The sequence below is a fragment of the Hyperolius riggenbachi genome, chromosome 10 (assembly GCF_040937935.1).
Source record: "Hyperolius riggenbachi isolate aHypRig1 chromosome 10, aHypRig1.pri, whole genome shotgun sequence".
In the NCBI taxonomy this organism is placed as follows: Eukaryota; Metazoa; Chordata; class Amphibia; order Anura; family Hyperoliidae; genus Hyperolius; species Hyperolius riggenbachi.
In genome coordinates, this window is record NC_090655.1 from 29,937,305 (window position 1) to 30,061,525 (window position 124,221).

At 46.2% G+C, this 124,221-nt stretch overlaps 3 protein-coding genes across 4 annotated transcripts in view; 1 reads left to right on the forward strand and 2 right to left on the reverse strand.

The window, feature by feature from the left end:
* Positions 1-6,055: 6,055 nt before the first annotated feature.
* Positions 6,056-70,233, reverse strand: INPP5F (inositol polyphosphate-5-phosphatase F). 2 transcript variants are annotated; one of them, XM_068258328.1, is made up of 20 exons: positions 70,059-70,233; positions 48,401-48,481; positions 40,433-40,569; positions 39,488-39,619; positions 36,895-37,062; positions 35,710-35,766; positions 35,398-35,596; positions 33,297-33,476; positions 31,849-31,916; positions 31,635-31,759; positions 27,740-27,817; positions 27,538-27,658; positions 24,571-24,699; positions 19,833-19,950; positions 16,684-16,882; positions 15,263-15,334; positions 13,149-13,222; positions 10,561-10,689; positions 8,564-8,651; positions 6,056-7,817 (listed from the first exon to the last, which is right to left on the reverse strand). In XM_068258328.1, exons 1-20 carry the CDS (start codon positions 70,153-70,155, stop codon positions 6,770-6,772), a joined length of 3,300 nt encoding a protein of 1,099 aa, XP_068114429.1. In that variant the 5' UTR covers positions 70,156-70,233; the 3' UTR covers positions 6,056-6,769. The 2 variants fall into 2 exon arrangements, 1 of the variants encoding a protein (XP_068114429.1); XR_011024544.1 differs by lacking the exons at positions 6,056-7,817; positions 8,564-8,651; positions 10,561-10,689; ... (2 more) ...; positions 16,684-16,882; positions 19,833-19,950 and having other exon boundaries at positions 24,612-24,699; positions 27,538-27,648.
* Positions 70,234-91,541: 21,308 nt separating this feature from the next.
* BAG3 (BAG cochaperone 3) lies at positions 91,542-121,156 on the reverse strand. The gene is given in 5 exon segments (XM_068256805.1): positions 91,542-92,694; positions 96,875-97,195; positions 101,382-101,705; positions 120,866-120,989; positions 120,991-121,156. Coding segments are annotated over 5 exon segments (1,701 nt in total). The 5' UTR covers positions 121,038-121,156; the 3' UTR covers positions 91,542-91,809.
* Positions 121,157-121,438: 282 nt separating this feature from the next.
* The window catches only part of TIAL1 (TIA1 cytotoxic granule associated RNA binding protein like 1), a 76,933-nt gene continuing 74,150 nt past the window's right edge, over positions 121,439-124,221 (forward strand). Inside the window, exon 1 of the mRNA XM_068256807.1 lies at positions 121,439-121,495. The gene's annotated coding sequence lies outside the window, so the exon portion shown is untranslated. The remainder of the gene's footprint in view (positions 121,496-124,221) is intronic.

Sequence of the window (124,221 nt, forward strand, 5' to 3'; positions counted from 1 at the left end):
CCCAGGGGAGGCAGAGCTTTGTGCTGTGGATCTGCCTCCAGCCATGTCAATCCCTGCAAGTCCCCACCTCTCTCAGTAACGGAAGATAGAGAGGTGGGAGGAGGTGGTGATCTGCGGGGAGTGACGCAAACAGAGGCAAAGCTACTGCACAAAGCTTTGCCTCTAACAGGAAGGAGCCACGCAATTTTCCCCTGGGATTTTTGGGGTGATTAAGGCCTCGTTTAGCCATGGGAATGTGGCGTTTTATCTATGCCATTAATGCTGAAATGGACTGGCTAATAAACAGGTAATTTTTGAGGCTTCAGACTCTAAGTTTTGATTCCGAATAGCTATGTAGTTGTAGCTACTTTGTATGAGCAGCCCTATTTTGTTTTGTGTAAGGCAGCTCAGAATTACAGTTTCCATGAAATAACATTTTTGATATCCAGAGTTGTCACATGTTCACTACTTTACTGGTAGTAGCTTTTTGATCCTTATGTTGCCATCGGCATACCAAGGGAAGAGGAGCTTTTGTTGTTGCATTATGAGTAAGGTGGTTGGTGTGTTATTGAGACAATTTTCATGTGGCTGTAGATGATACGACAAAATGGAAAACTTTGCATTTGCCATTTAGCTGCCCAATTGCTGGGAGTCAGTATCTTCTGGTTGCTCTAATGCGTTCATGTCAAACTCCGGCCCATGGGTCAAATTTGGCCTCAAAGACATTTAAATTGACCCTTAAGTGGTTTTCCCACTTTGCATTATGTTTAGCTCAATCTAGACCACCAGGGAAGCTATATGTGGAGGTAGGGGAAAAGCACTAAACACCAGGAAACTGTTTAGCGGAGGGAGTAATGCTAGACACCAGAGAACTTAATAAGGCAGGAAGGTAACCAGTAGAAATTGAGGTTGGCCTGTGACTAGAATCCAGTATACAATTTCTGCCCGCTACTAGGTTCCAGTGTACAGCCCACTTTGTATTTGAGGGCTTGTTTCCACTGTTGCGACGCGATTTCGCCGGCATTCCGACGCTTGTAAAAACGCATGCGGATGCGTTTCCACATGCGTTTTTACCCGCGATTTCGCATGGCAGGGTGCCATGCGAAATTAACCATGACACTGCCAGGGCAAAATAAAATTGAAAAGTGCGAAATCGCGGGTAAAAACGCATGTAACAAACGCATGCGTTTTTATTATTAAATACATTAGCGGCGATTCGCATGCATTCCACTCGCAGGCGAATTCGTTGGCTCTTTTGTGCGTTTTTTTACCGCTGAAAAAACGCACCTCAACAACGCTACAGTGGAAACAGGCCCATCCACTTGCATTACATGTGCGAATCCGCATGCATTGGACGCATGCGGATTTGCGATAGTGGGAACGAGCCCTGACACCCTTGCTCTAATGTAATGAAATAGGAGTGTTTGTAACCACGTGGTTGACATGCAAAGCAGTTATGGTTAGAAAAAAAAAAAAATCCCTTCTCTAGCTGGTGGCTGCTCCCCATTGTCTGTGGACTTTCCGGGGGTTTCCAGCACTGGCTTAGAGGACAAGGGAAGCCTCAGTCTCTAGAGGCCTCCCTAAGGAAAGTACCCCCTTGGGGCATTCTCTCCCCCCCCAAATGTTATTATTATAGAGTTCATGACAGTGGCATCCTGTTTACATTTGAAGTTTTATGTGCCTACAGCCAAGGTATAAAGAAAATTACTTTTTTGTTAATCTGTTAATAAAGTAATGTATAATTTTATCTAGCTGGACTTGTGTATTTGGCTATGAGATTTTTACATATGATGATCATACCATTATTACACTAGGAGAGCTACAATGTTTCTTGTTTAGTATACTGATGTAGTCACATTATTCTGACAGAAGTATTCTGCGATTTGTCAATGGCTAATGCATAAACCCAGCTTAAAGTGAACCTCCAGACTTAAAATTGATTCAGCAGTACTGGAAAGGCCTGGTGTTTCTTAAACAGTTTCACAGCATCAGAAATTTTTTTTTTCTCTTATACAAGCCTAATTTTTAGCTGCACAGAAGAAAACTGCCCGGGCATTTTTACCCTAATGCTGTGCAAAGCATGATGGGATTTCTGATGTTCTCGTTCTGCTGTTTTGGTGCAATTTTTTTTTTTTACATTTTTAATTTGACATTTGAAGCCTAGCACGTGCAGCTGGGAGGGGTGATCAGGACATAGGACAGTTGGAATTGTGTCTACTGCTCCCTGTCACCACCTTTCAACTAAAGATGGCTGCCCCCATGAATCACAAACATTTGCCTGTTCTTTTAAAACGAGGTGGGTAAGAGATTGTATTACCTATCTATTCTACTTAACATAACTAATGTACCTTAATGACAGTATGTTTGTTTAGGCTGAAGTTCCCCTTTAAGGCTGGTGCACACCAAGAGCGTTTTGTGAAAATCTCTTTGCTAATGTGTTTATATGGGATTAATCACACCAGAGCGATGTGATTTTTTTTTTTTGTTTGCCAAATGTGGGTCGTGCAGCATTCTGGAGTCAATTATGCCTCAAAGCTCTAAAGCACTGATAAGAGTGCGATTTCCAAACTTTTTTTTTTTTGCAGCAGCTGTTCACTTCCAGGTCAAAGTGTACTAAAAAAAAAAAAAAGTATAAAACTTCTAAACCAAAACTCAAAAAAAATAAAGCTAGGCACATGCCTGGAATCGCATTAAAAAAAAAAAAACTTCATAAAAGCATTTGTTAAATTTGTCAGGACTGGGGATAATTGAGATGCAAATCATTTTTTGCATTAACATTTCATGTAAATTACTGTATTCAGAATATAAGATGCTCTGAACTATAAGACACCGAGATTTAGAGGGCAAAAAACAAACTATACTATACCTGGTGCCTTTATGGTCTGGGAGCGTATTCTAGATGTTCTCCCAATCGTGCTCCATTCTGTCCTATCCCACGTGTCCTCCTGTGCCCTAGTTGGCCCCCCCATGTCTTCTTCAAACAGTTATTTGCAGCGGCATCTCACCTGATCCATTGGTGATCGGACCACTCTTCTATCTCACGGCTCCCTTAGTGCTGGCTTGCCTTCTGCTGATTGTGTCATCAGCAGATGCTGGCACTAGAGGACCAGTGCGGGAGAGGAAAGGTCTGTGATCATTGATGGGTCAGAAGAGACATGCTGATGTTCCACATAACTAAATATGCAAAGCAGAGGGAGACAATCAGGCAAGGAATCCCTGGATATGGTGATGGGTTGTACTGTCAGGCAATCATAAGTCGGATTCCTTGTCTTTGGCATATAAGACCTAGGGACATTCTCCCCATTTTAGGGAGAGTGTGTCTTGGAGTCAGAAAAATACTGTATGTGCAGCTTGCGATTGGACCAATCCTGTCAATCTTTATTGGTCCTAGTTCAAGCTGCATAACATTTAAAGTTATTTGCGTCACATTGATCATCCTGGAGAGAGAACAGTTTGGCACTACTGATAAGTGTTTATTGCAGTAACTTGCATGACAATTGATACTTATCCTGTAGGGCAGATGGGGGTGTCAGGTATAGCAGTTAGCACACGGCCCGACAACAGTTTTGCTTGATAAGCTTCTTCTGAGGCTCAAAGTGCATTAATCATCTTTAGACCTCCTTTCCAAGAACTGTTAATGGGCAGTGAAATGCCTCTTAAACTCTTTCAACTGCTCACTGCTGCCTGGTAACTGCTTCTTGCTGCATCATAACTGCTTACTTCTGCCTGGTAACTGCTTGGTGAACACACAGCTCAACAGTCCGTGGAAAGGGGGCCTAAGTGAAGACATGCACTTGATTGAAAAATTTCAAAGCGACATGCAGGTTGGAAAATACAGTTTTATTAATCATCTCTACTAAAGATGGTCAAGGAAATGCATTGTTATTGATGCCAATTTTGTTTTTTATCTAGCTTGGCGTTTCACTAATTTAAAATGCAGGAGTTGAAGGATTGCATGAAATTTGCACCAACTCATCTATTAGCCCATCACTGACTATCGGAGGGATGTTAAACCAGTCCTTCGAGGGCCGAGGTCCTCACTAGCAACGGTCAAGTAGATACTGATGCAAATTTATATGGAAATGTATGCAGCTTGAAAATGAACAAATCAAATCCTGTTGAGGTAAAAATCGATTGGTTCATTTTCACGCTGCATAAATTTGTATTAACTCAGTTATTTGAATCTACTTGACCATCATTAGTCCTCACACATTTTTTTAGCACAGCTCAAATGAATTGATTGGCCTGAATCAGGCAAGGTGTGGTCCATTAGGTAGAACACATTCCTCTTTCTCAGTCCATCCTAAATACTGGCATGGATCTGGCCCTCGAGGCATGGAGTTTCACACCTGTGGACTAGGCAGTGGGAGCTGTCTCAGCTCAAGACATGGTTCTGACCCCTCCCAAAAGCACCCAGCTCCACATCCTTAAATGGAGTGATGGTCAATGAGATGCAAATAATCCTGAGTTGCTACAAGATTATGCAACTTTTAACAATCGACCAATTGGATCACATTAAGTTAGAGTCACACCTTCCATCCAGTCACTAGCAGGGGTGGTTGTGCCATAAGCTTTGCACAGTGCAAGGTGCTACAACAATGTTCAGACCACCTCCATGTCATTACTGGAAGTTTTGTGGTTCCGGGTAGTATAAGGAAAGAATCTTTTGGGATGAAGAAGCAAGGGGAGGGGCAAACTCCAAACACTTCAATTAAAGCCAATTGAAGTGAGAAGACTATGGTGGCTGCTATATTTATTTCCTTTAAACCAATACCAGTTGGATGCATCACTCCAAAAACAAGCATGCAGCTAATCTCGTCAGATCTGACAGATGTCAAACACCTAATCTGCTGCATGCTTGTTCAGGGTCTATGGCTAAATTTATTAGAGGCAGCAGGATAAGCAGGCAACTGGCATTGCTGAAACCCGAGGTGACACCATCAGATAGACATGTGTATGTATAGTCCCTAGCACACAAATAACTATTCTGTATTTCTTTTTTACTTTCTCTGCCTGAAAGAGTTAAATATCAGGTATGTAAGTGGCTGACTCAGTCCTGACTCAGACAGGAAGTGACCCTCACTGATAAGAAATTCCAACTATAAAAAAAGCTTCTGAGAGCAGGAAAAAGATAAAGGATGAATAGTTCATAAATGTTAGCTCTAGCATACTTCAATGAATGGGTCATTGGACAAAAACAAACTTTAAAATATCCCCCAGTTTTATTTTTAAATTTACTTTTTAAGTCATTTTTAGGAGAAGGAAAATAGATACAATCGTTTTATTTCATTAGTTTATTTTCACCTCGGAATATCCAGGCAGCCAAAAAAAAAAAAAAATACCTACTTACCTGGGGCTTCCTCCAGCCCCTAGCAGCTGCTATGTCCCTCGCCGCAGTAGTAGTTCTGCGCAGTACACAGCACGTGCGAGTGATTGACAGCGGCGCTCGAGCAGACGTAATAGGACGACCTGGCGAGGTCAGCCTCTGCACCAATTGGGACCAGGAGCCAGCGGGTGGGAACAGAGCTGTGGCGTGGCTGCAAGGGGCTGGAGGGAAGCCCCGGGTAAGTAAATGTCTTTGCCTTTAAAGAGAATCTGAGGTGAGCGGTATATGAAGGCTGCCATATTCAGATCCTTTTAAACAATGCAATTTGCCTGGTTGTCCACCTGATCCTGTCTCTTTAATACTTATGGCCATAGACCCTGAACAAGCATGCAGCAGATCAGATGCCCTGGCTCTTCTGAATGGATTAGCTGCATGCTTTGTTCAGGGTTGTGACAGACACTACTGACACCAGAAGACCAACAGGACTGCTGAGCAACTAGTATTTTTTTTTTAAAAAGGAAATATAAAAGCCACCATATCACTCACCTCAGGTTCCCTTTAAAAGGAAATAAATATGGCAGCCTCCATATCCCTCACTTCAGTTATCTTTTAAAAATACTTTATTATCTTGTTATAACAAACTGATATAGTAAACGACCTCTCCAGGTTCCGGCCAATCTCCATGATATGGGAGGACCGCCTGGTATAATAAACGGAGATAATAAGACTTACAAAATGAACATCCTTCCATTTTTTTTGTTTTCCTTTTTTTTATTAAAATATTTCCCTTTCTTTACACAAATCACACTACAAATAAATATTTCAGTGAAACACACATCAGACAGAGGCACATCACAATGTACGCACGGATCTACCAGTGTACACAGGAGAGGCCATACAGCAGAGCACAGTCCATCGCTGCTCAGATATAGTAACCGATCGAGACAGCGGAATACACAACCTCTAGTCTACTACAGAACAGGCAAGGCCTCGGAGCGCAAATATCACTGGATCTACAACCTTTCAGTGTAACGGGTCGGTCAGTCAGTTATACTTTACTGGCCGGGCACAAAAATGAAGGGTAAAATGCCTTTAGTAGCTTGTAGAACAGTTTTTATAAGGCAGGATGAGGGAAGGGACTGTGCAAATGAAATGGGCGTCAGTAACACATTGGTTTACAGTATCTCACAGATCCATGGTTATAAAAAAAAGAATCTAAAAAATAAATAGTAACTAAAATACAGTGCTTTTTCTACTACAAAATGAAGGTGAAAGGAACAGTCTTTGCCTGGAATAAGATCCATCCACCAAGTACCCATTATGAATTGACACAGTTCTACCGCCAAAATAATGTAAACATTCTTTGAACTGATGGCAGGCCTACTCAACCTCTCATCCGATTCCTCCAGCAAAGGTTGTGAAGATAATTTGTCGCATTATCTTCCATTTGGTGCCAGCACGCCGTCAGATCTGTATAATGCGCGTCTGGCATTGTGTGAACAGCTCTTTGAAGTCATTTTGTATTGGGGCTGCTGGAGCGGTTGTGGGCTCTGGAGATTTCTGCACTTTCGCCACGGCAAAGTTAATCCCTTGAGCCAGTCCAGCATGGGTGATGGTCGCTACCTGCGCTACGGAACTACGGATCTTGGCGAAGGGAGAAACCACTCTGCTGCTGTTACTGTCCGCTGGTGAGGCAGCTGAGCCTGGGCTGGATCGGCCCGATGTGGTAGAAGGCTCTACAGCTAGTAACCGGGAGTCTGCTTCAGTCCCAGATACTTCGAGCTGTGAAGGCCTTAGAAGTTCATCTATCTCAGGATCCAAGCCAGTGGAAGAGGAATGGGGAGAATTATTGCTTAATATGACTTGGTCTATTTGATCTTTGTTAACATCTCTATGGACACTGTCTTTGGTCTGGGCATCATGAACAAACTGATGGCAGTAAACATCTATTGGTGTTCCAAAATCCACAAGAACATTGTCTTCTGGTGAGGCATCACAATGGGTGACTTGGATCTCAGTAGGAATGTGGAGACTTACCTCAGCACTGCTGACAGACTGCGATCGGCTCCCTAATCGAGGAACTGATGCGATAATGCCACAGCTTGGAAGGACATAGTCAACCTGACCAATGTTCTCCAGAGAACCTGTGATAAGCCCATCGTCATCTGACTTTGGAATGTAGTCATCGGAATGGAAAGAGTCGCTGTCTGATGAGAGGTCCAAGTCTGACTCGAGGTGTTCTTTGGCCTCTGGGTTGGGATTTTCCAGGCTACTGTCAGACTTCCACAGATTGACCCTTAGATTTGGTTTTAGGAAACCCTTCACTTCTGGTTTGTTAAAGGTCCCAAATTTTCGTAGACTACCAATGTTTGTCTGTTTGACTTTCTGGTTCAGGGAGGAAAACTTACTCATGAGGAAGTTCTTGCTCTGAGCAAGTCCCATGCTGTTAATCCCCAGTGTTGGATTCTTGGTACGTATTCCCATTATGTCCTCGTGGGGTTTGCTGCTCTTCCTACAAGAATTAAATATGTAAATTACCATCTAAAGAAAAGTGTATACAATTCTCAAACAGTTTTAGGCCTACTGCACCTTTAAAAAAAAAAAATCCTTGACTAGTTCAGCACTGCCCTGCTACCTCTCCTATTCTTTGATCAGCATTCAGATCACGGAATAGCATCAGATCATAGTCTAGTCTGTGACTAGCTTAAAGGGAGTTTTAACATCCCAAAATAAAAGAAAAATGCCTAAAAATAGTGTCCAAAATAAATATGTAACCGAAATGGGTCCTTGTAAAATGTGCTTTTTTAACTGGTTTGTGTGCCTTTGCTGAACTGTGCAGTGTCAACAGGATTGTGGAAGGGTTTTTTTTCAGCTACAGTAACAAGCGCATCTCAAAATCCAAACAGAAACTTCCCATTTCAGATAAGATAAGGACACTATGGCCAGAAGGTAATTGAATCCCCTAGAGGCCAAGGTTGAGACTTACGGCATTTATGCCTCCTGAAAACCCCACCCAATTCCTAGCGTAAAACAGATACAGGGCTTGCACATTGGCTACACTCACCGTCCATCCTCCCAGACTGTATCAGTTGAATGAGGAATAGGAGAACTGATCAGTTATGGATAGGATCACACAATGGGTTTCTGGCTTCTTTATTACAACTAAAATGCATTTCATACTTTTTTGATTTATACTTTAAAGCTGTTCTTAACACCAAACAATGGATCAACAAAGCAGCCCTTCAGCCAGATCCTCACCTCTCCAGCTTCTTTTCAATAACAGGGACATCTGACTCCATGGCTTGTTTGGTAATCCGCAGCATCTCGGCTATACACAGCAATGTATCTGTAAACCAAATGGACAAATTGCATGATAACCAGGTAGCAACCACATTCCAGTCATGTGACAGTATGAGTAGTAAGCAAAGATAACCAAAAAAGGTCAAGTGCTAATTAAGCAGAACAAAACACATGAATACCTTTTCAGTGCATCACCCAATGCAACCCGAATTTGTACCTTCCAGTCCAGCTAAACCCAAATCTGACATGACAAATTAACAATTCATGTAGGATCCATATAAGGGCCAGATCACACGGATGTCTAAAGGAGGCCTGTCATTTCTGTTCTTTAAATTGTTGAACACTGACCGCTTTCAACCGCCATGTCATTTAGTAAGCGGTTAACAGCGGATTTTATCGTTTGAAAGCTTTTTATGGCGATTTAATGCCCCAAAGCATTATGGTCTATTTCCTGTACTCTCCGCCCTTGAGAATTGTGGTCCACTTCCTGTCAGCCGCATACCTGCAGGACGCCTTGAAAAGACAACCAGAGCGTTTGTTGGTTTTGGAAGGCGACTGGCAGTGGTTTCTATTAACGTTTGGTGAATGCTGACGACTCCAGAAACCGCATGAATCAAAAAAAACTCTCCCATTACAACCTACTGGAAGCAGTTGAAACAACGTGATTAAACGACGATAAAATATGTACAGGCAAACAGAGGCGCCGAAAGGATAAAATGTTTAAAAGTCGGGGGAGGCCGACGTGGATTTCCCTCCTCCAATTAGACACAACAAACGGTTGATAGAATTCAACCACATATTTATTCACATACTCCAGAAAGTGCAACGCGTTTCACAGGCATATCCAGTTTCCTCAGGCTATGAACAGAGCATAAAAAAAGCTGACAATTAGTCTGTGTGAACCGGCCCTAAATCACGAGTTTTCTCTTTAGAACAGAACTTTTTAGATTAAAAAGTCTCTGGTAAAGCTGTGTACCTATCCACGGAGCCAGCCTGAAAAGTTTCCAGTGAGCAGATAGTGGTCTTAAAATTGCTTAACACCTATTTCCTGAACTGCAAGACCAGAATAGTGACTGACCTATACCGTAATCCTGCTCAGCTCTTGTGCGTACCATTTGTATGAGGCGGGACAGGCAGGAGGAACACAAACCATGCAGTGAAGGAAGTACCGCTGCTGATGACCAGTGTCAACTGTCAATATTCTGTACCTGTGACTAGGTATGCAGCTATTCCAACAGTATCAGCTATTCCAACAGGATCCTAGACCTACACAGTGTGAGCCAGCAAAATGACATCTTGTTGTCGGCTTATACAAGGGTGATATACTGTGCAAATACTCATCTCTCCCTGATAGCTTTTTAAAGAGTACCTGAAATGGCCCAGCCCAAAAAAAAAAAATTATACATGCCTGGGGCTTTCTCCAGCCCCCTTCAGGCCTAAGGCTCCCTCGCCATCTTCCCATGCCACCTCGATCCCGTGATATCCTGCCCGGTAAATCAGTGGCTGTAAGTCAGCACGTGACAATCCGCTGGCGATAGGAGCGGCCAAGGGACGTACCGGGCAGGATATTGGAGGATGGAGGCAGCCAGGAAGGACGGCGAAGGATCCATTGACCTGAAGGGGGCTGGAGGAAGCCCCGGGTATGTATACTTTTTCTTTTTGGGGCCATCTCAGGTTTCCTTTAACTGACCACTAAAGCTTCAGGCTTACTGCAGTCACATGACAATGAGCCTGGAGCTCCAGTGGTGTATTAAGAAGAAGCAGTCAGGGAGGTTGGAGGATACAAGCTGGAGTGAGGGGAGGTAGATATGCTTTCTGTTTGAGGTTTTCTGAGTTAAAAAAAAAAAAAAAGAAAAAATTTCATCACTGCTTTGAAGTGGTGTGTGTGGAATAAAATGCATCATCATTTTGTATTTATACCAGCCTATATGGTTGGCGTCAGAATTTGCAATTACCTTTCCCATCTTCTTCAGGGCTTCTCGCCACAGCCCTCAGTGTGTGGAAGTACCCGCTGTTCCCATTGCGTCTGTAGTGGAGTCGCATGCACGAGAATTTGGGCTTCCCAAAAAATGTAGGTTCTGGTCCTGTGTGATCGCAAGAAATCAGAATGACTAAATACCTTCTGTTCACAGATTGCAACAAAGAGTACCAATCACAGGAAGGAATTTCCTGGTATCTCCAGTAGTGATGGTCATGTCTAGGAGAACTGGGAGAAGCATGTGATTTGTCTGATCGGATAGGATAGATTTGCAAAGATCTGATTTGCTGTGATCACATCCTGCTTTACCACATGATCATGTCTAGCAAATCAGAGACTTGCAAATCTATCACCTGACCAAACTGATCACATGCTTCTACACAAGTTCTCCTAGACATGGCCATCACTACTCTGCAAACAGGCAATTAGAGTATGGGAATATATAACATTCTAGGACCTGCTACACATACAGCTTATTTTTAGGGGTGGGCAAAGCAGGTCCACTGCCTGGGGTTAAGTGATGACGGGAAAAAGCAGGTCCATGCAGAGGGCACAGCGGAGGGGTGTAGTGACTCACCTCTCTAGGAACAAGTAAGATTTGCAGTATATGATGTGTGAGTCAATCCTCTGTAAACTAGATGCCAGATAATGACTCAGGCTCAACCAACAAATCCCTTGAGAAAGAGTTTCTGTCTGAAACATTGTGCTGGTTCTAACTATATACTGCTCCAAATAAAGGAAGGAGAATCCTAATTTGATAGTCGAGCCCGAGTCATTGGTCTCTTGTGTCACCTCTCTAGGATCTAGCAGCCGACACCTGCAACCCATTTTCCTCCTAGACATGCTGGTCTCCATGGCTCCAGTGGCATGACCTGCTGGCATGTGGCCTTCTGGCTACCTAATACTGGAAGTCACATCTGGCTACCGATACTGGGGAGGGGGAGGTCCCTCTGGTTACCTAATACTGTGGGCTTTCCTGGCTACTAACTGCTGGGGGCTACTGCACCATAACAGTGTGCCAAGCCGCTCTTGGGCGGTGGGGATATTTAGTCTAGAAACTTTCCTGCAAAGGCTTCGCAGGCCCAATGGCTAACAGCTTTTAAACATCAGCATTTCCAATACACGAACGCCCTTTTCACCACAGCCTATCGCTACAAAATTGAAGTTTGGCACTCAAATTACACCTTATGGCCGCAATTTACATTGTGGGGTGTGCAGTTCCAAAATTTCCTGCTTCAAACTATACTGGGAGGCTACCCGATCTTCACGAACATCATACCTCTCAACATTTTGAAATTTGAAATCGGGACACAGGCCACACCCCTAACCACACACCCCAGCCACGCCTACCATAACGGTTTTTAAATATTTTTTTAATTAATGTTGATGGCCTTATAATTTTTAATAAAAATAACCCTCATATACCCTGCCCATGGGTGGGGAGGAGGGTAAGGGTGCCCGTGTGTGGGGAGGAGGGCGAGGATAGGTGCCACTGTAAAAAAAATATGATCGAGGCGCCAGCCGCGCCTAAGGGGGATACCGATGCCGGCAATACATTACTACCTTCCTCCCTTCCTTGAACTCTGCCCCCGTGTCCCCCCGTTAGCAGAGTGCGCAGGGCAGCGGAGCGGGCTGTCATCTTACCTCCATCCATCGATGCGTACCGACATCTGGCTTCATTCAACTTCCTGCTTCCTGTGACGTCACAGGAAGCAGGAAGTTGGATACCGGTACGCATCGATGGACGCCGGTAAGATGACAGCCCACTCCGCTGCCCTGCGGACTCTGCTAACGGGGGGACACAGGGGGGCAGAGTTCAAGGCAGGGAGGGAGGGAGGTAGTAATATATTGCTGGCATCCCGCATCCCACTTAGGCGTGGCTGGCGCCTCGATCATATTTTTTTACCCTCTCTGCCCACTGCCGCCCGGGACTTGGGGGGCTCATACCGGGATAGCGGGAGAGCCACCAAAATCTGTACAGTCCCGACAAAAATGGGACGGTTGGGGGGTATGACGAACATGACTTGTAGAGGACATCTGGTCACTGCCCAGTACAGCCTTCCTGTTGCTGTGACACCTTCTCCTGCTTCCTGAACACACACAGGAACAGGAAGTGACATGCGGAGACCATTAATCAGACATTACTACAGATCACAGATATGCCACAGTAGCTTTCACACAGGGCGCGTGTATGAGGATGGAGCTAACAGCGGATACAGATGGGAAAAGTATACTGCACAGGGCATATTTTACATTAGGGGGTACATCGCTGGGGGAGGTGAGGCTGCAGATGCGGCGTCACAAGGCCGATTCCCAAGAGATTTCATGCTGAAATCGATCGGGAATCGAGCTGGGTTGCATGGGCAGGGAACAGATCTCTGACAGATCAGAGAGAGATCCATCTCTTGGTTGATCTGCCCATACATCATCGGACCATTGGGCACCATTCCTCTTTATGGAAATCATAGCACACACAGGACAGCAGTGGAAGTATATGTGAGCCTGGGCAAGAGGTCAGGTGTACGTTTTATATTTTCAATTTATATCTAACAACTTGAGACTCACCAATCTCAATCTTTTCCAAGTCATCCAGACTTAAGCGCTGATACTGGTTCACTTTATCCACCTCATCGTCGTAGCTAGACAAGAGAAATCAGGTCAGTGATGGCATGGCTGAGCTCCTCTATGCTACAGCATTTTACAGTAACACTTCCAATTCATTTAACCAACAGCTCTATAAAAATAACTCTTGTGATAGTGTGTCTGGACCAACTACACCAAAAGGATCTCGTCTTGTTAGTCCTATCTGCCAGTAGGCTTTAATAATGTTTGTGAAAGTGACTCTGTGGTGCAGCAAAGCTGTAAATGCCAATAAACTGTGCGCACGATGGTGCAGATAACATACGGACCTCGTCGATCTTGTGCAGGACAGTAGAGTGTGTATCCACAAGCCAAGTGACGGTGAATCCAGTGGTGTAAGGGCAGCTCACAAGCCTTCCCACAAAAACAAAGCTCCATATTTTAACTATATGATTCACGAGATCCAGCTGGTTCTGCTTCCTCCATGCCTACATGTTTCGACCAATCACATGGTGTTTGTCAGGGCTTTGTATGCGCCCCGCTGTGCGCACACAGTTTACTGGCATCTGCAATCTACTTAGAGGTGGGCTCAATGCACTGTATGCAGTGCTGGCTTCTGTTGTATGATCTGGCTGTGTGGTGTGTGTGAGACTGGTCTCCATTGCAGGGCTTAGCCCCGTTTCATGCTTTTAGAGTGGGGTATTCCCTGCTCTGTGGAAATATGCTGATGCTGTGATTGGCTAATACATTTTCCTTTTACGTCACAAGGAGTTGAGCACTGTATTTTTTGTATTTTAACCTCGCTATATAACCTACCCAGACACACCCAAGGCAGGGCCCAGAACCGCCCCTAATTAATGGGAGGAGGGGTAGGGAAAGGAGTGAGGAGTTACTTAACAAAATTGTACTCTCATAGGGGTTGCACATTCCCCAATCTGCATCCCTTTCTTCACAAGCTCACATCATATTCTAAAATTTCCCCACGTAATTTCAATTGTGTATGTCATTATTATAAAACACACACCTGAACTATACAATATCACAATGTTAACCTTACTGGCGGAGAGTAAATGCTAAAAAACGTAACTTTTAATAAATAGCATTAAAGCCCCGTCTACACGGGGAGATGTTGTGGCGATCGGCAGCCTCTTGCGCGTCCCCGCTGCGTCCCCGCTCGCAGCGCGTGCGCCGCATTAGATTCCCCGCTCGTGCCCGCCGGCGCCGCTTATCTCCCGCACGATTCCCTGCCATTGTCCCCTCGCGGGGATCGAGCAGGGAATCGGCGGTGCGGAGATCCGTCCTGTCGGATCTTATCAATCGAGCCGCTCGATTGATAAGGAGCATCGCGGCCGCATCTACTCGTGTAGATGCGGCTTAAAATCGTGGTTGCTGACTAACAGTGAATGGATTGCACAATGGGCAGGGGACTGGAATCTGTACAATTTTCTAGTTCTATAATCACTAGATTGTCCTAACTCTCATCTCATTGTAATGTAAACAATACACAACCCCACACAATACCCTACATGTTTCACTTCCTTAATTGGAAGCTTCGTCAGGGGTGAAAAATGCCCAGTGCTAGAGTGCTATATATAGTTCCATTTAGATATTATAAAAAAAAATAAATCACAATGACAGTGTATACGCCATGGCTGCCTGGCTGCTGACTTATGGCCTACACGCTATGTTATTGTGAATTTCTTGATTTTATTTTTTTTAACCACTGTTAGTCAGCAACTAAGATTTTAATGCTATAATAAAAGTTAAGTTTTAGCATTTACTCTCCTCCAGTAAGGTTAACTCTGTGATATTATGTCATTATTCTATCAGTTTGGTCATATGACCATGCCGTCACATGGTCGGACCGGATGGTCGGTCGGTGGATGTAATATCTCCGTAACTATTCCCCCACCAACACTAAAACCACCCATCTTTGGCCTCACTGGTCCGACCATGTGACTACATGCTGCAGAACTTGCGTAACATCTGCATCCCCTCAGAATTATTAGCCTTTCAGTTCCTGCCCCTTGCCACAGAGGAAGAATAGGGACCGACATGATGGAAAGATATTGATCTAATAGGGATTGCTGGTTACTTACTAGGCCACATAATATGCGCAGTTAGACAGCAATAGCAGCACTTCAACATCTTTGTGTGTGGCATCAATAAGGCTACAAGGAAGTAAAAAATAAAAAAAACACTTGTTAATTACCAGAACACCACAGAGAATTACCAGAACAACCATTTCCTGTACAAGTAATATAATTAGCTGAACAGCTATTTCCTGTACAAGCTCACGCTAGAGGAAGCGAAAGACTGAATAATTACTGTTCCTAAAATACCCAGGACAATGACGCATTATCACTGAGCCTGCACGGACTTGTCAGCTTCACCACTAGAGGGCAGAGCGCACTTTTGCAGATGACGGGAATCTGGTACTTGACAAAAGCCCTGTGTGCTTCAAGGTAGCCATAGATCTAGCGATGATGGGCAGATTCGACCAAGAGACAAATCTCTCTCTAATCAGATCTGATTAGAGAGAGATCTGCTGGCTGCCCCATACACCACAGGCCGATTCCTGATCGATTTCAGCATTAAATCTCTTGTGAATCAGCCGAGGCTGCTGCCTCACCACTGCCCCCCAGTGTATAAATGTAGATGTGTGCATTCATACATTACCTGCCCTGTGTCGCAGTGCCTGTCTTCCGAATCCTCTACCCATTCATTAGCCCCATACACGATGCCGGCATGGCGCATATAACATCACACACGTGTCGGCTATGTGTCATGTATGGTGTGAATGGAAGAGCGGCGTATTTGGAAGATTGATGGGTACCGCGACACAGGACAGGTGATGTATAAATGCGTACATGTAGATTTATACACTGGGGTAACAGCACCGGGGGTTTCGTCGCTTTCATCACTTGTCCCGATTATGCTCGCTGTGACCGCCCCGCACCCGATCAACCATGAAGGCCCGACATCTTTGAGCATGTCCGATCAACATGCACAGCTCGAAATTGGTCGCACTGTCGATCAGGCATGCACTTGGCGGCACCGATTTTCATCAGATTTGATAATTATCTTCATACATGCGCCCTACGTGGTTGCCGGAGTAATGTGGGCGCATGTATGATGTCACACACATGCCAATGTATATGGTGTGGACCACGTGGGGTGAGAGTAAGAAGACTGAGCAAGCAGCAGACATGGACAGGTAAACTATACAGGCACAGAGCACATTTTACATTGGGAAGGGGGAGGGAGGAGGAACAGCGAGGCGGCGTCATAAGGCCGATTCCTGAGAGATTTCATGCTGAAATCAATCAAGAATCGGTCTGCGATGTTTGGGCAACCAACAGATCTCTCTCCAATCAGATTCGATCAGAGAGAGGTCTGTCTCTTGGTCGATCTGCCCATAAATCATCTGATGTATGGGAACCTTTAGAATATTCAACATAAATAACATATTCCTGAAGACGTCAGTAATTTATGAACTAGTGTAGAGCCTCAGACAGACCTGGGGTCACAGTCGATAAGTGCCCAACCGCCATGGAACTTCTCGTTGTCCGGTAGGAGGATCTGCATATAGTTCTGAAGCAGTTGGCTGATTAGCTCCTGGTGGTTCCGCTGGCTCTGCCTGTGGAGGGCTTCATGCTCCTTCTCCTTCGTGAAGATGGAGTAGAGATCTTCTGTCACCGGGACTCCCTGCATGAGATCTGCCAGAGAAAACAGCCAGACCTGAGCAGCCACGTCTCATAATAAGTAAAACGAATCAGCAGCGTGAAAGGACAATGCAACACCACCACATTCGTACTTCGGTAGACAATGCACCACTTTGCCAGTACTGGGGCAAGACACACCATCTACTAACTCTTTTTCAAATTTTTTGGCGCTCTGAAACAGAGATACATAGCTCAGACACGGTCTCGTATTGACCTGCGGAAGTGGTCAGGTCAGGTGAAACGCGTTGTCTTTTTATTGGTGTCTAACAGTCATGAGGTAAGACTGTTCCTATTACTTCCCTTCACTCACTATATATCGTATCACAACTGGGTTACCTCCTACCATCTTGCATTGCATTTTTGTGAAGCGAATAGCTAAGGGCAGCCTGGCCGTGTACTACTTCCGGGTCGCAATGTCCCGCAGTAGTACACATGCCCGTGTCTGCACACGTCCATTAGTAAGCATGCCCAAACCCGGCAGTGCGTGTCCTTCACTGCGCACCTGTGGATGGCCATGCTTTGCGCATGTGCGTGACATCACAAAGCGTGCCCGGCCACAGGCACGCAATCAAGGACGCGCACTGCCAGGCCTGTGCATGCATACGAATGGACCCGTGAAGGGACATGTGCATGGGTACTACTGCGGGACATTGCGACCCCGAAGTAGTACACGGCCAGGCTGCCCATAGAAGTTCACTGGCGAGCTGTTCGCCACCATCTCTAGTGAACATTTTTAAAACACTACAGACGATATGCTAAATGATCGGACCATTATACGATGCTGGATCTAGGCGAGGTGCCATAGACTTTGCGGACACATTTATTAATAGTTTATAGCCCTGTACACACTTTTTTAGACAGCAGAGAAAGGTGGCAGCGTTTCCCAAAGCAGACTGTATCTGAATGACTATCAGCATAGGTATGCAGAGCCTAACTCATAGGCAAAGTACACATCTTGCATTCAAAACAGATGCACCAAATAAACATTAATGAAGAATGTTAGCTTCCAAGAACCGTTTTTCATGCAGAGTATTCCGTACTGGACCCTTCCACCGCAATGAGGCCATCCTTTTGGAAGGGACCCTAACCTCTAATTAACAAAAAGGCCTATGTATAAGCTGGGAGCAGCTAGCCATAAAATGGTTTAAAACTTTTGTTTCTGTACACACTGCTCACTAAGATTAGTAACGATTATCTGCCGAAGTGATCCGTCATGAGTGTCAAACGAAATGCAGGAGAATCACTGAGGATCATTTTTTAACCCCTCGGTTAATCAGTTATTTACTGCATGATATCTGAACGATGAGTCGCCCATTTCGGACAATTTTTGCCCCTTGTGTGTACGAGCTTTAAAGTGTAACTTCAAAATTAAATAAAAACAGGTACTTGCCTCGGGGTGGGGGGGGGGGGGGGGTGCCTCTGGATCCCAAAAAGGCTTCCCCATCCTCCTCTGCAATCCCGATTCAGCACTGGAATCCCCCGAACAGTGCAGAACAAAAACATTTATAGCTTTCCGCTCAGGCTGCGGCGGAAATAGCCGAGACAACTCGCACCTGCGCAGTAGAGCAGAACCAATGTTTGGCTATTTCCGCCGGAGTCTGAACTGAAAGCCGCTAGTACGCCTGCGCTCAGCGGCAACAAGAATACTTTGGAGGGTCCCAGTGCTGGATTGCCTCTGCATGCACATAAACCAGTCTACATCTCCAGGGAGCAACAAACTGCACTACCTTAAAATACCCCTGCCCTGGTCATAAATAGTTTTAAAATCGTCTTATTACTGCTGCTGTGACAAAGTCACAGCACACAGCACCATCATCCCCCCTCCAATGCCCCTGTGGCCCGGTTTTGTCAACAATTATGAGCGGGGAGGAAGTGACAGTTCTTCCTCCGGGCTGTGCGTCCATAACTCTGCCCCCTCCACCTGCCGCTTAAGTTCCGTATATGTTTCATTACACACAGCGAGCAGGGGAGCTGCGCTGTGTGCGGGCTTGTGATAATTGAGGTCGGAAAGCTATCCAACCTCAATTATCACAAGCACACACACCGCATCATGTCACGTATCGCCTTGGCTACACTTTAAAGCAGTAGGATCAGCCATACTATGCCAGGGAAAAAAAACACATATATAAGTAGATAAATACTTGACCTACTTACATAACGCATGTATTATACTCTCCACGTTTTGATTTCAGTGAATGTTATATAGTAAATTACGAGAATTATGTTCCTGGTGGGGGCCATGTCTTTTGCCCACACTTAAGGCTAACTTGTGATGTCATTTCTGCCCTTTACTTTTTTTCTTGTCTCCTCCAATTGCTGAGTCGCCTCAGCCTTGCTTGTAAGTGAGTAGGGGATTAGGTTTCAGATAAGAAGCTGGCAGGGAAATAAAGGGAAGTGGAGGAATAGATTATAGATAAAAAGAACCCCCAGCATGCAATTCTTTGGCACGACTACTAAAGGGCCAGTGTTCCTTAAGTATGTGATAACTCCAAATCATAACAGCAGAAAAAGTTTTGAAAGTTTTGAATGCAGGATTAGCATCTTTATCACTTAATACACTCAGACCAGTTGCTGTTAAAATTTGATTTTTAAGGTGACGATACCGCTTTAAGCAAGATGAGCATAGCTCCCCTTTCTTGCGAGTACGAACATAGAGACAGCCTTATGGTAAGACAATGCAGGGAACACCAAACTGGCACTGTGGCAAGCCGATGCAGCAATGGCACTCACAGCCGCGCCCAATCTGTAGGCACGCCGCAAGCTGCTGACCGACAGGACAAATCACTCATACGCTTATGGCATTCTAGCGCCTCAAATAACGTACATGCCTTACAGGTGTGACATACCACATACAGGCAAGGAAACGTCTGCTTATGTTCAGTTCATCAGCATTCACTTTCAGTCATACACGCAGATATGACACTCTGAGGGAAGATGGTCTTACCTATCACAGCCTGTCGGTAGGCATCCTTGAACCTGTTTAAGTAGTATCGATTAGCAGAGTTTACACCATCTTTCATCACACCTGCCAGTCTCCTCTCCCCGGTGCGAGTGAAATCCCCCTGTGAGGACAGAATGAGGTAACAGAAATCAGTCTCAACCGGTCCCATCACCAGATACTTCAACAGACACACCTAATACCCAATACACCAGATACCTCCAATATGAACCTAATACTCAATACACGGGATCTGCATCCACTGGCCACAGTACCAACTACCTCCACACGCACCTAATGCCCAATACAAGTAATCAGCTTCATCTAGCCCCATTACCAGCTACCTACCTACACACACTACATGGGATCTTCAGAATATATTACACAGGAGTGACACTACTGCTCTCCAGAATATGCTAAACAGAAGTAACACTACTGCATTTAAGGATAGATTACATATGACTGATGCTACTGCCCTCCAGAATATGTAGCACAGGAGAGACACTACTGCACTCAAGGATATGTAAAGGTGCATACACGCGCACTACCGCCGGCAACAACGGGTCCGCCGGACCCTCCCGCTGAGCTGAGCGGATTGTTCAAAACAGCCTTATCAGTCCGCCGACAGCACGTACACACATGCTACTGACGGTTGTGCGTCTGCCCAGCGGGAGGGTCTGGCAGACCAGTCGTTGCCGGCGGTAGTGCGTGTGTACGCACCTTAAGACAGGAGAGACACTACTGCACTCAAGGATATTTTACACAGGAGTGACACTACTCTCCAGAATATGCTAAACAGAAGTGACACAATAGCCCCCAGAAAGATTTATATTACTGGTCTCCAGAATATGTAACACAAGAGAGACACTACTGCACTCAAGGATATGTTACACAGGAGTGATACAACAGCCCCCAGAATATGTAGCACAGAAGTGACACGACTGCTCTCCAAAATAGGTTACACAGGAGTGACACTACTGCTGTCCACAATATGTAACCCAAGAGAGACACTACTGCAATCAAGGAGATGTTAAACAGGAGTGACACCACTAATCTCCAGAATGTTGCACAGGAGTGATACTACTGCTCTCAGGAATACAGTATGTAACACAGGAGTGATACTACTGCTCTCAGGAATACAGTATGTAACACAGGAGTGATACTACTGCTCTCAGGAATACAGTATGTAACACAGGAGTGATACTACTGCTCTCAGGAATACAGTAACACAGGAGTGATACTACTGCTCTCAGGAATACAGTATGTAACACAGGAGTGATACTACTGCTCTCAGGAATACAGTATGTAACACAGGAGTGATACTACTGCTCTCAGGAATACAGTATGTAACACAGGAGTGATACTACTGCTCTCAGGAATACAGTAACACAGGAGTGATACTACTGCTCTCAGGAATACAGTATGTAACACAGGAGTGATACTACTGCTCTCAGGAATACAGTATGTAACACAGGAGTGATACTACTGCTCTCAGGAATACAGTAACACAGGAGTGATACTACTGCTCTCAGGAATACAGTAACACAGGAGTGATACTACTGCTCTCAGGAATACAGTAACACAGGAGTGATACTACTGCTCTCAGGAATACAGTATGTAACACAGGAGTGATACTACTGCTCTCAGGAATACAGTATGTAACACAGGAGTGATACTACTGCTCTCAGGAATACAGTATGTAACACAGGAGTGATACTACTGCTCTCAGGAATACAGTAACACAGGAGTGATACTACTGCTCTCAGGAATACAGTATGTAACACAGGAGGGATACTACTGCTCTCAGGAATACAGTATGTAACACAGGAGTGATACTACTGCTCTCAGGAATACAGTATGTAACACAGGAGTGATACTACTGCTCTCAGGAATACAGTATGTAACACAGGAGTGATACTACTGCTCTCAGGAATACAGTATGTAACACAGGAGTGATACTACTGCTCTCAGGAATACAGTAACACAGGAGTGATACTACTGCTCTCAGGAATACAGTATGTAACACAGGAGTGATACTACTGCTCTCAGGAATACAGTATGTAACACAGGAGTGATACTACTGCTCTCAGGAATACAGTATGTAACACAGGAGTGATACTACTGCTCTCAGGAATACAGTAACACAGGAGTGATACTACTGCTCTCAGGAATACAGTATGTAACACAGGAGGGATACTACTGCTCTCAGGAATACAGTATGTAACACAGGAGTGATACTACTGCTCTCAGGAATACAGTATGTAACACAGGAGTGATACTACGGCTCTCAGGAATACAGTAACACAGGAGTGATACTACTGCTCTCAGGAATACAGTAACACAGGAGTGATACTACTGCTCTCAGGAATACAGTATGTAACACAGGAGTGATACTACTGCTCTCAGGAATACAGTATGTAACACAGGAGTGATACTACTGCTCTCAGGAATACAGTATGTAACACAGGAGTGATACTACTGCTCTCAGGAATACAGTAACACAGGAGGGATACTACTGCTCTCAGGAATACAGTATGTAACACAGGAGGGATACTACTGCTCTCAGGAATACAGTATGTAACACAGGAGTGATACTACTGCTCTCAGGAATACAGTATGTAACACAGGAGTGATACTACTGCTCTCAGGAATACAGTATGTAACACAGGAGTGATACTACTGCTCTCAGGAATACAGTAACACAGGAGTGATACTACTGCTCTCAGGAATACAGTATGTAACACAGGAGTGATACTACTGCTCTCAGGAATACAGTATGTAACACAGGAGTGATACTACTGCTCTCAGGAATACAGTATGTAACACAGGAGTGATACTACTGCTCTCAGGAATACAGTAACACAGGAGTGATACTACTGCTCTCAGGAATACAGTATGTAACACAGGAGGGATACTACTGCTCTCAGGAATACAGTATGTAACACAGGAGTGATACTACTGCTCTCAGGAATACAGTATGTAACACAGGAGTGATACTACTGCTCTCAGGAATACAGTAACACAGGAGTGATACTACTGCTCTCAGGAATACAGTAACACAGGAGTGATACTACTGCTCTCAGGAATACAGTATGTAACACAGGAGTGATACTACTGCTCTCAGGAATACAGTATGTAACACAGGAGTGACACCACTGCTCTCGGGAATACAGTATGTAACACAGGAGTGATACTACTGCTCTCAGGAATATAGTATGTAACACAGGAGTGATACTACTGCTCTCGGGAATACAGTATGTAACACGGAGTGATACTACTGCTCTCAGGAATATAGTATGTAACACAGGAGTGATACTACTGCTCTCAGGAATATAGTATGTAACACAGGAGTGATACTACTGCTCTCGGGAATACAGTATGTAACACAGGAGTGATACTACTGCTCTCAGGAATATAGTATGTAACACAGGAGTGATACTACTGCTCTCGGGAATACAGTATGTAACACAGGAGTGATACTACTGCTCTCAGGAATACAGTATGTAACACAGGAGTGATACTACTGCTCTCAGGAATACAGTATGTAACACAGGAGTGATACTACTGCTCTCAGGAATACAGTATGTAACACAGGAGTGATACTACTGCTCTCAGGAATACAGTATGTAACACAGGAGTGATACTACTGCTCTCAGGAATACAGTATGTAACACAGGAGTGATACTACTGCTCTCAGGAATACAGTATGTAACACAGGAGTGATACTACTGCTCTCAGGAATACAGTATGTAACACAGGAGTGACACCACTGCTCTCAGGAATACAGTATGTAACACAGGAGTGACACCACTGCTCTCAGGAATACAGTATGTAACACAGGAGTGATACTACTGCTCTCAGGAATACAGTATGTAACACAGGAGTGACACCACTGCTCTCGGGAATACAGTATGTAACACAGGAGTGATACTACTGCTCTCAGGAATACAGTATGTAACACAGGAGTGATACTACTGCTCTCAGGAATACAGTATGTAACACAGGAGTGATACTACTGCTCTCAGGAATACAGTAACACAGGAGTGATACTACTGCTCTCAGGAATACAGTATGTAACACAGGAGTGATACTACTGCTCTCAGGAATACAGTATGTAACACAGGAGTGATACTACTGCTCTCAGGAACACAGTATGTAACACAGGAGTGATACTACTGCTCTCAGGAATACAGTAACACAGGAGTGATACTACTGCTCTCAGGAATACAGTATGTAACACAGGAGTGATACTACTGCTCTCAGGAATACAGTATGTAACACAGGAGTGATACTACTGCTCTCAGGAATACAGTATGTAACACAGGAGTGATACTACTGCTCTCGGGAATACAGTATGTAACACAGGAGTGATACTACTGCTCTCAGGAATACAGTATGTAACACAGGAGTGATACTACTGCTCTCGGGAATACAGTATGTAACACAGGAGTGATACTACTGCTCTCGGGAATACAGTATGTAACACAGGAGTGATACTACTGCTCTCAGAAATACAGTATGTAACACAGGAGTGATACTACTGCTCTCGGGAATACAGTATGTAACACAGGAGTGATACTACTGCTCTCAGGAATACAGTATGTAACACAGGAGTGATACTACTGCTCTCAGGAATACAGTATGTAACACAGGAGTGACACCACTGCTCTCAGGAATATGTTACATATTAGTGACACCACTGTTTTTCTGACTATGTAGCACAGAAGTGAAAATGAACAATAACCTTCAGAGCAGCTGTGCCGGCGTACTGCTTGCTGATTGAGTCTCCATTGTTGGCCCACATGATCTGGTAAAGCCGGTAGCACTTCATTGGCAGCAGCTGTTCTGGTGGCATCACCCCAAGTTTCTTCAGCTGGGCGGAGAGATGAGAGATCATAAGCTTATCATGGCTGCGTAACTACAAAACAGCTGCTCAGCACCGACTAATTATCACACAAAGATCAGCGCAAATAATGTGCTGCAGGAGAGGCCTACACAGCATATCACATGAGATGTGCAATCACAGAAATCAGGCAGTGCGATTAAGAAAAGTGAAGACCAATAACATTTATATCATGCTTTTCTCCTGGCGGACTCAAATTGCCAGAGCTGCAGCCACTAGGGCGCACTCTATAGGCAGTAGCAGTGTTAGGGGAGTCTTGCCCGAGGTCTCCTACTGAATAGGTGCTGGCTTACTGAACAGCAAGAGCAGAGATTCAAACCCTGGTCTCCTGTGTCAGAGGCGGAGCCCAGAGAAGGGGGAGGGAAAGACAATTTAAAGGTTCCTTATGACGGAATCATTAACCAGGAAGCAATTTTGAGATGAACTGTTTTATCTATGCTGCAAGTAGACTTCAAGCACACCTGTAATGCAAAAGTAAAAATCTAATAAGAAGGGAAAGCCTTGGCTAGTCCGGAGGCTTCTCATGACCTCTTCGACCCCGCCGCCACTGGTCAGGACCCTCTCCTATTTTGTGGCCATGCTCCTTTTTGCGTACGAGCACAGACACATTGTACAGCCACACCCAAACAGTAGCATAAAATCGCTCATGGACAGGTTTGCGCTACTGCAGGGGCGTGGCCATACTTGTGCATGTGCAGTAGGGCTGCACTCGGAGGGGAGTGCAGCCACTAGAAGATATCAGACAAGCTCTTGTTGGATATGTTCAGAGGGTCCCTGCATGGCAATGGTCAGAAACAGGGATGTCATACCGGTCCTTCGAGGGCCGAGGTCCTCACACATTTTTGACACAACTCATATTAATTGATGGGTCTGAATCAGGAAAGGTGTGGTCCATCAGGTAGAACACATTCCTCTATTTCTCAGTCCATCCTAAACACTGGCATGGATCTGGCCCTCCAGGCCTGGAGCTCGACACCTGTGGTCTGGTAGGACATGGGGAGCCTCTGGACTAAGGACTGTATCCTAACACATTTATTTTAATCTGGGGGGGGGGGGGGGGGGGGGGTAGGGGGAGGAGACAAAAACAGGTTATATATTTGGCTTGAGAAACTCAGTGTGTGATCTTTCATATGCTTATTGAAGGTCAAGAGCCCTTTTACATTAAAGAGAAGCTAAACTGAAAATAATAAAAAGACAAATTAACCATACACAGGTCATACTTACCTCCTGTGTCGTCTACTACTCAATTTTTTTCTCCTCTCCTGCGTCCAATTTGTCCACAGTGATCAATGGAATTCTCTGTCCTCCATTTTAAAAATGGCTATTACCCCCTAACAGCTTCCTGGTCAGCACACTGTTAAAACTGTAATATCACCCACTTGAGCCACAGGGAAACATGGACATTACCTTGCACATTCAGTTGTAACTGACAGCTGCTGATATATAACTGAAAGCAACTGGTATATTTCAGTCTGACAAAATATTGTCAGAACTGAAAAGGATCACTGTAAGAAGAAAATGGTGAGCTTCTGAGGGGACCTGACGGTGAGGTTAGTATGTAATATTCATTTGCAGCTACGTCATGTGTTTATTTTAAATACATTTTCCTCGCTTCAGGTTCCCTTTAAGTTTGTTGCGTTACGTCGCAATGGACAACATCATCGTATCACGACGGTATTCCTATGTGGCTTTCACATAGAGTGCAATGCAATGGGTTCCGACGCAGTAACGCACAGCATGGTGTGAGTTAACCAAGTGATGCGTGCCTTTACAGCGGCAGTGAAGCATAATGACATTGTAATATATGCTTCACAGCATATTCACACCACACGTCAAGCATGCGGTGCAACATTCTGACAGCTTTTGACGCAATCACAATGCAACCCGCACAGTGTGAAAGGGCTCTTTAAAGAGACTCCGTAACAAAAATTGCATCCTGTTTTTTATCATCCTACAAGTTCCAAAAGCTATTCTAATGTGTTCTGGCTTACTGCAGCACTTTGTACTATCACAGTCTCTGTAATAAATCAACTTATCTCTCTCTTGTCAGACTTGTCAGGCCTGTGTCTGGAAGGCTGCCAAGTTCTTCAGTGTTGTGGTTCTGCTATGAACTCCCCCTTCCAGGCCCCTCTCTGCACACTGCCTGTGTATTATTTAGATTAGAGCAGATTCTCTCTTCTCTCTTATCTTTTACAAGCTGGATAAATGGTCCTCTGAGCTGGCTGGGCTTTCACATACTGGGGAATTACAGACCAGGGTAAAGCTGTTTGCAGGAAGAAACAAGCAGCCTGAAACTTCAGTGCATGAGAACTGCAGGGAGAAAGAAACACACAAATGATCTCTTGAGATTAAAAAGGAAGGCTGTATACAGCCTGCTTGTGTATGGATGTATTTTCTATGTGTGGACATACTGTACATCAACCTACTTCCTGTTTTGGTGGCCATTTTGTTTGTTTATAAACAAACTTTTTAAAACTGTTTTTAACCACTTTTAATGCGGCAAGGAGCAGCGAAATTGTGACAGAGGGCAATAGAAGATGTCCCCTAACGCACTGGTATGTTTACTTTTGTGTGATTTTAACAATACAGATTCTCTTTAACATTATATCATGATGAATTGCATTTGTGCCAATAAGCAGACTATTATTTTATCAAATGACTAATCCTCCCACAGAAGTAGTTCAAGTTTGGCAGGAGCAGCGAGTGGAGGGAGTGGTCTAAAAACTATGGTATTTAAAAAAAAAAAAAAAAACACCACAAGAAGGCTGGAGAGGTTGGCCAACTGTACAGTTGTCCTCTGAATTTCACCTGTTGCTCCATGACCACTCGAGCGATGGCAGCTTGAACCACGTTGGTCCGGTCCAGACAGTCCATACAGTTCACACGGAAGATACCTTGCTGCTTGCAGATGACCCCCGCCTGATCCACCCTTACAACAGATGAAATACTATGTAAGCGGCCATCTTTACACAACTCTCAATGTTCCAGCAAAGATTCAGCTTGTACTCACCAGCACCACTTCATGTCCGTTATGATATCGCTGATGGCGTCCGTCAGCGTCTGCACGTTTTCAAACTTCATGCCGCGACTGGTGACATGAAACATAAGTGGGGAGAAATGAAAGAGAACCTGTTCAATCTACCCAATCTGCATGTAAATCTGGACCATGCTATACCAAGAGAAACATCACTACACATTACTTCAACTCTTAATTCTTCCAGCATATTATAGTAATTCGCATAAAAGGTCAGCCCACAAGGCACTGTGTTCAAGCCCTGTGTGTTCAGATTTAGTCATACCATCAGCATATAAGGCAGAGTCATGGGAATGCAGACGACCCCTGGCGGCAATGAAGAGAAGACACTGGACATTGAGAGAGGCTTGCCAGCAGACAAGAGAGCCATAATTACACTGCAACACCCAACCTGGGTCCGGGGGATACACATTTTGATGGGACATTATAAGGAAGGATGTGGTCATCAAGTAGCACACATTCCCCCATTTACACAGTTTACTGTCTATCCTAAACACAGGCATGGATGTGGCCCTCAAGGACTGGAGTTCAATAACTGTGCTCCAAGTGCTCCGTCATATAGGATCCTCTAGTGACCAACTTCTATTGTTCGTCACTTGTAGTCCCAGCAGCAGGACACCCCCTTCACATCTCACCCCATCCCCCCCATGGCAGTGCCTAGAATGTTTCCAAGACAGTCTTTCTGAGCAACATTTATTTTTTAGGACAACTGTAATGAGTGATATAAAGGTTTCCATATTTATTTCCTTTTAAACAATGCACATTGCCTGGCTGTCCTGCTGATCCTCTGCCTCTAATACTGGGTACACACGATGCGTTTTTTCAGTCAATTTTTGATTCGATTTTCTGGTCGATTTCCCTTATCTATTTCTATTTACTTCTATGAGAAATTTATCAGAAAAACTATTGAAAATAAGATCGGACATGTCGGAAAATTATCTAATCATCTATCTGCCGAAAAAACGTATGGTGTATTCCCAGCATTATACTGTTAGCTAAAGGAACCTAAACAAGCATGCAGCAGATCAGGTGTTTCTGACATTATTGATTAGCAAGATTAGCTGCATGCTTGTTTCTGGTGATATTTAAAGGACAACTGTAGTGAGAAGTATATGGAGGTTGCCATATTTATTTCCTTTTAAAGAGACTCTGAAGCAAGTCTAAATTCTCTTTAACTTGTATTCATTTGAATCACCCTCAGCCCTGCTAAAACGCCGCCCCCGCGGCAAAACGAGGGGTTTATACCCCCCAAATCCCCTCTCTCCTGTGTCCGGGGAGCACTTCCTGCTTGAGGCAGAGCTAATTGCAGCAGCTCTGCCTCTTTGCACGTCAATCCCCGCCCCTCTCAGTCTTCCTTCACTGATAGGTGCGGGGGAGAGGCGGAAAACAGCGAGCAGATTGACGCGCATGGAGGCAGAGCTGCGGCTGAAAGCTCTGCCTCCCCGGGCAGCAAAATCCACGACCAGGAAAGTCATGGATTTTGCAGGGGGGATTCGGGGGGTATAGACCCCTCGTTTTGCCGCGGGATAGCGGCGCTTTAGCAGGGCTGGAGGGTGATTCAAATGAATACAAGTTAATAAAGAGAATTTAGACTCACTTCAGAGTCTCTTTAAGCAATACTAGTTGCCTGGCAGCCCTGCTGATCCTCTGCCTCTAATACGTTTAGCCATAGACCCTGAACAAGCATGCAGCATATCAGGCGTTTGACATTATTGTCAGATCTGACAAGATTATCTGCATGCTTGTTTCTAATGCGATTCAGTCACTACTGCAGCCCCATAGATCAGCAGGGCTGCCAGGTAAGTAGTATTAAACAACAGTGTTGTTTAGTGTTATATAGGCCGTGCTATGCAGAGTTCTTTAGAAGTAGTATAGGTAAGTAGTATTGTTTAAAAAGGAAATATGGCAGCCTCCATATATCTCTCACTTCAGTTGTCCTTTAACCACTTCGCATCCAGACCTTGTTTTCCCCTTATTGACCAGAGCAGTTTTGACGCTTTAGCGGTGTCCCTTTTTAATCAGCCATAACTTTATCCCTACTCACGACACCTAAATGATCTAGATATCGTTTTTTTCAGGACAAACTAGACTTTCATTGGCGGGTATTTTGTCCCGAGAATTTTTTTTTTCCTGCGCATTTTAGCGGGAAAAAAGAGGGGAAAACGTTAAAATTGGATTATTTCTCAGGTTTTCTTCAATTCTAGTAAAAAATACAAAGTGCTACAGTAGGTAAAAGACATGCCATCAGTATTAAGTCCCCCAAGGATAGATAGCCAGATGTGTGCCCAGTATCAGACACCCCCAGTATAGCCAGATGTGCCCCCCAATATCCGCCTCCATTATAGCCAGATATGCCCCTGCATTTGCGACCCCCCCACATATATTTATACAGCTGCGTAGCACAAATAAACACCCCTCATTATAGCCAGATGTGTCCCCAGGATCAGTGTTCCCCATTATAGCCAGATGTGTCCCCAGGATTAGCGCCCCCACCCCATTATTGCATATGTGCCCCCCAGCATTAAGTTATGTCCCTCAGGACCATCAGATGTGCCCCCCATAATCAAATCCCCCACCCCATTACCCTGATGGGCCCCAATAATAATTTCAAACCCCCCCCTTCAGATTTTAAACCCCCACCCTCTGTTATGGGCAGCCTGATGTGCCCCCCCCCCCCCTTATCACGATGCCCCCCCCCCAGGTCGTAATAAAAATGCCCCTGCAAGATGAATATCTCACCTTACCTGGTTCCTGCGATCATCCTGCAGCTCCAGCCTCCATTTTCCGCTCTTCACTCAGCCCTGTGACACTGAATATCCGGGTCCCGGCTTGATGACGTCATCAAGCCGGGACCCGGATATTCAGCGTCACAGGGCTGAGTGCACCGCGGAGAATGGAGGCTGGAGCTGCAGGATGATCGCAGGAACCAGTTCAGGTAAGATATTCATCTTGCAGGGGCGTTTTTATTACGATCTGGCCACGGAGGGGGAAAGATGAATGATCACGCTGTTTGCTACAGCGGTGATCATTCATCCGCGGGGGGGTCACTAATTGGCTACAAGGGAACATGTTCCCTTTTGCCAATTAGTAAGGCAGCTGACAGTGCCGGGGGGTGCGCTCTGAAGCGCACCTGTCCCTGCACAACAGCGCTGCAGCCAGGTCAGTATATCTACGTGACTGTGGCTTGGAGGGTGCCACAGCTGACGTAGATATACTGTAGTGGAGGGGAAAGTGGTTAAAGAGTAACTGTTAGCCCCCAAAGTGAAATTTAAATCTCTACAGCAATGTTTTATTTAGTATTAAAGTGATCCAAAAAGCCAATGCAGAACTTAAAAATCAATATAATTTTGTTACTATGTAGCCTTTTGCCCAAGCTAAGGACGCAAAGCCGCATATCTGATACTGATGAGCATGCAGAGCATGCCTATGTCTGCCCGACCCCCCTCTCCCCCCCAGGACCAGGTGCCGATCTATTCGCACCACAAACAGCTGACCGCTCTGACAGGGAGAGAGAGCGGCAGCACTTCCAGAGCAGCACCGCAGAGCAGCCGCCACCGTGCATCTCTCTCACATGTCTCACATGTGACTCGGCGACTCACATGTGCTCTGCATGCTCATCAGTATCAGATATGCGGCATTAGCTTGGGCAAAAGGCTACATAGTAACAAAATTATATTGATTTTTAAGTTCTGCATTGGCTTTTTGGATTACTTTAATACTAAATAAAACATTGCTGTAGAGATTTAAATTTCACTTTGGGGGCTAACAGTTACTCTTTAAAGTGTGTACTCAGCTTTAGACAAAAGTATCATTGGAGTCCGATAGCACAAGAGGACCGCAGTGACCAATAGAGGATCCCTCCAGAACCTACCAGTGCTCATGAAAGTCAAAGGTGATGTAGGTGAGGTCGGGGCAATTAAACATCAAGACCTGCTTCAGATAGGCATCTCCGATGATTTTCTCCCTGCCGGTTTGATCCACCAGGTTAATGAGAACCTGTCAAAAAGCAGCAAGCATAAAAAGGACTGTTGAAGGACAGTAACAACAACACGTTTCTGCCCCAAACCTGAAACAGGGGAGCCTACCTGCTTCTTGTAAATCTTCAGCTCTTTATCGAAATGCAAGCAGAAATACGGGCTGGTCTCCTTCTCACCTGCAGCAGCCAAAAATAAACAATAGGGCATGATTCCACATGACCTAACACCACATACCAATCAACAAAACATACATCACTCGATGTGCCACCAGATCGATCATTAGAAAGATACCTCTCCCTGATCGAATCTTATCAGAGGGATCAACTGCCCACACACAGCAAACAAGTTTCCAATAGACTTTAGAATAAAACCTATTGGAAATCACCCTATCGCCACACCCCCTCAAGTGTATATGTCCCCCCCTCCCACAAGGTTCACTTAAACGCCGGTGGGAATCTTGGCCTGCCCTGGTGTCCGGCACCAACACGAGCACCTGTACCACCAATGCTCCATGGTGTCACATGGTACAGGCCATCGCGGTGACACCAAAAAAGGCCAGGATTCACACGTGACAAGTTAGCCCTCAACACTGCACATGGGGATGGGGGGCACACATATACACTTGGGAGGACGGTTGGTCGTCACAATATCGAACACAGTCACCCTTGCGAACGTTACTTTTCAGCATTCTCGATCGATAATTTCAACCAATTTGGATGGAAATCAAGGGCTGTGGAGTCGGAGCCGGAGAAAAAATGCACCGACTCCTAAGAAATGTAAACTGTAATTAAAATAGAAAATATAAAAATGTTCTATTCCTCAGATAATAGTCATCATAAATAACATATATACAGTAATAGCTCTGCTTAGGCCATAAAAATGAAATAAACCAATCAAAAAAGTTATTTGTGCTACTGCAATAAAGCAGTCACCATATTCTTAAAATCAGATTGTAAGGTTTTTCTCCTTCCTCTGGATCAACTGGGATATGTGCAGGTTCAGGATGGCAGTTTTTTTTTCCCCCTTCTGGTTGAACTTGATGGACAGATGTCTTTTTTTTTCAACCAAACTAACTATGTCATTGTCTGTGAAAGAAGATTCACTGGAACCCGTATCAGCTGGGTTCTGGTGCACAGATCTGCCCTCTTACAGGAAATGGCCCTGGCCTTTTCTATATCATATGTAGAAAAGGTAGAGGCCTTTTTCTGCAAGGTGGCAGGGCTACACACTGGAACCCGGCTGATATGGGGCTCTCTTGAATCTTATTATACAGACGACATGCTGGGATATTCACTTTGGCAATGACAGGCCAAGATGGCCAACAGGGTAGAGTGTCAGCTTCCTGGCCTATCATATCACAAGGTCGAACGACCCGCAAAATTAAATAACGCACAGGTACCCATGAACACTGGAACACAATAATATACATACTGATTTCTGGAAAACAACTATTAAATACAGGAATAGGATTTGTTACATTTTTACATGACCCAAACTGTGAATTATATCTAGTGAAGTATTGCACTTCTGCACTGGGATTACCCCGAGGAACCCACCTTTATCCAGGCGAGGGCGTGGGTTGTAGCGGTACCCCACCTGGCTCCAGAAGACAGGCACTGAGCCGCGTGTCTGTACGAAGGACAGTGTATGATTGTGGACATGGATGAACTGCTCAGTCTCAACGTAATTGGCTACATCTCCGTGCTTATCCACTCCACGCCGCTTGTACCGCATTCCTGCAAAGCATAGATTAACATTGTAAAGACAGCGAACATCACCCAGTCACAAATCCTACCACTGATCACAGCCCACAGATGCAAATCTGCCCACGAGAAATCAACAACAGCTCTGCACTCTAGGAACACTAAGGCACAGCTTCTGCCACCATCACCAGCTACAGCTCTGCACTCCAGGAGCACCAAGGCACAGCTTCCGCCACCATCACCAGCTACAGCTCTGCACTCCAGGAGCACCAAGGCACAGCTCCCGCCACCATCACCAGCTACAGCTCTGCACTCCAGGAGCACCAAGGCACAGCTCCCACCCCCATCACCAGCTACAGCTCTGCACTCCAGGAGCACCAAGGCACAGCTCCCACCCCCATCACCAGCTACAGCTCTGCACTCCAGGAGCACCAAGGCACAGCTCCCACCCCCATCACCAGCTACAGCTCTGCACTCCAGGAGCACCAAGGCACAGCTCCCACCCCCATCACCAGCTACAGCTCTGCACACCAGGAGCACCAAGGCACAGCTCCCACCCCCATCACCAGCTACAGCTCTGCACTCCAGGAGCACCAAGGCACAGCTCCCACCCCCACCCCCATCACCAGCTACAGCTCTGCACTCCAGGAGCACCAAGGCACAGCTCCCACCCCCATCACCAGCTACAGCTCTGCACTCCAGGAGCACCAAGGCACAGCTCCCACCCCCATCACCAGCTACAGCTCTGCACTCCAGGAGCACCAAGGCACAGCTCCCACCCCCATCACCAGCTACAGCTCTGCACTCCAGGAGCACCAAGGCACAGCTCCCACCCCCATCACCAGCTACAGCTCTGCACTCCAGGAGCACCAAGGCACAGCTCCCACCCCCATCACCAGCTACAACTCTGCACTCCAGGAGCACCAAGGCACAGCTTCTGCCACCATCACCAGCTACAGCTCTGCACTCCAGGAGCACCAAGGCACAGCTCCCACCCCCATCACCATCTACAGCTCTGCACTCCAGGAGCACCAAGGCACAGCTCCCACCCCCATCACCAGCTACAGCTCTGCACTCCAGGAGCACCAAGGCACAGCTCCCACCCCCATCACCAGCTACAGCTCTGCACTCTAGGAACACTAAGGCACTATTTCCACCACCAGTAGCACCAGCTTGCAGCTCCAGCTCTGCACTTGAGGAGCACTAAGGTACAGATTCCAACACCATCTTACAGCTACAGCTCTGCACTCCAGGAGCACTAAGGCACAGCTCCAGCTCTGCATTCTAGAGGCACTAAAGCTCCTGCCACCAGTGATGGCACACAGGCACAGCTCTGCACTCTAGGAGCACTAAGGCAAAGCACACAACACCAGTTACAGCTCAGGGATACAGCTCTGCACTATAGGAGCATTTAAGCACAGCTCCTGTCATCAGTGACCGCTTACAAAAACAACTTCACCCACTAGAAACATTCCACAGGCAGAGCTTCTACCACAACACGCAGGTATTACTCTGCCCATTAGGACTGCTCTCCAGGCAGAGCTCCTGCCACCAACACACAGGTACTACTCTGCCCATGAGGACTGCTCTACAGGCAGAGCTCCTGCCACCAACACACAGGTACTACTCTGCCCATGAGGAATGCTCTACAGGCAGAGCTCCTACCACAACACACAGGTACTACTCTGCCCATGAGGACTGCTCTACAGGCAGAGCTCCTACCACAACACACAGGTACTACTCTGCCTGTAGAGCATTCATCATGGGCAGAGTTCCTACCACAACATAGGTACTACTCTGCCCATTAGGAATCCCCTACAAGCAGAGCTCCTGCCACCAACACAAGTTCACACATACAGCTTTGAGCTTTTGGAGTACTCAGGCACATCTGCCATCAGCAATACTCCACAACTATACAGATGAGGAGATTTTAAAACCAGCAACCAAGACTCACCTGCTCTATGACGGCTTCTGCGTGAGATAAGGGCCACCAAGAAACGAGGGTAAACATCATCCACGCAAACCGGTTCCTGGGGTGGGGTCTCCGGGCTGCTTTTCTCATCATCGGAGGAATCGTTATAATTTACCACTAGCTCCTCTATCTGTACAAAGCCCTGAATGATGGGCAGAATCCAAAATCCTCCATTCTCTTCCTACAGAGTGAGAAGAACCACGTTATGCAGATGGTCTACATCCTTATGCCAATCATAAGTACTCATTCCATAACAATGGTGTATATCTACCATCACGTGTAGTGTAGGATTACCTGGAGGTCTATGAGGTCCTGCAACATGTGCCTGTTCCAGAAGAATCGCTCATCCACCTGATAAGGATAAACGAGAAAATGAGGGGCCAAACAAGGTAAGGTGGCCTTCCCAGAACCTCCTAAAAGACCAATAACTCTCTAAGAGGTGCCCCACTTACTAAAACCAGCAGCATAGTGGCTAAGAGGTTCCGATCCAAGTAACTTATACACACTGTGGGGATTCCGCCAATAACAAACAAAGGTCCTTACGCAATTAACTTTTTATCCTAGGTGATATTTGAAAATACCTTGAATAATTTTGATAGTAGTTTTTCAGCAACTTTCTTTCAATTGCAAAGTGCAGAAAAAAAGATTTTAAAGCAAACCTGCGAGTTTGTATTTTAATAAGAAAAATTCAGACACTTCCCTCTACCTCTGAATCCTCCAGAGGCGTCCCACGTCCAGACCACCAATCCAGCGTTGGGACTCTCTGGAAGTTTGTGGCCGTGCGCCCATCCTTGCATAAGCACGGCTGCACTGCACAGGATGCCTCGTGCCTGCACTGTATGTGTGGAATTAGCCAAGCTTGAGTGACTCCAGTCTACTGCGAAGGCACGAGGCATTGTGCACGTGTGCAGTGTGCCCATTCACAGACGGGAGCGCAGCCGTGTGCACTCTTCAACAAGTCCCAGTGCTGGAACAACAAGATGGACTAGGTGGGCTTTCCTCTGCTGAGGCAAGTACCCCTTTAGGGCACTTTTTTCCCAACAAGTACACTTTAAAGAGCAGAAGAAAAATTATCTCTTGCTAGGAGAAAACTCAGTATAAAAAGTTAATTGAATGAAGGACCTCTACACAGCTAGGACATCCCAAAAAGACAAACAAAGTGAAGGGCACCTCCCTCTGACACATTCACACCGATATGGCCCTCCCTGTTACACAGCAATAGATAGTTTGAGGAGCAACTAACACACACCCTGTGAAAAATAAAGCAACAGTCCCTTCTCATAGCAAGAAGGTCGTCCCATTAACACTCACAAAAGTAGGACTCCACATACACTGAGCATTCCTTCCAACAACTAAAGTGACAAGGTACAGTCTCATAAGCTGCAAACCATCATATCTACCACTAAAATCAAATACCAGGTATAGCTGGTAAGTGGCTGATTGGATGGCAGGCAGGAACAACCCCATCTGAGCACTCACCCTCTGCCACAGCGGCTTCTCACTCTTGTCACTGGCGCTCTGCCTCTGCACAGAGTTGGTCAGGTCGTAGGTCCAGCTGTAGTAGAAGGAGTCCGAGTCCATAAACATCTTGAATAATTCATCCAGTAACCTCCGCTCCAGCTTTTCCTTCTCCTTACTTTCTTTCACCTACAATGACAGGTGTCAAGCAAAAGATAAGGCTGAGCAAACAGAAAACAGCATCTCAGTGTGATCCTGTTTGACAGCTACACTGTTTGCATGCAGCAGCGTGCTCCACTTTCCATACTGTAAAACTGTGTCAACACTGGATATCATATTACCATGTAAAACTTGGCTCCTTCCATAATTGCCCAAGACAAAAATCTGGGAGAAAGGTTTTTATTTTATGTTACACCATTTGTAATTATACTTTAAAGTGTAACCTAGGAGAACCTTGGGTTAAGAGAGACACAGACAAGAGGAAAGCCTCTGGATCCTAAAGAGGCTTCCCACACCGCCTATTAGGATTCATGGGAAACTGTTGGTCTTGGCATCAATGGTTAGCGTGGGCTCTCCCAGGGCACAGAGTCTAAGTAGCTATGGGTCTTAACCAGAGCACCACGCAATGGATGATGGGCCACCATCCCTAGTGGGCGACAGACTACTTTTCTGCCTAGTAGCTACCAGGTCGTGGCCCCCAGGATCTCCCCACCAGTGACAGATCCCTCAAGGACTGGATGACATAGTAGCAGGCCGGTGTTCTGGCGGTGGAGTAGGCTGAAGTAAGTCAGAGACAAACTGCAAGCAAGAGGATAAGCTGAGGTCACAGGGCAGGCAGCAGACATCGTAACGAGTTTACAAACCAAATGTCAGAGCGGGCAGCAAGCTTCATAAACGGATAATCAGGCCGAGGTCGGGGCAGGCGGAAATCAGAAGAATAGTCCGAAACGTGCCGGGTCACAATGGGAAATCAATATAATCTACATCCAATCTCAAGTCAGGAAGAGCCGGGTCACAACGGTAGATCAATAGCATAAGCAAGGCAGCAGGAGCAAACTACTAAGCTGCAGAAGGTACAACAGTGTTCTGCTGCTGGTAGCTCATTTTTATAATACATCCAGAGGGTGCACCCTAAATTGGGGCCGGGCCCATGCGCAGTCTTTAAATCTGGCGTGATCAAGCGCGTGCACACTAAAGTCTTCCAGGATCCCGGCCGCACGTCCAACGCTGCAGCCTGCCATGCCGCCAATCCCTGGGACGCTGAGCGGGTAAGCCTCGACACCGCCCTCTGGACCTCCATTGCCGAGCATGTACCTCCTTTGGACTGGGGCCATGCTCCTTTTCAGGCACAGGTACAGCCGTACTGTGCCTGCTTAAGTACGGCCGTGCCTGTGCAGTGCGCCAGAGCAGCTCATGCACAAGTGGCTCCATGTTACTGCATAGCCGTGTTCCTGTGGGTACAGCATGGCTGCTCTTGGGCCTGAAGAGGAGCAAGGCCAGAAGTTCCGGTGAGCAGTGGTAGTGGTGAGGAGGACACGGTAAGCCTCTACACGGTAAGCCTCTACAGCATTCAGAGACTTTCCTCTTCTTCGGTAACTGTCTTTTTTTTTATTCAGAGGTTCGCTTCTTGGGTGCCACAGTTACAACAGCTTTGCCAAGCCTGTGGTTCAGTAATGTGTGTGGACACACAACTCTTCCATAATGGGTGATGTGGCAATAATTGTATATCAGCTCGGTTGAACACAGTGCTTCAAGGGAAAGAAAACTTTCCAGTGAAAGAATACCATCTAATGGCTTTATTAATCATAGCTGCTCATGTGCTACCCCTTCTTGTGAAAGGAGGCTTCTGCTGCTGTAATTCTTCTCTTGCAATTTCATCACATGACAGAAGCAGATGAGTAAAGGGGCTTCGTTTTGAACTCTTAGGGTAGGTTCACATTGGGATGACCTGAAATCGTGCATATAATTTTCACACGTGGGCTTTTGGACACCACATGCGTTTGCATGCGCCTATACGTGAGTAATTGTGCACAGCATCAAAATGGAAAAGAGACAAAGAACATGGGCAATGCTTACTGTCCCTCCAACAGCAATCATCACCGAGACAACAGGCTTACATCACTTTGTAAACTCTTCAAAGAGAAGGGGAGGGGGGGGGGGTTCAATTACCTTCTGGCCATAGTGCCCTTATATTATCTGAAATTGGAATCTTTCTATTATTTGCATGCTGAGATAAGCTTGTTACTGTAGCTATAAATCCCCCCCAAAAAACATACTTCCCATAATCCTCTGGCACTGCACACTTCCTGTAGTTAGGCAAAGGCACCCTTGTAAACAAGAAAAAAAATTGGAGGGACATGTAAGGTCCTATTTTCGGAAAAAAAGGGGATTACATATATTTTGGGGGCAATATTTCACATTTTTTGTAATTTTGGATGTTACAACCCCATTTAATGTAAGAAATAACTCCATGTGGGATGCTTGGCCGCGATGAGGAACTCAGAAATGTACAAGAATAAAGACATCACCTCCCCCACCTCCCTCCAGCAACAGGTCGGGCCCATTCCCTGCCATATACGCCACCTGCTGGGTTAAACAGGAAGCGTTCCGTTACCTTCTTCTTATTGGGAGCAGAGGAGACATTGGATTTGATCTGGGTGAAGGTCTTCATAAGGAACTTGGTGTCATCTGGAGAATGGCCGATCTTCTCTGGTTTGTTAATGCCAAAATGATGTTTCTTACAGAGCTGTGAAATGGGGAGGAAAAAAACTTAAGCAAACACAGTAATTTAGGTAAAACCAGAAGCAGCATGCTGTGCATGTGGTACTATGTGGGATTGTTCACACTACAACACGCAGGTGGCAGAGCGTTATACTGGAAAACCAGTTTGTTGTGCACTGTGACACACTGACCCCCATTCACTTCACTGAGTTGACCAGCACACAATGCATGCAATAATGTAATATCACATTAAACTGCCACGCATTCAACTACCAGGGCTAGTATTAGGTGAAATGAGAACCTGGGTAAAAATTAATATGGGTCTCCAATCCCCCCGCACCTCATATAAAATATTATATGTAATTAGGTGCCACCACCACCGCTGGTTTTTCAATACAGCAAGAGATAAAAGGGTGAGCTATCAATGCAAAAGAGGTTGTCAGTTCATTCTGGTTTTCTGAAAAGTAAATAGAAGTCAAAACAGCTGAGAAACCGCGAGATAAGGCTTCTAATGAGGTTCTACTAAAGAAAAGTTCAAATTGTCATTACTTCTGCTTCTTTTTCAGCTTAAAAGGCAGAGTGTGGATTCTAAACTGCAACTGACAGTCTGGGGCAATGTTGTAAATAAAGCTATATAACTGAAAATAAAAATAGGGGACTCTTTTCTTTGCTACTTATGCTCTATTTATTATCCTTACTACACATACAATTCATTACATCATACGTTTATTATCACTTTTAGGTTCACTTTAAGCATCGTCTATATACCGTACTACTCCTCTCATACACAAATGGTGTAATTCCCATCCACTCCACAAGGGCCCTGCACAACACTCACGTCCAGCTCCAAATCCTGTGGCTCTGCCCCGGACAGTGGAATGACGGCGATCTTGGTTATTTTGTAGATCTCGTGCCCCTCTGGAAGGACTCCAATAAGGGATTTCTGGCGGATGAGGAGGAGCCACCATGGCAGATCTGCAGACCAGACAAAGGACATGAAGTTACCCTTTATACCCACACAGGTCAGACAAGACTGAAGCCTGATGGTGCGCAGTCTCCTTCCCCTATATGTTATTCCTATTGGTCTAACATTTTTACCCTATGCCCTTAAAGGGAAGGTCCAAACAAAATAAAAAATGAGTTTCACTTACCTGGGGCTTCTACCCGCCCCATGCAGCCATCCTGTGCCCTCGTAGTCACTCACTGCTGCTCCAGTCCCCCGCTGGCAGCTTGCTGACCTCGGAGGACGGCGGGATGCATTGCATACATTTTTACGCATTCCCGCTAGTGCAGGAACATTAACACATACATTTTTACGCATTACTGGTTCATTGCGTAAAAATTGACGCATTGAACCAGTAACACGTAAAAATGTATGTGTTAATGTTCCTGCACTAGCGGGAATGCGTAAAAATGTACGCAATGCGGCTCGCCAACCTCCGAGGTCGGCAAGCTGACAGCAGGGGACTGGGGCAGCAATGAGTGACTACGAGGGCACAAGATGGCTGCATGGGGCTGGTAGAAGCCCCAGGTAAGTGAAACTCATTTTTTAATTTTGCTTGGACCTTCCCTTTATAGCTCTAACATTTCCTTTTTTATTGCCCAAGATATTAAAATTTGCACTAATTATAAATGCACAATATTCATATCCTTGACTGAGTAAAAGAAAAAAAAAAAAAAAATCAGTATTATATTAAAATTACAAGAACTTTCCAAACAACATCTTTGCATATCAGATACTATTATTGGACCCCGATGAGGCTGGTGGACCGCGGCGAAACTAGTCAGTCGTCTGACAACTTGCCTCCTCTAGCCCATGCCGCTGCTGAGCCAGCTTATACAGACACACTGGATTCCAACTACGGAGCCGGGCCTGTTCCCTTCCACTTTGAGATTATCTAATCATCTATTGCTGTGATCCCCCTGAGGAAGCACAGTATACTGTGAAACGTGCGTCAGGCAATTACAGCTTTTTATTATTAATTTTATAAAGAGATCATGCAATTTTCCAATATCATTTTTACTGTCACAGTTTTCTATAAATGTAATAGCTCTGTGCACGAGTATACACAGAAATAAACAGCTTGTGTGAGCCAGACTAGTTGTGCTCCTCAGGTGTACAGAAATGCTTCTACGGTCACACAATGTACGGTTTATGTGAGGACGTGGTGTTCTGGCCTCAAGGTTCCTTTTGTTTGTTCTGGACGCAGATTTAGTGGAATTAAATATTGACCTTTTGCAATAGAATCGGCTAATTATAGTGTAATTTATACGAAGTACAATTACCTAATGTTTATTCTCAGAGTTCCCCTTTGCGGGCAGCACACCAAAGCACCCATCTAACCTTACTGGGCTATAGGTGTATCATTTGTTCTAGTACACAATCCAACCCCATGTTTCCCACGCTGCCTGATCCTCAGACTGCTACGGATAGAAATAATGCCATTAATCTTTATATCTACAACAATGAGATCATACTTTGCATCTAAATAGTCTAAGATTACAAGTGTGGTACGAGCAAAAGGCGTAACGGTGCCGGCAGCATAAGCTCCTAAAGAAGGGAACAATGCTAAAAGGAGAATTCTACAAAAAACAAGAATCAAATATTTGTTTGTCCACTGTGATCTTTCATTTTAAAGATGGTAATGACCCCATAACAGCTTCTGTGTCAGCACTCCGTTAACCTGATATATTGCTTGAGCCATAGGGAAACATGGACATCACCTTGCACATCAGTGGTCCTTTCAGTTATGACTGATAGCAACTGATATAGTTAAAAAAAAAAAAAAAGGACCCTAAGGCTTTCAGCTTCCTGAGAGACAAGTCTGACTAGATCTAGTCAGGACTGGAAGGAATCATTGCTAGAAGAAAATGGTAAGTTTCTGAGAGGAACTGACGGTACCAAATGCACTCTCAAAACACACCTGTTCAGACAAGCCTACAAATTGCTATATGTAGAACTAGATGTTTACTGCCTCATCCACTAACCCTGTGTCTCCTTCCCTAATATCTCCAACCTGCTACTCTCTATAATAAAAAGCTTGCAAGTGCAGTTACCTCCTCCTATTGTTTCTTATTCAGCAGTAATTTATTGTTGGATTGAGGATTTGACTTCATAATGCAAAGCATCTACCCCAAGAACTAGGCTGAAGCAGGTAGACATTTTAAAGGGCAACTGAAGTGAGAGAGATGTGGAGGTTGCCATATTTATTTACTTTTAAGCAATACTAGTTGCCTGGCTGTCCTTCAGATCCTCTGCCTCTAATACTTTAGCCATAGACCCCGAACAAGCATGCAGCAGATCAGGTGTTTCTGACATTGTCAGATCTGACAACAACCACATTGCAAAAGTGAACAATTTACATCATTCTCCTACATTATGTCACTACAGTGCCTTTATAAAAACCCGCCCCTCCCCGCTAGCAGCACCTCGGTTTTCTAAGCATTCAGCCTCAATCAGCTGGATCTCATGTCTGTGTGCGTCAGGCATGGTTTATGCGCCGTTATCGGACCATGTCTTTCCTGCAGATATCTTGGCTTCCTCCCTGAGGAAACAATTTAGTAAGAAACTTGCCAAGTTGCCTCACCCCAGACACGGCCGTACACAGAAAAGCCATACTAGACGAGCCAGATTTCCAGGCCCATCTGAGCAGAGGCATCATCACAGCACAAGTAAGATTCAGTTCTGAACCAAAGTATTGATCACAAATGGTCATATAAAGCGCGACTTTTCATATCTAATTAAAAACAGATTCTAGAACAGATACATAAAAACAAATTGTATCACGGTATTGTTTTCCGGACACAGCCTGAGCCATGTTTCGCTACCTTGATGGTCGCTTCTTCAGAGGTAATCCATACAAATACATTTCTTCTGTGATTTCACGTACATGAAATACTGTATATACTCGCGTATAAGCCTAATTTTTCAGCATAAAAAAAAAAAATGGGCTGAAAAGTTACCCCCTCTGCTTATATGCGAGTCAGTGGAGCAAAACAGATGGTGGAGCAGGTTTTGTTGATGGCAGAGGATCGCAAGGATTGTGCACTAGTGAGCCTGCTCTTTCCAGCTTGCGCCCTGCTGTGTCTGTGGACCGCATCCCCTGCCACATGGTGTGCAGAGTGCGCTGCTCAAGACTACCTGTGTCCCCTAACTTGTGGAGCGGAGCGTGCCAGCAATAGGTCAGTGGTGCAATGATCGGGGATTCTTCCTGTGTGTCAATCCGTGTGTCTAATATCTATGATTTCTTGAGACGCGGCTGTTTGATCCTGGGGCACATCTGGCTATGGGAAGGGGGACTGGCTACTGTGGAGCGGGTATATCAGGGAGGGGGCTTATATGCGAGTCAATAATTTTTTCCTGGATTCTAGCGGAAAAGTGGGTACCTCAGCTTATACACGGGTCGGCTTATATGCTAGTATATACTGTATAAAGATCCTTTTTCTGAGAGTTTACACGAAGGGGTACAACAACCCGTTGATAGCGCTCTAAACAGCTGTGGCTGTGGATGCTTTAGTGTGGCAGCCATTTTACCCCTGAGCAAATGTTCTGCAAAAATAGCCCCCCCACTAACCTGTGAACCGTGACCTTAGAAGGAAGTTATGTTTTGAATCTGATGGGAAAAAAAGTCTTCAGCCAATCACCGAGGCTCCTACAGGGGCATACCTATTAAACGGCCGCTGGGAGATTTGGACGCAAGTTAAAGCTGATAATCGGCTCACTCTGCACAATTCCCGGTGGCATTAATTACTATTCCCCCTCCAGGCCGCCATGGATAGTGGGGGAAAGATGCAATTCGGCTTCCAGCTATTGCTGGCGGCCCAAATTACACTGTTTCTGTAGCCATTTGTGCTCCGCCTTTTGACGGCGCCCAAATTACTTACTGAGCGCCGCTATAGCCGTAATTCCTATTATGACCTATGGTGGTGCCGGCAGCGCCCAAATCTCCTGCACTGTTTTTACAGCGCTCACTACAGGGGAAGTGAGGTGGGCAGAGGGGGTGGAGTAAAGAAAAACTGGTACTCTCTACGCCAGGTGAAGGGGGCTTTGGGGCTTTTGGTGGGATTGCTGCTGAAGCTGACCCTGGCTGAGTAAGGGCTGCAATGTGGTATGTGGATTGTTTACGTTTTTATATTGTTTAATTGCTTGGCAAATCTTGGTTTCTGTAGTTCATCGATGTCTATACACTGCATTGCAAGACCCACACACAATTTAAACTTTATTTATACTGTTAAAGAGGAGCTGTTAGGTATAAGGTCTCAGAGAAAAAAAAACGCATATATCAGTAGCTAAATATTGGCTGTACTTACATTACATATGCATTTCACTGTCCACGTTTGGATTTCACAGAATTTTTATATAGTATTTGCAGAGAATAATGCTCCTGACAGCTCATGGCAGGTTCCATGTTGGTCTGTCTCCTATGAAGCCAATTGTGATGTCATATCCTCCCTGCTTCCTGATGATTTGACTCACAAAAAAGATCCTAATGGACAACACTACTGTGCAGTGAATATTAATTAGCCATGTGGCTAGGAACAATAGCAGACTCATGCAGTATATAACGGAACATGTGCCCTGTGATTTTTCAGTGCTGTGAGTTTAGGCTGCTGTTAGAAGCTGCTGTAACATGAGCCTGTAACTTCCCACTGTGAAAGCAGCCTTAGGGCGGGATAGGGAAATGAAGGGGATGACCCAAGGTAGTGCAGTGGGGAGAAGAGGCAGTCCCAGAATGCTTTGCTGTATCTGTTATGCGTCCTGCCGGCCTCCTTACAGAGCTTGGGAATAACAGCCTTGCTGTTCAGCACACATCAAAGAGAGATTTTTTAACTTCAGTATTGCCTTTTTGGCTTCCTTCTTAACTGTTTAACACAGGAGAATATAGGTTTAAATTAGCTTTTGCAGCCTGACAGTTACTCTTTAGGGCCCGTTCTCACCTGAGCGGGAATCGCACGATTCCCGCTCACGGCAAACCGCTAGCGGTTCTGCAAGAAACACTACACAATGTAGCGAGTGGCAGTGTTCTCACTGCCGCGGTTGCGGTTAGCGATAACCGCAACCGCGCTGCATGCAGCGGTTTGCCGGCGACGAGCGTTCCGCGATTAGCGATCGTGATTAGCGTGCACAGCACGCTAATCGCGATCGCTCCAAAACCGCTGCAGTGTCCAGTGATTTTTCCGCGCTAATCGCTGGAAAACCACTCCCGCAAAAACCCGCAAAACCGTTCAGCGGTTCTAAGTGTGAATGGGCCCTTAATGTGCACTTCTTTTGCTAAACAACCACCTAGAACTTACGGGAAAAAGAGATTGTTGAATTTATTAAAATTCAATTGTTGATACAATGTTTTTCAATTCAAATCAATTTCTTACATACATGTATGCATGGAAGCAGGTCATGATCCGTAAAACGCGTTGTCAGATTTCTTTTTTAATAAACATTTTTTCCAGTTGAACTGGTGTCTATATCTTCTGGAGAGGTAAGCCATTACCATGCTTTATTTTCATTTATATTTTAAAACACTAAAATATATCATACACCCTCGTAAGCGGTGGAAGCTTATGTTACATATATTATCTGCAGCAAAGAGGTTAATTGCCCAATTTTGGAAATCCACAACGATTCCTAGTAAAACAATATTAATAGATAAGATTAATGATGTTAGGAGATTGGAAGATCTAACGGCCAGAAGCCATGATAATATCGAGGCACATGGCGAGCTGTGGGGTCCATGGGAGGACTGGGATATGACATTGTGGCTCCAGTCACGTAATCGTAAGCCCCCATAATTTTTTTTTTGTTTATGGAATACCTTTTGATTAGCTTGGATGGTTTGGGATGTGTTCACTATGATATTTTGGTATCTGTTGGTTTGTGTTAGTGATTTAACTATTTGGTCGGTTATAAGTCTGTGTTGTTTGTTTTTGTCTGTTTTTTCCTAATATGGAAGTGCTGCCATATTTACATCTTATTTTATGTTCGTCATTATACATGGATTAGCGAGCCTATTGGATCTACAGGGTGAACTATGCCACTATGGCTTGAGAACCTTTCCCCTGTATAACTTGCGTTCATTGTGAAGATAACTGTATTCATCCTGCTTGCTATTCTAATAGTACCTATGTTTTATATAATTCGCTACTGTATTTGTCTTATCTTATTTCAATAAAAAAAATGATTGATAAAAAAAAATATATCATACATTGGGCGCCTTTATGCTACCCATTAATAAATCCTTGAATTCCTGCAAGCTGTGAACCCTTCCTTAAAATATTGTACTGGATTCTGGGCCCAGCACTGAAGACATTCCTGTTTAAAGGGATACTGTAGGGGGGGGGGGGTTTCGGGGGAAAATGAGCTGAACTTACCCGGGGCTTCTAATGGTCCCCCGCAGACATCCTGTGCCCGCGCAGCCGCTCACCGATGCTCCGGACCCGCCTCCGGTTCACTTCTGGAATTTCTGACTTTAAAGTCAGAAAACCACTGCGCCTGCATTGCCGTGTCCTCGATCCCGCTGATGTCATCAAGAGCGCACAGCGCAGGCCCAGTGTGGTCTGTGTCTGCGCAGTACACTCCTGGTGACATCAGCGGGAGCGAGGACACAGCAACGCAGGCGCAGTGGTTTTCTGACTTTAAAGTCAGAAATTCCAGAAGTGAACCGGAGGCGGGGCCGGAGCATCGGGTAGTGGCTGCACCAACACAGGATGTCTGCGGGGGACCATTAGAAGCCCCGGGTAAGTTCAGCTCATTTTCCCCCGACCCCCCTACAGTATCCCTTTAAGGTGTATGATATTCTTAAATTGATGTACTACGGCATGGTTGCGAAACGCGTGTCTGGAAAACAATACCATGATACTAATCTGTTCTAGAGTCTGTTTTTGATGAATAAGGAAAACAATGCTTTATACGAATATTTACTGTGCGCCATGTAATCCCTCATCGGCTGGAATTGGTGCTTTGTGAGAGTTTTGTCAACGAGAGAGAGAGTCGCTATATTATTTTTCTATATTGAGATTAATCATTGATTCCAAATGTTACACGACTCCCATAATATTAATCAGACTAAAAGGAATAAAATGGCCAGTAATAAGAAAGCTCTGTACGTGTCCCAGGCAGCATCCATCATCTCATTTTCCATTCCTCTATTATAGAAGATGACAAGGAAGGGAGCTTAAAGTGAACCTCCGGACTAAAAATCGACTCGGCAGCACTGAAAAGGCTTGGTGTTTCTTTAACAGTTTCACAGCATCAGAACTTTGTTTCTCTTTTACAAGCCGTATTTTTAGCTGCACAGAAGAAAACTGCCCGGGCTTTTTTTCCCCTGATGCTGTGCAAAGCATGATGGGATTTCTGATGTTATTGTTCTAATTCTGCTGTTTTGGTGCAATTTTTTTTTGTTTTACATTTTGAATTTGACATTTGAAGCCTAGCGTGTGCGGCTGGGAGGGGTAATCAGGACACAGGACAGTTGGAACTGTGTCTCCTGCTCCTTGTCACCTTCTTTCAACCAAAAAGATGGCTGCCCCCATGACAAAGATGGCAGCCCCCATGCATCACAAACATTTGCCTGTTCTTTTAAAAACAGGGTGGGTAAGAGATTATATTACCTATCTATTCTAATTAACATAACTAATGTAACTTGATGACAGTATGTTTGTTTAGGCTGAAGTTCCCCTTTAACTATCAGTTCTTACCCAGACCTTGCTTGGGCTGTAATGGGAGTCCAGGGAAGCCACAGGGGAAAGGCCGAGAGGTTACACACAAGTCACACGATTGATTGGTGACCAAGTCACATGATCATTCACTTACCGGCGTGGAGCTGGACTTTCCCGATGATCCCTTCCACCAGGCCCAAGCAGATGGGGTTCCAGGCCAGAAGCAGGTCGGTGGCTGTGGAAAGACAACAGGATTGTGTTATTTAACCCTTTAGCAGCCAATTTATTTAGAGGCTTGCAAGTGCTTCAGGCTAGTTTATTTTAACACATTTCTTAATTGTTACATTTCCTTGCTTCTAATTAGTACTGGTGTAATGTGTATTTACAGCCACATGTCACTAGGGGGCAGTGTGAGAAAATAACAGAGGCCTCCTGGTTTCAGTTTGTATATTTTCTGCTAGTAGAGAGACATCAAATCATTCCAAGAATTTACAGCACAACAAGCTCTGCCGAAGGAGGTCTAAAGCAGCGCTCGTATCTCAAACGAGATGACGCTATTTAAGCTGCTAACTGGTTAAGCCAGACACCAAAGACAAATCATTTCGTAGACCTGTGTAGGCGATAAGTTGCAGAAATTATTTTTGTCCAGGAAGAAAATTCCCAATTCGCTGATGTCAAACAATCACTTTTAAAGGTGCCCATTAACGATACAATCCCACAATCTATCATCTGAACAGATCATTGCAATTGATTGGAAACGATCGTTCGGCCAACAAATGGAGGGTGAAACCATAACCAATGAGATGAGATCTATGCGATCTTTCCAAAAACAGATCGACGGAACAATCGATGCGTTAAACATTCGTCTTAGATCGACACCGTTAACGTTACCCGATTTGATCGATCGTTTGGGAGATTGTATCATTAATGGGCACCTTTAAGCCTCGTACACATCTGATGCCTGGCAGGGATTGGTACACGATCCCTTGGACGCCAGTGCAGTGGCAACGCTCTACAGCCGCGTTAAAACTCAAAGTTAGCAATACGCCTGTTTCTACGCAGGGGGCGGGGATCAACGAGCAGAGCACAGCAGAGTGGATTCCCTCAGACAGGGGAGAGGGGCGGAACAATGCACTCATTGGTCAATCACTGCCCTGCATGCCTGATCTTGGAGCAGACGTTGGGCGGCCGCTGTACACACGCTGGGTAGACTTACGATTCTCAGCCAAGGTGGTCTTTATCGGCCACCATAGGGTAAGTAGCTTTAGGGTACCCAATCAGGAATCCTGACACTGGCTACTTATTGCACCACAGACTGTAATTTCTATAGGCCCAGTAAAATCAGATCTAAGGAGCCAGACCTGGAGTATTACCCAAGGTAATGGAACAGGCCGTCCATATGCTGAGGAAATGATACTCACGTGGTGGCAGGTGATGTCCCTGGAAGTAGCTGCTGCTTGCTTTTTGGCAGTTGGAAACAGCTATAAACAACTATTTCCCACAATGCAACAAGGTTCACAGACCGGAAACAGCCAGGAGTACCATGGTCCTCAGTTTCCTGTGGGAGGGGTTTCACCACAATATCAGCCATACAGCGCCCCCTGATGATCCGTTTGTGAAAAGGAATAGATTTCTCATTGGAAAGGGGGCATCAGCTACTGATTGGGAGGAAGTTTAATTCTTAGTCATGGTTTCTCTTTAAGTCCAAAACATAGTTAGGTTTTTCGCTTTATCCGCACTGGGCCGCCTTGAGATATGTGTGGGGACAGACCATCTTGCACAAGGAGGGTACTTGAGGTATATCACACTGAAAATTATTTGTCAATTTCCTACTTAAAGAGAACCCGAGGTGGGATTTAATTATGTTACTGGGGCACAGAGGCTGGTTGTGCACACTAACACCAGCCTCTGTTGCCCCATGGTGTGCCTCCATGTCCCCCCTGCTCGCCGCTATACCCCCCGCAGTGCTGGCGACACGCAGTGCGTCACCAGCACAATGTTTACCTAAGCGCTGTCAGTCAGCACCGCTCCCCCGTATCGGCACTACCCGCCCGCATCACTTCCCTCCTATCAGCGGGAGGGAAGGGACATGGGCGGGTAGCGCCAATGCGGAGGAGGCGGGGGAACGGCGCTGAGAGACAGCGCTTATTGTAAACATTGTGCTGGCGACGCGCTGCGTGTCGCCAGCACTGCGGGGGGTATAGCGGCGCGCAGGGGGGACATGGAGGCACACCATGGGGCAACGGAGGCTGGTCTTATGCTGAATACACACGGTGCGTTCGCGCACTCGATTTCCCGCTCGATTCCCGTCGATTCGTTTATTTCCAACATGTCCGATTTGGAATTCGATGGATCGTTAGGTCGATTCGCATGCAAAGTATGCCGAATCGACCTAACGATCCATCGAAATCCAAATGGGACATGTTGGAAATAAAAAAAATCGACGGGAATCTAACGGGAAATCTAATGCGCGATCGCACCGTGTGTATTCAGCATTAGTGTGCACAAGCAGCCTCTGTGCCCCAGTAACATAATTAAATCCCACCTCGGGTTCTCTTTAATGTGTGCTTCTTATGCTGGGTACACACTACGATTTTCCGTGCGATAGATGCATCCGCTTGATAAAATCCCACATGTCCGATATTACTCCCGATCGATTCTGCACTTGATTTCTCATAGAAGTGAATGGAAAATGATAAGAAGAACGAGCAAAGATAAGAGAATTGAACTTTAGCCCAATCATTAGCGGATACCCCCTTTTCCATGAGAAATCTTTACCTTTTCTGGAACAGATCATGGGTCTGAATGGCTGATATTGTGGTGAAACCCCGCCCACAGTGTGATGTCATGACCATGGTCCTGAGAGTTTGCCGTCTGTGAATCTTGTTGCATTGTGGAAAAGAATGACTTTTTTTCCAACTGCCAAGCAAGCAATGTCTCCCTCTGTGCATAGAACTGTCAATAACAAACATTCCATATAGATCACATGGCAGGACTTAAAGAGGAACTCCAGTGAAAATAATGTAATAAAAAATTTTTTTAAATCCCTGATTTATATTCTGACTTTTATCACATGGTGACATTTGTACTGTTGGCAGGTGATGTAGCTGCTGCTTGCCGTTTTGGCAGTTGGAAACAGCTGTAAACAGCTATTTCCCACAATGCAACAGGGTTCACAGACAGGAAACTGCCAAGTGTACGTACTCAGAATTTCTTTGTAGGAGGGGTTTCACCACAATATCAGTCATACAGCGCCCCCTGATGGTCTGTTTGTGAAAAGGAATAGATTTCTCATGTAAAAGGGGGTATCAGCTACTGATTGGGATAAAGTTAAATTCTTGGTCGGAGTTTCTCTTTTAAAATGTCACCACCAGTAATAGATTTCAGAATCTAAATCAGGGGGAGGAAAGATTTTACAATGGGCAAACACTGACTAAATAATGTATAAATGAATATTGTAAAAAAATAAGCAATTTCATGCATTATGTTTTCATTCATTACACTTCCTGTTTAATTGTGTAAAACGGCCAGAAAGATTGAGTCTGTGCTCTTTGTCCCTCCCACAGGCCATGAAACTAATCTGGACTTTATTGCTTTTGGCCATGTGATCCAAAGTTTAAGACAGAGTTTTCTGACTGTAGAAGCCCCATTTTGCACAAAAAGCTAACATTTGCATACTATTGTAACGAAGTGATTAGTAGGTATTTTTAGGTCTATAGCTGGAGATGGGCTTTGAGGGACATATAAATAGATATAATCGCCAGTCACAGAGGAGTTTTAGTGCCAGCAAGGTCAGTGCACTGCAGTATTAATGTCAGCAAAAGCTTTCAATAGTTTGCCTCCTACACCCCTATTCTAATCCCCGCTAACAAAAAATAATATCCCCCATGCTGTGTAATCTTGGCATCTGCTGCCCACTGCCCAAAACAGACAATGCCAACATATCTTGGCACTAAATCATTGTCCCTAACAAGGCTGTGTTTGTGGGCACTGTCCACAGCAGTGTACGATGTGACAACTAGGATTATCATATACACTCTAGGTCCACTCTAGGGCCTGGTTCACATTGGGCGTTTACCACGATCGCTTTTGCGTCCACAATTGCGATTCGGCAGCCCAAATCTCGCTATTTCCCGCGAATCACGCTTGTGATTCCCGTTCAATAGAACAAGAATCACAGAGCAATCGCCCGCGAAACGCTGTTTGCAGCGCGTTTGCCATTAATCGAAATCGTAACCACTGCAGTGTGAATGTATCAATAGGGATACATTAGTAGCAGCGCTTTGCTGATTAGCAAAGTGCTGAAGAATCGCCCCAGTGTAAACCAGCCCTAGGTTGTTGCAACTGGAGGTGCTATGTGCAGGAATAATGCTCTGCAGTCTATGATGTAGCACCTTGTTGAACTAAGTACACTGAGTTCTCTCCTCTACAGTCTGATGTAGCACCTAGGGATGAGTGTAGGGGGCGCTCTGTCCACAGAAGACTATGATGTAGGACCTAGATGATCTAGATATACTGAGCTCTCTCCTCTACAGTCTGATGTAGGACCTAGGGATGAGTGTAGGAGGCGCTCTGTCCACAGTCTATAATGTGGCACCTGGAAGGCCTAAGTACACTGAATGCTCTCCTCTGAAGTCTCATGTGACAGTGGCGTATCTAGAGGGGTGCAAGAATGGCTCGTGCCATGGGTGCCACAGCACCACGAGCCTGCCCCTGTGCTGCACCGCCATACCTGCCCCTGTGCCTCTCCATCACTCAGACCGGATTAATTCTGTTATCTGGGGAACACGGATACTTAATTTATGTATATAGGTCTATTTAATTATTTTATATTGACACGCCTGGCTATTTAATATGTTTATCATGACACACCTGGCCACTCAATGACTTGGCTATTTTAATCTGGAGGTGTGTGACTACTTAATTATTTTATCTGGATGCTTGTAACTACTTAAAAAGGGAGTCCATAGACTAAATAAAAAATAAAAAAAATAAAAAAAACTACCCAAAGGAGAGGGAAGGCTCTGGGTCCTATATAGCCTTTCCGTTCCTCTCCTCATCCCGCTGTTCCTGCGCTGGCTGCCCCATTAGTCTCCACCGATCGGTCAAAGACTGCTCTCTTCCTCTGCGCGTGGGTTTCGGAAGCACTCCGTACTGAGCATGCACGAGCGCTGTCTCATGCACTCACGGGTGGGCAGTACGGAGCCGCCTGTCTTCAGAAGCACTTGGGCTCCTGAAGACTGCCGAAGCCTCCCGCGGAGGAGCCTGCGGGGGAACGAGTGGATGAGGAGAGGGGGAAGGCTCTATAGGTCCCAGAGCCTTCCCTCTCCTTGCAGAGAAGGATGCAGGGAAACAGCAGAAGACACAGCTGAGGACAAGGAGGACAGGGGATAGAGGAGGACACTAGGAGAACACTAATGGAACAAGGGAGACACACAAGAGGTGGATCCAGTAAAGGAAGAGGAGGCACAGTGGGGAAGGCAGGAGGACACACAGCACAGGAACTTGTGTGTTCATAGAAATATAAGACATCCCCTGAAAATAAGCGCTAACACAACTTTTGGAGCAACAATTAGTAAAAGTCACTGTCTTATTTTCGGGAAAGCATGGTAATATAATGTGGTCACCAGAAATACAATACAGAGGGGTGGTTCTCTAATCCCTGCAGTTTAGGAAGCGTCCACTAGGGGTGCTGCATCCATGGAGTGTTCTCTCCTTCGGCTGTGAAATGCAGCAGACAAGATTGGGGTGCATCAGCTAGATAGCTCGCATCAGGCCGGAGTGCCCTCCCCTCCTTCTATCCGGAGTCTCATTACATCTGCTGGCATTAGATTTCTACATCAGCAATAATGTGATTAGGGCAGGTGAAGCGTGACTGAGCGATGAGTGCACCTGATATAATATTCCCCAGACACAGGAGAGCTGTCACACACCATGTGCGGGCACAGAATAGACACGGCGCATACAGACAGAGAATCAGCATCTATCCTGTGTAACAGAAGACATTCCATCTGACCCCCCCCCCCCCCTTTCCCTATAATTTCTTACATACACTGCAGGGCATTCCTATCACCCAGCACTACGTACAGACAGCAGGCATGTGCGCCAAGAACTGGCACTTTCTGCTTATAAAGACTGGCAACCTGCGATGTGCAGCCAGTGTACCGCTCCAACTGGCATAGGTCAATCTATTCTTCCCAGAGGCTTCTGGGTAAAAAGAAAACATTTCACATAAATAAGAAAAAAAGGGTGTTAGGCCCCGTTCACACTGCACGCGTTTCCAGCCGCGTTTTGGAAACGCGTGCAGGTGGCCGACACGCACGACATCAGACATTGCATAGAGTGTAATGTCTGATGTTCACACTGCAAGCGTTCCGGACCTGTGCGGTCCGGGAACGCATGCTGCACGCATTTTTTTGTAAAACGCGTGGCTGTCCCATTCACTTTTCAGTGATGGGATCAGCCACGCAACGCGGATGGCGTGCGTTCGTACGCGTTGCATTCCGCACGCGTGGCCATCCGCGTTTGTGATGTGAACGGGGCCTTATTATTTCATATTTATATAGCGATGACATCTTCCGCAGCGCTGTACAGAGTGTATGGTCTTGTCACTTACCTGTCCCTCAGAGGGGCTCACACCCTATTCCCCAGCATAGTCATATGTCTATTTCATGTAGTGTATGTAGTGTCTAGGGCCAATTTTGGGGGAACTCAATTAACCACTTGAGGACCGTAGGCTTACACCCCCCTAGTGACCAGGCTAGATTTCACAATTCAGGGCTCTGCAGCTTTAAAAAAGTGTGCTGCAGAGCCATTACACTTACACACAGAAATGAATTGTGTCCCCAAGCTCTGTTGGTGGCATCTGTTTGATTAGTATTTTTTTTTTTTTCAATTAAAATGCCTATTTTTCTTTAAAATGTTAATACCCATCATCCCTCCCTCCCTCTGGAGAGCCAATCAGCGTGATCAGCTCTCATAGACATCAGCCTATAAGAGCTGATCATTTTTGTGGCCAATGGAGGGGACAGCTGAGTGTCAGCGCTTCCCCCATACATCGCCGCTATAGATCGCAGCGCAGTACACAGAAATAAACTGACAGACTGAAGATGCAGCAGAGGTCAGTCATTCAAGCAGGGATGCACGTGCATCGGCACGCGCGATCCCCTGCAATCTCCGCCCCCAGGACTTCACGCCAATCGGCGTTGGAGCGGTCGGCAAGTAGTTAACTTATCTGGATGTTTTTGGGATGTGGGTGGAAACCAGAATGCCAGGAAGAACCCCGGTAGACATGGGGAGAACATACAAACTCTGTGCAAATAGTACCCTGGCTGGGATTCGAGCCAGGGACCCAGCGCTGCAAGGCGAGAGCGCTAACCACTACACCACAGGGAGGAAAGGTGGATGGGATGGAGGATAAGGGGAACAACGGTCGCGTAAACAATGAGGCAGAGACAAAGAAAGAGAAAGACTCACAGTAAAATCGAGGGGGGGGCGCAAATATTTATGTTTAGCGTCTGCCATAAACCATACCAAGCACTCTGCCCACCACATTTCATAATATTTACTGCATGGATGTAATATTTTGGTACAGTTTTGTCTGTATACTGTATTGTATATACATATAGCATATCTGTTTACACCGGAGGTCTCCAGCCGGTCTATGGCACACATACAGGAATGTCCCTTCATCCAGGACAGGACGGACGCACACACAAGACGAGGGCCTCATTGTACAGCAGTGTTGTGTAGGAAGAGGCGCCTGTGTAAGTCAAATCTGGCAAAAATGCAAAACCGCTTTCCCATAGAAGTCTATTTATAAAACGGAAATGCTGAATTTCACACTACTTGAGGCTCGGAACACACTTAGCAGAAACGCTAGCATTGCGGAAAACGTGTATAATATTAGTCAATGGGCCGCATAAAAAAAAAAGAAGAAAAAAAAAAAAAGGATATAAAAAAATGCGTATGCGTTTTGTAAGCATTTTATAATATTTTTTTTTAAATGCTGGTTTTGTTGCATTTTTTCCAAAAACGCATCAAAAACGCACATAACAAAAATCAATGGTGGCGCAATGTAATGCATTTTGTATGCTTTTTTTTTTTTTTTTAAACGATGTTTTCTGAAGTATTTCCGCTTCATTTTCTGGTGATTTGCATGAAACGCAACATAAAAACGCATGCAAAACGCATACAAAACAGTTATGCGTTTTGTATATGCGAACCGCAAACGCACTGGAACGCAAGTGTGGGAAAAAACTCAAACCGCAAGCGCACAAAAAAAAAAAAATTTAAAAAATGCAAGGATGAACATAACAGAAAACGCGACCCCTCACGCGCTGACAAGTGTGCACCCAGCCTTAAGCCATTTTGGGAAATTCTTGCCTCACTGTAGATTGAATAGGAGAAGAATTCTCAAAACCATGAAACTGCATCGTCTTGTGCAGCACCCATCTACGTTTATGGAAATGTAAAAAAAAACTTTTGACTTGAAATGGAATTTCCCTTCCTCCTCAGTCTCCAGACTTTAGCAGCTCTAGTTCTGCAGACAACACAGTCCAGTGCATCTTGCAGTGCAGAAAAGCATTGATTTGTAATGAAACAAAAAAGGTCAAAACACTGAGGAAGCTGATGTTGTAGAATGAGTCGGGCAGGTCAGGACACAGACCACATGCTGCTAGGTGGGGATCCTTCAGGAATTAAACACTTCATGTATGCTGCGTGTACCGGCAAACCATTTCTTATGTAAGAGCTCATTCCACTACAAATAAATGAACTACAAGAGTGAATGTTCTGATACAAGCTACACAGTGGTGAAGTGATAGCACTCTGACCTTGCACTGGAGCTCCTGACCAGAACCCTACCTCTGTACCGGTATATGCTTTCCCTGTGCTTGTGGATTTCCTCAAGTACCCCAGGTCTTCTCTCATATCCTAAATTCATACTGTTAACTGGTTCCTCCTAAAATGTGAAGAGGAACTTTAACCTCATCCTAATCAGTGGCCAATACCCCCTTTACTATGAGAAATCTTTACCTTTTCTCAAACAGATCATCGGGGGGGGGGGGGGGGGGGGTCTGTATACTCTTCTATTCTTGACTTGCTACTTATGTCAGCACGGTGGCATGCTAACTTTTTAATTTAGAAAAAAACTCACAGGTTTGCTTTTAGGCTGCTTACACACCAAGACGTTACAGGCGCACGTTAGTGCGCCTGTAACGCTCCCCCAACGCACAGCAATGTAACACAAGTGGGCTGTTCACACAGCCCACGTTGCGTTACATGTAACGCTGCACGTTCTCCGCAAAGTGCAGCATGCTACGGCGTTGGAGCGGCTATAGCCGCGTTAGACTGTTTGCACATGCGCAGTGGGGGGCGGAGAGGAGGTGGGGAGAGCCAGCTACAGTAGCCGCGCACATGGCTACTTATTATTCACTGCACTGGCGGGCGCTGATTGGCCGGCGGGACCACGTGATGCGGAGTGTCTCGCTCCGCATCACGTGGTCCCGCTGGCCAATCAGCGCCACTCTGGGAGACCTTATAGGGATAGAGCCGCCTAACGTGGCTCACTCTACCGTCGGCTCTTGCAGCACCATACGTTGTGTTAGGTGCACGTTATGCGACCTTAACGTGGCACCTAACGCAACGTCTTGGTGTGCAAGAAGCCTTAAAGTGTAACTGTCGGGCATAAAAATCAATTCTTTATTTCTATCTGGAAAATCAGGTATGCAAGTGACAGTTTCTGTCGGGGTCAGACTATAGTGTAACCCTCAGTGATAAGGAATTCCAGCCATAAAATATGCAACACATTCCTGGCAGAAAATGGCTTCTGAGAGCAGAAAAGAGATAAAAAGGGGCAATAGCTCATAGATTTTAAAGAGCCCCTGTAACAAAGAAAAGTTTCCCTGGGGGGTACTCACCTCGGGAGGGGGGAGCCTCAGGGTCCCAATGAGGCTTCCCCCTCCCCTGTAGCTGCAGGCAGTCCAGCACTGGCTCCCCCGAAGTGTCCCGGAATCCTCCCTTGACAAGCCTGATAAGTGCCGACTTATTTACCTTTCCTGGCTCCAGCGGGGGCACGGTTGTGGCTTTCCACACGGAGATAGGCGAAAATAGCTGATCTCTGTTGGGTCCGCTCTACTGCGCAGGAGGTTTGCACCTGCGCAGTACAGCAGCCCGACAGCGATTGGCTATTTCCGCCTATCTCTGAGCGGAGAGGCGATACTGCGCCTGCGCTGGAGCCAGGAAAGGTAAATATCTACATCCCCGCTGTTCGGGGAGCTTTATCACCGCTGCCGTGGGACCAAGGGGGACCTCAATAGGATCCGGAGGCTTCCACCACCCCAGGTGAGTACCCCCCAGGTGAGGTTTTTCTCATTACAGGTTTTCTTTAACTTGTGTAAATTGAGAAGAGGCCACGGAACAGTAAAAACTTAAAAATTAGATTTAAATATAAAATAAAATTTGTGGATAGCTAAAAAAAAAAAAGTTAGTTTTAGAAGGAGGATAGATAAATTTTTTATCTTAATTTTTTTCCGCCTAGGATGTCCTTTAAAGAGAATCTGTATTGTTAAAATCGCTCAAAAGTAAACATACCAGTGCGTTAGGGGACATCTCCTATTACCCTCTGTCACAATTTCGCCGCTCCCCGCCGCAATAAAAGTGGTTAAAAACAGTTTTAAAAAGTTTGTTTATAAACAAACAAAATGGCCACCAAAACAGGAAGTAGGTTGATGTACAGTATGTCCACACATAGAAAATACATCCATGCACAAGCAGGCTGTATACAGCCTTCCTTTTGAATCTCAAGAGATCATTTGTGTGTTTCTTTCCCCCATGCACTGAAGTTTCAGGATGCTCTTTTCTTCCTGCAAACAGCTTTGCCCTTGTTTGTTATTCCTCAGCATGTGAAAGCCCAGCCAGCTCAGAGGACGATTTATCCAGCTAGTAAAAGATAAGAGAGAAGAGAGAAGCTGCTCTAATCTAAATAACACACAGGCAGTGTGCAGAGAGGGGCCTAGAAGGGTGAGTTCATAGCAGAACCACAACACTGAAGAACTTGGCAGCCTTCCAGACACAGGCTGACAAGTCTGACAAGAGAGAGATAAGTTGATTTATTACAGAGACTGTGATAGTACAAAGTGCTGCAGTAAGCCAGAACACATTAGAATAGCTTTTGGAACTTGTAGGATGATAAAAAACAGGATGCAATTTTTGTTACGGAGTCTCTTTAAGTTCTGTGGCAGAGCTATATAAAAAGCATAATAATTATAGCACACGCCCAATCACACATCTTTTCCTACAGCTACTCAAGACCACCAGAGAAAATGAGGACAACACCCCACATGACACATGCTTTCCTTCAAGCAGCACTAGGGATGGTCAGTGACAGCACACACCCTGCCCCAAGCCCTGCTATCCAGATGCACCAGAGACTACCAGAGTTAGCAAGACCGCCCACTCCTCATCCTCAGAGTACGGAGGGCTACCAGGACCAATATAATTAATGAGGGAATATCTGCAGCATGTCAGGAGTCTGGCAAGAGGTCGTACTGAATAATTGAACGTTACCCTGTAAACAAGCCTCTGGTCTGTGAGGAGAATAAGCAGCATGCTGGGAAACAGAATATTCTGAATACCGCACATAACGTGCCTGGGGGGAGCCGGCGGGATTTACTATAAGCAAACCCTCCTATGCATCTTCCAGGACAAGCCTCAACCACTCTGGCTTACCAGCAGGAAGGGGGGGGGGGGGGGGTCAGCCTGACAAAGGAATGTCCAGTGCTTGGATGCCAACATCTTCTGTAGCACAGTACATAGTACGAAACAGACAAGAGACGTTCAGAACTCTGTATAATCAGGACTTCCAGCAATACAAATACATACTTTGTTGATGTGTGGTTTGAGACATCAGCAATACTACAGAATAAAGGTAGCCATACACTATTCGACTTGGTGGCCGATTGACCATCCGTTTCAATAATTATCAAATCAGATGAAAATTTGTGCCGCCAAGTGCCTGCCAGATTGATGATGTGATCAACTTCGGAGCAAATGCTGTATGTTGACTGGACATGCTGCAAGATGTCGGGCCATCGTGGTCGTTCGGGTGCACAGCGGTTATGACGCGCGATATCGGGACAAGCGATGAAACCCCCGGCGCTGTCCCCCCTAATGTCAAATCCAACCTCCAAATCCTCTCTTGATCGAATCTGCCCATCATCTATAGATGCATGGCTGCCATAAGAAACACTAGGAGGTTCCTGCCCCTGCAACCTTACAATCTAGGTTGGTTGAAGACATTAGGGAAGGAGACATGGGTTAGCGTACGAGGCAGTGAACCTACACTGTGACCTACAGCAAATTATAGGCTTGTCCGAACAGGTGTGTTTTGAGAGTACGTTTGAAGGTTTCCAGGGTTGGAGCATGACAGACATGCTGTGGAAGAGTGTGCCAGGTGATGCTTGTAAGTCCTGGATGAGGGAGTCAAAGCAGATGCCCAAGTAAGAGATCAAGAGGGTCTCCTAGAAAGAGTGAAGAAGGGACAACCTAGCAAGAAGGTCCGCTGGCCCTAAAGCTAAGCTCACCGTTAAAGCAATCAGAGACAGAAGTTAAAATTTGGGTATTCCAGGAACAATTTATTTTATGACAGAGGCACTTTCCGTGCTACATACGAGCTACTGTTTGTCCCCTATTTATTGCCTGATGAAGCGGGCCACGCCTGCGAAACGCGTTGCATCTTTTGGAGAATATACAATAAATGTATTTGTTTGAATTTGACAGTTATCGTGTCTGCTTTCTGGAGGTAAGTCCACCACTGCCTCCCAAGCATTTTTAAAGCTTTTAGACGTTTTTATTCTGCTGAAGCCTCTGTTCTCTAGCATTTGTACTGAGTCCACCCCTGGTGGAGGGGTGACCTACCCCTTTCTTTCCGATCTACAGAGAGTGACATCTTTATCCTGAGTGAGGACAGGTCTAATACTCCCCACCTGCCTACACAGCGGTTACCTGGAAGGTAACCCTTGTTTGTGAGTATCTTATTCTCGCACTTTAACTCTTCAACGTATTTCAATACATACTACACTATATTGGGCTCTCGGTGTTCTCACTTTATCTTTTATGAATCCCTTTCATCTCTGACTATTTGATAATGTAAACACAGCCTCTTAAACCCCATACATACTTACAGGAGGTCCTCAGCATTAGGATAACGTGACCTCAACCTTCACACAAAACAGCCAGAATTCCTCAAGCACTACTGTCTCAAGGCCAACCCTATCCCAGACCTCCCTCACCAGAGCAGGATTATGATACAAGGCAACCTAGGCAGGCATATAGGGCCCAGTGTGCATTAGGTGGCCACAACTGCCATTTTCTCTGCCCCGTCTCAAATTTCAGATTGCTCACAGGACGATCAGGATGAGCTCAAGCTTATTTTTTAGACAGTAGGGAGAGGTGGCAGCGCTTCCCAAAATAGGCTGCATCTGAATGACTATCAGCATAGGTGTGCAGAGCCTAACTCATAGGCAGAATACACATCTTGAATTCAAACAGATGAACAAAATTAAGATTAATGGAGGATGTTAGCTTCCAAAACAGTTTGCATGCAAAGTATTCTGTACTGGACCCTTCCACCGCGATGAGGCCATCCTTTTGAAAGGGACCCTAACCTCTAATTAACAAACGAGCATAGTGTGAACCTAGGAGCAGCTGACCATAAAAGGGTTTACACATTTTTTTTATAAACAGCAGGGGAGAAATGGCAGTGCATCCTAAGACCAGGCTGCATCTGTATGACTACCAACAGAGGCGTGCAGAGCCCCCCTAGAGGCAACATACACACCTTGTATTCAAAACAGATTCTACAACTATGCACTAGAACACTAACCTCTGATAAAACGGAATGCAAACACAAATCCCAAATGGGAGCAGCTAGTCATAAGATAAACTTACATTTATTTATATATTTTTAGACAGCAGGTATGTGGCTGCGCTTCCCAAAGCAGGCTGCATCTGAATGACTTGAGGAAGGGTCAGGTGACCCATAACATGTATGTGTCCATGCTCAAATAAATCACAAACGAAAGTTTGAAGCCTGTGGAGTGCCTTTTTCTACCTAGTTGCAGTGCATCTGAATGACTACCAGCATAGGTGTGCAGAGCCTAATTATAGGCAGGGTACATACAGTGGTGTGAAAAACTATTTGCCCCCTTCCTGATTTCTTATTCTTTTGCATGTTTGTCACACTTAAATGTTTCTGCTCATCAAAAACCATTAACCATTAGTTAAAGATAACATAATTGAACACAAAATGTAGTTTTAAATGATGGTTTTTATTATTTAGTGAGAAAAAAATACCTCAAAACCTACATGGCCCTGTGTGAAAAAGAAATTGCCCCCTGAACCTAATAACTGGTTGGGCCACCGTTAGCAGCAATAACTGCAATCAAGCGTTTGTGATAACTTGCAACGAGTCTTTTACAGCACTCTGGAGGAATTTTGGCCCACTCATTTTTGCAGAATTGTTGTAATTCAGCTTTATTTGAGGGTTTTCTAGCACGAACCACCTTTTTAAGGTCATGCCACAACATCTCAATAGGATTCAGGTCAGGACTTTGACTAGGCCACTCCAAAGTCTTCATTTTGTTTTTCTTCAGCCATTCAGAGGTGGATTTGCTGGTGTCTTTTGGGTCATTGTCCTGCTGCAGCAACCAAGATCGCTTCAGCTTGAGTTGACGAACAGATGGCCGGACATTCTCCTTCCGGATTTTTTGGTAGACAGTAGAATTCATGGTTCCATCTATCACAGCATGCCTTCCAAGTCCTAAAGCAGCAAAACAACCCCAGACCATCACACTACCACCACATTTTACTGTTGGTATGATGTTCTTTTGCTGAAATGCTGTGTTACTTCTACGACAGATTTAACAGGACACGCACCTTCCAAAAAGTTCAACTTTTGTCTCGGCGGTCCACAAGGTATTTTCCCACAAGTCTTGACAATCATTGAGATTTTTTTTAGCAAAATTGAGACGAGCCTTAATGTTCTTTTTGCTTAAAAGTGGTTTGCGCCTTGGATATCTGCCATGCAGGCCGTTTTCGCCCAGTCTCTTTCTTATGGTGGAGTTGTGAACACTGACCTTAATTGAGGCAAGTGAGGCCTGCAGTTCTTTAGATGTTGTCCTGGGGCCTTTTGTGGCCTCTCGGATGAGTTTTCTCTGCGCTCGAGGTAATTTTGGTCGGCCAGCCACTCCTGGGAAGGTTCATCACTGTTCCATGTTTTTGCCATTTGTGGATAATGGCTCTCACTGTGGTTCGCTGGAGTCCCAAAGCTTTAGAAATGGCTTTATAACCTTTACCAGACTGATAGATCTCAATTACAGTACTTTTGTTCTCATTTGTTCCTGAATTTCTTTGGATCTTGGCATGATGTCTAGCTTTTGGGGTGCTTTTGGTCTACTTCTTTGTGTCAGATAGCTCCTATTTAAGTGATTCCTTGATTGAAACAGGTGTGGCAGTAATCAGGCCTGGGGGTGACTACAGAAATTGAACTCAGGTGTGATAAACCACAGTTAAGTTATTTTTTAACAAGGGGGGCAATCACTTTTTCACACAGGGCCATGTAGGTTTTGAGTTTTTTTTCCTCACTAAATAATAAAAACCATCATTTAAAACTGCATTTTGTGTTCAATTATGTTATCTTTGACTAATAGTTAATGGTTTTTGATGAGCAGAAACATTTAAGTGTGACAAACATGCAAAAGAATAAGAAATCAGAAAGGGGGCAAATAGTTTTTCACACCACTGTATCTTGAATTCAAAACAGATGCACTAAATTAACATTAATGAAGGAATGTTAGCTTCCAAAACAGTTTGCATGCAACGTAATCCGTACTTGACCCTTCCACCGCGATTAGGTCATCCCTAAAGCTGCTACCCTCCCTAGGGCCCCATTTCCTCTTAATCACTCATGACCCTTACACAGGGAAGGATTCAAGGGAGTTTGAGTGGCAAGCTGGCTGTGCCCCCACTCACAACTCACAGTGCCTCAGCACAGTATACTGTACCCCCTGTTGCATCATAGCCATGATCACCGTTCACCCAAACAGCAAGGAGAGGTTAGTGGCTGCTAAACCATGCCAATTGGGGAAAAAGGAGGCACTGGAGAAGGCCAGATCGCTATGATGATGTAGCGGCACTTATCAGAAAGGAAACAGAGCTCTGGCTGGAAACCAGAGGGTGAGGTCATCACTGGACTTCACGATACAACAAATAAAGGTGTTATTTCAGCATTAGCTAAAGGAGAAAGAAAAAATGGGAGGGAATGAAAAATATTCATCTACACAGACTTTAAAGCGGTATAAAACCCTGACATAATATTCAATAAAAACATGTTTTCCTACTTTTTATATGCCATACGGTTTTCATATTTGCTTTTGCGCATGAGTATTATTATTCATTTAGAAATTACAAGTTTCCAAAGTACACTTTTTTTTGCTTTGAGAGCTGACTTTGCATTTTATTCATAATGGTTTTTTTTCCATCTTGAAATATAAGCAGAAATACTTTCGGACTGTCTGTCTTTGTTCAGGAGTGTCTGCAGTGTCAGAGAAGTGTTTGTTTACATTCCTCACTTGATACAATTAAACACAAGATAACATTATCTCCAGTTCTGAGATAGTATCACTGACAGCTCCTCTTTAAGATTGACTTACTTATTATATATGGAAATTTAGTAATCTTCCAGTAATCCTTGTTATGGTCTTCAGAGGAGGGTGTCAACTTTTCCCACCCAATCAATCATTTGTAATGAATTTAGGACTGTTTGCTGGATATCTTCATTCTAGTGATATATTGGTAAATCAGCCCAGCCCCAGGCCATTTTGTCAGCCTTTGTTTTAAATTTACTCACATGCTCTGCACAGAGGTACATGTGACCTTGTCTTCTCACAAAGGTGACAAATTCAGTCCACAGGAAAGGATATCATCAGCAGGCAAACACACCAACGAGATAAAGCTCAAAGGTCTCCTACACCATGTCCAAACAAATGACATCTGAGCCAGTTTCAGGCGTTTATTGGTGGTTGGATGCAGCTTTTGCACACATTTTTGCATTTACCCGGTATTGTACATAATTTGGCAACTTTACAAAAACCAAGGAAAATTGGAATATCACAGATATGTGGGAGCAACTGGAGGAAAGTTCAGGAATATCACAGCTGAGACAACCCCAGAGATATCACCAATACTGGGAGAGAGAAGAGGAAAGTAGACATACCACTTATATCAGAGCTTAAATACAGCAGTGTCCCTAGTATCCGGCAACGGCGGGGATCGCCTGTTGCCGGACACGCGTTTGCAGGGTTACTTGAGCAACCGGCTGAAAAACCACAAACCCCCCCACTCTAAATACTTATCGAGCCTCCAGCGATGTCTAGCAGCCTTCCTCTTCCATCTAGCGGGCTTCAAACTGCTTTCCAGCTTCCCCCATGCACGGAAGCCAGAGCGTCACCTGACCCGCATCAGGTCACATGACACACCGACTTGAGTGCACGAACATTGGAAGCAGCTAGAAGCCCGCTAGGTGCAAGAGGAAGGCTTGGTAAGTATTTTAAAGGCTCCAAAACTGCCCAAAACAAAGTCCCTGTTATCCTTCAGGCATGTCGGTTAATTTGATTAATTATATTTATACATTTGATTTATTAATTATTGTATTTGAAAAGTGGCAACATATTACGTGGCGTTGGAGAATACATACAATGATACAACGGATGACAGACTTAACAAGGGTATACAACACTAGGCCTAAGGCCCGTTTAAAAAATGGGCGCTAGGCTGTCTGCCTCTCTCCCTCATTAGCACGTGCATGCTGCCCCCCCCCCCCCCCCTTCTGGGCCCGTCCTCCCCTGCTCTTTGCGTCCTGGCTGCCTTAGCAACGCACACAGCAAGAGCCACGTGTCATTCCCCCAGCTCTCGGCAGTGTCTCTGCGTCCCTGCACATGCGCATAACTGCAAAAACACTGACACAGGGACATGGGACGCAGAGATACTTGCCTATTATTAGGTAGGAGATGACAAAGCTATACAAGGCAAACAGGGTACAAGATACATGATCATGTGATTTGGGTTGGTTAGATGGGTCCAGTAATACAAGTACAAAAGCGGTCATAGGAAAGGAGCACACGATCATGTAGAATACACTAGGGAAGGGAGGACCCTGCCAAAGGCTTACAATCTAAGGGGACGGAGAATGGATACACTAGGTAGAGCTGTAGAATAAATATTCAGTAGAGTTTTGAGGTAGCCATAAGTCAGGCGACTTGGCGGCCGATTGACCATCCGATTCGATTATTGGATGAAAATCAGTGCTGCCAAGTGCATGCCCGATCAATATTGAGAACAATTTCGGGAAGAAAATTGGTTGCATTGTTGATCGCGCACGCTACAAGATGTTGGGCCTACTTTCTCGATAGGGTGCACAGTGGGAACGGCGTGCATTTTAGCGACAATGGACGACCGCGGCGCTGTCCCCTAATGATAAATGTCCCCCCGATGCCCTGTGCAAGATATACGTTACCTGTCCACGGCCTCCGCTTTTCCCCACTGCCTTCCGGGGCGCATTCCGCTGTCCATACACGCTACCTCCACGTGGGGCGTGGGGCATTTATCATTACGGGACAGCGTCGGGATGGTGAGGCAGATGGATGCGGTGTACAAGGCTAATTCTGGATCGATTTCACCATGAAATTGATCGGGAATCGGCCTGTGGTGTATGGGCAGCTGACAAATCTCTTCTAATATCTAAATTTTGGTCAATTTGCAGCAAATCAATCGAAATTACAATCGAAGCAGCTTTTTGTTCCCGCTTCATCAGATTTGATCCCGCTTCATCAGGCAATAACAACGGAGCAATAGCATATGTGGTCAGTAGAAGAGCCAGGCACCTCTGTGAAGACCAGGGCTGTGGAGTCGGTACAAAAATCTTCCGACTCCAACTCCGACTCCTCAGTTTATGAAACCACGACTCCGACTCCAACTCCGGGTGCCCAAAATTGCCCCGACTCCGACTCCACAGCCTTGGTGAAGACGCGTTGTTATTGCCTGATGAAGCGGGATCAAACCTGCGAAACACATTGCATATTTAGAGTTCATAAATAAAACATGGACTGTCTTTACTACAGTCGTTGTGTGTCTACTTGGAGAAGGTGAGTCCACCACTACCTCCTCCATTTACCAAGAATTTGGTTTTTAAGCTCATTTAGCTTCCTTTTATCCTTTTGGCACCTCTGTTCTCCTGCATAATTTTGAGTCCACCCTGGGTGGAGGGTTGTACCCATTTTTTCTCATCTACAGAGAGCGACTTCTTATTCCTGAGTGGAGTCAGGAAAATCTCCCCACCTGCCTTTACAGTGGTTGCCTAATGGTAACCCTGGTTTGTGAGTATTAGTATTTACTCTATCTAGTAACCATTTACCAGTACATATTACACTATTGGGGCTCTTGGTGTTCCTTGTTTTTACTTATGGAGGGATGCGAGGGGATGCGGAGATCGCCTCGTATCCAAAACGCCAGTAGAAACGGACCCTAATACTTAACAGGGATGTGGATTTGGTACAAAAATCGTCCGACTCCTTAGTTTAGGAAACCACCGACGCCAACTCCAAGTACCCAAAATTCCTCAACTCCAACTGACTCCACAGCCCTGCTAATGAGGCATCCCATGTCCTCCTCTGTCCCTTGGATCCAGCGCTGGCTCCCCCGAAACCAGTCAACAAGGATGTCGGCTGTGGCACAGTTACCCCTGCAATATGTACCTACCGCGACCCAGTGCAGGCGTAGTAGCGGCCTTCCAATTGGGCTCAGGCGGAAATAGCTTTTGCCTGATTGGGTCTGCTCTGGTGCCGCCTGTGGAGTAAAGCAGTCCTTGATCAGGCTCAGCTATTTCCACCTCAGCCCAATTGGAAAGCTGCTACTACGCCTGCACTGGATTGCGGTAGGTAAATATTTACCTTACCGGTGCTCGGGGGCTGCCAACACTGGCACCAAGGGACGGAGGAACGACGGGGGAAGCCTCATTAGGATCCAGAGGCTTCCTCCTCCCAAGCTAAGTATCCCCCATGGGATTTTTTTTTATTACAGATTTTCATTAAAAGCTGAGGACCCCAGTGATATGACTGGTCATTCTTTGGAGGAAGAGTTAATGACCTCAAGATAAAAGTGTTCTTATGACAAAGGGATGATATCAGTTGCCGGGAACCGTGCAAGCTTCCTGAAGACAATAAAGACCTTATAGGAAATACTGCTTATAATGCCTTCCAAAGCTTTCACTTCCTACAGGCAGAATTAGCTACTGTATGCGTGACAACAGGAAACCTGAACTGGCAGTGTGGCCAGTGTGCCACTAGCTCATGCACAAACATGTAACCTCGCTGGACCGGTTTTAATGATTCATTACCAGGAAATGCTTAAAGTATTTAACAAAAAAAAAAAAAAAAAAAGAGAAGGTCACATGAGAAAACAGACACATGTGCTCAGCAACAATAGTTCTTCATCAGCAATGCATGCCCACCATGGGGAAAAGCCCTAGACATGCACTACCATAAAGATAAGTGTAACACAAGGCTTCATAGGGGATACACAGCACACTTACAAAATGTACTACAGAGGATTACAGCTACAACTGCAACACAACTCACCTATCAAGAAAACTGCAATACAGGTAGAGAGCACCATAAATGACATATACAAGACTATAGTTCGCACATAAAGAAATATTGTATGAAATACAGTGACAGTCTCCAGATGTAACATATGGTGCACCTATAGAGGAATGCGTTAAGCTTCGTATCCATGCTAGATGAAACTTGGCCGAGGTGGCCAACAATTACCACATCTGCCGAAAATCTAGTGGGTTTACAGCGTGTAAATGCGCCAACTAAAACTACAACGTTCCTGACTGTTAGGATTGTTCAAGAGTTCTGGTCCCCAGGGTCTGCTAACAAGCTGTCAGGGGCTCCAGGAGCTGCTGGGGGTTAACAGGGGGCCCCAGGAGCTGCTGGCAGCCTACCAGGGGGCCCCAGGAGCTGCTGGCAGCCTACCAGGGGCCCCTGGATCAGCTGGCAGCCTACCAGGGGCCCCTGGATCAGCTGGCAGCCTACCAGGGGCCCCTGGATCAGCTGGCAGCCTACCAGGGGCCCCTGGATCAGCTGGCAGCCTACCAGGGGCCCCTGGATCAGCTGGCAGCCTACCAGGGGCCCCTGGATCAGCTGGCAGCCTACCAGGGGCCCCTGGATCTGCTGGCAGCCTATCAGGGGCCCCTGGATCTGCTGGCAGCATATCAGGGGCCCCTGGATCAGTTGGCAGGCTATCAGGGGCCCTTGGATCTGCTGGCAGGCTATCAAGGGTCCCATGATCTGCTGGCAGGCTATCAGGGGTCCCAGGATCTGCTGGCAGGCTATCAAGGGCCCCAGGATCTGCTTGCAGGCTATGAGGGGCCCCAGGATCAGTTGGCAGGCTATCAAGGGCCCCAGGATCAGTTGGCAGGCTATCAAGAGCCCCAGGATCAGTTGGCAGGCTATCAGGGGCCCCAGGATCTGCTGGCAGGCCATCGGGGGCCCCAGGATAAGCTGGCAGGCTATCAGGGGCCCCTGCATCAGCTGGAAAGCTATCAGGGGCCCCAGGGTCTAATGTCATACTATCATGGTCAGCTCTAAGGCCATCAAGGTCCCGGTTGCCATGGCATTCCATGTCTGGTATTAGGTGTCACTCTATGAGGAGACAGATATATGGCCCCAGCCCCGATGTCCTCCCCTCACCTGGCCGCATGCACAGCGCCCCATCCTGGCGGCTGCACCACAAGGCCCGCTCCCCGCTCTGCAGAATGTAATGGTCCTGGGACTGGAAAAGCTCCATCACCGACCGGGATCTCCGGAGCCTTCTGAGGGTGTGACCCCACTCCGCATCCCTGTCACCCTGGCACCGCCCCCCGGCCAATCCCACCGCACTGTCACCGTACGCCCGCCCCCTCAGGACGTCATCCTTCACAACGCCCCCTTTGGCAAAATCACACAGCCGAGTCCCTTCTATGCCCCGCCCTCTTCCGCCAATCCTATGGCCCCGTCTTGCTTTACCCCGCCCCCTCCAGCTTATCCTCACTCTCCGCCTCACATCCGAGCCAATGCAACTGCACTCCACCCCGCCCCGCTAGCGTGACGCCATGAGACATGTTCGCAGGACCACGCCCAGTAGTTTCAGGTACATTCTAGGGCTTTTGCTCAGCTGATGACGCCATCGATCCCAGCAGCCGCCACTCTGTATCCATGGAGAGCAGCCATCTCCTCGCGGGGGGCGGGGCTTCTCCCGGATCATCCCCGGAATGGTCTCTGCTGTGTGCGCTGGATGGGGTGCTGCTCCATTCTGTAGGGATGATCATACATATGCAAATAATTCCGAGTTGATGCAAATTTAAGTACATTTTGTGTCTTGGAATGTTATTCATTTAATAGCTTGGACTCTGTTATACATTTTATTCATCATTTTAAACCTGCTATTGTAATCACCAGATCTGTGTTTTGTACCAGTGTCCATATATTTGATGTATTCCATTGTGTCTGTATCATTATGTACCCCTTGTTTGTTTTCCTACTTTGTACAGTGCCACGGAATATGTTTGCGCTTTATAAATAATAATAATAATGCAAATGTATGCAGCTTAAAAATGAACCAATCAATTTAAACCTGGGTTTTATACTGATTGGCCCATTTTCAAACTGCATACATTTGCATAAAAATGTGCATAATTTCGGAAGAATTTGCATCTCATTAATCATCCCTATTCTGTACCTTCATCCCACAGCCTGGCAGCAAGGGCTGGACATGCAAATCACACCTTCTTGTCCCACCCACTCCCATTGCAGGAAGAGCGACGTTTGATGGTGGCCATATGTTTATAGGGTACTCTACTTGGCTGCTGATCGACAATCCATTTTGAAAATATATAAATTAATTATAAATGAATTGGATGAAAATCGCTGCTGCCAAGACCATTGGCCAAAATTGGTCACATGTATCAATCAGACAACTTGGAAAATCTCGGACTGACATGCTCGATCAGGTGCGCGGCCGTAACGGCGTGCGATATAATCATTAATTGCAAACGACAAAGGTGAAAAAAAACCATCCGCTGTTCTCTCCCCCAATGGTTTATATTGCCACCTGTGCCCTGTGCAGTTATATTTGTCATGCCGCCTCCTAGTGTCCGCTGCCCCATGTGACTACCGGCATATAGCATGTGGGGCGCATGTGTGATGTCAACACACACACAGGGAGAACCTCCCTGTATTCCCAAGCGGCCACTGATGGATCCTCAAAGTCTTTGAAAGTAAGACCAGGCTGAAGGAGTGCTCCTAATTCATATGAGGCGATCCCCGCCCCTGCGTATTGCAAGCTTCTTCAGGGTGATGAAGCTTGCAATATACAGGCGCAACGCTTAGGTGGGCGGGATCACCCCGTATGAATTAGGAGCACCCCTTCCGCCTGGCCTTACTTTTAGGCTACTTGCACACCAAGACGTTGCGTTAGGTGCTATGTTAAGGTCGCATAGCGTGCACCTAACGCAAGGCCTGGTGCTCTTCGATGTGGACGTCAGAGTGAGCCGCGTTGTGCAGCTCACTCTGGCGTCCGTGATGCCGTGATGCGTACTCTTGGACGCATGCGGCATCACGTGGTCCCGCCAGCCAATCGCCGCACAGAGCGGCCGCACCAGGAAGTAAACACTGCACGTCACAACGTGCAGTGAATATTAATTAGCCATGTGCATGGCCGCTCTCCGCTCCTCTCCAACATGACTGAGCATGTGCAAACAGTCTAACGCGGCTTAAGCCGCTGTAACGCCGTAGCATGCTGCACTTTCGGAAGAACGTGCAGCGTTACATGTAACGCAACCTGGGCAGTGTGAACAGCCCACTTGTGTTACATTGCTGAACGTTGGGGGAGGGTTACAGGCTGCACTAACGATCTGCTTGTTGCTAGCCTACTGTTTACCTTGTATTTTGTCAATCACTGCTCCTCCCCCGCCTCCTCCATTTCATGCCCCCCGCGACTGTAAGCTTCCTCCAATCAGAAGCTAAACCGCAACCCAGGAAGTACTTGGAGACCATGCCTCTGTGTCCTATTTAGTAAAAAATCCTAACGAGGCTTCCCTGTCCTCCTCCGTCCTGCCGTTAGCCTGCCCGGGTCCCACGCAGTGCAACGATGTAAATATTTACCTACCGCAATCCTGCGCTGGCGTACTAACCTCTCTTCCTTCGGGTTAAGGCAGAAATAGCCGAACCCGATCAATCCGCTCTACTGCGCAGGCGCAAGTCCTTTTGCCTGCCTGCGCAGTAGAGCGGATACGACCAGGCTCGGCTATTTCCGTCTAGCCCAAACTGGATCCCGGAGTGATAAATAAATCCTCTGTTGTCGGGGGCGGATTGGAGGGAGCCAGCGCTGGATTGCCTGCAGCTACTACTCATTAGGACCCTGAGGCTTCCCCCTCCCAAGGTAAGTACCCCCCAGGGGACTTTTTTTTGAATACAAAGTCGCTTTAAAGGACTTTGAGGATCCATCAGTGGCCACTTGGGAATACAGGGAGGTTCTCCGCATACAAAAGGACTGGCCACTGGTTCCAGACCATACAAGTCAGCGGCCGAGTCTGCATACCTTCCTTGATGGATGTTCTCGTGCACAGGACTGTTCATTTGGTCATGTGAGCTCACTGGTTTTATACATTACTTGGCAATTTAGGCAGCTGCTGCATTTGTGCCCTGTAGTTTACCCCACTCCGAAGAGGCTGGCTATTTAGTTGGGTACCGGTACCCTTAGGTGTGGTATGAATGTGACAGTATGTGGGTGTGCTATGCAGTTAATGGAGCATTCTCTGTTTTAATTGGTTTTATGTGATCAATTTTGCATGCAGTTTAGTTATTGAATAAAGGTTGTTTTTCACTTTCTTTTTAAACCTACAGAGTCACGAGGCTATTAGTTAATTTTTGGTTTATCCACTTCTGCTGAGTGACTCCTGCAAAAAATAGCAGTGTGTAGGGGGAATACTGAGGGTTGAGGTTGTCAGGTTACTGTTTCTGAGAGGAACGAGGGGAGCCTCTTTAGGACCCAGATGCTTCCCCCTCCCAAGGCAAGTACCCCCTAGGGTCCCTTCAGGGCCACTTAAAGTATGTCAGGACAAAGTCATTAATTAAAGGATACCCGAGGTGACATGATGAGATAGACATGTGTACAGGGGAGGACTGGGACCTTTTGGCCTGGGGGGACAACACAAACTAGAGGCCCGTTTCACGGCATCCCCAGCCTAAAGCCATATCTTTCTTGTGTGCAAATCTTCAAATTGTGATGACTAACACACACACACACACACACACACACACACACACACACACACACACACACACACACACACACACACACACACACACACACACACACACACACACACACACACACACACACACACACACACACACACACACACACACACACACACACAATGTACCTGATGCCTAACCCCATTTCTCCGCACAATCTACCTGTCTGTGTCTGATGCCTAACCTTAAAGGAGTTATCAGGCTTTTTTTTTTAATGAAAATAAGTGCTGCTTACCCAGGGCTCGTCCAGCCCCAAGCTCCCAGCATGTCCCTTGCCGCAGCTCTGCAGTCAGCTGTTCGCTGCCGCTGCCTCCCAGCCCCCGGCGATGACGTCAGGCTGACTGTGCCTGTGCGAGCGGCGCTGTCAATCACCGCCACATGGACCAGAGCATACTGTGCAGACGCAGAACTACTGCGCCTGCGTAGTACACTCCGGTCCACGTGGCCGTGATTGACAGTGCTGCTCGCACAGGCGCAGTACAGGCCGACATCCAGGTCGGACTAGTGCCATCGCCGGGGACTGGGAGGCAGCAGCAGCGAATGGCTGACTGCAGAGCTGCGGCGAGGGACATGCTGGGAGCGTGGGGCTGGAGGAAGCCCCGGGTAAGTAGCACTTATTTCATTAAAAATGCCTGATAACTCCTTTAAACAACCCCCCCCCCCCCACACACACACACACACAAACCTACCTACCTGGTGATGCCTAACCCCACTCCTGCCCACCCACCATACAAACTACTTGTCTGACACCTACCCCCCCCTCCAACTACCTGTTTGGCAGTGCCTAACTGCCTGCCTCCCCCCTCCCCTGCCGCCAATCACACCACAAGAAGAAAAAACGTTCCCCCTCAGGCCAGGGTCAGAATGGGGATGATTATCACACACAAAAAAAACTCAGAGGGCACTGGCCTGGGCAGAGAATTGAATTTGACAGCAGTAGCAGGCAGGCAGCAAAGTGTGAGTAACTCAGTGACAAGAAGGGAGAAGAAGTACAGAAACAAAATTTATAAAAACCACCTTCTCCTCTGGCAACCTGGACCCGACCTCCTCTATCCTCCTGTCTCCTCAGTCCTACACCTCCTCCTCCTCCACAGCAGCAAGCAGCTATAGGTGGCATCTCCGACTCCCAGTCCCCACAGTGTCCGACTCCTCCAGCCAGGACAGCCAGCCAGCCACTCGTAGCCGCAGCTCCAGGCCCCCAGCCCCCCCCCCCCCCCCCCAGCACAGAAAGCTGAAGAGTGAGACAGCTCACTCCAATGACACCGCAGGCACAGCAGCACGTTGCGGGCGGCAATGGCTCCAGGCGGGGGGTGGAGTCAAGCAGGGTCAACCCACCGGGCCGGAGAGGACCTAAGCTATTTGTGTCCTTGTGCCGCTCACATCCACCGCAGGCGCAGCCACGCACAAGGGCACACCACGGCCAGCCGCCTCAGCCCCTCCTCTGATTGGATACTTCAACTTGCCGGGAAATATCGCGCGAGGTTGCGATCCCCACTGCGAACCTGTCACCTGTGGTATGTCTGCGGCCCTAATTACTTAAGATTCGGGCGGCCCGGGGGGCAATTGCCCCCCGTCCCCCTGGGCCAGTCCTCCCCTGCATGTGTATGTACAGTGCCTAGCACACAAATAACTATGCTGTATTCCTTTTTTTCTTTCTCTGCCTGAAAGAGTTAAACATCAGGTATGGAAGTGACAGTTCCTGTGTGAGTCAGGACTGGGTCAGACTACAGTGAGACCCTCACTGATAAGAAATGACAACTATAAAACACTTTCCTAGCAGAAAATGACTTCTGAAGAAAGGAAAGAGATAAAGAGGGTCAATAGTTCATAGATTTTAGCTCTGGCATACTTTAATGCAGGGCTAGGGAGTCAGTATAAAAATCTTCCGACACTGACTCCTCAGTTTATGAAACCACAGACTCCTTGTACCAAAAATGGCTCCGACTCCTCGACTCCTACTCCTTAGTCTAATACTTACCAGGGCTGTGGATTTTGTACAAAATCGTCCGACTCAGACTCCTCAGTTTGTGAAATCACTGACTCCAACTCCGGGTACCCAAAATTGCTCCGACTCCTGGACTCCAACTCCACAGCCCTGTTTTAATGAATGTGTCATTGGCCAAAAACAATAAAACAGTTAAAACTTAAAAAGTAGATTTAAATATAAAATAAAACTGTGTAATATCTTATAAAGTCATTTTTAGGAGAAGGAGGATAGATACAATCGTTTATTTCATTAGTTTATTTTCACCACAGGTGTCCTTTAAAGTGTACCTGTATGGAAAAAATGTGCCCTTAGGCCTTGTTCACATTATAAATTGTATAAGCGCTTTTAAAATCACCCTATAAATCACTATCACTTGCGATATCACTGGTGATTTATAAGGTGAGTTTGTAAACGCTTTTACAAGCGCTTTCAGAGGGACTTCGGCTTGGTAAAGCGCTTTTCTAAGAGCTTTTGCAGAGCGATTTGTTTTTTCATTTCCTAACATCAGGCAGGAAGTGAACTCTTTCACCCAGAAATGAATAAATACAGTGTTATTATTCATCAAAGCACTTGGGAAATTGCAATACAGAGCGCTATTTCAAGCACTTTGCGATTTCCCTATACCTTCCATTGAGCCAAAATGCTCAGAAAATGGTACATGTAGTGCGTTTGCGATTTCAATAAAATCAAAACGTTCACATGTGAACACTCAAAGGAAATTATCGCTGGCGGCCGAATTACAGTGTTTTAAAAGTAACTTCAGCTCTGTCTTCTGACGGCCACTATAGCCGTAATTCCTATTACGGTCTATGGTGGCGCTGGCTGCACCCAAATCAGTGCTGGTCGTAATGGAAAAATCTACGCTTACGGATCATTACGCGTAATTTTACGCTATTACGCATTATTACGGTTACGGCGTAGGAAATTATCTACGGTTCATCACTGTAATTACGCGTTAACTTACGCAGTTACGCATAAGGATACCGTCATGTAGGCGCTTATGCTACGATGTTACGCGTAGTGCCGTAATACCCATTAATGCGTACTTTTTGACGCATACGGACGATGTGTACGCAATAGCCGTCAATGTGACAGCTATTGCGTACACATCATTCGTATGCGTCAAAACGTACGCTTATATACTGAAGGGCAGGAGAAGATACTATTGGTTGCTTAGGATGTTGACTGATTGGCTACTCTTAGAAAAGGGGAGTTTTTACGTTAGTAATTACGTGTAAAATTATGCGTAAGTCTTCGTAAAATTACGCATACCTTGCAATTATGGTAGACAGCGTAATTACGATACCACTTTACTGCTTACGCGTAAATAATTACGCGTAAGACCGTAAGTTACGCGTAAATTTGCATTGAATTACGATGTGTAATTACCAGGGCTGTGGAGTTGGAGTCGAAGAGTCGGAGTCGGGGCAATTTTGGGCACCCGGAGTTGGAGTCGGAGTCGTGGTTTCAGAAACTGAGGAGTCGGGAGTCGGAGTTGCATGATTTTTGTACAAAATCCACAGCCCGTTAAGTATTAGACTAAGGAGTCGGAGTCGAGGAGTCGGAGTCTGAGCAATTTTGGGTACCCGGAGTCGGAGTTGGAGTCGGAGTCGTGGTTTCAGAAACTGAGGAGTCGGAGTTGGAGTCGGAAGATTTTTGTACCGACTCCACAGCCCTGGTAATTATGCTCATGCGTAATTTCGGCCCAGCACTGACCCAAATCTCCTGCGCTATAATCCACGTGCTCGATACTCAAGTACCTTATGTTGAGTGCAGGTGTGTTAACATGCAGTCCTTCATTTTGTGTTTCACTGCGAGGCATATTTAGGGCCTGTGCACACTGCTGGGTTTGCACTGCGTTTTTAAAATTGCATGCGTTTTTTAAATTGCAAAGTCTATTAGAAAATCGTGATGACCTGTACACACTGGTGCGATGCGTTTTTTAGAAAAATGCAATTACAGTGACTGCTGCACTTTTTAAATGCTGCATTTGAAAAACACAATGCGCGAGATTTTCATTGTATTTTTAAGTAAATAATCAGGAAACCAGAAAAAAGATAGCCTCAGCAAAATCGCAAGCACACAAAAATGCGAGTAGAAATTTGATTAAAAAACGCATTCACATCGCATTGCGATTGCAATTTTCAGTGTGTTCTGGCCCTTTGTCTCTTCCATACTGTTTGGTTAGTTTCCCCAATATACAGAACTTTGTAAGGGCGTTTTGTGCACTTAATCGCATATACCACATTGGATGGTGTACATGTGTATACTACCTTTATGTGGCAGGCACCAGTAGGATCCGGTATTGACAATGGCAAGCTATCTGTGCGTAGTATGAGACAGCAGGTTTCCCATCTCCTCCGCCCACATGGAAATGTGCCATTCTTTTCAAGTGAGGAAAGGAAACTTCTAACCAGAAGTTTTCTCAGGTTAGCTGGCTGTCTGTAGGCCAGGAGTGGTAATTTCCAGAAAGATTTGTTTAAAGGAAACCTTAGATGTTTTTAGTAGCAGCATTTAGACTTACCTGGTGTTTCCTCCTGCCACATATTCTCCAAGGACTCCCTCACCAGAGCAGGATCATCCACAAGGTAACCTAGGCAGATGCCTAAGGCCTAGTGGGTATCAAGAGGCCCAGGCTGCCACTTCTCTGATCCCTCTCAAACCTCAGATTACCAAAGGGTCATAAGGCATAGCCAAAGCTACTACCTTGCCTAGGGCCCTGTTTCAAATGAATCCTTCGTTGTCCCTCGCCATCCTCCCATGCATCTCTTTTGTTTTGACAGTTGTGGAGCCATAACAGGTAGCCGAATAGCCGGGTAACATGTAAAGGTCAGGGCAGGTGGCAATCAAGTCATAATTGGATCACAGGCAGAGGTGGAGGCTGGCAGCAATTGAGGTAAAGTCAGCTTGAGAGCAAAGGTCAAGGCTAAAGGCAACCAGGGAGTAATTAAAGTAAACCATAAATGAATTGGAGAAAAGGATTGTTACTTCACTGGGGCTACTTAAAGCCCCCGGTAGTCTAACAGCTTTCTCAATTTCCTTCCGGTACTATCCCCTGTGCTCCTGTGAAGTCTGCAATCCAGAGTTCCTAGCCACTGCACATGCCCTGTTCCAGGCAGTGCATCTCCTCCATCAAACTCCCACAGCCGACAGCATTCTGTGCAAGCGCAATTTAAGTCTTCACAAACTGCATCCCGGACCACCAGTGGCAGAAGAGAGCAGTCTCCGACGAATCGGCCTGGGACGGGTAACGGGGAAGACATGGCTGGAACGAGGGGACCGTGACAGGAATGGGAAGGCTCTCTGTCCTATAAGAGCTTTCCCGTTCCTTTCATAGTCCCCTCTTTCGGTAAGTAGATGTTGTTTTTTTTTATTTTAAATAGGCTTCGGGTTCTTTATAAGGATTTCACATGCAAAAATGAACTGGGCCCAGTAAATCGTGTCTACTATACATATCTTCTATGTTGTGTAAGTTTTAGATGATTTTACAGAATGCCAGTGCCTGGACTGTTTATACATTATTACTGTACATGTGTGCATCAGTCTATGGTCTTATATTCAGCAGAAGGCTTTAGTCATTAGTAGTATGCCCCTGCCCCCATGTGTCCATGTCTGCACACTGCAGTGTTTGGAAAGCCCCTATTTTTAGTTGCTAGTCTAGCATTGGATCACAAGCATAGTTTTGTGACTAGTTGCCTTCCAGTTTTGTGACTACTGTTGCCTCCTCCTCCCTGGAGCCATATATAGGTGCCCACAGTATAGGGTAGCTAGGTCTAGTTGCCCCTAGTATAGTTAGCCAGCTATAGGTCCCCCCCAGTATAGGTGGCCAGGCATAGTTGCCCTAGTATAGGTTAGCTAGGTAGGTGCCTCCAGTATAGGGTAGCCCTTATAGTTGCCACCAGTATAGGTTAGATAGGTAGGTGCCCCCAGTATGAGGGCTGGTGCACACCAGAGCGGTTCTGGAGCGTTGTTTAAAACGCTTGCAGGGCGAAACCACTTTGCTAATGAAAGTGAATGGGCTGGTGCACACCAGAGCGGTTATCTTTTCCACAAACGCAAACTCGGGGGCTGCAGCAATTTTTAGATTTCTGAGGCGTTTCTGCCTCAATGTTAAAGTATAGGAAAGTGGAAAACCGCTCTGAAAAACTCTAGATCAGAGCGGTTTTTCAGGCGTTTTCGTTACAGTAGCTGTTCAGTAACAGCTTTACTGTAACAATATATGAAATCTGCTACACAAAAACGCTAGGCATGTTTAGAAAACGTCTCTAAACATGCCTCGAATCGCTCTGAAATCTGCTTTAAAAACCTCTAGTGTTTTGAGGATCTGCTAGAGATTTTTGGTGTGCACTGGGCCTGGTTAGCTAGGTAGGTGCCTCCAATATAGATAGCCAGTATAGTTGCCCCCAGTATAGGTTAGATAGGTAGGTGCCCCGAGTATAGGTTAGATAGGTAGGTACCCCCAGTATAGGTTAGATAGGTAGGTACCCCCAGTATAGGTTAGATAGGTAGGTGCCCCGAGTAAAGATTAGATAGGTAGGTGCCCCGAGTATAGATTAGAGAGGTAGGTGCCCCGAGTATAGGTTAGGTAGGTAGGTGCCTCGAGTATAGGTTAGCTAGATAGGTGCCCCGAGTATAGGTTAGCTAGGTAGGTGCCCCGAGTACAGGTTACATAGGTAGGTGCCCAGAGTACAGGTTAGATAGGTAGGTTCCCCAGTATAGGTTAGATAAGTAGGTACCTCCAGTATAGGTTAGATAGGTAGGTGCCTCCAGCATAGGCACAGCGGCAGGGTAGCGGGCATAGTATTGCTACAACTCACCTTCCACGATCCCCCGCAGCCTCTTTCTTCTTCCTGTTCCAGCGTCTGTCGCGTTGGTAAGGACCCCTCTGCTGTGATGGCATGCGGTCAAGTCATCACAGGTGGCACTGTTACCAACGCGACGGACGCCTGGGACAAGAAGAAGAGAGGCTGCGGAGGTGAGTTGTAGCAATACTATTCCTGCTCCCCCTGCCACTGCGCCCACCCTCCTGCCGATCAATCCGGCGCCCCGGGCAACTTTGCAGTTTTCACGCCTGTAGAAACAGGCCTAATTGCATACATGACAATCACACACTGCTGCTTGGTAATAATACTATACACTACAGTCAAAATATTCCCTATGCTTCAAAAGATAAGCCACTCTAATAGGCTCAGCTCACATTCACTCCAGATCACGAATGGCCTATTAGTGAAGTTTTGCTCCAATGGTCCATTGGCATCCGGAGCAGCTGCATTTCCACCATAAGTTTCTATGGGAAATTCATCCGCTTTTGCTCAGAAATTGAGAAGTCAGGAGTTTGCGTTGTGCTTACAACAGATTCTAGGCATCCGTTGCAAATTGACAAGTGTGACTGGATCCTGTTTATAGCATAAGAACTGTCAGACTTCACAGTCCGACAAGACAGCAATAAAAAAAAATTTTTTTCTTTCTGATGTGAACCGAGCCTTGTACATTTATACATTATGATTGTGTTCTTTTTTTTTAAACTGCTTGAAAGAGGGTTAAAAGATGTACTTTCATATTTCCTGATCAGTGAGCTTTAATGGGCTCTCCAGGCTTTGGACAGAGCATGATTCACCAAGCTTTTTGGCCTTGTTCACATCTAAAATCGAAAATGCAAACGTTTTGCGATGTTGTGCGCAATTTTTTTGTAACGCCACTGTGCGCTGTATTTTTATTAAAAGTGCTTCTTCAGAGCGATTTTTTTTTTCACTCCCTGGCTGACGCAAGTCAGGAAGTGAACTCTTTGATCCAGAAAAGAATAAATGCAATGTGTTTATTCATAAAAACGCAATCGCTGCACAAATGGATTTTGTGAGCATTTTTGCGTTTTTCCTATACCTTCCTTTGAGGCAAAATCGCCTCAAAAATGGTCCAGGCAGCGCTTTGCTTAACGGATCGGAAACGAACAGCTCAGATATGAACTCTCTCATAGGGAATCATTGCACAAGCGATTTTGAAAATCGCCTGCGCTTGAAAAAAATGCCAAAAACGCCCTAGATGTGAACGAGCCCTTTCACCTGTTTTCACCTTACCTATGTTACATTTTTTAGCTACCAGAGTACACAAACATAATATAAATAAGGTAAGAAAAGTAATATTGAGATGAAGTTAATCGGGCAACTTACTGATTATTTTGCTTGTAAATGTGCTGAAAGGTTGTTTTTATTAATTAGGTGACAAATAAGTCATTTGTGAGAAGTTTTGTGAACAGAGCTCACTGTTGTTTCTCACCAGGATGACCTTACTTTGATTCAAGGGCAGCCAGGATAACTATAGTCAATGAGAAGTTCTGAGAGATGTTTCAACCACTTTAGCCAACCCTTAGGCTACTTACACACCAGGACGTTGCGTTTAGGGGACGTTATAGGGCACATAACGTGCCCCTAACGCAACGCCTGGTGCTCTCTGATGTGGACGTCAGAGCGAGCCGCGTTGTGCAGCTCATTCTGGCGTCCGTGATGCGTACTCTTGGACGCATGCGACATCACGAGGTCCCGCCCGGCCAATCGCCACACAGAGCGGCCGCTCCAGGAAGTAAACACTGCACGTCACACCGTGCAGTGAATATTAATTAGCCATGTGCCTGGCCGCTCTTCACTCCTCCCCAACACTACTGAGCATGTGCGCACAGTCTAACATAACGCACAGCATGCAGCATTCTCAACGGATGTGCTGCGTTACAATGTAACGCAACGTGGGCACGGTGAACAGCCCATTGATTTTTCATTACTGTGCGGTGGGGCTGCATTACAGGCTGCACTAACGTGCGACTGTAATGTCTTACTGTGAAAGCAGCCTAAAGGAAACAATTTTTTTTTTCACAAGAGTTTGCTAATTGGAGGGGGGGGGGGGGATTTGGAAGGGCTTAATTTTGTTAATTAACCACTTCAGCCACTTCTAAAACCGCTTTATGCTGTCAGAGGTAGATACGAGTAGAATAATGTATTTGGATGTTTTAATTAGAGGGTTCAGGAACCAGCATTTATTTTATATACTTTTACCATAATGTGCTTTTTAAAGAGAAACCGTAACCAAGTATTGAACATCCCAATCAGTAGCCGATACCCCCTTTCCCATGAGAAATCTTTTCCTTTTCACAAGCGGATCATCAGGAGGCTCTGTATGGCTGACATTGTGGGGAAACCCCTCCCACAATGTGATGTCAGGACCATGGTTCTGACATCATACTGTGGGAGCTTTGTTGCATTGTCAGAAATAACAGCTGTTCACAGCAGTTTCCAACTGCCAAAAAAACAAGCAGCATCTCCTCCCACTGACATCACCTGCCAGCAGTAAAAAATGTCACCATGTGAAAAATATCAGAATGTAAATCAGGGAGAATATTTTACAATGGGCAAACTGACTAAATCATTTATACATAATTATTGAAAAAATGAAGCACTTTTTTATTACATTATTTTCACTGGAGCTCCTTTTAAAAGGACCACTACAGCAAAAAAAAAAAAAAAAAAAAAAAAAAAAAAAGTAGTTAAAATCTTAAAGAACCAACAGATTTTAGACTAGTTCATCTCCTCATGGAGGAATCTCTGGGTTTCTTTAAATGAGGAGGGGGGCTGGCTGGTATCTTACTATTTTGGCAGTTACACATAGCAACTGGAAATGCTCTTGAAAACAAAGAAAAACCCAGAGAATCTCCCATGAGGAGATGGAGTAGCCCAATACCTGTCGGTTCTATCAGATTTTTACTATTTTTTGCTATAGTGGTCCTTTAAATCTTTTCTCTGTTATGTTTAGAGAATGAGTAAAGGAACAGATCAGAGGACCTCTTTAGTCTCTGTGGTCAGGAGGTGATAATAAACACACCGCCGCCTCAGACACATTCCCCCACCATATTGCATGCAGCCTAGTGAGAGGCAATGATGAAGTAGAAATGGAATGGGGTGGCGTCTGTTCATGGAGCCTGATTTTCCTATCTGCAGATCTTGACTCCTGAGGTCGATATTTCCAGCTCAACACCCCCCCCCCCCCCCCCCCCCCCCCCCCTCCAGCTGGACACTAAAAATAGACGGCTTATATGTGTGTGTCAAGTTACACAACACTGTGTCCTGAGGAACTGCTATAACCATCCACAGATCCAGGCAGACCAAGTGCCGGACAGCTATTAAACCCGCATGTCGCATAACAGAGCGAATTCCCGGCCTGTGCATCTTCTCGCACTTCCTGTGTTGGGAAACGTGGCACTTCAATGTCACATTCTGTTCACTCTCACATGAAATTGATTTCAGGGGTGTGAACCAACACAGGCCTGCAACAACAGCCTGATACCTGCAGCAACCAGCATCACAGATATTACCCCGAGTCAAGCTCGAGGTGGAAAAAAAGAAGCCAGGAGAGGTAATCCTGAGCCAGGCTTGGGGTTACTGCTGGGAGTTTTGTAGACAACATACCGTGGCAGCATTTCTAACTCACTTCCCCCAGGATCCAAACGCTGGCAGCCATTCTTCTTTCGGTTCTCAGAGGCTCTCGATCCCTCGGGTGAGATCACCATATGTCACATGACAGACAGCAATCTCACTATAGGGTGGAGTTCCAAGCAGAGGGAGGGAGAATTGCAGCACTGGATCCAGGGGAGGTGAGTAAAGGGCAGGGCTGGCATAGATCCATCTAGCAGTATGATTTTATTTTTTTTTTGGGGGGGGGGGGGGGGGTTGAATGAAGCCCATAGTGGGTTAGATTACCTTTCCCATAGATTCCTGATGCCCCTCATTGTCCTCGGGGATCCTCCCATTCCCAGATTCAAATACAAAGTGGGCTCATATTGAACACTGGGATCAAGTCGCTGGCTAATCTCAATGTCTAGTGGCCACCTCCCTCCTTTACAAACTCAACATATCCAATTACCTGGTGTCTTATGGCCTCCCTCCCCTCCCTGGTATTTAGTGGTCCTCCCTCTGTCCTCTATATAGTTCCCTGGTGTCTAGTCGCTTCCTCCCCTATGAATTTCCCTGGTGTCTTATGGCCTCCCTCTGTCCTTTATATAGTTCCCTGGTGTCTATTGGCTTCCTCCCTCCCCTATACAGTTCTCTGGTATCTAGTGGTTCTCCCTCTGACCCCTACACAGTTCCCTTTTGCTTTCCCCCTCCCCCATATGGCTTTCCTGGTGATCTAGAGCTTCACCCCCAATATAGCTTCCCTGGTGGTCTAGAGTAGGCCAAACATAATGCTAAGTGGGGAAACCACTTTGGGGCACTTTAAAAGGACACCTGAAGTGAAAGGGATATGGGGGCTGCCATATTTCCTCTTAAACAACACCGGTTTCCTGGCAGTCCTGCTGATCGCATTGGCTGCAGTACTTGCTAAATAACACATCTGAGAATGGAGTTAATTCAGTCAGAAACATCTGATCTGCTTGTTCAGGGCCTATAGCTAAAAGTATTAGAGGCAGCGCATCAGCAGGACAACCAGGCAATGTGCATTGTTTAAAAGGAAATAAATATGCCAGCCTGCATACCCCTTTTACTACAATAGTGGGAATATGGACCGTGACATTCTAAAGTAGTTAAAGTGGACCTGAACTCTTGCACAGGACAGAGGCTAAAGAGGGAAATGCACCCTGTATGTATTTAGAGAGTTTAGCCCATCTCATTCCCCCTCATCCTTGTCTAATCACAAGTGTAATTTGATCTGTCAGCTGGCTGATTTGGAAGAGCAGCTAATTTGTAAACACGTAATTTTAACTCTTGACACAGATATATTGCAGGATTTGTATCAGCTGTTACAGAGAAAAGTTTTTCTTTAAAGGTTATTATGCTGTTGCTTATCTTTTAGAGCAGAGAGGAAGTTCTGAGTTCAGGTCCGCTGTAACAGCAGGTCTTTCTGTACTGCACTCCCTGTTCTCTTGAGTCAGCGCGATCAATTATGACAATGTCAGCACTATACAGCAAGCTGTACAGACAAGAGAATCTAGAATGCAGCTTACTGGATAAGATTTTGCCAATCACACACATTTTACCCTCTGCATAGAGAAAGTTTTTTTTTTTTGGGGGGGGGGGGGGGTAATAAATAAATGAATCTCACACTAGGTTGGTTGTATCAAATATTTATTTTAAAATATACAGTTGATACTTCATTCACACCTATATATATGCATTTTAAGCACTCTATACAGGTTTACATAAGGTGCACATTACAGTGAAGCTGCCCCCTGGTGGAAAGCTGTAAGGCTTGCACCACGCTGCAGCTGGATCTGTGGTACATTATCTTACAAATAATCTTGTAAAAGAGGCAATTCTAGTGGGAGATCCCTTCTGTCGTGGTGCAGGACAGCCTTTGGGGAAAGACAGCTATGGTTTCTGATATCGTCAGTCTTTTGCGTACCGGTGTGCTTAGCAATATGCAGGAACAATTAGCCTCTTAGTAGCAAGAGATACACAGGAGTGACACTGGGAATTGACCTGCTAATTAAGAGTATTACTTTACTCTTTATAAAGCACCAACACATATGCAGCACTGTGCAATAACAAAGTAAGGGGTGTAGCCATAGCAATAGGGATTCCCATAACTCAGGGGTAGGGAACCTGTGGCTCTTTTGATGGCTGCATCTGGCTCACATGCAAATCAGTTAGGGGTTGATTCACAAGCAGCGCAGCTTAGTGTGGCAGTGCAAGTAACATTTTCAAAGTAGGCACGCTACTGCTGTTGCACGCACCACTAACTTACTCACGCTCCTTCCAAAACAAAATTCACCCACTCTGGACCCTGTCAGGTCGAGTGACTTTGGAGGACGACATCCCCGGACTTTGGCCCAATAGGCTGCCTGAAGTGACATGCAGCCTATTGGGCCAAAGCGCGGGGATCTCGTCCTACAAAGTGAATCAACCCTCAAGTCAGCTAGCAAATTGTACAAGCTATTAGTCGGTATTTCTCCTATTGCTCCCAGGGAATTTGCTGAGGTTGCTGAAACCCAAGAGAAGCTGAAGACGTGTGACACTGTCGCTGCCCAGCAAATCAACTGTATACACATCACCATGGCAACAGGGACATGAGCCCTACTGTCCCAGTTTGAAACATATTGTATGGCTCTCACGGAAATACATTTTAAAATGGGGCGTTTATGGCTCTCTCAGCCGAAAAGGTTCCTGACCCCTGCCATAACTGATAGTTTAATCGTTTTGTTGGGTCTGACATAAGCTATGGGCTCCTTTCAAACCGTCCCCTCATAAAAGGTAAACAAGTCAGACCAAAGATCTAGTGCTTCAAAAACAGCACTTCCCTGCTTGTTTTTCCTTGCTGGTACAATCTTTTTCCATACTGTAGTGGTGTGCAGCCTACTCCCCTCTCAGGCTTGTGGCATTGTGCTGGGAGCTAGGACCACATCACTGCAGCACAGATCTAGCAATCCTAGCTCCCACAGACTTGTATTAGGCCACGTGTATGCACGGGTCATGTAACAGTCTACGGGAGCTAGGGCCCAGCCAGATCTGGACAGCGACAATGCAGAATGCTAGATGTCAGGGACAGGTGCAGGCCACACACACCACTACATACAGAAATAACACTGTTCTGACTGAGAAGACAAACGTGTTTGTTGTAAACCATTCTATAGTCCAAAAAGTGTCTGCAAGCACTTTTAAAGAACAACTTAAAGAAAACCTGTAACTAAAAAAAAAAAAGTTCCCCTGTGGGGTACTCGCCTCGGGTGGGGGGAAGCCTCCAGATCCTATGGAGGCTTCCCCCGTCCTGTGTCCCACGGCGGTCTCGCTGTGCCCCTCCGAACAGCGGGGATGTAAATATTTACCTTCCCGGCTCCAGCGCAGTATCGGCTCTCCGCTCGGAGATAGGTGGAAATAGCCGATCACTGTCCGTCCGCTCTACTGCGCAGGTGCAAGTCTCCTGCGTCTGTGGCTATTTCCGCCCATCACTGTGCACAAAGAGCTGCAACAGCGCCCCCGCTGGAGCCAGGGAAGGTAACTATATCAAACCTTGTCAGGCTTGTCGAGCCAGGATTGCAGGGCGCTTCGGGGAGCCAGCACTGGATTGCCTGCAGCTACAGGGATGGGGAAAGCCTCATTGGGACCCTGAGGCTTCCCTCTCCCGAGGTAAGTACCCCCAGGGCTTTATTTTTTTATTTTTTTTTAGTATGGAGTCCATTACCGCCAGAGGGTGCCGCTCAGGCCCTGCTGGGCCAATTTTGCTGAGATAAAAAGCAAAACACGCAGCCGGCACTTTGCCAGCCGCGTGTGCTGCCTGATCGCCGCCGCTCTGCGGCGATCCGCCGCGAGCAGCGGCGAAAGAGGGTCCCCCCAGCCGCCTGAGCCCTGCGCAGCCGGAACAAATAGTTCCGGCCAGCGCTAAGGGCTGGATCGGAGGCGGCTGACGTCAGGACGTCGGCTGACGTCACTCCGCTCGTCGCCATGGCGACGAAGTAAGCAAAACACGGAAGGCCGCTCATTGCGGCCTTCCGTGTTACTTCTGGCCGCCGGAGACGATCAGAAGAACGCCTCCAGAGCGCCCTCTAGTGGGCTTTCATGCAGCCAACTTTCAGTTGGCTGCATGAAATAGTTTTTTTTTTTATTTAAAAAAAACCCTCCCGCAGCCGCCCTGGCGATCTTAATAGAACGCCAGGGTGGTTAAGCCAGAGGGATATGGAGGCTGCCATATTTATTCCCTTTTAAGCAACACCAGTTGTCAGGCTGTCCTGCTAATCCTAGGTCTCTAATTTTTAACAGATCAGGTGTTTGAAATGATTGTCAGATCTGACAAGATTAGCTGCATGCTCGTTTCTGGTGTAAAAAAGGTGGCCACTAACGATACAATCTGCCAAATCATTTCCAAATGATTCTTCGTATGAATGGAAATGATTGTTTGGGACCACTAATGGACAAAAATCTCCTAGCCAATATAATCAGATGGGATTAAACCAGAAATCTGATTTAATTAATCTGATCGTATCTATAAGGAGAATTTTGTCTAAGAATGGTCCCAAACTATCATTTCCAATCGTTCATACGAAGAATTGTCCATTCTGCAAGTTTTACCATTAGGGCCCGTTCAGACTGCAAAACGCAGACGGCCACGCATGCAGAACGCAACATGTACGAACGCACGCCATCCACGTTCGTATGCGTTGCGCGGCTGATCCCATCACTGAAAAGTGAATGGGACAGCCGCGCGTTTTTGTAAAATCTGCGTGCAGCATGCCTTCCCGGACCACACAGGTCCGGAACGCATGCTGTGTGAACATCAGACATTGCACTCTATGCAATGTCTGATGTCGTGCGTGTCGGCCACCTGCACGCGTTTCCAAAACGCGGCTGGAAACGCGTGCAGTGTGAACGGGCCCTTAATAGTGTCCACTTTTATTCAGACACTACTGCAACCAAACAGATCAGCAGGGCTGCCAGGCAACTGGTATTGTTTAAAAGGAAATAAATATGGCAGCCTCCATATCCCTCTCACCTCGGATTCCCTTTACGTTCCCTGCTAAAAAAATACCCAAAACATTCTTAAGTATGAGATTTAGTGATGGTCATGTCTAGGACAACACATGGAGAAGCACGTGGTTTGATCAGCTGATAGATTTGCCAAGCTGTGATTTGCTGTGATCACATTCTGCTTTATCACCTGATCATAACTAGCAAATCAGAGACTTTTCTGTCACCTGACCAAACTGACCACATGCTTCTCCATGAGTTCTCTTAGGCATGACCATCACCAGTGATGTTCTAACCATGCAGGCCTCAACTTTCTCCAGCTGCTTTATACAGTCAGTGCAACTGACCATTACAGTAATGAATTAACAGAAAGTTTAAGTAACGACTTAGCCACACTTTGCATGGCAGCCTGTAGCTGCCATGCATCACTTAAAGCACTTGAGAGGACATTTTGACAAGGGGTCACAAAGTGCTGGCGATCCTTACTTTGATGCTAGTGGAGAACAAGAATGGGACAGTTCTATGGGTGGTAAAGACCTTCAGAGGTCCAAGATTACCAAGCAGAACCTTCAGTCTATTATAATTGGTTGTAAGAATGGACACAATAATTCATTTAGGAGGCAAACTGTCCAGTGCAGGCACCAACAGCTTTAAAAACTGGTTCCTTTAATAATGTAATTGAAGAACCCAAATGTTACGCACCAGCTGATATTTGTAAAGTGAACTTGTAAAAAGGAGTCCCGCGTGTGGGCTGTCGCGCTTGTCTTCAGCAGTACTCAGGAATGTGAGCATTTCGGAAGGCTGCCTGAGGAGTGCCAAGAGGTATTTGACCTAGCAGGTCGAATAACCTTAATGGGGGGCAGCACTGGAATGACAAGATGTACCAAGGACTGTGAAGGGTCTGATATCCAGAACTTTCCCTTTACATAGGCAATTATCTAACCTACTCCAAGTTGAGGGGGAAAAAAAAAAAAAAAGCAAAGAGTTCGATACTTCCTCAGTAGAAGGAAAGCTCTATATGATCCAGAGGCTTCTCCTATACCTCTAGAGCCCACCACTGCTTGCTGGGACTCTCTTCCTGGCCACTGCGTGGGTGTAATGACAGCCCACGCCACCACAGTAGCACAACGCCATTCGTGCACGGAGGCAAGAGTCATGCTTGAGTGGCTTCATGCTACTGTGCACGAAGCCACCTTCTTTACATGTTCGGAGGGTCCAAGTGCTGAATCAGCCAGGGTGAAGAGGCAAGTATCTTTTTTTACTCACAGGTACACCTTAAGGTGTATTGGCTTCCTGGCTTGTTGTTTGTCCAGCCCAGTCAGATACCCTAACCGCAGACCTGTCATACTCACGTAGAATACATATGTACATAAACTATGGGTTGCAATCTCTTGCTATGCATGTAGAGTTCATACACCATTTCAAGAAAATCTGTAGGGGGGGGGGGGGAAACACACCCTCTGGGGGGTACGTACTTACCTTAGGAGGAGGAAGCTTCTGGATCCTAGTGAGACTTCCCCTTCCTCCCAGCGATCCAGCGCTGGGAGGCCCAAAACACTGAAGAGGTAAATATTTAACCTACCACAATCCAGCACAGGCGCGGTGGCGACTTCCCTATTGGGCTCAGGCGGAAATAGACAAGCCCGATTAGGTCTACTCTACTTTGCAGGTGATTCGCCCCTGCGCAGTAGAGCGGACCTGATCTGACTTGGTTATTTCCATCTGATCGGAAAGCTGCCACTGCGCCTGTGCTGGAGAAGGTAAATATTGCAGGAACTACTGGGCCTGTGCTACAGCCAACATCCTTGTCGGCTGTGGTTTCGGGCTTCCAGCGCTGGATTGCTGGGACGGAGGGGGACAGGGGAAGTCTCATTAAGATCCAGAGGATTCCCCCTCCTCCCTGAGCTCTTCTGTATTACCTAGTAGGACATTAGAATACCTACAGCCTGTGTAACTGTTAATCTATGCACAGGCCATCAAGGAATGAGAAGAAGGAGCTCCTCTATGTGTACTTTAGGTGTGATGCCACAGAGGATAATAGAACCTGTCGCCAGAGAATGAATAATGGGTGTGTTCTAACAACAGTCTTACCAGCTCTTAGTAAGGATGGATCATACCACCATTCTGGATTCTCAAGTAATATGTAAACACTATTATGTAAAAACATCTTAATGTGTCAGAGAACTTTAGATTTGCACCACGTCAGACTGGACACCACAGAACACTCACAAAAGTGTAATCGGTTTGATCTCCAGTAAGGCCAAGTCCTCGAACAACAGAAGTTGTACTTCAATCTTTTTTTAAATTAAGTCTACGTTGTTCCTGTGCAAGAGAAAATAATCACGTTCCCCATTGCTTAATCCAACTATAGTTTATTTTCACCACCGTGAACTTCATCCCGCTATATGGTGTAACTTAAGTTCAGTAGAATTAATCAGCCACATAAAACAAAAAGACAAAACATCTGATTTTATTGTGTCAACAGTTCTGGAACACACAGAAACATCAGCACATGGATCAGACGTTTCTTCTCATTCTGGGCCATCTCTGCTTTAGGACAACTTTCTGTCCATTCACACAAGTCCACATGCTGGTGGGTGGAGCATAAATATAAATCAGCATTTTTTTTGAAGGTAAGAAAAGCGCATGCAGTTCTCCCGACTGTAAAAACTCAAACCCAGGCAACGATCCTAAAAGTTGTGACTTTTCACAGTTCAAACCATTAATGCCCACCACTGGGAGGAGGCACTGAAGCATCTGGATCACAAGGCTCCAGAGAAGAAGTCTGTCCCGGAGCACAGACAGAAGAGGAGTCAGTTCCATCCCTGTTTACGTTGCTAGCCTCCTCTGGATCTTGGGAGCCAGCAGACTGGTTATCAGTGGCTTTCTGTTCCAAAGTTTCAAGAATGTTCTGGACTTTTCTGACACCATCCTTTCTTGCCTGACGTACATCAGCACGGCCTTCAGGGTCAACGGAGTCTAAAGCCAGCAGCTCCTTGGTAAGGTCTTCTTCCAGTATCAGATACTTCTTTTCATTTTTTCTCCCTTTGAAATTTGTAACTGCTTCTTCCAACGCCTGTACACGGCCCAATATCCGCTCAACCTGTAACACTCCAGGAGGCTTCTCCTGGGATTCTATTACCTCTGGTTCTTTTTCAGGGACAGTTTCCTTCGGAGCAGATTTTTCCACCTCAATACTTGAAGACTGCACGTCACCCTTCTCTGGTTTTTCAGTTGATGACGTAAACTCTGCCTCAGCCCCACCTGCATGAGCTGGCACAGTGTTTGAAAACTGCCCCCGATCAGCTGTTGCAGAAGTAGTCTGTGTTGGAAAGGTGCAGCTAGGCTCTCTCTGTGTTGGAGTGGTGGCAGGGCTGTTGCCCATCTGCTTTGGCGTGGAGGCAGCCGAGCATACCTGGATTGGGTCAATGACAGAAGAACTCGCTGGAGATGGAGTTGAGGTGGCAGATCTGGTCTGTAGGGGAACCGAACTAGTAGGACTCATCTGAATGGGGACAGTGGTGGAAGAGCTCATCTGAACAGGGACAGTGGTAGAATAACCATCCATTTGCACTCTAGAAGGGGAGATCCTCTGCACAGGAATCTGCTGGATACATACATGAACACAAATAAGAATGTGAAAGGAAACTTCAGAAATTGCATTTTAACAACGTCTCTGTCGGAGCATTAGTAAACTAGCACCATTGCTTTGGCGTAGTAACCTCAGGCTGCTCAGAAGTACCATAATTACACTCCAGATTATTTCCTGGGCACCCACTATGTTTGGGTGTTATTTTAATGGATCCATTATATTTATTTGGTGGAGCAACTGGTCCTTTGTATATATCGATACCTAGACATGTGATATGACCATTTCCCCTCCTCCCTCTCTCTTGGCATCTCTGCTGGCTGAGGGTCTTTTTGGGTTTTTATTTTAAACTAACTTTTGTCATTTACTATTAGACATCCCTTTGCTTTGTAAAGGCCTGATGAAGGGTCAACAATTGACCCGAAACTGATTAGTAAACAAAGAATATTATCTGTAGCCAAATTGTGAAGTCTACGATCTTCATAACAGAACAAATTGATGACTATAAGTCATTGAAGATTCATGTAATCTTTGTGAGGCTCCCTTTGCTGAATTCATCTCCTAGTTTGGCACTGTTATTGGCCTGAGGAAGCAGGCTCAGACCTGTGAAACGTGTTGCCTGTTCTAAAAATAAAATCTTTTTGTTATTACAAAGATTTCGTCATGGAAGTAAGCTACCTTAATTTCTTTTCAATTTTAAACTGCTTTTAAAAGCTTTTATCGATACTAGGATGCCTCTTATCCAAATTGTGCATTTCATACCCCCATACTTTTATCCAAATTGTGCATTTCATTCATACCTCCGTACGATACCAATCTGAGGAGTGGAGACAGAACACACGTGGTCCACACCACGGTGGACATCTGTCCTCTTTCTTTTCAAGGAGAGCGACAGCATCTAGGTCCAGAGGGACCACCCCGAGTGGAGTCGGGTTTATTGTCTCCACCTGCCTTCTGTGGTCGGTTGCCTTCCTGCAACCCTCTGTGAGCAGTGTCTTACTTTTTACTATTACGATCATTTTCAATATACCGCACTATTGGGCTCCCGTTTTTCGTCTCCTGTGTCGCTTTCCTACAGGGTGCCGAGACACCCACACGCCACTACATCTTTGTTTTGAAGTTCTAACCTGCCCCTACTTGCTGCCTGCACCCAGGAAAGTATTGTTGAGTAGAGAGGATAATCAAGATGCAAACTTTCCAAGCATTTCTATTTAGTCTGCATCTGGGCCAATGTGACTCATCAGCAACCAGATTGGATTGGTCCCAAATTTTAAAGTGCATATAAACTGCAACACCCTTCAACTTGGAAAATTTAAAATGTTCCTTGTGTGGATAGTTTCTACATGGCTGCAGCAAGCACTGAGAAGCTCTGTATCAAAAAATGCAAGTCTCTGGTCAGAGGAGTCCAAAAGTAAAAAATTCAAGAATACAAAAAAAAAAAAAAAAAAAAAAAAAGTAGTAGTAAGTACATATGCAATAAGAGGGCTCCATAGGGACAATAGGTCCTCCACTGAAGATTTATCATAAGCTATACACAATTACTAAAATAAAGTTTCAGGAAAGTAGCCAGTTAACCTATTATTGATCTTTGGTTAGATACAGTATTTTTTTTTTCTCCACGCTAGAGTATGAAGCAGTGGCATAAAATACCTTTTCAACCCTACCAAGCAAAAATAGAAATACTGTAATATATACTTACCTCAATGGCATTTTAGACCCTTCTAGGCTCCTTACTGCACTCAGTCTCCCCTCTGTCTTGCTGCTGTAGCCCTCACTCGTAGCACCAGACCAATTGAAGGCCAGTGCATTTTCTGTCCCTACGTACATCCTCATGTATCGTGCTAGGGCATAACTAAAAACCACTGGGCCCCCCGCAAAAAACTTTGGATATTAGAACGTTCAGAGAATAGAAAGCTTTTTCTCTCCGTGCCCTTAGTTGTCAGTCTCAAGACAGGGAAAATAAACTTCTCCCCCCATTCTACTTCCTGTTCTTGCGTTCCATCTCCTTTTAACAGCGCCCAGGGGGTGCTGGTTCAGGGAAATGGGACGCAAGAACAGGAAGTAGAATGAAGCCAGTACACCGTGCAGGACCTGCCGGCAAGTGAGTATTTATCTCTGCTGCTGTTAGTGTGCCCGCGGATACGCCGCATCCCTGCTGCTACGTTGCCCCGCCCCTGGAAAACAAGATTGTGCATGCTATGATTACCATGCACAAACTGCGGTATACAGTCATATCTGTATGCCGTGGCAACCCTATTACACACTGAGATTTTGTGGCAGATTTACCATCAGATCAATTATCTCCAACTTGTCCGATCTTATTTCCTATAGTTTTTGAATCAATTACCAATAGAAGGGAATGGAAAACAGACCGGACATGTTGGAAATAATCGGTCTGACAGTAAATCTGCCAGAAAATCTCAGCGTTTGCCTAGCGTCACACATTAGGCACTGTTTTTGCAGAGTGGGTGATCAGAAACTGTTGGATATGTATTGCCATCTAGGTTCTCTTGGGGAAGATCTCACCTCACACCCTGAACTACTGTACTGATCATAACACAAGACAGGCGTTGGGTAAAATTGCCAGTGGAAATAGATAGAAATGAAAACACCGGTTTAGTAATGTTAAGAGACGATTTATTGGCCAACTTAAAGAATGAGAGTAAGCTTTCGGCTGGACAGACTTTGTCAAACATCAATTCTGTTCGAAGTCTGACGAAGGTTGCCCAGCCGAAAGCTTACTCTCGGGGTAGGTCCACAGTGCGACGTTAAAGTCGCGCGTTATAGCCCTTTCTAACGTGTACAAACACACTGCAATGCAAAGTCAATGCTACATTCAGTGCATGCGGTGCAGTGCGTTTGGCATGTTATGGGCTGCGTTACTGTGTTTGCACATGCTCAGTGGATTTTGTTTTTAAATTTAAAAAAAAAAAACCTAACGCATGCACCGTTTTGGGCGCATCAGGATGCCACGATAACGGCGCATTTGATGAGACGTTAGGTTCGCATTGAAATGACAGCTAAACGCAACGCAATATAGCATAACGCGTACTAACACATTATGCTTTTGCGTTACTACCGCAAAAACGCAACATCAACTGAACTTGGCCTCATTCTTTTAAGTTAGCCAATAAACGGTATCATCCTGATTCAAAACGTTTTCCGTGCTTTCACTGATGGCTAACAGTACAATACCATCCTGCTACTACTAATCAGGGATGCTCAAATACGATCCGGGAGATACCCGGATAGTTGCTATCCGGATGTCTCCCAGTACAGCTTTGCGGGGAGTGGGGTTTAAATCTTATCTGAATGACGTCTTTTGGTCCGTACGTGTCGCCTCCCACGATGCGCTCCAAGCGCGGCATGCGCCGGTCACGTAACTACAAACACTTCCTCCTTCCGGGTTGAAGGAGGAAGTGTTTGTGCCACATGACCGGCGGATGCGGCGCTTGGAGCGCATCATGGGAGGCGATGCGTACGGACCAAAGAAGACGTCATTCAGATAAGATTGACCCCCCCCGCAAAGCTGTACTGGGAGATATCCGGATAGCAACAATCCGGGTATCTCCCGGATCGTATTTGAGCATCACTGCTACTAATGTTAGGGAGTGTTGGTAATACAGACCCTCCCGTATGCTATACAGCCCTGTACACATGCTAGACGAGACTCATCTAAGGCAGCCCTTTGGGGCAGTCTCAGCCGAAAATATGGTGTGCATAACTTCTCTCTCCCCCCCCCCCCCCCCCCCCAACTCTCCCGCACATTTTGTTAACTTCCTGTTGCTCTTTGGGGCTTTTTTTCCCCCCTTTCATTTGTGACACCCCTAACAGGGACACAGAAAATAAAAAAAAACCCTGCACATTTTCTCTGGAAAGAAGAAGATGTTCGACCCTCTAATTTTTAGTTATTTTTTCAAATTGCAATCGGTACCCCTACTGGGTACATTTACCTCACTTCCTGTTCTAGTTTGAGGAGACAACTCTGCAATCTTTATTTCTTAGATAGAGGGTCTAGTTATGGTGATCATGGAATGATGGATTAATAATACATACTGATCAATAGCAAAAGTTCATATATTTCCTTTAGGAAAATAAGTTTTCTGGAAGGCACAAGCCAAAAAAAAAAAAAACCTAGCCAATACTCCACTACTGTGCTATACTATGGAATTACAGAAACACAGAAAATTCCCAATACCTGAACCCGGGCTGTAGATGGCGCAGGGGAGCTGGCTGGGGAACTATCCCGGCTAGAGGTCTGTGTCTTCATTGGCTGCTTGGAATCTCTTTCGTCCTGAACCTTGTGAAACACTGGCTGATGGGAGTGATAATCCTGCTGTGGATAGATGGTCTTCTGAGACTGCTGGACAGGAGACTGGCGAGAGCCATTTCCCTCGTGGATTACTGGTATGGGGATATAGCCACGTGGCAGCTGATGACCACCAATACTTGGTCTACCGGGAGGCTGCATGCCAGGAGACTGTGACCGGCTGCCGGCATCCACCACAGAAGGAGGGGGCTGGAAGAGAAAAAGGTCACTGTTCAGTGATAGCTTAAATGCCTTTAAATCCAACTTCAGGCTCTTTCTTGGCTTCAACTCGCTGCATTCGGCAAAACAGCTGATCTTACCAATCATCTTGTCAAACGTCGATCCATTACCATTATCGCATGGAGAAGTAAAATGACTGACTAGTGAGGTGAATTACTGACTTGTGCAGTAAATACTCCAATAAATATAATTTCACAAAAGTTAGAGCGTGCAGTAAAACACGTGAGATGTTCAGTAATTTACCTCCAGCACGGAGCAGTCAGTTAACCACCCTGGCTAATTACTCCTACCATTGATTCCATTAAGGTCTCCGTATAACCCTTAACCTCCTCAGCGGTATGGATGAATATATACGTCCATCACCGCCGGAGGTCGCCGCTCAGGCCCTGCTGGGCCGATTTTTGCGAAATAAAAAGCAGCACACGCAGCCGGCACTTTGCCAGCCGCGTGTGCCGCCTGATCGCCGCCGCTCTGCGGCGATCCGCCGCGAGCAGCGGCGAAAGAGGGTCCCCCCAGCCGCCTGAGCCCTGCGCAGCCGGAACAAAAGTTCCGGCCAGCGCTAAGGGCTGGATCAGAGGCGGCTGACGTCAGGACGTCGGCTAACGTCCATGAGGACACTCCGCTCGTCGCTATGGCGACGATGTAAGCAAAACAAGGAAGGCTGCTCATTGCGGCCTTCCTTGTTTATTCTGGTCGCCGGAGGCGATCAGAATGACGCTTCCGGAGCGCCCTCTAGTGGGCCTTCATGCAGCCAACTTTCAGTTGGCTGCATGAAACAGTTTTTTTAATTTAAAAAAAAACCCTCCCGCAGCCGCCCTGGCGATCTTAACAGAACGCCAGGGAGGTTAAAGAGAATCTGTACTCTAAAATTCTTACAATAAAAAGCATACCATTCTATTCATTATGTTCTCCTGGGCCACTCTATGCTGTTTCTGCCTCTCCCTGCTGCAATCCTGGCTTGTAATTGCCATTTTTATGCAGTGTTTACAAACAAAAGACATAGCAAGTGATAGGCTGAGAGTAGCTCAGTGTGCAAGTCCTACAGAGTGTGCAGGGGGCCTGGAGAGGGTGTGCATAGCTTCTATCCAATCACAAGCAGCACAGCACATTCCAGCCTGACTGCCTGAGCCCGACAGAGGAGAGAAGATTAGATCATATAACAGGGATAATACAGCCACTGTGCAACTAGAAAAGGCTGCAGTTATACAGAGCACATCAGAACAGGTATAGGAAATGATAGGATAGAAGAAATAAGGATGAAAATTTTGTTACAGAGTCTCTTTAAGCGCTTGCCTACCACCCCATGCAAATTAGCGTGGATGCGGCGGCAGGCCCAGGCCCGCTAAACGCCAATTGGCGTGAAGTCCTGGGGCGGGGTTTTGCAGGAGATCGCGAGTGCATCTCCGCTGGAATGATGGAGCTCCGCTCCATCGTCAGTCTCCAAACGGTTATCGCCGCTAGGAGACTGTTCGATGTCTGTTTACAATGTACAGCGCTGCGATCTAAGGCAGAGCATCAGGAGTGGTTGGCTGTCATAGGCTGATGCCTATGACAGCCAAGCTCGGTCATTGGCTGGTGGGGGAGGGAGACATCCCTGCAGCGATCAGAGCCCTTGAAGCTGCAATGGCCTAAATTGTAAAAAAATAGCCTGGTCACTAGTGCAAGCCCATGGTCCTCAAGTGGTTAAAGGGTACCTAAGATGGTGGTTATAGCTGTATTTATACTAACATTCCTCCAGCCCATTAACAAACAAACAAACACAGAACATTTATATCACGCTTTTCTTCTGGCGGACTCAAAGCGCCAGAGCTGCAGCCACTAGGGCGCGCTCTATAGGCAGTAGCAGTGTTAGGAAGACTTGCCAAAAGGTCCCCTACTGAATAAGTCCTGGTTTACTGAACAGGCAGAGCAGAGATTCGAACCCTGGTCTCCTGTGTCAGAGGCAGAGCCCTTAACCATTACACTATCCAGCCACCATTAGCTGTGTGAGGTCCCTCACTGGCCTCTTGAAAATCCTCCCAGTCGCACGCTTCTGCACATGCGGGGCCTGGCTGCACGCACACCTCCGCCACGCTCCTGTGCCTGGACGGATTACTGGGAGGCCAGAGGGGACGGCAAGGGACCCCACACACCTCATGGGGCTGGAGGAAGGAGAGTATAAATACAGCTTTAACCTCTATTATTAATATAGCACCGACATCTTCCGCAGCGCTGTACAGAGTATATTCTCTTGTCACTTAACTGTCCCTCAGAGGAGCTCACAATCTAATCCCTACCATAGTCCTATGTCTATGTATGTGTTGTAGTCTAGGGCCAATTTAGGGGGAAGCCAATTAAGTTATCTGTATTTTTTTTGGGATGTGGGGGAAACCCAAGCAGACACAGGGAGAACATACAAACTCCTTGCAGATGTTGACCTGGCTGGGATTTGAACCGGGGACCCAGTGTTGCAAGGCGAGAGCGCTAACCACTACGCCACCACGCTGCCCTCTCAGGTTTACTTTAAGAGGTGCACTGGGAAAGACTGATGCAGAGAATCAGAGAGACAAGAGGAGCATGCAGATCTAAAAAGGGACACCTGAGATGTCTTTTAGGACAAAAGCAGCATCAACTTGCAAATGAACGGCTCATGTTTAGGCAGACCACTTGTACCCGAAGAATCATCACAACTGGCCAGAAGTGGGAGAACATCACCATAGCACAGGGGTGTCAAACTCCAATACAAATTGAGCTCTGGGACAAAGTCCCAGGCCAACCTCAAGTCTAGTGGCTACCCGCTGTTATAAAGTTTCCTATTTAATAGTCCCCCCCCCTCTCCCATACAATTCCCTGATGTTTAGTGGTCCTCCCTCCCCTGTACACTTTCTTGTTGTCTAGTGGCTCCCTTCCCTCTACTGTACAGTTCCCTGGCATTTAGTGCTGTCCCCCTCCCCATATGGCTTACCTGGTGATCTAGGGCTCACCCTCCAGTATAGCGTCTCTGGTGGTCTAGAGTGGGACAAACATAATGCAAATTGGGGAAACCACCTGAGGGCCAAATCTGATGGCAAATTTGGCCCACGGGCCGGAGTTTGACATGTATGCTGTAGCAGAACACAGCTTGCTGCCGAGACCTACTCCACAGCTGATTAGACTTCTACTTTTCCAAATAGGCATTTGTGAATTGAAGCCATATTTTTGGGTAAATTACCAAACTACTGTATTACCGCATGTGTCATTATGGGGGGTTGTGTGTAGAATACTGAGGAAAATAAATGAATGTAATCCATTTTGGAATAAGACTAACATAACAAAATGTTGAAATGTGATGGGCTGTGAATATTTTCCAGCTGTACCGTACGTAGGGTAGATCAGGTTGACCCAGCAGATTGAGATCAGAGAGGGATATAGCAGATGGTCGAATTTGCTGGCAATCTGCCAATGTATGGGCACCTTTACTGCCACTGGTAATCCAGGAAATAAGACAGTGCCATGTTAATTGAAGAAATTGTGGTATAATCCACCCCCAATGTTTACAATGTTTAATCTGCACGGCCAACTGAAGAAGTTTGGCATGGCCCAAAAACTGACAAACTTCTACTCCACTACAATTGTATCTATCCTCTGCTCTTCCATCCTGGTCTGATACACTGGCTCCTCCGCCAGCGACAGACACAAACTACAGAGGGTCATCAGACCAGCAGAGAGGATCTTCGGGAGATCTCTTCCCACTCTGGACCTCCTCTACCAATCCATCACCAATGATCCCTCACACCCAGGCCACCGCTTCTTTAGTCAGCTCCCCTCGAGCCTGGAGGTTTTGATCAGTTTCCACCAGGACCTCAAGACACAACAGCTACTTTCCCTCAGCTGTCAACTTTCTGAACTCTCTCCACGCACCCCCACCCCTTCAAGTTACACAATATCATGCTTGCACTGATGCACTTTGGACATACTCAGCACATGCGCTCATGTTCTTCTGTTTAAATTGGATTTGTTTGTAAATTGTGCCACCTTGTTTTTCTCTGCATTTGTAATAACGTTCTTTTCCTTCTGACTGTATTCTTGGTCTCCTATCCTGTATGTGCCAAGCCCTATTCCAGGCACAACCCAGTCGTGCTTGGCGGAAGTAAAGATTGATTAGACAGTATTGCAAGTCTGATGAGAATATATTTACCGATGGTCCTTGTGAAGAGCCAGGAGAGCCTGCTGACCCCGAGTGTTGGCTCAGCTTATCTGCCTGAGGAGATTCTGGTGGACTCCAGGCTGGAGATTGAGGACGGTTGAAGCTCTGCAGGGGAGACAGTGGCCGTCTGTTAGGCTCACACCGGACTCTCTGCACTCCCGGCTGCTGTAGGTGGGAGTAAGAATATTGCTGCCTGTTGTCTAGACCGTCATGGAGGACTGGAATCGGGATGTAGCCAGGTCGGAGGTGAGGATAATAGACATTAGCTTGCCTCGAATTCTCCTGGGGAGGGCCGTTGGCCATTGTCTGGTTCACCTGTTGCCAAACAAAGAGACATGATGAGATAAAATAGTTCTCCAAAACAATAGTATATCAAATATCCATGCCTATGGTACATAATCTCCTCCTCTTCAGCGTACGCTTCCCCTGAAACCACAGGCGTTTGAAACCTTTAAACATTCTCCTCATCATGATCGCTTCTAATTGATACTTTTTTTTTTTTTTTTTTTTTTTTTTTAACCTCAACAAAAAGGATCAAAGACCTCAAAACAGGTCTATACATTATAAAGGTGTAATAAGGCAAAGATAAACAGGTACCTGAAGGGAAAAAAAAGTGCACAGTGCGGATACTAAATGGTGTCCATACATCAAACGATGTATGGGCAGATCGACCAAGAGACAGATAAGGTAAAGTATAACGGTAGGTAAAGTATAAGGGCCCGTTTCCACTATGCGCGGTGCGATGCGATGCGATGCAGCTGAACTGAAACCAATGCACGGCAATGGAACAGTTTCCATAGCGTGCTGGTTATGCTGAGCAGAGCGGTCTGAGAATCTGCAGCATGCTGCAGATTCTCGCACGGTCGCTTCCCGTCTCCGCCTATTCACGTCCGCATCAGGAGATGCGGAAGTGACGCAATGGGAGCGTAATTAGTGCTTAGCTGCATCACATCCCGTATGCCAGTGGAAACGGGCCCTACAGGGGGGGGCAGGAATAATAGCATTTCCGTCACATTCATTATAGCACGCCGTTACTGCCACACACCCGATCAAGCATGTCGGCCCGACATCTTGCAGCATGTCAAATGGATAGAAGTGACCAATTTTATCCTGAAATTAGTAGCATCGATCGGGCATGCTTTTGGCAGCACCGATTTTCATCTGATTCGATAATCATCCATCGGTTGCCAAAACAGTAGATGTATGGCTGCCTTTACCTCAGTAGAGGGAAGCTTCCCCCATCTCCCCCCCCCCCCCTGTACTTCACCGACAGCACGTCCGCACTGCGCAAATGGCTCGCGCCTGCACAGTAGTCTTGAGCTGACCCGGCTCAGCCTTTTCTGCAGAGCCCAAGCAGCTCCTTGCTACTGCGCAGACACGATCCGTCCTGCACAGTGCAGCCATGCTCATTTTAAAACTATCGGGAATGGAATTGGAGAAATAGTGTATTTTTCCCCTTGTTTTTCTCTATTTTCTATGCACGTAATTACTGAAGAGAAGTAGCTCCCACAAAAAGCCTTATTTGTGGCAAAAAAAAAAACAAGATAAAGATCATTTAGGTGCGATAAGCAGTGATAAAAGGTATGGCTAAATGAATGGGAGGAACACAGACAGGGAAAAATGGCTTGTGGGGCGAAGTGGTTAAAAGCAAATAAATATGGCAGCCTCCCTATACCTCTCAGTACAGGTACCCTTTAAAGTGAACCTTAAGTCAAATGGAAAAAAATGAGATTTACTCACCTGGGGCTTCCCTCAGCCCCCAGCAGCCGATCGGTGCCCTCGCAGCTCCGCTCCGATGTCCCAGGACCCGCCGGCGAGCACTTCCGGTTTGGCCGTCACCGGCCGACAGGCATGGGAACGCGAGTGATTGTTCGCGTTCCCAGCCTGTATATCGCCCCCTATGCTGCTATTGCGGCAGGTGAGTAAATCTCATTTTTTCCATTTGACTTAAAGACAACTATAAATGTCTTAAAGTGATCCTTATGTCCACCTACAACCACCATTCCAGTGTGTTCCTAAAAGAACAGCAGGGTGTGGATCACAAACTCACACCCTACTTCAACAATTACTTGATTACACCAGCTGTGCTAGATGTGCTAGAAGTGCTATAATCCATGCTCATCTGGGTGTAGTCTTGGGAGTGGAACTGTAATTATCTGCACAAAGTATATTATCGCCATAGTTACAAAGTCCTACTTGAGGTGATACTGCTTTACATTCTTGTTAGTTACAGGAAGTTCAGAGGTTGAAATCCTTGTCATAAAGACAACAAGACTACTCAAAGACAACATGTTGGAGGATAGGACGTGGGTAGTGGCTGAATTTGGAATGCAGTAAAGGATTGCTTCACCAATCACATGCTCTGTGCCCGAGGTGGGGAGACCAGTGTCATGAAAGCCCACATCAGCAGTGCAATTATATACCATTAGGGCTCCGCCACAGTATAAGCGCTTTATGATTGATTAGCACTTTGGCCTGGTGCACACCAAAAACCGCTAGCAGATCCGCAAAATGCTAGCAGATTTTGAAACGCTTTTTCTTCTTTTTCTGTAGCGTTTCAGCTAGCATTTTACGGTTTTGGGAAGCGGTTTTGGTGTAGTAGATGATTTCATGTATTGTTACAGTAAAGCTGTTACTGAACAGCTACTGTAACAAAACGCCTGGAAAACCGCTCTGAAGTGCCGTTTTTCAGAGCGGTTTGCGTTTTTCCTATACTTAACATTGAGGCAGAAACGCATCCGCAATCCAAAATCTGCAGCAGCCCGGGAGTACGAGTTTCTGCAAAACACCTCCCGCTCTGGTGTGCACCAGCCCATTGAAATACATTACCCAAGCAGATCCGCACCCGCAAGCGGATCGCAAACCGCAGCCGAACCGCTCTGGTGTGCACTAGGCCTTTCTGATCAAAAAAAAAAAAAAAAAAAAAAAAAACGCTCCCATTCACTTTCATTAAAGCCAATGGGTACCGTTTCTAAAAACAAAAAGTCAGATACTCACCTAAGGAGAGGGAAGGCTCGGTCCTAATGAGCCTTCCCTCTCCTCTCCCGGTGCCCTCGGTGCTGCGCTGGCTCCCCCGTTCGCGTCCGCCGCCGCAGGGACTTCGGAGGTCTTCGGGAGCACTCGGGCTTCCGAAGACGGGCCGCTCCATACTACGTACGCGTCATAGAGGGCGCTCGCGCATGCGTAGTATGGAGCGGCCGCGTCATCGGCAGCCCGAGTGCTCCCGAAGCCTTCCAAAAGCTCCCTTCGGCATGCGGAAGTGGCAGTATTTGACCGAACTGGTCGAATACTGCCAAGGGGGATCCTGCGCGGGACCGGGCACCGGGAGAGGAGAGGGAAGGCTCATTAGGACCGAGCCTTCCCTCTCCTTAGGTGAGTATCTGACTTTTGGTTTTTAAAACTGGTAAACATTCGCAATAAAAATCAGCGGTCGCACAATCGTGTACGGGAAAATTTGCAGCAATTTTTACCACGATTTTAATAAAAGTGAATGTGAGCGATTTTTAAAAAGTCCTCAGAAAGCGCTGATCAATCACAAAGCGCTCATAAAAGTGCTTAGTGTGGCTGAGCCCTAAAGGGGTTAAAATAAAACCTCCCTCAGTTTATAATCAAGTAAATTATTTTTACCAGTTATATTTTTAAAGTGAACCTAAACTGAGTAAAATTTTAAACTAGCTGATCCCTAACGCACAATTACTCAATGACCTAGTTCATAAGCTTTGTGGTCTTTGACATCGAAAGGAAACAAATCTGATTGGCAGTTTGTGGCCCCACCCCCTTTTCTGAATTTGAACACCAGTCACCCAGTGACCAACTGTACCAGGTTTGAGGCCTGTGCCATTAACAGTGCAAGAATGGCAGCAATTAAATATACCCCTTGAAAAATCAATAGGTGAATTTTGATTGGCTTTTGTAGGTTGCACCCACTTTAATGAATATTAACCACTTCACCACTGGAGGGGTTTTACCCCCTGAGCACTAGAGCAATTTTCATCTTTCAGCGCTCCTTCCATTCGTCTATAAAACTTTATTACTTAACGCAATGAAATGAACTATATCTTGTTTTTTCCGCCACCAATTAGGCTTTCTTTAGGTGGGACATTATGCCAAGAATTATTTTATTCTAAATGTGTTTTAATGGGAAAATAGGAAAAAATGTGGGGAAAAAATTTTCCAGTTTTCGGCCATTATAGTTTTTAAATAATGCATGCTACTGTAATTAAAACCCATGAAATGCATTTGCCCTATTGTCCCGGTTATAAAACCGTTTAAATTATGTCCCTATCACAATGTTTGGCGCCAATATTTGGAAATAAAGGTGCATTTTTTTCAGTTTTGCGTCCAACCCTAATTACAAGCCCATAGTTTATAAAGTAACAGTGTTATACCCTCTTGACATAAATATTTAAAAAGCTCAGTCCCTAAGGTAACTATGTATTTTTTTTTTAATTGTACATTTAATTTTTTTTTTTAATTACAAAAAAAAAAAAAAAAAAAAAAAAAAAAAAAATGGGGAGTGTGGGAGGTAATGAGTTAATTTTTTGTGTAACACTAATTTATTTCAATGTAAAAATGCTTAGGGTGTAGTTTTACTATTTGGCCACAAGATGGCAACAGTAACTTCTGGACGCTCGCAGGAAGTACAAAGAGGCTGTGAGTGTTTGTCTTTTTTCACAATGATCGCGCTGCCCATCGGAGAGCAGCGGATCATTGCGGGGCTTAGATCAACGAACGGGAATGAATTTCCCCGTTCATTGATCTCTGGGCGAGCGGGCGGCGGCGTGTTTACTAGCGGCGGGCGGCGTGTTTACGAGCGGAAGCGCGGGCAGCGGCGGGAGCGCGGAAAGTACAGATTTCTCCGTCCCTGGGGGTTAAAGGATGGAAAAAGGGACGGAGAAATTCGTACGGGCGGGGGTAAAGTGGTTAAGCCCAGTCCCCCAGTGACCAACTGTGCAAAGTTTGAGAACCCTGCCATTAATAGTGTAAGTATGGCTGCAGTTTACTTTTTCCCAGTGAAATTTGTATTTGTCTCCGCCCACTTTTTGGTTATGGGGATAAAAAAGTATCATACAAGTTATGCCAGGTAATGTACTATGTGTGTGCCAAATTTCATTCAAATCCGTTCAGCCTTTGTTGCGTCATCGAGTAACAAACATCCAAACTTTCGTATTTGTAAGATTAGTGAGAAACTTCTTGTTCTTCTACTTCTTATTAAAAAAAAAAAAAAAAAGTGGCCTTAAAGAGAACCCGAGGTGGGTTTGAAGAATATTATCTGCATACAGAGGCTGGATCTGCCTATACAGCCCAGCCTCTGTTGCTATCCCAAACCCCACTAAGGTCCCCCTGCACTCTGCAATCCCTCATAAATCACAGCCACACTGCTGACTAAGGCCTAGTGCACACCGGAGCGTTTCCGCTGCGGTTTGCGATCTGCTTGCGGGTGCGGATCCGCTAGGGTAATGTATTTCAATGGGCTGGTGCACACCAGAGCGGGAGGCGTTTTGCAGAAACGCATACTCCCGGGCTGCTGCAGATTTTGGATTGCGGATGCGTTTCTGCCTCAATGTTAAAGAGAACCCGAGGTGGGAATTACTTTTACTATTGGGGCACAGAGGCTGGTTGTGCGCACTAAGACCAGCCTCTGTTGCCCCATCGTGTGCCTCCATGTCCCCCCTGCTCGCCGCTATACCCCCCGCATTGCTGGCTGTGTCGCCAGCTCAATGTTTACCTTGCGCTGTCAGTCAGCGCCGCTCCCCCGCATCGGCGCCACCCGCCGCGTCACTTCCCTCCTATCAGCGGGAGGGAAGGGACACGGGCGGGTGCGCCGATGCGGAGGAGGCAGGGGAGCAGCGCTGACTGACAGCGCAAGGTAAACATTGAGCTGGCGACACGCTGCGTGTCGCCAGCAATGCGGGGGGTATAGCGGCGAGCAGGGGGGACATGGAGACACACGATGGGGCAACAGAGGCTGGTCTTAGTGCGCACAACCAGCCTCTGTGCCCCAATAGTAAAAGTAATTCCCACCTCGGGTTCTCTTTAAGTATAGGAAAAACGCAAACCGCTCTGAAAAACGGCACTTCAGAGCGGTTTGCCAGGCGATTTTTGTTACAGTAGCTGTTCAGTAACAGCTTTACTGTAATAATACATGAAATCTACTACACCAAAACCGCTACACAAAACCGCAAAACGCTAGCTGAAACGCTGCAGAAAAATAAGAAAAAGCGTTTCAAAATCTGCTAGCATTTTGCGGATCTGCTAGCGGTTTTTGGTGTGCACTAGGCCAAACAGCTTGTCAGAGCTGGCTGTGTTTATCTCTATAGTGTCAGTCTGCTGCTCTCCCCGCCTCCTGCAGAACTCCAGTCCCCGCCTGCATCCCTTCCCTCCCTGCTGATTGAAGGAAAGGGACGGGGGCAGGGACCGGAGCTATGCAGGAGGCGGGGGAGCAGCTGAGACTGACACTACAGATGTAAACACAGCCTCACAGCATGACTGATTTATGAGGGATTGCAGAGTGCAGGGGGACCTTAGGGGGGGTTTGGGATAGCAACAGAGGCTGGGCTGTATAGGCAGATCCAGCCTCTGTATGCAGATAACATTCTTTAAACACACCTCGGGTTCTCTTTAATACTGGAATGTACAGTACATTGGCAAGTCAAGTAAACTACATCCTGAAATAAACCTCTAACTAAATTCAATTATATTTTAGAGCCGGTTATTCCAGTTGAGCTAGTACAAGTTTAAGTCCTACTTCAACCTCCCACTTTGTGTGCATGGATTATAAAAGGATAAAAGATTTGCTTTGCATATCTGTACTGCCAGTTTGAATTTTTAAGTGTAATAATGCCAGTATGCCATTTATACAGGTACATCACAATTCTCACAATAGCTTTGCCACCTCAAATGGTGGAACATGCTATTTATTCAAAGACTATGGGCCACGCCGATAAGCCTCTATACATAAACATCTCCCACTCAGGGCAGACCCTGGAAGCCAATCTTGGAAGTCTCTGGCAATAACAGTATGGTGGATTTTCTTCAGATATCTCATTGGTTAGTCAAACGCATACATACAAAAAAACTGCACTGGGAAATTTGGGCGCAGAGTTAAAGGAAAGGTTCAGGGAGGGTGGGTAAAAAATAAAAATCAAATTCCACTTACCTGGGGCTTCCTCCAGCCCGTGGCAGGCAGGAGGTGCCCTCGCCGCCGCTCCGCAGGCTCCCGGTGGTCTCCGGTGGCCGACCCGACCTGGCCAGGCCGGCTGCCAGGTCGGGCTCTTCTGCGCTCCAAGGCCCGGAACTTCTGCGTCCCACGCCGGCGCTCTGACGTCATCGGACGTCCTCCGGGCTCTACTGCGCAGGCGCAGAACTACTGAGCCTGCGCAGTACAGCCCGGCGGACGTCCGATGACGTCAGAGCGCCGGCGTGGGACGCAGAAGTTCCGGGCCTTGCGCAGAAGAGCCCGACCTGGCAGCCGGCCTGGCCAGGTCGGGCGCGCCACCGGAGACCACCGGGAGCCTGCGGAGCGGCGGCGAGGGCACCTCCTGCCTGCCAAGGGCTGGAGGAAGCCCCAGGTAAGTGGAATTTGATTTTTATTTTTTACCCACCCTCCCTGAACCTTCCCTTTAAGCTGAAAGCAGAAAAAAAATGGTTCACCCTGCTCCTGCAGATTTTCTGCCATGGACTCAGGGGAAAGAGGTCATTAGTCTGTTAGCTATTGCTGACAAGCGAATTACAATGTTTTTAAAGTAATTTGGGCTTCATCTTTTGACGGCACTTCAATTACTGTCTGAGCGCTGCTCTAGCCATAAATCTAATTACGGTCTATGGCGGCACCCACATTTCCAGGGCAGTTTTGCACGATTACGCACTTAGGATACATAACAGCCCATATGCAGTTCACTTTTCACCCGAGTTATCTTCTAAGATAAGTTTTCATCTTTTCTTTAAAATAAGGTTTCAGAACTCTGGAATTGAAAAAGTACCAAAACGTACGAAAAAGTGCTGTCAAAATTATTTTATGCATTTTCTTGCTAGTTGGTGGCTTAAAAGGGCATTTTATTGGCAAGGTGTAAAAATATCACCTAGGAGAAAACTCAGGAGAAAAAAAGTGAATTGCATATGGGTGGCCAAACGAGATCTGTAACCCCCCGAACTCCTGGGGCAAAAATCCACGACTTTCAAAGTTGTAGATTTTGCTGCCCGCGGAGGCAGAGCTTTGGACTGTAGCTCTGCCTCCAGTACAGTCAATCAGCGCTGATTGCTGCCTCTCCCCGCCCCTCTCAGTCTTCTTTCACTCAGAGGGGCAGGGGAGAGGCGGAAATCAGCACTGATTGACTGTATTGGAGGCAGAGCTACTGCGCAAAGCTCTGCCTCCTCCAGGAAGTAACAGGGGATTTTTGCTACGGGGATTTCCAGGGAGCTAAAGACCTTGTTATGCCACAGGAATGCGTCGATTCATCTTAACTGATATTGCAGAAGAGGAAAAAGTAAATAAAAAGCACTATTTTTATTGGCATCAGTCTCTCTTAAAAGCAATGGGCAGCTTGCAGCAGTTAGAATATCACCTCCGCTCCCAACACTACCAATATGCCACAGCAGCCTTTCATAAATAGGAGGTTTTGTTTTGTGATGAACTGCAAGTTAACTGCTTACTAAATGCTTTCCTTTCCCAGATTTTAAATTCTGAAATGTATCAAAAAGGTGGCGACATCTAGTTTTGCCAGGAGATCTGTACGGAATGTCCATTACTGAGAGGTCCTATGCCCAGAGAGAGATAATGCTTGCTTAGCAGTTGGAAACAGCTGTCATTTCCCACAAAGCAATGAGGTTCACAGATAGGAAACTGTCAGGACCAGGGTCATGACATCAGTGTGGGAGTGGATTCACCACAATATCAGCCAGGGCTGTGGAGTCGGCACAAAAATCATCCGACTCAAACTCCTCAGTTTATGACCTACAGACAACGACTAACTCCGACTCCAGGTACCCAAAATGGCTCCAACTCCTTAGTCTAAGGGCCTGTGCACACCAAAAACCTCTGCAAAACTAAGTTTTTAAAGCTGATTTACAGAGCGATTCTAGGCATATATAGAGAGATTTTCTAAACAATCCTAGAGTTTTTGTGTAGCAGATGTCATGTATTGTTACAGTAAAGTCGTTACTGAACAGCTTCTGTAACAAAAACGCTTGGAAAACAGCTCCGATTTGAGCGTTTTTCAGAGCGGTTTTCCACTTTAACATAAAGGCAGAAACGCCTCAGAAATCTATGAAAAAAAATGCTGCAGCCCACGAGTTTGTGTTTGTAGAAAAAAAAAAAAAAAAAAAAAAAAAAAAAAAAAAAAAAAAAAAAAAGGGAGAACATGCTCTGGTGTGCACCAGACCATTGAAATACATTACCCAAGCGGTTTTCAGCCTGCAAGAGTTATTAAAAACGCTCCAAAACCGCTCTGGTGTGCACCAGCCCTAATACTTACCAGGGCTTCGGATTTGGTACAAAAGTCATCCGACTCCCGACGCCTCAGCCCTGATATCAGCAGGGCTGTGGAGTCGGGGCAATTTCGGGCACTCGGAGTCGTTGCTTTCATAAACTGAGGAGTCGGAGTTAGGAGTCGCAGTTGGATGATTTTTGTACAAAATCCACAGCACTGTTAAGTATTAGACTAAGGAGTCGGAGCCATTGTGGGTACCCGGAGTTGGAGGTTTCATAAACTGAGGAGTCCGAAGATTTTTGTACCGACTCCACAGCCCTGATATCAGCCATACAGACCCACCCTGATGATCTATTGAAGAAAAGGTAAAGATTTCTCGTGGGAAAGGCGGCATCAGCTACTGACTGGGATTAAGTTCACTCCCTGGTCACAGTTCCTCTTTATGGTAGCCACTGCATCTTTATTCCTGGGAATGCCACCACTGCAGTTTCTGGCTGTATCTACTCAAAGTACTGGTTAATAACAGTATGCGGGTGCAGATACTGGCCAGGGCCCGGCCGCATGCATGGGAGCCAGAGGTGGACTTCGCGTTTCTGCTTTGTTACAATGAACATTTCTCGGGAGATTGTCTTGCAGCTGTCAGTGGTAAAAATAACCCCAATGACACACATCCAGCCGCATGAAGCGCTGGGGCTGCATGTCAGAGGTCACAGCTCGGACAGTGACTAAGGCAATGCACAAATGTCTGAGCTATGTATAAGGCCTGAGTCACAGGACACCTCCGTACATGTCACTTCTCATCAGCCTCATTCTACGGTCACTAACATCCTTCCAGCATCACGATTACCTCGCTGACTGACGAATCAACTAAACATGTTACTCACAGCCTATCAGATTGCTTGCTTCAGGTCAAAGGGTGACACGACGGCCTCAATTCTGGTAGCTTTGTGAGGTAAATATTTTTTCGTAGGTAAAGTACCTCATGAGGTATTTTCCTATTTTTCTAGCAATTCTGAAAGATTTTTCTCCATTTCCGAACAGGAGGTAAAACATGAGGCAAATGCATAAAGTGAGGTAAAACATGAGGTATTTCAGCGGTAAGCATGCAGTAAATAAATACTAGTCTTTAATTGTCTTCCATAAGTTAGGATATTTTTTGGAAGATTTTTTTGTTTTGGGGGGGGGGGGGGGAAGAGAAAGGTGTATTTGATTATGTAGTAACCTATGAAAAGTAGGTTTATAAGCATCCTTAAAGAGACACTGAAGCGAGACTAAATCTCGCTTCAGGTCTTATATATAGCAGGGGCACGTGTGCCCCTGCTAAAACGCCGCTATCCCGCGGCTTAACGGGGATCCCTTCACCCCCAACCCACCCCCCGCAAATGTTGGTCGGAAAATGGTCGCTGGAGATATCCTTCCTGGAGGCAGGGCTAACGGCTGCAGCCCTGCCTCCCAGCGCGTCTATCAGACGCGCATCGCCGCCTCTCCCCCGCCCCTCTCAGTGAAGGAAGACTGAGAGGGGCGGGGGAGAGGCGGAGATACGCGTCTGACAGACGCGCATGGGGCAGGGCTGCGGCGGTTAGCCCTGCCCCAACCAGGAAGCGCTCCCCCGCTGCACAGAGGGGGTTTGGGGGGACAGGGACCCCCGTTAAGCCGCGCTATAGCTGCGTTTTAGCAGGGGCACGCATGCCCCTGCTAGCTATGAGGTCTGAAGCGAGATCTATTCTCGCTTCAGACTCTCTTAAAAAAAAAAAAAAAAAATATATAGCACACCATCAGTAAATATTTGGAGTTTTATTTCTACTATTCTTTTCTATTACACAGCCTGCATAGAAAAATGACACTAAAACGGCAATAGGAACTCCACTAAAAACTACAAAATGCATACAAATTGACTTTACCTCCAGGTACAGGCAGGTCTTAAACTGATCGGTAAATTATGTCCTAACATGCCCCCTAATTTCCATGAGAATAGCCATTTTTGGTAAATTACCTCATGAATTACCTCATGAGGTAAAACGTGACCAAAACCTACCAGAATTGCTAAATGTCATTACCTCATGAGGTAAAATTACCTCACATGAGGTAATTTGTTTGATAGCCCTACCAGAATTGAGGCCTTTATTGGTTTCCAATCACTGAAGACTTCATATTTACATGGAACTGTACTGCAAAATTGTATACATCCGAATAAAGGGTACCCGAGGTGAGAGGGATATGTAGGCTGACATGTTTATTTCCTTTTGACTTGTGCACATTGCCTGGCTGTCCTGCTGATCCTCTGCCTCTAATACTTTAAGCTATAGACCCTGAACAAGCATGCAGCAGATCAGGTGCCTATTGCAAATCTGACAAGATTAGCCGCATGTTTGTTTCAGGTGTGTGATTTAGTCCCTACTGACCAGAAAGATCAGCAGAGCTGTCAGGCAACTAGTATGGTTAAAAAGGAAAGATATAAGGCAACTTCCATAGGTCTCACACCTCGAATGACTTTAAAGAGTAACTGTCAGGCTGCAAAAGCTAATTTAAACCTCTATTCTCCTGTGTTAAACAGTTTAGAAGGAAGCCAAAAAGGCAATACTGCAGTTAAAAATCTCTCTTAGGGCTGGTGCACACCGGGCGGCTTTTTGGGCGTTTTCAGATCCGCTTGCGGCTGCGGATCTGCTTGGTCAATGTATCTCAATGGGGTGGTGCACACCAGAGCGGGAGGCGTTTTGCGGAAACGAAAAATGCCTGGGTGAGGCATTTTTTGGATTTCGGATGCGTTTCTGCCTCAATGTTAAGTATAGGAAAAAACGCAAACCGCTCTGAAAAACGGCACTTCAGAGCGGTTTTGCAGGCGTTTTTGTTACAGAAGCTGTTCAGTAACAGCTTTACTGTAACAATATATGAAATCTACTATACTGAAAACCGCAGCAGCAATCCGCAAAACGCCATAGAAAAATTAAAAAAAGCGTTTCAAAATCTGCTAGCGTTTTGCGGATCTGCTTGCGGTTTTTGGTGTGCACCAGCCCTTACTTTAGATGTTTGCTGACAGCAAGGCTCCGTATTCCCAAGCTCCTAAGGAGGACGCAAGCCGAATAACAGATACTGCAAAGCATTCTGGGGCCCTCCCCTGGCTGCTAGTGAGGCTCAAGTTTCAACAGCATGTAACAGTCTAGCTCACAGCACTAATAAAGGCCCATACACACGTCTGATTTTAGCGAACGACCCGTCGTTTGAACGTTCCGTCGTTCGGACGTTTTCGCGTCAAATCCGACGTGTGTACAGACTATCGTTCGGGTGATAAGACTGGTTACCAGCGATCCGCCCGGCGGATCGTTGGTAACCAGTCTTATCACCCGAACAATAGTCTGTACACACGTCGGATTTGACGCGAAAACGTCCGAACGACGGAACTTTCAAACGACGGGTCGTTCGCTAAAATCAGACGTGTGTATGGGCCTTAAATCTCCGGGCAGAGTACACTGCAGGAGTCCGCTATTGTTCCTAACCACATGGCTAATTAATATTCACTGCACAGTAGTGTTATTCATTACCAGCGTTTGTGAGAGTGGAATCATCAGGAAGCAGGGAGGATATTACATCACAATGAGCTGTCAGGAGCATCATTCTCTGCATATACTATATAAAAATTATGTGAAGTACAAACATGGACAGTGAAATGCATATGTAATGTAAGTGCAGCCAATCTTTAGCTACTGATATATGTGTTTATTTTCTCTGAGACCCTATACCTAACAGCTCCTCTTTAAAGGATACCTGAAGTAAGAGGAATATGGAAGCTGCCTTATTTATTTCCTTTAAAACAATACCAGTTGCCTGGCAGTCCTGCTGATCTTTCATGCATCAGTAGTGTATGAATGACTCGCCTGAAACAAGCATGCAGCAGATGCGGTCAAAGTGAATCCAACATCTGATCTGCATGCTTGTTCGGAGTTTGAGGCTAAAAGTATTAGAGGCAGAGGATCAGCAAGGCAGCCAGGCAATATGCCTAGTACAGGACATAAATAAGGCAATCTCCATATCCCTCTTGCTTCAGGTACCTTTAACCCACTTGGCGTTATGATTTTTTTCTGGATTTTAGGGTCTAAAAGCGGAGAAGAGGAAGTAGAATTGCGGCCAATGTCGGGAACCCCCAGGAGTTGAGAAACGCATGCTGCCGCGCATTGCTCTGCACAGACCTGACGGCTACCACGAGTTCAGCTCAGGGACAACGCGCCTAGCATGTTTTAGGATAAACAGCCCATACATTTTATGGTGAAATCTATTGAATATCTGTGCGCAGTATATGTGGGGGAGGAAATCCCTCAATAATCAGATCAGAGAGTAATTCACCCGTTTGCCACAATGGGTCTTAATCTAAAAGGTGCCCATACATCTAGTGATGGTGGGGAGATTCGACCAAGAGACAAATCGAGAGAGAATATATAGAGATATACTGTAGCCGGCATGATCACCCGATCAATTTTTCGAACTATTCCTGGCCAGAAATCAGTCACAAGGATCAATTATGCTGGAAAAAACTTGGTCGCAAGGGTTCAACCGGATGCGCAGCGGCAACAACGGCCGATATCAAGACAACCAATGGACCCCGTCGGTGTCTTTCCCACATGCGGAATTGAAGGATCATCTGTCACGACGGCACAAATCCTGCCCTCCTCCGGTATTCTGTCAACAGTGTGTATGTATTGAGCGTTGCACATATGTTGATTTTAGGCACGCTTATGGGCCTGAGGAAGTGGGCTTAAAGAGAACCAGAGACGAAGCACCCTCATGTATTTTATTACATTTATCAGTGGGAACATGACAGTAAACACCTACCCTGCTTTTAGTTTCATTCTTATCTGCTTAATTAGTCTATTAGCAGCTGTAATAAGAATCCCCGACTGGCTCAGTCTAGGTTTGACCTGGAATCATTATAGCTGGTTCACTCTTCTGTGGAGTCTTTTCAAGCCCAAGCCTGCCACCTCCTGGCTCAAATTTCCTGCTTTGCATACTGAGAGCTGTGATGACATGGGAGGGGCTGCTGCTGAGAGAGAATCTCTGAAACAGACAAGTGTGGCTGCAAGCCTGCAATATGATCTGTGTGCTCTCAGCATAGATACTAATGATGACTGCAGTTTCATTCCTATGAGAGACACTTCCTACAGGCAGCTGCACATCATACCAAAATGAAAGCACATAGCCTAAATAGCAGCCTAGTCTCATATAGCCTAGACAGCACATCCAGAACAACTCATAACCCGGAAGCAGAAGGAATATGAGCCGGCGGCCATATTTGATTTTTCCTGGAGCAATAATGGATAAAAAAAAAAAAAAAAAAAATTATAACACTAAAAAAAAGGCACACCAGAGCGGCGAAATTATCAGGTAGAGCATTTATTCTTTACAAGCTATCGACTGATATGTTTATTTTGTGTGAAACGGTCATCTCTGGTTCCCTTTAAACCCATAAAACGCGTTGCCTGTGCAAAAATAAAATTATCTTTTTTTTCCCTACGAGAATGTCATTGAGGTAAGCCACCTCATTTATCGTTTTTACTGGTTTTATAAACGCCTTGGGCATTTCTTTACCCTCATTGTGCTTAGTCACCCCCCCCCCCCCCCCCCCCATCGGTTGTGGGCGGCGGTTCAAAAACGGATTGAAGCCGATGTCTTTTTTTAAAGAAGAAGCGACCGCTACCAGTCCAAGCTTGGGACATCCCGGAGTGGAGGCGGGGTCAGTATCTCCACCTGCTTCCTGTGGTCGGTTGCCCCCAGCAACCCACCTTTGTGAGTAGCCCTTTTATCATTATATCGTTTTCAGTGTTACTGACATACTACACCATTTGGGCTCCCAATTTGTTTTGTCTCTTCTTTCCAGGATGTCCCGACACCCCATCCACTGAGTCCTCCTCCAGTGCCCGGCATCATCGCAAGCGTCTGTAGCACATGTACCAACTTCACTACATGCCGCTATGTCACATGGTACAGGTGCTCATGGGGACGCTGGATACTGGAGGAGGCCAGGATTCATGCCAGCGTGACAGGTAGTGGTGGGGGATAGGGGTCAGTATACACACTTGGGAGCAGGAAAATTTCATGCTGAAATCTATTGAGAATCGGTGTGCAGTGCGTGGGTGGACAACAGAACCCTCTCTGAGCATTGTACCAGACCTGTTTGAGTTTATGCTCCTTTTTTATTGCCTGATGAAGCAGGAGATGCCCGCGAAATGCCATGCACTTGCTGGAGTATATGAATAAATAAAAATCTGTGTCGTTTTCAATTTATACACAACTTTTGTGTTTGTCTGCTTGGAGGAGGTTTAGGGCCCGTTTCCACCAGGGCGGTTTCGCCGGCGATTCTGCAGAGTTTCCCCGCACATGATTAGCACGGGGAAACTGTCATAAGGGATGACGGCGCTGCGGCAGAATCGCTCGCGGGAGCGATTCGCCCGGAGCCCCCCGCAGAATTCGCCGCGGAGGCTGCGAATCCCATAGCCGTGCATGGCACGGCTCATGGGATACGCCTGCGATCCCGCCCACCGGCTCAGTGCGGCGTGCGTCTGCGAGACGCACGCCGCACTAGTGGAGACGAGCCCTAAGTCTACCACTACCGCCTCTCATTTTAACCTTTTCAGAATATTTTATCCTTTTGGTGCATATATACTGTAGAGCCCTCTCTGATCAGATTCATTCAGAGAGGGATCTATTCAATGGTCAATCTGGCGGCACACAACGGTGTGTTCACAAATGTCGCAGATTTTATTTTCATCTATAGATACTGAGGGGAAACAGCAATAAAACCCTTTCACTGTATTAAAACTGAAAGAAGAGTATTTGCCATGTTCAACTGCATTTAAAAAAGATAACTGAAATGAGAAGAATAGAGAGGCTACTATGTTTATTTCCTTTTGAACAATACCAGTTGCCTGGCAGCCCTGCTGATCTATTTGGCTGCAGTAGCAAATGAGATCACACCAGAAACAAGCATGCAGCTAATCTTGTCAGATCTGACAAGAATCTCAGAAACACCTGATCTTCTGCATGCTTGTTTGAGGTCTATGGCTAAAAGAATGAGGATCAACAGGATAGCCAGGGAACTGGTATTCTTTAAAAGGAAATAAATATGGCTGCCTCCATATCCCTCATTACAATGTCCTTTAACGTCTGGAGAATCACCAGGTTGGATGAAGCCTCAAAATTGTATTTAGTTATCCTCTGAGGACAATTTGTTCTGGGGTCTTATTCAAGTCCTGCTTTGCCTGTGTACAGGGGGAGGGGGCAAACCAGCGAACATTCTAGACCCCCGCTAACCCCAAAACACTGAACAGCTGACAAGTGACAGGAGAGCGGGGAACAGCTGAGATTCTCCCGGTAAAGGTCACAGGACACCTCAGCGCCACTTGTTTATTGGGAAGGATTTTCTTCGATTTACTGGGATGACCGACGCAGGGCGTGCCTGTAAGATGTATACACGCCGCACAGCATCATGGGAAAGAGCAGTGCTCTGCTTTATGTCTGACACCTATACCAGGAGTGGCTCACGATAGAATATTCTGCAGAACCATTCAAACAGCTGAGATATAAATAGCCTCGACTTCACGAGAGAAGGAATGCCACTAAAGATGGAGGACATTTCAGAAATCTCCTCTCGCTTGCCTCTAGTGAGGCCGTAGGAAGACCCCTTCCTACCCAGAGATATGAGGGGGAACATAACGCTTCTAATATACATATCATGCCAGACGCCAGCACCGTCTGCTAATGAGCTACAAGGAAACTTATACAACCTAATATAACTGTGATAAATGACATATACGGTATCAAAATTTACATTCTATCTGCGCTGTCGAACATCAATACACAGGACATCCTGTGGGAAACCTCATAGGGAAAATTACACTAACGTGATAGGGTGGACAGCACCCTTTCGGATAGGTTGTAGTAAACTTCAACGCTATTTGGCCATTCACAGTGTTTTGTGCTGTAGAGCAGAGTTCCCCAACCCTGTCCTCAAGGCCCACCAACAGTACATGTTGTACAGGAAACCACAAACATTCACAGGTGGAGTAATCGGTGTCTCAGCAGAGCTGATTAACTACCTCTGTGGATTTCCACAAAACATGCACTGTTGGTGGGCCTTGAGGACAGGGTTGGGGGAACACTGCTGTAGAGCATGCTGTGATTGGAGAGCTGTTCCCTATGATGTTTTCTGCTGGGTCCCCTAAACTAGACTAGCCCATAAAACACTATAATATCCTAATACATCCAATACACATAAAATTAAAAAAATTAAAAAGAAAAACCTTGGACCACAAGAGTCACAGTAGATTGCATACCGTAAATGTGAACCCCAACTGTTTTACACCATTTGTAACCCGTTCTTGTTGAAACAGCCATGTTTGCCACAGTACCATGAAGGCTGACACTGGCAAATGCAGGGTCGCTATCAGGATCCCTAAAAATTGTGTGGGCTTCATACAAGGGACACATCAGGGCCCCTTCATGCAAGGTACAATTTATGGTACTTCCTACATGGGCCTAGTACTGGAATAGTACCAGCATCCACTTGAGGGCAGCCATGGTTGAGAAGGTGGAGTCTCCAACATTCTTCCAAGGAGGACTGCTTGGTGAAGTTGCAAGCACCACCTCCAGCTAGGCTATATCAGGTATGAAATGGGAAGGCCTACCACAGGAAATGGGGAGGCTACTGTCCCACAATCTTCTTGCAGAAGCTTGCAGTCCAAGCTTCTGCAAGAAGATTGTGGGACAGTAGCCTCCCCATTTCTTGTGGTAGGCCTTCCCATTTCATACCTGATATATTGTGGAAAGTACGGGGTCATGTTGGATATGGATGGTCGCATATTCGCGGATGCTTCAGCTAAAAGCTGGAAGACCTTGAATAAATCTTCAGCTAATCTGAAATGAGAAGTGTGATTGGGACAGTGGGGGGGGGGGGGGGGGGGGGGGGGGGGGGGGACACACAAAAATCGATTGCCACCATGAAAGACGATAGGTTGCGTGGTACAAAACCACTGAACAGTATAGCAACACTGACTGGAATCTACACTAGAGTGGTGAAACGATCAGAATATTGAACAGAAAACATGGATCAAACAACCTCAGACCGCTCTCTAGCCACGAAAAAGTGAAAATCCTTAATCCTTATCTCAGATCTGTTGCTAGGCTATACACAGGTCGATATCAGCCCGGTGTGGAAGACCAAAAACTACTCCACGATCCAGAATAGATTCTTGATTCTCATTACTGATCTCAGCTAAAATCTAATTGAGAATGGATTAGAATTGTATCGCTCAATGATGATGTAACAGGATATGCAGTCATTGGTCCAATGTCACTCCTCTCACACTTGCTCAACAGATTTTTCCCAACACATTTAATCACCTTTTTTGATTGACAAACTGTCTGCAATCAAAGAAAAAAAATTGATCAATCGGGCATCTTGGAGGCAACAGATCACTGGCAAATCCAACCAGAGCAAAGAAATCAATAGATCTATGGCTGAAACGATTCTCTGCCAGAGTGCTGGTTCAGCCTGCTTGGGGCATAGCCAGAACTCATAAATGATAAGTGCTGTATCATAAGATGCCCATACACTGATCAATTTTCTCATTTGCTTCCCTGTAGATTCAAGTCATCCTCTGAGATTCGATTCCCAAAAATAATCAATCGAACAGGATGGAAAATTTAGATCAATCATAGACAGGACAGGAGCAGAGGTAATCGCTGGCCCATAGCTATGCACTGTATCGAACAGTTCAACGCTGCAGATCAATCAATTTACAACAGATTCCCTGCTAAAGTCTATTGGAAAATGAGGTGCAGAGCGTGGCAGGAATCAATTCCTTCAGAATCGATTGTTTCGAACATTGGGTGTAAATCTGTGAGTGTATGGCCAGCTATACATATAAAGTCAGGTTCCAAAACCCTCATCAGTCCCCGATTAGTCAGCTGCCCCGAGTCTGGTGAGTGCAGTGAAGTTGTGGCACGTGCATGGGACCCCCCCAGGATGTCACACCAATAGGGGACCCCTCCCCGGCTCACCTTGCCGCTGTCCTGCATGCGGGGGTCGCTCCAGGTGGTCGTCCGGTTGTTGTGGTCCACAAAGAAGGGCCAGCCGGTGTTGGGGTCCAGTTTGATCTCCCAGCCGGGAGGAAGGGGGGTCGCTGGACAGGGGATTCCTCATGCTGCTTCTCGGAAGAGTCTGATGAGCCATGCCGATCCGCTCTACTCACTTTATCTGACGCCCTCGGGTGACGCCAGACACCGGCCTGGAAATGTCTGGAAGAGCCGCTGACAGCTGATATCCGACACCGGGGAGGGGGCTTGAGGTAAGCGGAGGGTGGGGTCAAGAAGCTAGAAAGCCAGCGGGGGCGGTGTTTTGGGCGGAGCTTGATCACAGAAAGCAATAGTGCGGGGCGGAGACGCAGCAGGTTGGGCGGTAATGAAGGAGGAGAATCCTGGGGATGGGAGGGGAATATGTTGGAGTGGGCGGTGATTTAGGCTGTAGGGGGGAGGAATGATATAGCGACTACAAGTAACTGCTGGAAACTTCGGCCAGGCTCAGAACTTGGCAAAAGGTATCTTCGCCCTGACTCATCACTGAGCGCACAGCTCCACCCCGAACCGAGAGTCCTGCCTGCCTACTGCTGAATCACTTGCTGGGCCTGAAAGGTGCTCATATGGAAAAAGTGCTCATACATCTAGCGATGTATGGGCAGATCGACCAAGAGACAGATCTCCCACTCTCTCTCTATCTGTGGTTAACCATAAGGTAGCTATACACTGGTCGATCGATCAACAGATAGATCCCTCTCTGATCGAATCTGATCAGAGAGGGATCGTATGGCGGCCTTTACTGCAAACAGATTGTGAATAGATTTTAGCATGAAATCGATTCACCATCTGTGAAGCTGCTGCCGCCCCCCCGCCAGCTATACATTACCTGCTCCGCCGGCGCGTGTCCCAGCTGTCACTGCTGTCTTCTCCACTCTGGGCTCCGAGTCCGGCTGGCTTCACTGAACTTCCTGTCCGGGGAACAGTAGAGGGCGCTCTACTGTTTCAACTTCCTGCTGGGACAGGAAGTTCAGTGAAGCCAGCCGGACTCGGAGCCCAGCGTGGAGAAGAAGACAGTGGGGACACGCACCGGCAGAACAGGAAATGTATTGCAGCTACCGTCGGTCGTCGGGCATTCGATCGCCGCTATCGATGCACTCCCGACCCGCTGGCGACCGAGCAAAATCTTCCGCACTGACGGATCGACGGGAACGATTGATTTCGGGCGGAGATCGATAGTTCTGTCAGCGTTTGCGCAACGATTTTACGGCAGATTCGATCGCAGTGATTGAATTTGATGTAGATCGGTGGGAAAATCGTTAGGTGTATGGGCCCCTATATACCGCAGGCGATTCCCAATCGATTTCAGCGAGTTGCCTGCGCAGTAGAGCAGACCTGATTGGGTATTTGTGCCTTAGCCAGATCGGAAAGCCACTACTGCGCCTGTGCAGGATTGCAGTAGGTAAATATTTACCTCTCCGTGTTCTGGGGCTGCCAGCGCTGGATTCCAGAGGGTGATGATAATGGGGAAGCCTCATTAGGATCCAGAGGGGGTGTTTTTTTCGTTACATATTTTGTTTAAAAACGTTACCAGTCCGCCAAGTGCCCATCGAGGAGTCCATCGATCTGCCACATTGCCGCTCCACGTGGCTGCCGGCATACGACATGCATTTTGTGCCACCAATTTTAATCGTATTGATAAAAATCAAATCGGATGGTCAATAGGCCATAAAATCGACATGTATGACCACCTGAATGGAACCATACAATTGTTAGCAAGAATCGTCTGAGAGATCAGATACATACAGTGGTGTGAAAAACTATTTGCCACCTTCCTGATTTCTTATTCTTTTGCATGTTTGTCACACTTAAATGGGTACTTATCCGTTAGCCGGGCGCATCCTCTAGGTGGCGACAAAACTCCACCAGAGTTACATCTTTCCCTACTATCCATGTCGGTCTGGAGGGGGGAATAGTAATTAGCGCCACCTGCCGGATGCGCCCGGCTAACTGATAAGTACCCTTAAGGTGGCCATACACTGGTCGATGTGCCATTAGATCGACCAGCTGACAGATCCCTATCTGATCGAATCTGATCAGATAGGGATCGTATGGCTGCCTTACTGCAAACCGATTGTGAATCGATTTCAGCCTGAAACCGATCACAATCTGTTCAGCTGCTCCTGCCGCCTGTCCCCCCCCCCCCCCCCCCCCCCCCCCCCCGTATACATTACCTGAGGCTGGCTCCCGGGCGTCTTCTCCGCACTGCACCGCACCGCTGTTCTTGCTCCATCCCGGCGCTTCCTGTGTTACTCCGTGACCAGGAAGTTCAAATAGAGCGCCCTCTATTTCAACTTCCTGGTCACCGGAGTGACACTGGAAGTATAAGCGTACACTGGGACATGCGGAAATGCGGTGCAGCGAGGAGAAGAGGACCCCGGAGCCAGCTTCAGGTAATGTATACATGCTCGGATCGGGCCCGAATCGTACGCCGCAAGCGACGCGCTCCTACCGCCGGGCGATCGAGGGTAATTTCCCGCACGGCGCGATCGACGGACCGATCCGATTTCGGAGGAAATCGGATCGGCGGGTGCGTTAGTGCAAGCGATTGGCAGCAGATCCGATCCAGGATCGGATCTGCTGTCGAAACGGCCGTGAATCGAGCCAGTGTATGGCCTGCTTAAATGTTTCTGCTCATCAAAAACCGTTAACGATTAGTCAAAGATAACATAATTGAACACAAAATGCAGTTTTAAATGATGGTGTTTATTATTTAGTGAGGAAAAAAACATTCAAAACCTACATGACCCTGTGTGAAAAAGTGATTGCCCCCCTTGTTAAAAAATAACTTAACTGTGGTTTATCACACCTGAGTTCAATTTCTGTAGTCACCCCCAGGCCTGATTACTGCCACACCTGTTTCAATCAAGAAATCACTTAAATAGGAGCTATCTGACACAGAGAAGTAGACCAAAAGCACCTCAAAAGCTAGACATCATGCCAAAATACAAAGAAATTCAGGAACAAATGAGAACAAAAGTACTGTAATTGAGATCTATCAGTCTGGTAAAGGTTATAAAGCCATTTCTAAAGCTTTGGGACTCCAGCAAACCACAGTGAGAGCCATTATCCACAAATGGCAAAAACATGGAACAGTGATAAACCTTCCCAAGAGTGGCTGGCCGACCAAAATTACCCCAAGAGCGCAGAGAAAACTCATCCGAGAGGCCACAAAAGACCCCAGGACAACATCTAAAGAACTGCAGGCCTCACTTGCCTCAATTAACCACCCTGGCGTTCTATTAAGATCGCCAGGGCGGCTGCGGGAGGGTTTTTTTTAAATA

What these genes read in the sequence shown, in the direction of transcription:
- INPP5F (XM_068258328.1), bottom strand. Translation starts at nt 70,155, where the DNA reads ATGGAGCTTTTCCAGTCCCAGGACCATTACATTCTGCAGAGCGGGGAG. An exon ending in CCGGCACAGCTGCTCTGAAG is followed by an intron (nt 19,951 to 24,570) that starts GTTATTGTTCAT and finishes CTGTCCTCACAG; the next exon opens with GGGGATTTCACTCGCACCGG. An exon ending in CTTATCGACTGTGACCCCAG is followed by an intron (nt 15,335 to 16,683) that starts GTCTGTCTGAGG and finishes ACTTCCTTGTAG; the next exon opens with CCTTATTGATGCCACACACA.